Source organism: Panthera tigris, chromosome A3, assembly GCF_018350195.1.
Source record: "Panthera tigris isolate Pti1 chromosome A3, P.tigris_Pti1_mat1.1, whole genome shotgun sequence".
Taxonomy (NCBI): domain Eukaryota; kingdom Metazoa; phylum Chordata; class Mammalia; order Carnivora; family Felidae; genus Panthera; species Panthera tigris.
The window spans coordinates 139,132,739-139,276,501 of NC_056662.1; the positions used below are offsets into that span (position 1 = coordinate 139,132,739).

The 143,763-nt window shown below is 45.0% G+C and overlaps 3 protein-coding genes across 12 annotated transcripts; 2 read left to right on the forward strand and 1 right to left on the reverse strand.

Moving 5' to 3' along the window:
* Window positions 1–37,009: 37,009 nt before the first annotated feature.
* On the forward strand, window positions 37,010–45,809 carry ALKAL2 (ALK and LTK ligand 2). The gene is made up of 6 exons (XM_042982613.1): window positions 37,010–37,046; window positions 37,946–38,215; window positions 39,549–39,602; window positions 39,684–39,764; window positions 42,506–42,571; window positions 45,592–45,809. The coding sequence occupies exons 2-5, from the start codon at window positions 37,984–37,986 to the stop codon at window positions 42,568–42,570; spliced, it is 432 nt and encodes a 143-aa protein (XP_042838547.1). The 5' UTR covers window positions 37,010–37,046; window positions 37,946–37,983; the 3' UTR covers window position 42,571; window positions 45,592–45,809.
* Window positions 45,810–47,550: 1,741 nt separating this feature from the next.
* ACP1 (acid phosphatase 1) lies at window positions 47,551–61,826 on the reverse strand. 7 transcript variants are annotated; one of them, XM_042979646.1, is made up of 8 exons: window positions 61,675–61,818; window positions 61,320–61,495; window positions 57,110–57,183; window positions 56,748–56,861; window positions 53,830–53,871; window positions 50,802–50,863; window positions 48,656–48,761; window positions 47,551–48,485 (listed from the first exon to the last, which is right to left on the reverse strand). In XM_042979646.1, exons 1-8 carry the CDS (start codon window positions 61,764–61,766, stop codon window positions 48,408–48,410), a joined length of 744 nt encoding a protein of 247 aa, XP_042835580.1. In that variant the 5' UTR covers window positions 61,767–61,818; the 3' UTR covers window positions 47,551–48,407. The 7 variants fall into 7 exon arrangements, with proteins under 7 accessions (XP_042835580.1, XP_042835579.1, XP_042835582.1 ...); XM_042979645.1 differs by lacking the exon at window positions 56,748–56,861 and adding an exon at window positions 56,909–57,022 and having other exon boundaries at window positions 61,675–61,814; XM_042979648.1 differs by lacking the exon at window positions 53,830–53,871 and having other exon boundaries at window positions 61,675–61,816.
* SH3YL1 (SH3 and SYLF domain containing 1) lies at window positions 61,518–102,242 on the forward strand. 4 transcript variants are annotated; one of them, XM_007087254.3, is made up of 11 exons: window positions 61,518–61,544; window positions 62,349–62,471; window positions 75,357–75,467; window positions 78,288–78,401; window positions 80,128–80,192; window positions 85,050–85,162; window positions 86,077–86,205; window positions 88,027–88,195; window positions 88,855–88,933; window positions 94,892–94,948; window positions 101,387–102,242. In XM_007087254.3, coding segments are annotated over exons 2-11 (1,029 nt in total). In that variant the 5' UTR covers window positions 61,518–61,544; window positions 62,349–62,470; the 3' UTR covers window positions 101,578–102,242. The 4 variants fall into 4 exon arrangements, with proteins under 4 accessions (XP_007087316.3, XP_042838546.1, XP_042838545.1 ...); XM_042982612.1 differs by lacking the exon at window positions 61,518–61,544 and adding an exon at window positions 61,735–61,767; XM_042982611.1 differs by lacking the exons at window positions 61,518–61,544; window positions 101,387–102,242 and adding exons at window positions 95,811–95,856; window positions 96,742–96,772 and having other exon boundaries at window positions 62,051–62,471.
* The last annotated feature ends 41,521 nt before the right edge of the window (window positions 102,243–143,763 follow it).

The following is a 143,763-nucleotide window of genomic DNA, read 5'->3' on the forward strand; positions in this document are numbered from 1 at the left end:
GAATCACTGAATTCTACTGAAACCAATATTGCACATTATGTGAACTAACATTTAAATAAAATTTAAATAAAAGTAAAATAAATAAATAATAAAATATGAAAAGTTAGCAATAAAATAAATTAAATGTGGATAAATTTGCTTTGATTCCATTGCAGGATCATACACTAGCTGATCAGGCATAGTTAATGATCTATTATGGAACAGAAAAAAACCTCCTACAAACAGAAATCTACTTTTTAAAAAAGTTTATTTATTTATTTTGATATAGAATTAGAGAGAGAGAGAGAGAAAGGCAGTGAGGGAGGGGCAGAGAGAGAGGAGAAAGAGAGTCTCAAGCAGGCTCCACACTGCCAGCACTGAGCCCAACATGGGGTTTGGTCCCATGAACTGTGAGATAATGACCTGAGCTGAAATCAAGAATAGGATATTTAACTAACTAAGCCACCCGTCACCCTGAAATCTACTTTTTGTATGCTAACTGTAATATGATTAATTTCTACTTCTCTGAAATATCCAACTAACAAAGGTGTAACCAAAAGTTTTAGCCAACAATTAAGGTAACTCCAGCTGTGGGTCTTGACCTGGACTCATAAAATAAGGTTCAAGCTAAGTTACATAACAATATGTGAATACTTTTAAAGTAGCATTGCCTTTTAGTATGAACCCAACAGGCCATTAAAAGGATTATACATCACACGAGGGTTATACAAAGTAGGATTTATCCCAGCAACGCAAGGATAGTTCAATATAAGAAAATCAATGTCATACATCATATTGATATAATGAAGAAAACAACACACACCCACATAATCATCTCAATAGACACAGAGAAAGCATTTGATGAAATTCATTACCTTTTCCTCATTACAAAATTCTCAGCACACTAGGAATAGAACAGAACATCTTTAACGTAATAAAGGGCAATTGAAAAACACACAGTTAGCATCATACTTGTTAGTGAAAGACCAAAACTTTCTAAAATCAGGAACAAACAAGGATGCCCCCTTTCACACTGCTATGCCACGTAGTCCTAACCAGAGCAGTTGGTCAAGAAAAAGAATAAAAGGCATTCAAATTGGAAAGAAAGAAGTAAATCTATCTCTGTTTGCTGATGACATGATTTACATATAGAAAATCCTGTAGAATCCACATTAGAAATAAACTATTAGAGCAAATAAAAAAATCCAGCAAAGTTGCAGGGTACAAGATCAACAACAACAAAAATCAATTGTGTTTTTATACATCAGCATTAAATAATCTGAAAGAAAATTAAGAAAGTAATATCATTTACAATAGTATCCAAAAGAATAAAATATGTGGGAAGAAATTAAATCAAGGAAATAAAATACTTGAACACTGAAACTACAAAACATTGCTGAAAAAAAATCAAGCCTTCAAAAATGGAAAGACATCCCATGTTCATGGATTACAAGACTCAATATTATGAATATGGCAATACTTGCAAAAGTGATCCATAGATTTGAGCAGTTCCTTTCCAAATTCTAATGACCTTATTTTGCAAAAATGGAAAAGGTGATTCTGAAATTCATATGAAATTATAAGGAACCCCAAAATAGCCAAAAAAATCTTGAAAAAGAGAAACAAGGGAGGAGGACTTACACTTCCCAATTTTAAAGCTTATTACAAAGCATTCATGAATTCACCTACTCACCAGAATTTATTTGTAAACTTGAGTCCATACTTCAGCACTTGCTTCAGAGCTACTTGCAGATATGCACAGAGGCAAGAAGTCTGAGCTGCTTGAGGCCCATGTTCACAGCTGAGGTCAAGTCTGCCCTCTGCCTTTTTGTTTCAGCTCCTGTCTTGGGACAGTGTACTGTTTACAGCACATATAATGTCAAATCTTTGCATTTTTTTGTTTTTGTTGGTGATTTTGCTGTTTAAATGGCCCCCAAAGAATAGTACTGCAGTACTGTCCGGTGTTCCTGAGAGCGAGAACAGAAAGTCCATGTTGAAATAGCCCTGGCATACATATTCTAGGAGTCCTATCACGAGCATCTATATCTCATCTTTACTAGCTGTTAGTTTTACTCGTTATTTTTATTGAGGTTATTCAGACACAGGACAGCCATTTTTTCCCTCTCCGCTCACACCGTTCTACACTAATTTCACATCTCTGTATCACATGCGTGAATGTGTAAATTTGAAACTTTCAGATTAGACAAGTTCTGTAGCGTTCCCACTGCTGCACCATCAGCACTGACCCTGTTTCCCCCTCTAGACATCAGCATGCACTGCCCATCTTCCTCAAAGATGTATCTTGCAGTTCAGGCCAGATCAATATTTAGCATTCACATTTTGGTGACTGCAGATTCACTTGACATAAGACATAATAAACTGTGGTACTGTTTAAAAAGATTTTGTTGTTTCTAGAGTTAATAATTGCCTTGCTTTTTATTTGGTTTACTAGAGTAATACAATGCTAAATCTTCCCTCAAGGCTTTCAGGCACATCGAATTTTCTCCCAGTTACTTCTTGGAGACAGAACTATCCACGCTGGGTATCTTCTAAACTGGACACACAAATGCTTTTCTGGGATGGACCATACATCATCCTGGGAATGCCTTTTCTTCTCTCCTGCATCCCTGCTCCCCTCTTAGGAAGGGCAATGAGATGGCAAGTATCTTTGTCTGAACATATTTGATAATATCTGAAAATACTTATATTCTGCCCTTCATTTTGATAGTTTGACTGGTATGGTAGCTTCAGTTGGAAATAATTTCTCATGAAAACTTGAGTTGCCTTTCAATTCCAGTGTTGTTTTGTGAACTATAAATGGTTCTATTGCTGGCCTTTTGTGTTTTGTCTTAGAGACTTCAGCTTCACCACCATTCTGAAGTTTCCCAGTGTTGTGCTTTCATTTGGCTGGATTTTCATACCTTGTGCTGGGCCCTGAGTTTTTTTATTTCAAACTATCTTTAAGTTTTGGAAATCTGTTTTTTTTTTTTTTTTTAACGAATTCAGTTATTTTCTTCCCTCTAATTCCTCTGCCTGCTCATTCTGGAATTCTGATTTGGTAATACAATGAGCCTCCAGGACTCATTTGAATTTTGTAGTTTTTCTGTCATCTTTTCCATCTCTGTCTTTTTTTTTTTTTAACGTTTATTTATTTTTCAGACAGAGAGAGACACAGCATGAACGGGGGAGGGGCAGAGACAGAGGGAAACACAGAATCGGAAGCAGGCTCCAGGCTCTGAGCCATCAGCCCAGAGCTCGACGCGAGGCACGAACCCGCGGACCACGAGATCGTGACCTGAGCCGAAGTCGGACGCTTAACCGACTGAGTCACCCAGGCGCCCCTCCATCTCTGTCTTTTATCTGTAGCTTCCAAAGATTTCCTCAATGATACTTTCCAACTCTTTTACTGAGTTAACTTTTGGTTATATACATACACATACATATGTACATATATACATATATATATATATGTATATATATGTAAAATCTAAGGGTTCATTGTTGTTCTCTGAATGTTTCTGTGTAATGACATCTTGTTCTCATTGAGTGGCTCTGATACTATCTCCAATCTCCCTCAAGATGGTATTGATTATTTTCTGTTTTCTTCTGCTTACAGTCTTTAGACATGTATCTTTTGCTTATTGTCTATTTGTTCCCTGCCTTTCCTGCTAATATGCCTGGTAACCACTGAGTTCTTTCATAGTTAAGAGACAAGTATTAAACATAGAACACCCCATTCCATGCCACTCACCATCCCTGCAGTGGACTCAACCCAATCCCAATCTCAACTCAGAGGTCAAGCTCGGATTTTTGTTCCAGTTGCTAATAAGGGCTCTGAGTTCTAGGAATGTTGTTTCTCTCTGGGCATCTCTAGGGCTAGCTATGCACATGCCCACTTCTGTCCTCCTCAGGAGTGAAGACGTCTGAGAGATCTTTAGGGAAACAAAATAAGAAACTGCTTAATTTTACGTAAAACTCAACATATACAAAGAACACAAAGATACAGGGGTTTAAGAATCACAGTCTGGAGGTGAACTCCAAGTGTGGATCAGACAGCAACATTTTATGTTGTCGGGTGATCATTTTGACTCAGGATGGGCACCAAACGTGCTTGCCCTTTGTTCAGAGTCAATGGAGGGATGTCAGCTCTGAAGTACAAAAGTGCTGGCATTTAGCAGAGCCAGCTGAGAGCCACAGATTGTGTATCCAAAGCAATTATATTTTTAAACATGTTCAAAGTTATTTTTAACCTTTTATAGTCCTTTCTGGTTTTCACTGTTCAGAGACTATTTTAAACCTTTTCTTTATTAAATTTGGAGATGTAGATGAGGACACTTACGGCAAATTGTGAATGAAAACTAAAGGGGCCACCCCACAAGAAGAGAAGCCTGTGGGCTGAGAAGAGGGAGGGCACACCTGAGGGTCAGTTTCCAAGGACAGATCCCACCCACAAGCATCTACCCAGCCCAGGACCCTCTGCCTGTGGCTGATGTCTCGCCCTTGCTGTGACCCCTTGGTGTCCTGTCTCCACATGGAGTCAGCCACAGGCAACCCCTTTATTTCCACTCACAGTGAGTGTGCCAGTGTGAAACATACCTAACAGAGCTTGGGGGTTGTAGGCTCATCTTCCTTTCTTGCCCTGTGAACTGCCTGCCCATCAGCAGGTCCCTGCCTCCTTCTCTCTGTGCATCTTGGCCCTCTTTCTGGGTACCACTGAGTACCTCTGTGCACCCCGGCTCTTCTCTGTGCACCCTGCCCTCCTCTGTGCACCCCTGCCTTCCTCTGTGCATCCTGCCCTCCTCTGTGCACCCCTGACCTCCTCTGTGCATCCCTCCTCTGTGCACCCCTGCTCTTCTCTGTGCAACTCTGCCCTCCTCTGTGCACCCTGCCCTCCTCTGTGCACCCCTGCTCTTCTCTGTGCACTGCTGACCTCCTCTGTGCACCCCTGCCCTCCTCTGTGCGCCCCTGACCTCCTCTGTGCGCCCCTGCCCTCCTCTGTGCACCCCTGCCCTCCTCTGTGTGCCCCTGCCCTTCTCTGCATACCCCTGTGCTCCCCTGCACTGGGGAGCCCTGGCTACACTCGGGCTGCTCCAGTCAGCTCCCTGAAGCTTCCTCACCGCTGATACATGGCTCACTCTCTATTTAACAGCAGGAAGAGGCATCTTCCTCTGGACTTTCCTTGTGAGCATCTGGTCCCCTTTGCACTTCCCGGTCCTGGGCACACAGCCCAGTCCTCTCCCAGTGTCCCTTTCTCTGGAGGAAAAGTCTCTTCCCCAGGAGTGCAGTCTCCTTTCCTTGAGCCTGCTTTCATTCTCCCTCTGCTTCTTCTCAGTCAGCTGAAGAAAGAGGCTGTGGATGTGGATCACAGTGGACTGAAGGAGGGGCGGTGGGGTGGCTCTGTGGGAAAAGGGATGAGGCAGAACAGACATGTCCTCCCAGGGTCCTGGGGGCAGGGGTTCCCCAGGTAATGGAGAGCAGGATCAGAACTAGCAGAGTGGAGAAGTCTGGAAACTGACTCTGCTGCATTGACTTAGAAGAAGTGAGATTTGACAGGTTCTAGTGAGGATTCCCTACTTAAAAGAATAAGAATCCCACAAAATATCATATCTGAATCTCTTCCAGAAGAGCATATCAAATATGAACTCCCATTTCATGTGTGTGTGTATTTTTGTATCCAAGCGTGGAATAGATTTATTTTTCTTTCTGTTGTTGTTGAGGGTTTTTTAGGTTGAGGTAAAATTTTCATACAGTCAAATTCACGGATCATAAGGGTACATTTTTAAAGGACGTTATGCTTTAGAACAGTGTGGGTTACAGCAAAACAGGAAGGAGGCCTAAGTTCTCATTCACCCCGTGCCCCCATCACAGCCTCTCTCACGGTCAGCACCCCCACCAGACGGTACATTTGTGACCAAGGGTGAAACGACACCGACACATCGACATCACCCAGAGTCTATAGCTTCCATCATGGTTCAGACTTGGTGGTGTTCATTCTGTGGGTGTGGAAAAATACAGAGCGCTGTGATCGGACACTATGGCACCACGCAGGGTACCTCACTGCCCTGAGGATGCTCTGTGCTCCACCTGTTCACCCCTCTTGCTGCCTCTCGACCCCTGGCAACCACTGACCATTGTCTTGTTCCCCCAGTTTTGCTAAGCATGATTTTGGTGTTTTGATAAATGCATACAGCCCAAGCCACCGTGCTAGTGGGTTTGCTTCCTGATTCTGCTGTGCACATTTATCCTCTCACAGACTGGCAGCCAGAAGTCCAAAATGGGCTTCACCGGACCAGAGTCAAGGTGTTGACAGGGCCTGGCTCCCTCCAAAAGCCCTGGGGCAGAGTCTGCTTCCTTGCCTTTCCCAGGTTCTGGAGGCTGCCCACGCCCGCAGCTCACAGCCCTGCCTCCCACTGCCTTTCTCCCCTTCTTACAGGATCTCATCCACTTGCCTTGTCTTCACACCTCCCTCTGCACACCTCTTGTAGGGCACACCGATCCAGAAGGATCACATCTGCAAAGCCTTCCATATAAAATGACATCCACAGGCCCAGGGATTGGGACTTGGATATCTTTGGAGGCTGCCATTCAGCCTACCACACACGTCGAGATATAAAAACATTTCCATCACCCAGAAAGCTGTGTAATTCCTACCAGAGATGGATACCGACCTACCCAGGCAACCGTGGTTCTGGTTTCTATCAACACGATTGCCCATTCCTACTCGGCTGTCCTGGGCATGTGTCCTCTAGCCAACACAGTTTCTAGGACTTATCTATGCTGCTGTGGGAATCACTGGTTCATTCCTTTTCATCGTTGAGCAGTATCTATAGTGTGATTACATCATAGGTTTTCAATCTATTTTCCTACTGGTGGGTATTTGGATTTCTTACAACCTTTGGGGTTATGAGAGAAGTTACTATAGACATTCTTGAGCAAGTCTTTTTGTGGACACACTTTTTTCATACGTCTTCAGTAAGTACTACAGTGGTACCACTGAGTCATATAGTATAAGCATATTTTTACCGTATAAGAACCTGCCAAAAGTTTTCCAAAGTGATTGAGCCATTTCTCGCTCCCTTGGCAATGTATGAAAGTTCACGTTGCTCCCCAACCACTTCCACATTTGGTGTGTTTAAATTTTTAACTTCAGCAAATTGCAGTATCACATTGAGATATTAATTTATATTCCCTGATACCTAACACTGTTAAGCACCTCTGTATGGTTCTATTGCACACATGTATATCTTCTTTAGTAGAACATCTGCCTAAGTCATTGAATCGTTTTTATTTAGTTATCTATTTTGTACTCATTCATGTGAGCAGTTTGTATATTCTGTTTATGAGTCCTTTGTTGGATATATGTATTATGAATATCTTCTCCCAGTCTATGCTTTACCTTTGTATTTTCTTAATAATATATTTTAAAGAAAGATTTTCAAATTTTGATGCAGACTGATTTTCCAATTTGTTCTTTATGGGTTAGTGTTTCTTTTTTTCTCTTTAAGAAATCTTTGCCTTCTGAAAGGTTGCAGAATATTCGCCTATGTTCTCTTCTAAGAACTTTATAGTTTTGGCTTGTATCTGGAATGTGAATCATAATTTATCTATATGTGTAGCGAGAGGTGGGGATAGAAGTGGTGGGTTATTTCCATTTTTTTCTCCTGTTGTTCCAACATCATTCAGAAAACACCCTTTCTCCATTTAGTTTCTTTAGAAATTTGTTGAAAGCAATTTATCATCTACTTGGTGTCTGTTTCCGAGCTATCTACCTGTTGCCTTGATGCAGTTGTCTATACCACACTGTCTTTATTACTGTGGATTTTTAGTAAGTCTTGGAATTAGGTAGGATGGTTCCTTTTCTTTATTCTTCCTAACCAAAAGTATTTAGGCAAATCAAGGTCCTTTGCACTTCCATATAAATTTTAGACTTAACTTGTAAATTTTTATAAAAACAGCCTGTTGGTATTTCAGTTGGAGTGTGTTGAATCTAAATAATAATTTGTGGATATTTCAACTCTTAACAAAATGAGTCTCTAAATTAATGATAATAGTATTTCTCTCCATTTACTTAAGTATCTTTAATTTCACTGTACAATTCTTTCCCACTCTGATAAAATATGCTTCTGAATATTTTATATTTCTTAATTCTATTATAAATTTTCATTTCATTTTTCACTTACTTGATGCTAGTATATAGAAATATAATTAATTTTTATATTTATTTTGTATTTTATGGCCTTGCTAAATTCATTTATTATCTCTAGTAGTTATTTTGTATATCCCTTAGAATTTTTTACGTAAACAATTGTGCCATGTGTAAATAGAGCCCGTTTTATTTCTTCTTTTCCAATTTGTATGCCTGTTTATTTCTTTTTCTTTGATTGCGCTGGGTAGTTGCTCTGATGCAAGGTTAAATTTAAGTGGTCAGAAAGAACATCCTTGTCTTTTTCTTCCTGATTTTAGAGAAATAGCCTTCAATATTTTACCATTAAGTGAGTTGTAGGTTTTTCATATATGCTCTTTGTCAGAGTGAAGAAGTTGCTTTTTATTTTTTTGTTGTTTGTATTTATTTATTTGTTGTTTGTATTTGTATTTTTATCACAAATAAGTGTTTAATTTTGTCAAATATTTTTCTGCATTTATTGAAATCATATAATATTTCTTTTTTATTTTGCTAATATATTGGTTTATATTGATGGATTTTTCTTTTTCTTTTTTTAATTTTCTTTTATTTCTTTTTTATTTTTTTAATATGAAATTTATTGTCAAATCAGTTTCCATACAACACCCAGTGCTCATCCCAACAGGTGCCCTCCTCAGTGCCCATTATCCACCCTCCCCTCCCTCCCGCCCCCCATCAACCCTCAGTTTGTTCTCAGTTTTTAAGAGTCTCTTATGTTTTGGCTCCCTCCCCCTCTAACCTTTTTTTTTTTCCTTCCCCTCCCCCATGGTCTTCTGTTAAGTTTCTCAGGATCCACATAAGAGTGAAAACATATGGTATCTGTCTTTCTCTGTATGACTTATTTCACTTAGCATAACACTCTCCAGTTCCATCCATGTTGCTACAGAAGGCCATATTTCATTCTTTCTCATTGCCACGTAGTATTCCATTGTGTATATAAACCACAATTTCTTTATCCATTCCTCAGTTGATGGCCAGATCCTATTGATGGATTTTTCAAGTGTTAAATCAACCTTTGGATTTCTGGAATATATCCTACTTGGCAATGTTATATTATCCTTTTACTTTACCATGTTTTGATATCAGGGCTGTATGGGCTGTGTGAATAAAATCAGTGGAAAAAATATGAAAGTATTTATTCATATCTTATTGTTGTGGAGTTTAAGTTAGTTTCTACTATTTCTTCCATCATTCTAGAATTCACCATTTGGCTCAAAGTTATCTTTTTGGTAAGGTTTTTTAATAGTCTTCAGTACAAAAGTTCTAAATTTTAAATTAGACATACGGCTATTTAAGTTTTCTATTTATTTTATGTCAATTTGGTAAGGTGTTTGTCAAAGACTGTCCATTTCACTTAAGTTATCAATTTTATTGGAATAAGTTTGTTTATAACACTCCCTCATAAACTGTCTAAATTATGTAAAACTTGCAGTGATATTCTCTCTTCCATTTTTGATATTTTCTGTTATTTTTTTCTTGATTAGTCTCACTATAGATTTATCCATTTACTAGTCTTCACAAAGAACCAACTTACAGTATTTTGTCTTCATTGCTTGTCCTTCTCTACTTATTTCAGTTCTTTACTAATTTCTTTCATCCTATTTATTTGGTTTTAGTTTACTTCTCTTTATCTAGTTTCTTATGTGGAAATGCAGGGAAAGTTTAAATTACTGTCCTTTTCTAATATCATCATTAGAAGCATCATTAAATTCCCCTGTAAATGCTGCTATTATTGTAGTTATTTTCATAAAGTTAAAATGTTTTCTAATTCTCTTAGTGTTTTACCTCTCACCAATGAGTTATTTAAGGTGTGTTGTTTAATTTTTAAGTATTTGCAGGCTTTTCTAAATTTTCTCGTAGTTGATTTTTCGTTTGATTCTTTTTTGATCAGATAACAGAAACTATAAGGTTTCAGGCTTTCAAAAGGTACCGAGACTTATTTTATGACCTCACATATGGTCTATATTGGGAATGTTTCAGCTGCACTTGAACAGTACGACTACTTCCTAGTTGTTGTGTGGGATGTTCTACAAAAGTAAATTGAGGGGCGCCTGGATGGCTCAGTTGGTCAAGCGTCCAACTTCGGCTCAGGTCATGATCTCATGGCTTGTGAGTTCAAGCCCTGCGTTGGGCTCTGGGCTGATAGCTCAGAGTCTGAAGCCTGTTTCGGATTCTGTGTCTCCCTCTCTCTGCCCCTCCCCTGTTCACACTCTGTCTCTGTCTCTCTCAAAAATAAATAAACATTAAAAAAAATTAAAAGTAAATTGAGTTGTGTTAGTTGATAGCATTGTTCAATTTTCCATATCCCCACTGTACTTTTTTCTAGTTGTTCTATCAATTACTAACAAAGAAGTGTAGGGGCATCTGGGTGGCTCATAAGTGTTCAACTTTGGCTCAGGTCATGATCTCACAATTCATGAGTTAAACCTCACGTCAGGCTCTGTGCTGACAGCTTGGAGCCTGGAACCTGTTTCAGATTCTGTGTCTCCTCTTCTCTCTGCCCCTGTCCTCCTCATGTTCTGTCTGTCTCTCTCTCAAAAATAAATAAACAATAAAAAATTTAAAAAAAAAAAGAAAGAAAGAAGTGTTAAAAATCACCAATGGTAACTTTAGATTTTGTCTATTTCTCCCTTTCATTCTGTCAGTTTTCTTTTCATACATTTTGAAGGCCTATATTTAAATATATTCACATAATGATTATTATGTCTTTCTGAAAAACTGACCATTTTATTATTGTAAAATGTTTCTCTTTATCTCTGGTAACAATCATTATCTTTAAGTCTACATTGTCTGGTACTAAGGTGGCCACATCAGTTTTCCTATACTCGTTGCATGGTATATCTTTTTCCATAATTTTACTTTTTTTAATATATTTAAAATCTCTCTCAAGCAGCCTATATAGTACGTCTTATTTTCTGTTCGGTCTATTTAGACAATCTTTGCATTTGAATTGGAATATTTGGCCCATTTACCTTTAACATAACTACTGATACGGTTTGATTCACATCTTAGAACCCTAAATCTGTCATGCTAATGAGGCTAAACTATCCTGATAAATGAAAAACTACGTTAAAAAAAAAAGCCAAAGAACTTCAGCTTATCATCAGCTAGCCCTTGGTCCCCAGCAGACCTTTCATCCATCCACAGATGAATGACAGCCCATCAGAGACCAGCTGAACTACCTCATATCAGAAGAACCACCCAGCTAACCCACAGAATTGTGAACTTAACAAAATGGCTATTTTTCAACTACTAAGTTTTGAGGATTTTTGTTACACAGCCTAAACTAACTGATATATTATCTCACTGACCACTGTTTACTTAGTTGGTTGCTCTAACTACACCTTCCTCTCATTGTCCCATCTCCACCTTAGTCCAACTGTCTCTCTGAATGGCACTTCTCTCATGTTATATATCTATAGAAAATCTGTTAAGACCAGTTCTGACAAAACAAAACAAACAAACAAAAAAAAACTTCTGCTAAATTTTATTCACTGAATGATTTCATTTAAGTGTGTTCAACTTCTAAGATCTCTGCTCACCTTCAAGCAATGACATGTTTTCTCATGTCATCCCAAATCACCCACCTAAACTTTCATTTTAATCATTAGGAGCCTATTTTTACATATATTTACCCATTGTTGACTTTTCCGCCTTTTTGCAAAAATAAAGATTTCCAATAATCCATCAGTTATAGTACCTTCTCTAAGCAGACAAAAATATCACCTATGCTTATTTTTGAATGCTATTATTGAATCAGTATATAAGTAGAGGTTATAACGTCCCTGTGAAAAATTAATAGTGCTAAAAATCAAAATATATAGAAATACCTGTGTATTTATATATGGGTGTCTTAAAGTTGCTTTCGCAGAGAATAAAAGTATGCCAGGGAAAGAGTGAGACTGGTCAAAAACATTGTTGGTCATCAATCCACCAATATCTTAAATGTAATAAGTTTTTGTATATATCTCGTGGACACACCATCATCAATATGTATCATTGATGTAACCCTGAAGCTCACTTCATCATACAGCTGAGTCACAATATGAATCCCGACTTTGCCGCCGTCTGTGCAGAGGGCACCAAACTGTGGTCATGTTACCAATACCTGTAGGAGTCCCCATGCCCTTACTTATTACTGCATGGAACAAGAAGATTTTGCACATAAATATTTTTAATACTTCATGTGTAAATAAAAAAGAAATAAAAAGTCAATTTAGTAACCTTTTGGAATGCTAAATTATTTTCTAGTGTAAAATTCAGGGTCCCTAATAAACAACCCAGGAGACTAGAATATTAGGTACTGCTTTTGGCTAAACTGTATCTGTTTTCATGCCCTCACATTCTCAAAACACAAAGTTTTATTTATGGGAACTCTATATAAAACTTGCAAAATTGAACAAAAATAAACAGATATGGTTTGTCTTTTGAGTCATGAGAGTTCAAAACTTAACAGTTCAACACTGTGTTCACAGGACCTTCGAAAAGAACATCAGGGTAGACATGGCAAGATGGACAACACATGCCATCATCACTCCTCACCTGAGTCATAGAATTGTTGTCTTGGACCTGTCACAATTAGAGACTCTGAGTTCCAGGTTCAGCAGGAGGCATCCCAAGGGTGTGGAAAATAAGATTTCTGGCTTCTAGGCCCTGAATCCACAAACCGTGAAACTCAGAACATCTGGAAACATTGAGTTGCGTGTTGCAAGACAGAGGTGGCTTGGCTCTGGGAAGAGCTTGCACTCCATCCATCTACTCATGATAGCTGTTGGGCACAACCACCGAACTCTAGGACCTAAGCCAGAATTAGTAACCAGAGATTGTTTTTCATATTTGCCTTCATTGAGTCTGTTCTGAAGTTGCTAGTTACTTATGTGACTCTGGAAAGTCTAGAGACACGCACATAAGGACGGAAGGTAGTCACAATTTCCCTTAGACAAGTAGGGTCAGTTAAAACCATTTTTAGAGTCTAGTAGGAGCAAAAGACCGAGCTGCAAAGCTTATAAAGAGTGTGAGAACTCATGGTTAGTCAACAACCAACAGCACAAAGAAAACGAAAGCTTAATTTAAAGCAAAAGAGATTCCCAATGGCATACTGTCTTCTGAGCCGGACTGTCACATTCCTCGATGCCATTTTCCACTCCCTCACTCATGTGGTTCACCCTTTTCTGAACACCTTTTTCTTCCTCCATTTCTTTTTAAGATTTAGGGAATAACAGTTGGCATATTAGACAAATGTGGACTCTGGGAAGTGCAGAGGATAGAAACAAAAATACTTCATCCTTCACATGAATCACCACAGATTTCTCAAGTTAGATGGCTTCTTCATACTGGCATCGCAGTCCTGGTTCCAGACTAGAAGTGGCACACTGTGTCAACAGTGGAACCGCCATGAACTCCTACCCCCGCCAAAAACTCTGAGTATCCCTGGGACCCCAAAACCGCTGGTTCTAAATGACTAGACTGGAGGTTTTATGGTTCCCTTAGGGCTCTAAAGACTTCTCTTCTGAAATGTAATTGCTTCTGCCCAGCCTTGGGCACAGGAAGAGCGTGGGAGGAGCCAGAGTGTGGCACCCCATGGTAAGACAGAGGTCTGGTCGCCCTTTCATGACAAACATCTCATGCAACTTCATAACTGAAAGACCTGTGAGATGGCTTCCCTGTCACTGTCACCCAATCGACAAGCGGCCTCATAGGTCCTTCCCATGAAGCGCTGACCATTAGAACCTGAGAATTCTGGCTGAAACTCATGGAACCAACCTATGAGGCCCCTGGTGCTGTGATTTGAAAAAACAAAGGTCCACGGTGGCCAGCGATGAAGCACAGGGAGACCCACAAGCATCCAATTAGAGGACCTCTGAGCACATCCCTGGGGTCCAGTGGAAGTGCCTGGTGAGGGGCAGGTACGAGCGATGGGTGCTGGCACTCCCCAGGCTTGGCCCATGGGACGTGAGCCAAATGCCGTCACTCTTCATGTCCCACAGCTAGAGACACAGCTTCCTAGGGCTCCCAGTCCCCTTCAAAAGAGGCACCTTACAGTAGTTCCCTCCACACTGGGATTCTCATCGGTTTTCCCCAATATCCCAAAGTAGCAACATGTTACTCTTTCTTCTTTGCTTCTTGGGATCTGAAAATCAAACATCACATGCTAAGCTCCTCTTCTTTCCCATGCTGAGGGTCAGGACCCAGAGTATTCTGGATCAGCCACAGTGCTGTCTGGACCTGTCAGCCTTCTTAGATGGTGCTGATAACAGCCAGCTCTCAAACAGGCTACTTCTCCCCTGCAAACCTGCCAGGTGCCTCACCCACAGTTGCCCGGCCTCTCCTGCAGGGGACACGGGTGTGACAGAAGCACTTCCCCTTTTTAAAGGGGCAGAATGTGTTCTAATCTTGTTGTTTTAGATCCAAATAAATCTATTTTATCAACGTTTATTTATTATTGAGAGGCAGAGCATGACCAGGGGAGGGGCAGAGATAGGGGGAGACACAGAATCTGAAGCAGGCTCCAGTCCCCGAGCTATCAGCACAGAGCCTGACGTGGGGCTCGAACCCACAAACCGTGAGATCATGACCTCAGCCAAAGTCGGATGCTTAACTGACTCAGCCACCCAGGTGCCCCTAAAGTAAATCTATCTTAATATGTAAAAATTAATACTATTTTAGATTCTTAATATATTTTTTGTTTTTTGAAACAATTTTCAGCCTTCCTGAGAAACACCACCCTATGAGTTATGTTGAAAAAGAGGATAAATTAGCATTAACCATCCTTACATCAGAGACCGTGTTCATCATTTTTCATTCGTGGGCTACCACTCACAATAACCCTATGTGATAGGGATGTTGCTCCTACTTTATAGAGGAGGAAACCGGGAACTTAAAACTTGCTCAAGGTCACACAGCCAGGCTATGGCCCAGGACACCCTGGGATGCTGACCCGAAAACCAGCACCCCACCGCCCCAGCCTTGCTCCCTCCTCTGTCTTAGGTGAACGTGCATTTACGCTCATGGCCATCTTGGATCTGGGAACATAAACCCCTGAGAGATGAGTATTGAGAGACTGACCCCACACATTCCAGCCAACCTTTTCTCACGACCTACCTGGGGTTGGGACGTGTGTGCACATTTCCAACCCACAAATGCAGAGGACAAGAGACCTGCCCATGTTGTCTGTTAGCAGCGAACCTAGGAGTCTGTGACACGTGTCTGTATGATCACGGACAGACCACATCGTACTGCAGCCAAACAGAAGGTCTGACATCTGCACGTGAATGACAGCACGATTTCCTTTGGAAATGATACAAGTATTTGCATGTATAACTTAAATGAAGTTTCTATAAAACGTCTTTTACTTTATCAGCTTAAATTTGTATATGAATATAAGAAAATGTTCTACGGAAAGTGTACATTATACAATTTATGGTATTCCTCACTTAAAGCTTCGGCGACAGGTGGCTCCGGGTGCACACAGGGCTGTGGGCTCCAGCCACTGTGCCCGTGGGGTGAATTCATCTGCCTCTCCGGGGGTCCTGTGCCCAGCACCAGCCAAGCACAAGTGCAGTGAGGTTGGATCGCATCTACAGGGGCTCAGAGCTGCTGTGTGCCCTCAGGGTTCTCCCTGTGGTGTCTCCACAGCGTGCGGAAGAGGTTCAGAGGCTTGTCTTCCAGACGACCTGCTCTGCTTTCGGTCCTGCTCTGGCCTCTCTCAGCAACGTGTGGGGCTTCTGACTACACTTCAACAGAATGACGTGGCTTTGAAGGAGCCACGTGTTTAACTGTCTCCGGTGGCTGGGTCTCATCTGCGTCCTATGAGTCTCCCATAACAAGTGATCAGCATCCTTTAGTTGGAACCTATCAACAGGAAGATGGTATCCACTTTGGGCCCGCAGGTAGACTAAGTATGGCTCTTGATGGCCAGAGCAAGCATCCCAGTGTGAAGCCCCACCTGGAGAAACAGTCGGGATGAACAAAGGAGGATGGGAGGGCGTGGTCGTCCACATTGCTGACTGAAGTCCAAAGATGCCTGCTTGTCCTGGGAACAGATATGTATTGCCCCCAGGCGCACAGGACAAATGACTTCTGAGCAGAGAAACAGGAAACTGAGACAATCATTTTCTGCTTCTGTTTCTCTCTTTTATATGTTCTGCAAACGGGAAAAGAGAGTCACCCAAGTTTATAGAAAACTTTGGGAATGCTAGTCTCAAGAGCGTATAAACTCCTTTTTCTTTCTTTTATTAGAAAAAAATGAATCAAACTTTTTTAAACTGTTCGTGGCATGGAATTCACAAGATACTGCATGGTGCGGCAAGAACCCCCAGCACCCACCCACGGCGCCAGCCCTACGTCCCCAGAGCAGCCCCACTGCCATGCTGCACGTCTTCCCAGCTGGTTAGCAGCAGCAGCACCCACAGTGCAGCGTCCAGGCTGGAACAGTGGGGGTTGGATTTCCCACCTGGATTCTACTTATTAAAAATTTAAACACTGTCTTACTCGGAGATTTCTCCTTCGCTGAGACATGGAGAATTTTTGTGCAAGACAGAGTGAGCAGCCTCGCCTGCCTTTGGTGAGATGCTCAGTGCCCCTGGAGAGCAGCCCAAGTCCGACCTAAAGCAAAGCCCCAGACTTTAATCAGGCTCTCATAACCAGCACGCTCTGTATTGATTGCATGTGTCCATGAACAGCCTGGATTATGCTGGGTCAAGTCAAGCGATGCTGTGTCAGGGCCCAGGGCAAGGCTGGCCTTCCTCCAACCTCCCTGCAAACACAGTGCGGGCTGTTTATATCCTAGTGCTTTTTCTGTCACTTCCTAAGCCACCGTGGGGAAGATGAAAAATTCTAGCAGCAGTGATGCGTAAGTAATTCGGCCAGATGCCAAGGAAGTGGCCAGTGGCCCTGCCGGCAGAACTGATGGTACAATTTTGCCTTTATTTGGTGCCAGAGGAGGAAAGAAAACCAGCAAGCAAGATGAATGGAGGCTAACAATATCTTTCTTGATGAAAAGCTCAAATTTCTTTTTGAATTTTGAATCTGGTGGCTAAGGACTGTATCCTCGCATTTTGTTGCCGACGAGAGAAACCGCTCTAGCTGTGCCGCGTCCCCGGGTCGTGCCCGTGACCGCGTTCCACAGGTGAGGGCAGGAGGCTCGCGTGACACACGGCTCGTCTAATCAGCGTTCGCTAAACAAGGACATCTGAGGGTGCCAGACGCAGGGCCACCCGACCCTTCCTATCGGCCACACGCCTCCTCTCTGATTTACATGGCAGCCTGTGCCCAACACCACCTGCCACCGGGTGGGTCTTCCTCAGGCCGGAGAGGGCTCACATTTTGTTAGACCTGCTCCTTGAAACAGGCCTCTCTTCCTGGCGGACAGCAGATTCCACAGGTATCTGTTTGTTGTCCTTTTCTGAAAACAATATAAAAATTAGGTTCCTTAGTCTTTTTCTCCTCGGATTATCACTATTGCAGCCATGACTTAGATTCCAACGTGAGGGTTTATCTCTTCCAAAACAAGCGGATACGTTGCAAGGTAGTAGGAAACTTGAATCTTAGAGGATAAAAAGCCAAAAAGAAATTTCTTTTTTACAAAGATGAGAAAACGTTTTGTCAAAATGACAGAGATGTGTCCCCTTGCCCTGACGTGGATGGGGTCAGGCACCAGTCTGGTGCAATTTGCTGTGGGCTCTGACTCACTAGACATTTCACAGCAGTTCCTAACCTGAACCACGTGATGGAGGCCACGCAGAGGTGCTTCTAGAAGCTGCCTGCACCCGAGAGGAGGGCTCTCTTCTGCAGCCCCAGCCGCCCCCCTGCCCAGGCCATTCCCACCCTCTTGCTTGCACACGCAGGCCTTGGTGGCCCCACGGGACAGGCAAGAGTCCAGATCTCAGGCCCAGAGGGCCCTCCAGGGCCTTCTGGCAGCAGGAGCTTCCCACGGACGGGCCACCGAGGGGCTGACGGTCACCACTCTGGTTTTGTCAGTCCCAGTATGCAAGTCAGTTACACTAAAGCCTCCCGTCTTGTGTGGGTTGACAGGTCTGACTAGAACAGAAGGTTATTTAGTTAAAAAGTGAAAAATGCCATTTACTTGAGTGAGTGATGAGTCATCCAACGACACAGCTGAATTTGCATGGAGATGAATGGGTCCTAAGAGGACTTCTAATTTTGCTTTCTTATCCCACAGTAGAGGCCCAAGAGGGTTAGCTGCTCAGCAGGGTCAGAAGCTAATTAGTGGCCCAGGGACCCACACCGGGCTTGAGTGTGATGACCTCTGCAGGGGCTGTGACCCGAACCTGAGACGGGCCGGCTCGGAAGACGCGGACCTCGTCCCCCTTCACACCCAGGCTCCTTCCCACTGACATGATGTGCACAGCGCCACACGCTCATTGCTCACTGCGCTTTTCGGTGTTTCAGACCAGAGACGGGTGGTTTAGGGACATCCAGGGTTTCCTCAGCCAACCTGGATCTAAGTTTCCTACTACGCTCTCAGATGAGGGTGGCTGGTGAAGGGACATACTCCTTGAACACCGACCACTCCCACTGTGTGAATATCTGTTCAGTGAGGAGTCAGAAGCCCGTTTGAAGTCTACTAGATAATATGCAAAGCGTAAGCCATCATTTAGACCCTCAGTATTCATTCAGTATCGGTGCAGGGTACAGCGACAAATACAAAAATCGGGGCATATAGTATCTTTTGAGCAAGCACTTTCTGGTAGTCCTAAACAGAGAGAACCCTCCTCTTGGCATACTAACTGCTAATTTGATTAACTAGGCCAGTTGGATAACCTTTCTGTGATAACCATTATGATGCTATTTAAACAGCTTCTTATATTGGGGTAGCACTTTCAACATCACCTATGCAAGTGGTTTTGATTTGAAAAGAATGAAAAGTCTAAAAATGTCTATGTTGGTGCAGACATTGATCCGATCATCCGGAAATAGTTATGGCGTGTCTCTTACGCTCCAGTATCCAGCCGAACATGGAGCCTACAGAAAACAAAACAGATACATTCTTGCTCTTGACGTGCACAGTCTAGAAAGAGAAACTGGAAGGCTTTTCCGAGTGCATGCCTCATCGGAGGTCTTCACCAGGCAACCCCAAGCTGTGGGCACTTGCGTGTGCAAGCTGAATTGAACACGGCGTCCTTTGTAACACACGTGCGCACCTGGGGTGAAACCTGAGGGGCCGGAAATACGTACAAAGAGGTGCTCTGATGTTTTGGACCTGCTCCCTGCACACCCCAAAGGGTCACTCTGCTCTTCAGAGATTACTGGCCTAGGGAAGCATACCTTGTACCTGCTCACTAAATTGAACAGCAGGAAGGGGCCATTTTCTGCCATGCGTTGACTGCGTCCGCATGAGCTACTTGGGGCAGAAACTGACGATGAGATTCACATTGGATGACCTCACTTTTATGTGCGAAAAATAGTTATTTGTCCTTCTTTCTCCTCCCCTAAATTCAAAAACATCCTTTTCATAAAGCACAAGGGGAAAACTCAAGTAAATGCTACACAAATGCACTTAGGAATAAAAGCTGTAAATGGAAACCCAAGTGACATCTGTGCGAGATTCGGGTAGCCATCCTGGGGAAGCAGCAGGCTCGGCGTCAGAGAGGCCTCTGCGGGGGAAGGAAGGCGCCGGGTGGTGGGAAGAGGAGAGCGGGACCCCCCTCCCCCCGGGTGGGCTGCCAGGCTGCAGACAGACTAGTGTTTTTCAGTGTGAGGGACGGACACTCGTGGGAAAGCTGGGGGTACGTACTTCCCTGGCCACGCAGCGAACCCGCCTCTGGACACCCTTCAGGGTGAGAAGAGGTTCTGAGGGAGAAGCAGGTTCCAGCCTGGCTGCAGCCCCCGCCTGAGGGCTCGCTCACCCAGACCTGGTCACAGACGAGGGAGGGGGTCACTGGGACCTGGTCCCAGAGGAGGGAGGGGTCACCGGGATCTGGTCACAGACAAGGGAGGGGGTCACCGGGACCTGGTCACAGAGGAGGGAGGGGTCACCGGGACCTGGTCCCAGAGGAGGGAGGGGTCACCGGGACCTGGTCACAGAGGGGGGAGGGGTCACCGGGACCTGGTCACAGACGAGGGAGGGGCTCACCCACAGCCCCGCCCAGAGGAACAAAAACACATTGTCTTTCTCCTCCTGACCCTGGGCCTCAGCTGTACTTTGTGCTTTTTCTGTTTTCTCTGGACTCATTTAAGTGGAGGGGCATCAGGCAGTTTTGAACTGCACTAAACGCTACTTTCAGTCAAATTCTCCACGAGGAGCTGAGGCTCAGCAGCTGACTGTCCAACAAGCCCCTAAACTGAATGTGGCCTAAATGTGTGTCTTCTCCATGTGAATTAAATTCCAGATGTTCTACAAGCACAAAAGATCTGTGTTGTCCCCGGGTCAGAAAAGGGGCAGAGCTGGCAGTGAGGACGCAGGAGCCCTGTGGCGCCCGTGCACTGACCCCCTACGAGCACTCGCCAGCTCACTTTCAGACCCCGGGGGCGACATAGCCAGAGCATGGACTGTGTCACCCTCCAGTCCCTGTGACATCTTCCTGGACAAACTCACCGCGTCGCTCCCAAGTGATACATCTCTTGTTAAGACTCACAGAAGGAAGTTTCAGTCCTGCTACTGGCTCCTTAAGGCAGCAAGAAGGTGTCATTAAGGCTCCAGGACCGGATCTTCATGTCTGCAAGCACAGAAAATCATCACACACGTGACTCGAGCTGTGGCGGAGACCCTGTGACCCCATGTCAAACTGCACACACCTCTCCGTTTCTGTGCTCACGGCATTTCACCGTCTGACACGTTTTGTATTTACCTGTTTATCATCGTTCTTTCTCATTAGCACGCCAGTCTCCAGAACAGGGCACCACATAAGTGTTTGCTGAGTGAAGGAGCATCTGTCTCTAGCTCAGCACAGCCATTGGTGTGTAGCACACACCTGTGAGTGTTCATGGCTGGGGAACCGGCAGTGGGGCTCAGTCCTGGCAGGCCCAGCAGCGGGGCTCAGCCCCCGGCAGGCCCAGCAGCGGGGCTCAGCCCCCGGCAGGCCCAGCAGCGGGGCTCAGCCCCCGGCAGGCCCAGCAGCGGGGCTCAGCCCCCGGCAGGCCCAGCAGCGGGGCTCAGCCCCCGGCAGGCCCAGCAGCGGGGCTCAGCCCCCGGCAGGCCCAGCATTGGGGCTCAGCCCACGGCAGGCCCAGCGGCGGGGCTCAGTCCCCGGCAGGCCCAGCGGCGGGGCTCAGCCCCCGGCAGGCCCAGCGGCGGGGCTCAGTCCCCGGCAGGCCCAGCGGCGGGGCTCAGCCCCCGGCAGGCCCAGCAGTGGGGCTCAGCTCTGGCAGGCCCAGCAGAAGGGCTCAGCCCCCGGCAGGCCCAGCAGCGGGGCTCAGCCCCCGGCAGGCCCAGCAGCGGGGCTCAGCCCCCCGGCAGGCCCAGCAGCGGGGCTCAGCCCCCGGCAGGCCCAGCAGCGGGGCTCAGCCCCCGGCAGGCCCAGCAGCGGGGCTCAGTCCTTCCAGGTGCCTTCAGACTTCGACTGCACCATTCACCTTGCTCCTTACGCCCCGACGTACATCATCGTTGTCTGGCTGGAATGCTACACTTGTAATCGTTCTCTGGATCCAGGTAACCCTCCTGCATCAGTCACAGCGCCAGGCTGGCTTAACGGGGCCCAGGTCACTGGACGAGGCGGCTCGCCTGAGGCTCTCTGTCCAGGGACGTCGGAGGAAGCAGGGACCTTAGTGCCGAGATGAGGGGCCTTCAGGCGGGAGCTGACGCCCACATGTGCCGTTCCAGCTCCCCAACATGCAGCAAGATTGGCCGGGCCTTTCCTCACACGAAGAAGGACAGGCTGGAGGCAGGTCTGTCCGCTCAGACCTCCAGTCTGTCCCTGACCAGCTTCCTGCTTCTGTGTCCTCCGCCCCCAGGGCTGGGGACCAGCTGGTGTCTTGCTAGGGCCCCGGGGCACCCACGTGGCCAGCCCTCCCCAGGCACACCCCTTGCTGCTGCTCCACCCCTGTGTCTCCCGGGCATCTGACCAAACAGCCTGCTCTCTGCGGTTGGAGGTTTATCCTAAGTGTATTCCTCAACTATCATTTCAGGGGAAACCAAAAAGAAAAGAAGATAAATACCCATGTTCATCTGGCCGTCTTAAACCAAAGCCACACCGTTCATTTCTCTAAACTGTATTATCGGTATAAAAATAATTATCTTGGGGCGCCTGGGTGGCTCAGTCGGTTGGGCGGCCGACTTCAGCTCAGATCATGATCTTGCAGTCAGTGAGTTTGAACCCCGCGTCGGGCTCTGTGCTGACAGCTCGGAGCCTGGAGCCTGCTTCAGATTCTGTGTCTCTTCCTCTCTCTGCTCCTCCCCTGCTTGGTCTCTGTCTCTCTGTCTCTCTCTCTCTCAAAAATAATAAACATTAAAGAAAATTAAAAAAAATAATTCTCTCTTCTCATATTCTCTCGTTCTCTCGAGATAGATAGAGACAGAGATGTAGATATGTAGATCATTCTGTCTGTCCAGCAGGGAAGAGTGCATATAATTGAATTCACTGTTGATAAGAAAGCTATCTTATCCCCTTTCATATCATTTTCAGTTTACATGGGAAGCAACTGGCACACTTATTTGAAAAATACAGAGTTCTGGGCTGCACCCAGACCCTGACTCAGCGGTTCTGGGAAGGCCTGAAAATCTGCATTTTAAACCTCTGCCAATTCATCTGACACTAACGTTTCACAGGGCACATTTTGCAAAATAAGCTCCAATGTTTTGCGCAGAAGATAATAAATACAGGTTAACTGTTTCACATTTAAAAATACCATTCTTTGTTCCTATTTACAAACAAGAGAATAGAATGTAATTAGTTGAAGCAGAAAAGTAGCTCTTCGAAAGGTGTAAGATTGTAGAAATATCTCCCAGACAGCCAGGGTCAGACGCTAAGCTGCGCATCAAGCCGTCTTGAGGCTCTTGAAAAGGTTGCACTGCCTGCAGCCACTTGGCATCCGGGAGGCTGGGCCTGGGTGCCACCCCCGGTGGGTCATGTGGGGTCTCACTGACACACAGGAGACAGAGGGAGGCGTTGTAAGATGCCTCACAACTGCAAGCAGTGAATGTCTGCCACAGGATCTAAAATTACCCCAGTGACGTTTTCCTCACTTTGCAGAGATCATGAGGCACTTCACGCTATTGACACGTGTTCAAAATGGTTATCGCAATCGCTGCTTTCTTACAAGGCACCTGGTTCTCCGGTAGATTCCATCCATATTCACAGCCAGAATGTATCATCAAACAGCCGGCCACTGGCCATAATATTACATGTGTACTGGGAAATCTAAGGAAAAAAAATCACCCCAGTAAATTATAGTAACTATTTGTTGCTGAGGTATGGCAAGAGGTATCTGTTTCCCAGCAAGACTGGCCATCCCTTCAGTGGGACTGAAGGAAATAAAGCTGAACACTTTGGGGGCGCCTGGGTGGCTCAGTCAGTTAAGCATCCAACTTGGGCTCAGGTCATGATCTCACGGTCTGTGGGTTCGAGCCCCGTGTGGGGCTCTGTGGTGACAACTCAGAGCCTGGAGCCTGCTTCGAAATCTGTGTCTCCCTCTCTCTCTGCCCCTCCCCTGCTCGTGCTCGTGCGCTCTCTCTCTCTCAAAAATAAGTAAACATTAAAAAGAATTTAAAGCTGAACACTTTGGGGTGGTTAGAACTTTAATAAAAACATAAAGAATTTTTAAAAATATCTTTTTAGAGGGGATGTCTGGGTGGCTCAGTTGGTTAAGCATCTGACTCTTGATCTCAGCTCAGGGCGTGATATCAGGGTCATGAGTTCAAGCCCTGGGTTAGGCTTGGTGCTGGGCGTGAAGCCTACTTAAAAAAAATTAAAATATCTTTTTAGAGGCATATTTACTTTCATGTTTGCAATAATATTAGGTCTTTAATAACTATGAGCATTGGATTAAAAGTATCATGGGGTGACTGGTGGCCTCTGGTTGGTTATGCCTCTGACTGTTGATTTCAACTCAGGTCATGATCTCATGGTCATGAGATCAAGCCCCTCGTCAGGCCCTGTGCTGAGTGTGGAGCCTGCTTGGGATTCTCTCTCTCCCTCTCTCTCTGCCCCTTCCCTGATTTCTCCCTCTCTCAAGAAAAATAATATATGATAAAAACAGAGAGGTAGACCATAAGAGGCTCTTTTTTTAATTTATTTTTTTAATGTTTATTCTTTTCTGAGAGAGAGAGAGAGAGAGAGAGAGAGAGAGAGAGCACAAGCAAGGGAAGAGCAGAGACAGAGAAAGAGAGGGAGACACAGAATCCGAGGCAGGCTCCAGGTCCTGAGCTGTCAGCACAGAGCCCATTGCAGGGCTCAAACTCACAAACCGCAAGATAGTGACCTGAGCTGAAGTTGGATGCTTGACCGATTAAGCCACTCAGGCGCCCCCATAAGAGACTCTTAAATACAGAAAACAAACTGAGGGCTGCTGGAGGGGAGGAGGCTGGGGGATGGGCTGGATGGGTGACGGGCATTAGGAGGGCACTTGTTGGGATGAGCACTGGGTGTTATATGTAAGTGATGGATCACTACATTCTACTCCCGAAACCAATACTACACTATATGTTAACTAACTAGAATTTAAATAAATTTTAAAAAGGAATACACACACACACAAAAAGTACACAAGCCATAGCACAGAGACTACCCCTGTCAGTGTGGCCACACAGTGCTGTGGACTCAGGAAGGCAGAGATCTAGTTTAAATACGTGGTACTTAGATACAGTAATGCAACCCGTTCTCTAGATAGAGATGTTACATCACAGGCTCAAGGTTTCCATAGTTGAACTGATATGGATACTGCTGATGTGTACCTAGCAAGTCAAGTCTGAAGACTAACACTGGCAGGTTCTAATCCACTTTAAGGAAAACATTCTCTTCTCTCATCATTTGGGGGAAGAAGGCTGACGTTTCTGTTGAGACCAAACTGCTTTCTGTAACTATTGACTGTCTGAAATAAATTGAGATGTGAAGCAAAGCCTGCTAGACCCTTGAACATCATCGTGTTTTTCAAAGGAATCAATTCACTTCGTCAAACCCATGGAATTATATCAAATCAACTATTAGTATAAAGTAATTAACTTAATGCACGTTTCATTTTATTATTTTGAAACTGTTATGGAATTATTTAAAGAGATGTTTTAGCCTCTAGTAGAGGAAAATCTTGTACCTCGAAGACATATTCTTCAATTAAATGGCCAATCTCATTCAACATGGATTTCAATCAGACTCTGAGTGACCGCCTGCCAAGGAAATATACTGATCTCTGGATAAGCAAGAAATTTTCAGGAGAAACCCTTAGGCAAAATAAAGGAGCTGTGTTTTATTTAAAAATGTATAAAGATTCAAGAATCTATACTAGAGACAGCAGCAGAGAGAGCCAGGGACAGAGAGCAAGAGAGCTGTGTCTGCCTCTCAGTTTATATGAAGTGTGTCAAAACAATCGGGGGCTCTCCAAACTATTTCGGAGGCCAAGTGGAACAGGGAGGGGCTCCTGATTTATTCTATATAAACACAAACTGTGTTTTTTTCACAGTGAAGAGCAAAAACAGATACTATATCATACTGTACTTTTAGATGGATATTAGTGGATGTTAGCCATTCATACTGTAAAATAAATGTTTATCTTGAAAAAAAAAAAAAGAATCAGGAGGAAAAATGCTAAACAGAGGAATGCCTGGTGATAAAAGCCCAGACTGAAGCCTCCTGGCCAGCAGAAAGACTGAAACTGAATGCTAATTAAAGCTCCATTTAAAGGGAGGATAAATTAACAGAGTGGTTACCATAGCAACGGAGGGAATCTAAGGATCAGTGTACCCGCATAAAAACAGGTAACATTGTGGTTGGTACACTTGGCCAGTGAATTTATCTTGACAGTTCACTGGACAGACTCTCACCTGATCACATATCACTCTGTCTGGGTAAGACTGGGCCACACAGGACCAATGCATTTTTCGCCAATTACATTAAGAAATAAACTAAAATAAAATGGTCAATACGTGTAAGACAGATTAATTTTGTTGGCCACCAATGGGCACTGAGATTTCCCAGGCAACCTCAGCCCAAAGATTCATTCACTTCACTGAACGTCAGTGACACCAGTAGGCCCTGGGGACTTGGGTGACCTTGCTCCTGACCAGCCTCCTTCACTTCCCAGACGCTGGGTCTCGGACGGCCCTGCTCAGGCCCCAGCAGTGGCTCAACCAGGGTGGCTTCAGCTATTACCTTTGCCTTAGTGGTCCTGTGGGTGGCACAGCCCCTCCTCTGTCTTTACCCAGGTGGTTCCCCAGGAATGCTGTTAACCACTCAGATACCCAACTCTTGTTTTTGTTTTTGTTTTTGTTTTTTTATAAAATAAGTCTATTTATGTGGTTACCTTTAAAAATTAGCATAAGAAACTATGGAGCCTAGTGGAAGAGGCTCTGGACTACACATCAGAAGCCTGAATCTTGGCTTGATTCTGCTACTTGATAAGCTGTGTGATCTTAAGAGACTTAACCTGTCTAAAGAAACCCTACAAAGGGGACAGCATGAGAAGAGATCAGTAATTTTCAACTTTTATTAAGCAGTGAAACTTCTACATTTTTTTGCTAAATGTAAAATCAGGCAGAAGCCCAATTTGAAAATGAAAGCAGGGTTGTTCTAACTTAAGCGAGGGGGATTGGGGCCCTAATACCAGAAGATGCAGACTTCCCTGGAAATCATGTGGTTCCTTGGGGCACTCGAGACACGGGCACCAGCTGCATGCAGTGCCCTATGATGATCAGTTAACTCAAAACCACGAGTGATAAATGGAGGTTTTCACACAAAGACACGTCAAGCACAAAAACCCTGGTTTCTGTAAAACGGAGGTGCCTCAGTTCTTGATGAAAGACGTAAAAAGACAAGAGTAAGCTGTGATCTGTGTGCGGAATAACCTAGATTCACATCCACAGTAGCAGCCCCCAATCACCCCAATTGATTGGCTGGCAGGTTGGTTCACTGATGCATTAAAGTAATCTCTGGTAAGGCCAAGTTTGAATGAAGGGACCAGGAAGGCCAGTGGAGAGGTGGGGAAGTATTTCTGCGTACACAGGCTGGCCACGGCTGTGCCACCACTCAGACGGCAAGCCCACACCACCACCAAGGTCCTGCTACTTCTCTGCTTCACACATTCCAGGTTTCACTTTTGCCTTAATGGCTTTGCTTGGAGCATAAGAAACATGCGTGTAGCTGATCCACAAGGCCCCACCCCCCTCACGTCTCAGTGTCATTTACTGAAGATGCACAGGAGACGTGTCCTGCGGGTAGAAAACAGCTTCTCTTTGGCCTTCTGATAGGCTCTGCATACTTTCCCCATGTCTGCTCCAGTGGACTGAACATAATCCACCTTATGGTCCCTTCCTTCCAGCCTCTGGTGCCGTCCAGCCATCGGGAAGCCCAGTAAGACATCAGACGGAGGAGGAAAATTCGGGTAGGTTACTGTCCCCCTGCTCCCTCCCCTTGAAGTCCCCTCGGGCTGATTTGCCTCTCACCTAAGTTCATACCTTTCTCATTGTTGTCACCCTCAGCCTTTGGGGTGTAGGGGTGGGAGAAGGCCCCGGGTACTGCAATCACCCTGTGATTTCCCTATAGCCTGTCCATAACTTGGTAAATAATCATGTCATCAAACTCTCCCCTCCTTATTCTTTTTTTTAATACTTTAAAAAAAAATGTTTATTTGTTTGTTTTTGAGAGAAAGAAAGAGCATGTGCACGTGTGGGAGGAGGGGCAGAGAGAGAGGGAGACACAGAATCCGAAGCAGGCTCCAGGATCCGAGCTGTCAGCACAGAGCTGATGCAGGGCTCGAACCCATGAACCCTGAGATCATGACCTGAGCCAAAGTCTGAGCCACCCAGGTACCCCTCCCCTCCTATTCTAATGGTAAATAAGAGAGTAAGTAAATAGCCATCTCTAGCATAGTGCCCCCTAGTGACTGACCAACTGGCCCTCATGAGCATTGCTCTCCAAAACCTTTACCAAATTCTCACCTGCATGTTGCTTTCAGTTCAAAGTCCTCCTGAAGACCGTGGGCTCCACCAAGCCACTAACCTTTTAGCTTAAAGGGCAAAACTGCCCTGGAAACGTATCCAATACGCACTGGGGGCAGGGGCAGGAAGTGCGAAAGCACACAGTGAGCTCCCAGTCTACAGAGGGAGCTGGCCACATGCTACAGACACTCACCAGTACCCCATATCAGATCTCGCTTGAGACGATTCTCTACCTGAGAACGGGGAGAAAACAAGAAAACACCGTCAGTCTGAGGCAGCCAGCTTGTGGCCATGATGAAATGCCCAAGGGAATGACACCCTTGAGCCACTGACTAAGGCCAGAAGCTGCTAACCTAACATCTGTGGGTGTAGAAGTGGGTGTGTCTGTAATCGTATGTAAACATAGGTGTGGAAGTGTATGCATGTGTGTATATGTGTTTCACATATGTACTTTCACACTGCTTTTGAGTTTTCTATAACTTACTACAAAAATCATTGCTAAATCGTTCACTGTCAACTTTTGGGTCAGCTCGAGCCAGACACGATAGACTCATTGGTGGTTTGATCAGAACGTATGAGTTGCCAACTTTGAAAGTAAAAAGTGGAGGCCCGGACGCCGAAGTGGGGAGGAGAGGGACAGGGTGGAAGGTCGGGTGTGATCTGTACCGAATGTAAGATCAAGGCGCACGTGTTGTGGAATTTCCAGTGGCACCAACGGAGGAGAAAAGACAAAGAAACACTACGTTTGCCTCGAACAGAAGGGAGGAGAGTTGGTGAGGATCTCTTGCACACCTAGAAACCAACAGACAATGTTTAACGTGGTCTAATGTCCTGAAAACAAGGTAAATTGGTGCTTCTAACCTTTCATGTGAATGAGATGTTACTAAAACACAGACTCAGACTCTCTAGGTGGGTGGGGTTGGGAGGGTTCCCAGAGGATGCCAAGCTGGTCCAGGACTGTGAGGAAGCGAGGTCCCGACTGGCGTCAGCAGCAGCCGCAGGACAGGGGTCTCAAGAACTGAACAGCCTCTAAGTCACATGCGGAACGTAAACTGAGTCAGGGTATGTGTGTGTTGGCTTAGGTCTCTTTGAGTCTCGTTGATTTGACCTGACTGATACAAGTCAACGGTTTTTGCAAAGGACAGCGTATACATAGACAACGTGTGCATAATGTGGACGGGGTCTCTCCTCCAGAGAGGATGTTACAGAAAATGATGGTGATGATGATGATGGTACGGGTGCATGATTCTCGAGCAACGGAAAGGAGGTACAGTAGACGTTTACATATTTTTCCCAAACCCCTTACCCTCACTGTCCTGGTCAAGTCTAGCTAGAGTCTGCTTGTGGTGAGGAGGCTCGAAAATGCAGGATTCCACAGCAGTGAACACAACATCCTTGTTCATCTGCAAATATCACAATGTTCTTATACAGCTTATTATAGCTTAAATACTAGCTTTTAAATAACTACTATTGAAATGTCAAGACATTATCAAAATAATTCTAAAGCGTCCACAAGTGTTTTAAAAATCCATTTCTACAGTGACATAAATTTAAATTTACCAAAAAAAATGAACAGTGATTTTCCTTATGAAGTGTTTATTTGCTTTAAAAATTAACCACAGATTCTTTAAATGACAAACATCCTCAGCATAGTTAAGATTCAGGTCAACTTAAATTTCACCCATATTCTCAGGAATATACATTAGCAATTACAAGCATATTCTCAGGGTCAGCCCCACAAAAACACTTTATAAAAAATTGAACCAGACATTCAGATGGAATTTCTGCAGATGCCAAACATTTGGAAGCATCTGAGTGATTGACTCCATTTTTCACTTTTCATCTAAATGTTTTTGCCTTTTGCAGAGTAGATATTACCATAGCATATATCAGTTTCTCAAAATTAAATGCATTTTAAAAGATGGAGGGAATTATCATCGCCAAAACCTACATGTGGGACTGTTCTTTGACAAAGCTGCTAACGTAAAGGTTCAAATAAAAGTCAAAACTGTAAAGAGCTCTTTTACTTCTTGTACATGCAGATTATACTAGAAAACAGCGGGACCCAGGCAAGGCTTTGGGATTGGCTTATTTTGTACCCACTGTATTCCATCAGTCTGATTTCAGTGTGCTGACAATGAAACAGCGGTAACAGCAGTCATGAGGTCTGAGACCTGCCCACTACTTCAGCATCTATTTGCTAGTTTTAGCAAAACAGATCCCTTGAAACTGTGTACTGCTAACACTCCAACTAGAAATGCCTTTCAAATGACAGCAATCGAGCCCAGGAGTGGCTGTGTCAACCTAGATCTTCATTGGATCGGCTATATCTTCAGGAACATTATGGTTATTGATAACATTTGATAACATTTGGTGAGGGCCCCATCTGAAGAAAGTCAGATATCAAAGATTCTAAATAATGACAATTACATTTACTTTCTGCTATATATACATTCAGCTTTTATTTTATAATATAAATGAGATATAATATCAATTATTAAAATGTGCAAGGTTTTGATCTTAGTAAAGTCATAGCAATTTGAAGACCCGAAAATAAAGTGCCCTTTTTAAAGATGGGATCTCTTGTCAAACTCAAATGTTCCCACTCTGTGGGGAGAAAATAATCACCCAATGCCATCTGCCAAAATCCTGTTGTACAAGATAGTGTTTACATTTTTGCTAGAACACTATGAGAATAGGCCCTTCTTACCCTACTCTGTTTAATGGGCGCTTTTATAAACAGGTACTAACAGTGACGTGTGAAATGACAACAGTATAATACATTGCGTTGCATACATAGCAGCAAGAGTCATTATCACAGCATTCGGCTTCTCAGGAAAACTTACCGAGAAAGTCAGGACGCCAGTGAAAGCGCATTACGCCTAACTCATGAACCAGGCGTCCACTAAGGATGGGGGGGGAAACCTGTTGGCCTTTCGACCCTTTGGATCTTAAAGCCTTCGAAAAGGATCCATCACAGGCACTGTAAGTACCATCTGACTGAGGTCGTTTGTTCATACAGAGGAGAACAGGGTCTTTTCTGAACACCCGAACGCGAGCTGAGTGGGGCCACAGCACACCAGTTACCAAGATTTTGGATCCACGTGATGGCAGAAGTTCCAAGAACTTAGGAAGACCTCTCTGTCTTCACTCCCCTCTGACACCCGGGTGTTGGAAATGTGCCACGTATGCCTGCCGGTCCCCTTCCCATCCGCACTGCCCTCCGCCCTGGGCTCACCGAGAGGCAGCAGCACCCACACGTTTGTCACCCCGATGACATGGAGTCTTAGAGGACACGGATTCTCCCTCTACAGCCTGCACATCTAGGAATGCAAACCAGCAGCAGCTGAATGTGTGAGCGAATCGAGGGTTCTCAGCACCCTCCTTGGCGGAGAATAGAGCTGCTTCTGTTTGACGTCCATTGAAACTCGGAGTTCTGTCAGAAACAGAGCTTCCCCTGTGTCTGAGGGCTGCTGAGTGTCCTGAATCCACTTTGCCTACTGGATCGCACGGCGACAGTGGCAAAAACAGTCAAATGTTTCCGTGATCGTCAGAGGTTCTTACGAGTTCACATCCCTAACCAGCCATACATATATCACTTCACCCAGAAGCAGGTTGTGTTCTGCCTCACATTCCAGCAGTAACCCCCCCACCCCACTGGTGTGAGCCCTCACATGCTGCTCGGAGCCCTCACACTGGTGTAACCCCCTTCACTGGTGGGAGCCCTCACACTGGTGAGAATCCACACTCACTGGTGTGAATCCTTACCAGTGCTCTGAGATCTCATTACTCTGATTGCCAGGTCTGTGGAAAAGCATATTTTTCTTACTCACACCGATTCCAACCTACCTGTTGCGATAGAACGTGCTTGCTGAGGGGCACTTGGCTGGATGCTGACCAGGGGAGCACAGGTCTGGGTGACACGGGCCATCCCCAGCCTTGGCCTCCAGGCCTTAAATAATTTTAATTTAATTTAATTTAATTTAATCTAATTTAATTTAATTTAAATAACCTTCCCCCCAGGCCAGCTGCAGAGGACCCATGGGGACCTCCAGGCTCTTAGAAAGGGCAGAGCCTGAGCAACAGCACAAACAGACCCCTCCCCACCACTAACTTAAGGGAAATTAAGTTTTATTTCATGAAGCCAGTAAAATGTATGAATTGGTTGATAGAGTAGTTTTCTCACCCCCAAACAACTACGACTTGCTTTGAGAATACCTTTGGAATACAGCACTTTTATGGCACTTTGAGAGTGCCTACATGACAGCAGTCATTACATATGTCACTTTTGATCAGGATATTAGGTGCACAGAGAAAAAATACATGGAATGTGGGTACATTGGTGTGTTCCTCGGCATATATGACTCCATTTTGGTCATATATTCCCAGAGGCCATTTGGTCATGAATTTGAGATGGGCTGTTACCAAATAGGATGCTCTGTTTTCCCATGCTGGTGTAGGGTGTGGACATTTAAATGCACTCCTGTCGTTGCCACCAGAAGGTGTGATATTGGAGCCTCAAATGGCAGGTAAGTGTCACTAAGCTTTAACACCTCTTCTCTAGCTGGCTTTCGTGACTAAACCAGCTCCAGGAACAGTCAAGGCTGTGCTCCCTTAAAGCCTCCCCGCTAATAGTCTCTTCCTCTTGGCCATGGGACAAGAAAACTGAGCAAGAGTAAGCCAGTCAAGTTATAGAGCACCCCAAGCCTTCATACAAGACCTTTGGCTCATCTCTTGTGGACTTGTACTGCAGTGTGGCTTTGCAGACGCAAAAACGTGCATCGGAAAATGAAAGGGGGGGGGGTGTGCTTCCTCTAGGTACGAGGGAAAGAATTTAGTAGAGGGCTGAATTGCATTCACCCAGAATAAATTGCTAGAGAGCACGCACACACCATAACTGACTAGAGATGACACTGGTTACACTTGCACCAGGAGGATAGGTCCTGTTAGAGATCTTGTCTTCCGAAATGCTTCATATGCTTTCTAGCACATTCCTAGCACACTAATAATGTATTCTATAGCAGCAATAATAGAACACATGACAGTTAAGCATTAAGTTACATTTCTTTATAGCACATAACGTTAGCCTTTATTAAAGATAATTGTTTTTCTATCTAATAAGATCTTAGATTGTTAAATGATCAACATAATAGTTCAATTCATGTAATAGTTCATTTAAAAACATGTGGTTAATATATATCTATTTTATCAGTTTTGAAGGCAGTTAACAGTCATCTCAAATAAATTTTATACCTTTTCAGGAAGAGAGAAAAGTCATTGTGTTGAAACATCGGAGCTTTTTACTGTTTATAAACTGAAAATGTAACTTGCCCCTCTCACAACATAGATCTACAATAAAAGTAGGTTAAACACAACTCTTCCCTCTCTTGTTAGTTTTCTTTCTACGATACAACATACTTTTGTCAAAAAGGAAACAAAACTAAATCAAACGTAGCAAGAGTTACTTTGCCAATGATGCTTAGAATACAGCGTTGCTGTCTTGTCTTTTGGCTCCTTCATGACGGAAAGTTGTTCACCTGCTGAAGTAGGGAATTAAATTATTTAATATGAATATATCACCTATTCTTGCACAGAAGCAAATGATAAAACTCATAGTGAATATTTCAGTGAATTGTCTTTAACTCTTTGTAGGAACACTGAATTTTTTGTTTTCAGACTATTTTTGGTAACAGTCATAGAATTTTACAGCTTCAGACTTCAGAGACCATCCAGTCCAACCACTTCATTTTACAGGAAAGAAGTAGAGAGACTAAGCCGTTTTTCAAATACAACTTCATATTTTCTTCTTTTTTTTTTTTTTGTAATTTTGATGTTTTTATTTTATTGTTGAGAGAGAAAGTGGATGTGCACAAGTGAGGGAGGGGCAGAGGTGGGGTACAGAGGATCTGAAGCAGGTTCTGTGCTGACCTCAGAGAGCCCGAAGTGGGGCTCAAACTCAGGAACCAGGAGATCATAACCTGAGCTCAACCAACTGAGCCACCCAGGAACCTCACAGCTTAGCATTTTCGTGTAAATCAGTTTACATGTATTTTGCCTTAAACAGCACAATTAACTTAGCCAATCGGAATGTGTTAACAATGGCTATAATACCCATAATTCTGGTGAGTGAACTCCAAGGAGTTCTTACTGACAATACCAATAAAATTGAACAGTTCAGTAGACCTTATAAATCAGTGCACTTTTTTATTAAGTTGAGAAAGTCTGTAGAAGTGATTTATACAAAATCAGTGGTTCCTGGAGTCATTTCAGCACAGAGCTTTGCAGAAATGAATGAATTAAAACATGATTGTCTGATTCTTAATTGCCAGATCTCATGAAACTAAACACCAGCCAGGCACCAGTTCTGCTGCTGTGGTTTATGCACGTAAGTATCTACTGAGATGGGCTGAAGTGTTGGTGCATACGGTTGGGCAGTAGAATTGAGTCATTCAGGAAATCCATTTGTCCCATTGCAAACCACAAAGAAAAAAGGATAATATTAATTGCTAACAAGGCCTCCTTGGTTGGATGGTCGGTTGGGGAGGGGGAAATAATCCTAACAGGAATTATTGAGAAAAATATTAATTTTAAAAATTAATTTTAAAATTATTTTTTATTTCTAGAAGTGTAGTCGACATATAATATTAGTTTCAGGTGCACAACACAGTGATTTAACAATGACATACATTAGAAAATGTTCACCTTGATAAGTGTAGCCACCATCACAATATAAAATCATTACAATATGATTGGCGGCATTTCCTGTGCTGTACCCTTTCATCCCCAGGACTTATTTATTTTATAACAGGAACTTGTACCTTTTAATTCTCTTCATTGATTTCACCTGATTTTGTAAAATAGTATTTAGAAGGAAAGAAGCTGTATAAATTTAAAATAATATGTGACTGAGCTAATTTCTTGGTTTTTTTACCACAGCAATTTTTTTTTTTTTTCCAAAAGCAGTTTTACACCAAATTATTTTACAACAGAGGCTTCACGCGCTCCTGCTGTTAGGCGGGTCTGGGCTCCTGCACCCCGGGCCAGTGCTGAGTGCCCACAGAGGGAATTTTTGTCACTAGGCGGCGCTCCTGCAAGAGTCACCCCCACTCCAAGGGAAAGGCAACAGGGAAACAAAATCCCATTTCATCTGCCTAAGAACTGTTTGGTATGAGTTCTCTCTCTCTCTCTCTCTCTCTCTCCTCTCTCTCTCTCTCTCTCTCTCGTATATCTTAAAAGAAACGTTCACATTTTAGTCACAGTGCTTGCCAAAAAAACAACACCCTATTTCCTTTTAAAGAGAGAATATAAACACATCCCCCCAAGAGATGCGGGGGGGGGGGGGGTGGGGGTGGGGGTGGGGTTTAAATGATCACATTTTAGTATCTTCTGCGTCTATTCTATTTACCCGGGGCTCACTTGTGTTCCGGAGGAAACAGAACTAGTGAAGGGAGACAGAGACAGAGACAGAGACAGACGGAGAGACAGAGACAGAGACACACGGAGACAGACAGAGACAGGGAGATAGTGACACAGAGACACACAGAGTGACAGAGACAGACAGAGAGCCAGAGAGAGCAGAGACACGGAGAGACATGGACACAGAGACAGAGAGACGTGCCCGGAGACCCGGACGCAGGCAGAGTTTTGGGGGGCCCGCCCCGCGACCCCCCAGGCCGGCCAGGGGTCCGCCCCCGGTGCCCCTCCGCCCCCCCCTCCCCCCGCCCCGCGGCATCTGTGCGCAGCGTCCCAGGGCGCGGCCCCGCGGGTGGTGGGGGCCCTTAATCCCTGTGCGCCCTGCCTTCGGGTTCGTGCAGAGAACACCTTCCCGGTCGCATCGCCGACTTGGAGGGCGTCCAGCTCTTGCCCAGAAAGCGCCAATAAAATGGGAAAGCGCGCAATTGATTGATAATACATTTTACAAGAAAAATATTACATTGTTGAAGCCTCCCCAAAGCGCCTGCCTGTCCCCAAAGAACCCGAACTTTCGGAAGGACCTGGCCTGGGTGGGGGGGACGGTGCCCCGGGGGCTCCTGCGGGCGTGCGCGAGGGAGGGGGCGCGCGGCGCGGTCCCCCGAGGGAGGGTCCCGGCAGGTGCGAGGCGGGGAGGGGGCCCCGCGCGTCCCGCCAGGTGCACCCCGAGGTTCCTTGCCCCCGGGGCTGCCCCGCCTGGGACGGCGCAGGCCTGCGGGGTCCCGAGAGTGGAGCCCCCAAAGAGGGCAGACGCTAATCGACTTATTAAATGTGAGGCGATCAGGCAGCTCGTGTTTTAAGCCCAAGATCCACATTTAGACAAAAACAGAGCCGAGTTCCTGGTAAAGGCGTTTCTTCTCATCCTGTGACAAGTGACAGGAACGGAGGGGAACAGACTGGGGAGGGAGGGGGGCCGAGGGGCGGAGGAGGGGCGAGGGAGGGGCGGGGGAGAGGGGAGAGGCGGGGAGGGAGTGCAGGGTGGAGGGAGAGGGGAGGAGAGGGGCCTGGGGGGGGGGGCCCGGACGGGGTGGGGAGACAGGAGGGGGCGGCAGGGAGGAGGGGGGGGCGGGAGGGAGGGGGGTATCTGACGAAGATCCGCACGGGGGTTCGAACACTCGAGCAGCTTCTAATTAAAGACCCGCGCGGAGCCCTCGGGGACCCGCCTGACGTCGGCGCGGGGATAAGAGGCGGCGGGTCCAGCTCCCGGGGCGGCCGAGCCACCGCGTCTGCGCCCCGCGCGTCTGTGCGCTCCGCCCGCCAGGTCTGCGCGGGGCATGGAGTAGCGGGGCGCGGGGACACGCGCGGGGACAGACGCGGGGACAGGCGCGGGGACAGACGCCGGGACAGTCGCGGGGACAGACGCGGGGACAGGTAATCCGGCCGTGCTCCGACGCGCAGGTGGACTCCCGGGCGGCGCCGGCAGGTGTGGGCCGGGGGTTTCCCGAACCCGACCCTGCGGGCGGCTGGAGTGGGGGTCCCTGGACGGGGACTCCTCGTCGGGGTTCGGGGACGTCCGGCCGGGAGGAGGGGGCGACGCCACACAAAGGCGCCGCTGGGAACTCGGGCGCGGCCCCCACTCGCCGGAGGGCGCGGCGCTGCCCCAGCGGGAGGACCCCAGTCCACGGGCCGAGTCCTCCCAGGATCACCCCTCACTCCCCGCGGGCCGGGGTCCTCCCGGGGTCCTCCGGTCTCCCGTGGGCCCTCCCGGGGTCCCCCCGTCTCCCGTGGGCCGAACCCTCCCGGGGTCCCCCTCGATCCCCTCGGGCCAGGCCCTCCTGGGGTCCCCCCGTCTCCCGTGGGCCGAACCCTCCCGAGGTCCCACTCGCTCCCCGCGAGCCGGGCCTTCCCGGGGTCCCTTCGTCTCCTCGTGGGCCGAGCCCTCCCGGGGTCCCCCTTGCTCCCTGCGGGCCGAGCCCTCCCGGGTCTATCCTCTCCCCCCCCCGCCCCCCCCCGGTCTCCCCACGGTCTCAGAGGTTAAGAAAGTTGGCCGATGTCTCCCGCAGCCAAGTGCGAGCGGAGGTGCTATTTCTCCCGAAAGTTGGGACGGCGGGGGCAGGACCCGGGGCGGGGGCGGCGCCCCGAGTCTCAGCTCCCGGCATCTCCGCGCCGGGGCCTCCGCGGGTCCCGGGGACATCGCGTCCCAGCCGCCGCCGCGGGCTCCCATCCGCTCGGGGTCCCGGGGGGGGGCCGCAGCCTCGGGCTCTGCCTGCTCCCCCAAACCCCCGCCGACTTTCTTTCCCGCCCCCGCCCCCCACGCCCTGCCCCTGCAGCGCGCGGATCTCCCTGCGGCCGAGCGAGCGAGCGCACGATGCGCGGGCCGGGACGCCCCCTGCTCCTGGGGCTGCTGCTGGTGCTGGGGGCGGCGGGGCCCGGGGTCGCTGCGCCCCGGGAGGCGGCCGACGGACAGACCCTGCTGCGGCTCATCGCGGAGATCCTGCAGGAGCTCCGGAAGGGCCAGGCGAGCGAGGCCAAGAGGCTGCAGCTCGCGGGCCGCAGGGAGGCCTCGGACTCCGCGCTGGACCCCGAGGAGCAGCGAGTGGGTGAGTGCGCTCCCGGGGTGTGCGCGGGGCCCGGAGGGCCCGGGGGTCCGGGGCGGGGCCCGGGGGGATCCGGGGCGGGGTCTGGGGGGGGTCCCGGGAGCCCCGGGTGGGGGTGGGGACCTTCCGCACGTGTGCGGGTCCACCGCGTCTCCGGAGACACTGAGTCGTGTTTGCTGGGAAATACGGTCCTGGAGAAAACGTGTATTTTAACAGGATAAACCCATTTCTGTTGTTTGGGGGAAAACAACTAGACAATGTGTTTTCGTAAAGAGAAGCAAACGGGACTTGGGTGACCGACAGCCCTGCTCCGCTCCAGGCGCGGGACCTGTTGCCCAGGTCGGAGCTTGGCACAGAACTGTCATGTGTCACTTCGCAAATGGAAATACTTTCAGCAGAGCGCTTTCAACTGAGGCAGAAGTGCTGCGGAGCGGCCCCCCCGCACCCCCGCCAGAGGCACAGCCTTCCCAGAGTGCCTGCCCCCTGGGAAATTTCCAAAGAAAGCTTGCGAGCTTTTAATGCTTTCATGACACAATTAGGTCAAGTGTGATAAGGTCAGTTTGATAGAGGCTGACGTTCAGACCAAGTGGGCAGGGTCCGCAGGGAACGTTTCCCCCGACCAGGAGTATCTGTGAGAAAACAAAGTGCAACCACACGCCCTCCTAGCAAAAGTTACCACCCAGAGCGGACGAGTGAAAAAGCAGAAACCAAGCCTGGAATCAGAAAGAGTGTCAATGGGGCACTGCCTGTTCCCCGGGTGAAAACTGACAGCTGTCTTTCCCCCGGAACTTTACCTTTTATCTTATAAACCGAGTAAATGGCTATTTCCATGCATGTACATCAGCCTTGGCAACAGGTGGTTTTGAAAGCATTTAGTCCTTTTCCTAACTAGATACCTAGAAAAAGAGAAGTTTCATGACATTGTTTTTGGTTGCTGTTTGAAGGACTGGGTTTTCGTTTTAGAACTTTGAGAGCTCATGGGATTTGATTCCCAAGCTCTCCAGAATGAGAATGTCTAAAGCGATTTGCTGCGGGAAACTAACCGCCACCCACACACATTTCTTCACCCTGTAACTTTGCGGTCACTGTCTTTTCCATCAGGGCAGAGATCAGACAAATAATATTGAAGCTTTGTGAACAGTTAATAGTTTATCTGGAGAAAAAACATGTCCCTGATTACAAGTCTTCACACAGCAATCAAGGGGGCTCCGATCAGCTTTATCTAGTGCAGGGTAACCTGCACTTTCCAGCAACTTTCCTCAACTTTCGCTTAGGTCACGTGACAAAAATGCTTCTCTCAAGCGATGCAATAATTACCTCCTTTCCCTTCAAACAGAAATCGTCCCTCGAGACCTGAGAATGAAGGACAAGTTCCTAAAACATCTCACAGGTAAGTGTCCTCACCCCTCCCCTGTGCCCCATCCCTGGCGCCCTGCGAGCCTCATGACATGCTTCTCCTTCCCTGTTCCAGGTCCTCTTTATTTCAGTCCAAAGTGCAGCAAACACTTTCACAGACTGTACCACAACACCAGAGACTGCACCGTCCCTGCATGTAAGTGACAGCATCCGGACGGCTTTGGGAAAACCAGCACATGTAGATACGATTCTCATGTCCTTCTGTCTATACAGTCCCCTCCTTCTAAATCTCCTGTGTGCGAATATATTTCCCCCTCTTAACTGTGGAGTTAGGGCGAGCAGACCATAGAAGAAGGTAACTGCGTTCTGTAGCAGCTAGTGCCAAATGGAAAATTATTTACATTCGCTGGAATTAATCACCTCTTGGAACCGGCTGAGCTCTTCCTTTCACATTCTTGTTTTGTATATGAACTCTGGCATGATGTCTGTGTTTGTGTCTACTCAGTATGACAAACGAGCTCTAAGAACGAGTTGCTCAGATGACTAGGGTGTAGTTCTGTGCCCTGGGGCATGAAGAATCTGTGTGGGGCCCCCTACCCTGACCAGAGACTTCCTTGTTTCCGTTAGGGATTATAACCTCATTATCTAAGGAAGGACTTCATCGCTGTTTCAAACTTCTGCTCTTCTGGCCGGCCTCTCGCTAACCCACAAATGCAGAGTTCGCGCCTCAATCTAGTGCTCAGCCATAGCTTTCTGATCATTCGTCTGTAACAAAATGTATTCTATTTCTCCAAAAGTGGCTGCTAGTGCTCCTCACAAAACATAGAGTGATGACAAGTGACTTAGGAGCTAGTGACATCTTCGTTTGCAGGGACTGCACCTTGATTTCATGTAAGGCTCACGGGAGGGAAGTGTGCACACACCAGGTGTCTTACTGGCTGCTTTCGGAGACTGTCCGACCAGACTTTCCTGCCCTGCCTTCAAAAGACAAAATGTAAACACATAAGCCACTTTACAGGCAGTGGAAGTTTTTTTCTGCTTAGGCAGCAAAGTTTGCCCCAACAACAGAGCTGCCAGTGTGGAGGTCCCCGTCTAGGCACGGGTGACGCGGCCAGTAAGGCCAGGAGCATCACCTGATGCGGGAGGCTCCCTGTTGAGGCGGCGGGTGACGCCGTGGGCCTCACGGGCTCAGCCGAGGCAAGCAGCACGCGGGCACGCAGCTCTGACTTACCTTTCCAGCCCTGTCTCAGCCCACCCATCGTCCAGGCCATTTGCAGCTGGCACGTGTTCTTTTCCCAGTTCTTTCCTCTGAAACGGCATCACCTTCTGTTTGAGAGTAGTTTAGTATTCCAGGGACCAGAAAACCTTCTCGTTTTTATTGTTTAAATGTGTGTATATTTTTATATTAAATCCCATCTTAAAATCACAGGGTCACAGGTTCTAAATTTGCAGATGGCCTCTGGGGCGGTCACTCCTGATCTTTCTTTCATTTATGGACGCACAAGCAGACGACCTGCTTCAGTTGCTTGCGCCCTGACACAGAGATGCCACCGCTTGACCTGAGGACACAGTGTGTGTCCACACCCACTGCCTCCTTTGGCTCAGAGCAACTCATCCGTTCTGCGAGGTGGCCGTCAGGGTTCGTCACAGCTCCTCTGGGAGGCGGGGGCGGGAGGCACGAAGCCCACAGACGCGTGCACTGGGCGAGCGGCTGCTTGTGCCGATGTGGCTTGCACCTCTCTCTGCCCACACAGAGCTGGAGAAACGAATCCTGGGAGGTCAGGACTGAAAGGAACCAGAGCCTTCTTACTCAAAGTGTGGTCCCGGGGTGGGGGGGGGCTCTTTGGAAGAGCAGAACATGAAGTTTCTCCAGACTGCACCCTCATAGGACCCCCAGATTATTTTAGGGTTGGAGAACATGAGGGTTGGTGGGAGGCGGGGGTGGTGGTCAACCTCATGGCCTCTAGATGTGCTGCAAACGGGAGCCCTTACCTTGAGCGCACACAACACTGCGTGCACGTGTGCTGTATTTGGGAGCACTGCATCGGAGATGACTTGGTGTGCGGGGGAAGAGGAAAAAAATGCCAGGAACCCAGATGCCCCAGCCTCCAGCTGTTAGACCTTTCTTTTTTTCCCCCTTTGAGCACAAACTGTCGTGTCCTCTAAATATTTAAGAGCCGTATTTTTAGGGGTAGGTTAACCGCTTGTCCAACACGTTGTGTAAATTCATTGTTGTCAATTTACTTGTTTATCAGAATTTCAGTTAAGAGTATGAATTCCTCCATTTCTAAGTAGGATTTTGAGACTCTTGAGAATTTATAAACTGCTGTAGCTTTTCCACAGAACTTCAAGCTGAGGAAAGCCCTTTACGGCCATGGTCACTAAACCTCACTTGGTCCTTCTGAGGTAGCACCTATGGAATAATTTAATAGGCAATTAAGTGAGATATTATGGAAAATCAGCCTGTACTCAGAAATTAGCTCACTGCTTCCTTCTGTTATCCAGCCCAGGTCTTTCTGCTTTGTTACTTGAGTTTTGACCCACTGTCTTTAAGTAAGAGGGTTTTGTGTATGATGAACCCAGGTGGGGACCCAGCCTGCACATGCCCTGGAAGGAAGCTGCACAAAACCAAAGCCATTTTGAGGAGCTTGGGAGCCACCGCAGGAAGAAAATGGGCAGAAGACTCTGCATCTGGCCTCCCACACGGCTTCCCGTTCCATTCATCTCCTGCCCTGTGATGCTAAAGCCCCTGAAATACCATAAAAGATGAAATCAATGACTTAGAGCCCATGATTTCACATGACAGTCTCCGTATCACTTCCAGGGAATTCAAAATATTTAAAGAAATGGCTTTAGCAGCTGATATTCTTGTTAAAAAAAATGCTCTAAGGGTTGCTGACGTAACTGACAAGGGTCTGTGATTTATTTTCACTACAGACTATAAAAGATGTGCCAGGCTTCTTACCCGGCTGGCTGTCAGTCCTATGTGCTTGGAGGGATAAGGTAAGCCGACCACAGAGTCACTGGCACACACACCAAGGACCGGAGTCCGGTTTGCGATGTGAGAAATTCATGGGTGTTTAGAAACACCCCCCCTTTGGCCTAAGTAGCCTTACTTTGAGTCCAGTGACACTCAGAATATCTCCAAATAATGGCCATCAGTGTAAGGTACCCCGGCCACCTGCACACAGTACCCCAGGCAGCTGTTGCAAATTTTTCCCGTGAGGGCTCAGTTGGCAGAGTGTTAACTGGAAACAAAACCCATTAGTGGACTAGTTTCAGCACGTTAGTGCATAAAACAGGAGGCACATCTAAAATCATGCCTGTTCACTTTTCGGCTTTCACTCATTCACTTACACTCATAAATGAGTGTATGACTAACCATATCCATGCAACTTTTATAGACATTATCTGGCAAATGTTTGAGTTGGAGTCTATCATCATGCCAGTTAGCTTATAAGGAATAGCCAAGAATAACTATTCTCTTCATATGTTTCTTTCATAGGCTCCAACGGTAAAAATATAAATGCACATCAAGAGCTTATGAACTAAATTTTTTACCTTGGCCTCTTGAGGGCTGATGTGCGACCTGTAGCACCAGCGGTCAGCCACACAGATGGCTGAAAGGGCTTATTTTCCTGATGCAAATATCGTGGGTTTCAGTCGCAGAATCTTACATTCACCGTGTGTCTTGTGGGTGCTGGGCATTTCAGAAGCCAAGTCTACCCGCACCAGACATGCTTCTGGTCCTCACATGGCTGTTCCCAGACAATTTATCTGCTGTCCAGAAGCATTAATAAAAAGGGGGTAGGATACTGTGTTTGTCCAGGGTTACCCTCATTTGTCTTGTGTGAGGGGAGAGAAGTCCTGACGCTCGCTGTGGAAAAGCCGGTGGCGGTAAGTTAACGTCCAGACAGTGCGGAGTGGCTGAGCCAAACCTGGGAGCCGGGACTGGCCAGGCAGGCACAGTCAGCCCCGTCCCCAGCACCACGTTGTCCCTGCCAAACACCCACGGTAACGAGAGGAGCAACATGGGGGTTGGGTGGAGCATGGGGTTGATCGGGGGATTACGAGGCCACGTTTTGTGCTGGTTCACTGACACTTGTGTGGCACTTTGCACTTGGGGAGAAGGAAAAGCATGGTTTTGAATGCCAGAGCTGAGAAATGTCATGCCCTAACTTGACCTCAGCTTCACTTCCGTCTGAGTCCTATCTGGTTTCTTCCACTGCCCACAAGGCACACAGAAAAGGCTTCTTTTTAAAGCAGTGGATGGACTCTCCGGTCTCTGCAGGTGATATGCTCGGGAAGAGGATGTTGTTGTTCGTATTAGGCCTTGCTTCATAGTGAGACCACCAGTGTTTGCAGAGATGAGCCAGGCACATCCTTGGAAAACAACTTCCATTCACTTAGGGGTAGGGAGACCAAATGCCCTGTGGCCGTCTAATCAGAAACATGCTCCCGGTCTCTACACCCATTAACTGTGCCCCCCCACAGTTGGTTGCTCCTAGAGGGGCAGCAGGGTGTCCTTACTAGAGCAAGAATGACTGTCGCGACCTAGGGAATGACGTGGGTGTGGAACTAGAACCGAGCGTGGTTCGACCCCTGCATCAGTCCCGGGATGGGCACGTCAGGGCTTTGGATACTCATGGCAACACCGAAAAGGGAGGGAGTCCTGGCGGGAGGAGATGTGGTCTCGGGAAAGGTGCTGATAGTTGATGCACTTCCCCACCCTGACCCACTGAGTCAGGGTCTGGCTGGATGGTGGGACAAGGGAGACGAGGATGGTGTGTGCCCACAGGTGTGATGCCCAAAGGCCACTGTGCCCACTGTCACACTTGTCACGGCTGTAACTGTGTTCATTTTGGTCAAGAAATGGGTAAAGTTGGAAAAACACAGACATTTCTGCTAACTATAATTTCCTAATATTTTTTAAAGATTAATTTCTGATAAATTCCAGAAGTTTTAAACTGCAAGAACAACGTTGGTCACAACAACGTAGACAGGCAGGGCCCTGCGGGTTGGGCGAGGACATCAGTGAGACACAGGAGGGCACTCGCAGGACACACACTCCTGGTCAACACAGCTGCTCTGGTGTGGAGGAAGCGGGGCTCAAACACCTGTCTTCTGCTGCCCTGGCAGCTGCACGGGATGGACACGGCTGCAGAACAGGGTTCCTCGTCCGGCTCCAGACCGAAGCCTTGTCTTCTCCAAGGCTGAGCCTGGAAGCAGCCAGTGTGTACGGGGTCCGAGCACAGGGACTCTTCACGTTTGTGAGCTGAGCACAAACCCCCTTGCCTCCTTCTTTCTGAAGCTCATTAACTAACTGATCCCCTCCAGCCAAAGGGAAACCACACGCTCCCAGCCACTCTCCCTCATAGTCAGAGACCCACTCGAGACCCTCCCACACATACTTCATCACCTGGTGCTGCAGCTCAGGGAAGCTAGAACCCTGAGCTCTGGAGTGTTTCCAAAGAAATGTAGTTCTGAGCAACAAGGACCTAGTTCAGTCTACAAAATGCAGCCTACTTTCAGTAACCCTGAAGCTTACCATTATTTTTTAAATTAACGAATGATACACCAGTGGTTCGGGTATACTGCATGGAGTGCTAGAATAAAGAGTTTATTCTTGGTTATCGGTTTTGCAAATGCTCATGAAGATGGAAGTGTGAAGGCCAATCGACCATGTCTCAGGACTGCCACCAACTGTCAATCGGTGTGGTGGCCCCAGTTACCGAGGACTTGACAACACACACATCAGGAGTAAGGACTGTCTTCAGACTTTAACAAGCGTTTGGTCGTATTTAGGGAGGTTTTCACCCCTTAGCACAGTAAGCATGTAACAACTGTAGGACCCGGTTATTTTCCACAATAAATGGACTATGCTTTTTGGAACAGCGAAATATACATACATGCAGCCCTTGATCCCTTGTGTTTATAAACACATTATGTTACATAATTCAACATCTAGGTCTTCTAGAAGCGCTAAATGTGGATGGTTATATATGAAACCAAATGTTTTTCAGCCGTGAGCAGAGGGCAGAGGGACGGCAGCCCATGAACCATGAGAAGTGCCTTGGGAACCAACAGGGGACAGAACCTACTACCTTCACGAACACATCCCCTTGTGAACAAGAGATTTATTTTTGCAGACAGACTCTTCCATAATTCCTTTAACTTGAGTTGTGTATGTCGACACTGTTGGCAGATACGTATTCAGCAAATCAGCGTACCTGACGTTAATACTGGCCACTTGTGATTCTGGAGAAAAAGAAGGAAGGATCCACGTTTGATGAGCAGGGCTACAAAGTGACAGAAAAAGCAATTTCCTTTTCCTAATTAGGTGAAATCTCAAAGAATATTTCTTTAGAAACATAAACAGAATCCGAAACTATATTTTCATACAGCATATGGTATGATTTAATATTTTTATTACTTTTACAATTAAATTCCCAGAGTATTATTTGGAACTGCATGAAAACCCACAAAAAAACGTGTCACGTTTTGGAGACAGTGGAGTGTAAATCTGTGAACATACCAGGCTCATTTCATTTGTCCTTTGTACAATAAATGTAAGATAGTATCCAGATATTGTGCAATATGTAAATACTGTAAATGCTGAACCAAGTAATAAACAGTGTTTATTATAATGAAGTCTTAAAAGTGACTCTTCACCTCTGACGAGTTCACTGGTGGGAATTCATGATTTACAGACCTATGAAGAGATTGCAACACTGGCAAGAATGTCATGGAATACAAAAGCCATGAATACATGAAGTGGGAAGGCTATGGATTCTTGGAAGGGACAATTAAATTGACTTTTTTTTAAGGAGATGCTACTATGGAACCGTGGCACGTCTTAAGATAGAGCCTGATATGGTGATGAGTATTTAATAAATATTTAAATAAGAATGCATTTCCCGCGTGACATGGTAATCATGAAAACACTAAGAGGTAAGACTTCCAAGTGGCTCTAGATTTTTACAGGTGATCTATTTTGAACGAATGATTGCATCCAATTTAACACAACTGAAATCAGCAGGAGTTTCTCTGTTCACATGACTTCTCGCCTGGATACAGCCATAAGGACAAAGTAGACGTGAGTTGTGGGATGTGTCTGAGGTTCATATTTAAGATACGTATTCAAACGGTAAAGAAACAAACCATACGGATTCATTCATGATCACGAAGGCACAGAGTATGAAATTACTTTGAGATTATTCAGCAACTACTGACTGATGAGGGCAGAGTGTAACTCTGAAGTGCTCTTTCTTATTCCTATTTTCTAATGGTGGTGAATTACTTGATCTTTCCATCTCAGTTCTTTACTTTTTAGGGTATCATCACCAATTTCTCAATACATTTAACCTTGAGAGGTTCCTACTTGTCTGAGGAAGTTTTCAGGTAGGACTCTCTTCGGGTGACTCCACAGGGAGGCGGACACACGTCCTGCCAGGGTGGTGGGAGAGGCGGCTTGCACATCCTCCAGGTGGGAGGAGACTCCAGGACTAAATGCCCCCCGCTCCGCCCCCGGCCCCTCAGGGCACCCTGATGGGGCACCTGTTCCTCTACACTCATTCTACTGCTGAGCAGTGATCCACTCAGACTTTGGGTGAAGACCGATTGGTGAGTGGTGTTTCTCCCAGGACTCCGGACCACCAGCTACGAGTCAGGGTAGAGGCCGGCCGTAGAGCAAGCTGTCATCCATCTAGCCATGCCACCCAGGAGGGCTCCAAGGAGCAGACGGTCTCACTCCGCATGTGGTGGGGTCAGGCAAGGACATTTATGGCTGCAGGGGCCTCCTATTTCTTTCACAAACACTTTATCATAAGTGGAAGCAATATACTTATTTTTGTCATTTTACTTCCTAACACTGAAGATAAACACGCATAGATAGCATCACAGACCATCTGAAAGGGACAATAAAAGCACTGTTTTCTAATTCTTCACTTATCAATAAAAAAGCAGGCAGACTTCTATCTTAGTTGTATTTTTATAATCTCCCCAGTTTATTTTGAAAACAATCTTTTCTGCCACAAATCCATATGAATTTTAGATTAGTTACCTCAAAGTGCACAGAAGTTACCTGTATTTGTCTATAAATCAAACAACAAAGAAAGAATACTTAATGTATCAATATTTAAGCATTCCAACATAAAAGAACTTTTCCCAACTTTTTAATAATTTTTTCCCCACCTAAGCTCATCTACATTTGACATTTGGGTCACATAGCATTTAAAAGCAAAACCAGCACACAGTGTCTTTCCTTCTGGATGGAATTAAATTTCCAGAGGTAAAATGGTTCAAATGGAAAGAAGCTGACTTCCCTGTGAAATAAACCGGACAGACAGACAGACAAAAACTAGCAAGCATTAAAGGTTCTAGAGATGGACACCTAACTCTCTTTCCCACTTTCTACATCAACGGCGTGCACTGTGAGCTGGGGTGAGCTCCCACGGAAGGCCCGCTGGGCTGGTTGGGGGCCCTGGCGAGAAGGGGTCACGAGACAGCGGAGGGCACCGTCCCCGTCGGTGGTCCACAAACTCAGGGAGGAAGAGGCGGAGCTCGTGTGCCCACACGGCCCGAAGGGGATGCTGGAGGTCTCTGTGCTCTGGGGGGTCATGTCCCACGATTTTTGTAACCGGGGCAAAGTGGGAGTTCAACTCGTCAGGAACGCTTCGTGTACCCCACAAACTGGATGAAACATTTCTATTTATTTGCCAAATACAGTAACTGATTTCCATCTACAAGCATTTAAGAAACAGGGTCAACCGAAGAAGCAGCTGCGGCCTCACTGTGGCTCCTGTGGGGCTCGCCGGGGGCCGGGGGCACGGGTGCGACATCAGCAGGCCTTCTCCAGGAAAGCTCTGCAGCACCTCACACACTGCTGGTAGACGGTCTCAAAGTCGGACTCGTTCCCCTGGAAGCACAGGGGGAAGAAGAAGTGAAAGCCGCATGACAAAACGCCCTTAGGAGAGTCTCATCTGGTGCGGCACACGGCCGGGCAGGGCAGGGCAGGGCGTGCACAGGGGCTCATCTGTGTGCCACCGCCACACAGCAGCGTCACAACGGAAGGAGAGGTGTACTTACATAATAGGGGTCTTCAATAATAAGCTGTTTCTGTGGATCATAGCTCCCAAGGAGTTCAATTTTAGCTTTGCAGTTTTTAATGTGATTACTCTTTCTATTCAAGTCTCTGTAAAATTGAAACATGAACTTAGTTTTCTGATCTACGGTTTCAAGTTAAACAGGGACATCTGCTAGGGTTTTATGAAACGTCCGTATCAAACCCCAGCAAGAGTGACCTGATTTAGAAAGGAAACCAAACCCTCGGTCGACCCGAGTGACCCGCCATATGCCAGGGTTTCTGACTCAGGCGAGAGGGTTTGCAACAGCAGCACATTCTCACGAACACTTTGACGCACGATGTGCGCTGCGAGCCGGGCAATACCCTGTGAAACACATGTTGGAACGATTAAATCAAAAAGCTCCTACTTCAGAGGCTAAACAAGGGTGGCAGAACGGACCTCAAAGAGCCACGTGAACCAAGTGCCCAAGGGCCGCAGATCCCACCTCAGGTGTCCCGACACATGCACCGGGTCTCCCTGTCTAGCCCCTGCTCCTGCGTTTACCCCTCCAGCCTCTGCCCAAGCTGCAGACACAGCTCTCCTGCCACCGCCTCCTCCGCTCCCACCGCGGCAAGAACAGCGGCGACTTTCCAGGCTGCATCTTGATCGTTCCTCCGTTTAGTCAGCAACCCCCACTGAGCACCTCGGATGAGTCAGACCCCGTGCTAGCGAGGGGGAGGCAGACCCCTACAGCAAGCGAGCGAGCTGGCCTGAAGCGTGGGCTCCGCCAGCTCCGCCCCTGCACTGGGTGCCCACCGACCCCCGGGACTGTGCCAGGAGACAGACCGCAGGAAGTTTCGGCCGGACACCGCTGATACGGTCAGTACTGTGTCAGGTGAGAAAAATGAGAACAAATCGCCGAAAAACAAAAATAGAAACCATGTATCTCAGTGATGTTCCTGATTCATGGAGACAACAGTAAGGCTGTGAATCCTATCTGTCCGCCACATGTGGAATACCTGTGAATTCGCACGGACTTAAGGCAGCAGGTCCCCGAGGCCACACTGAGGCCACGTCCCAGCCCTCCCCTGTGCTGGCGAGTGCTGACGGCAGCAGGCGGGCTGCAGTCTTGGCTCTCAGCGTTATTAACACCTAGTCAGTAAAGCTGGCTGTGTGACGAGGGACGCAGTGCCCTGGGCTTACAACTGGGAGTTCTTCATACTCTCTTGGCTCATCTAACCTGCAGTGGCTTCAAATTTCTAATGTGCATTGTATTCACTTATTTTGGGCATGACCACATTGTATCATGTTGTTTGTTAGGTGTAATTCTGTGTTAGCACACGCAGCCCACACCAGGCCCTGCGTCCCGGGGGCCGGCGGCATGAACGTTTTTCTCCTCAGCGTTCCCCAGCACCTGGCACTGTGCCAGGCGCACACATCTCAAGAAACACCGAATTCCTTGCTGCCCAAATGCATGCATGTCCCCTGGGGTTCAACAGACACGTAAGGAGATGGGGCACCGTGGAGACTGCGGCTCACGTGAGACCCACAACAGGCTCTGCTGAGCGAAGCTGAGCTCAAACCCCCCCAGCTTGGCCTGCGCCAGCTGTGAACCCGGGACCCACCCTCTCGGTGCCTCTCCGATTCGACGCGGAACGACGATGTGCAGGGCCCACAACGCACCCCATCAGTTGGCCACTGTTACCTAATACCCCAGCCTGTCTGCTTCTGCTTTTCAATCAGTTAAGGCAATCAACAATTTAAACAGAGTGAAAAGTTTCCTCGTTGCTGAGTTTCCTCAGTCTTCCTTGCTGCAGGATGGGGGACAGCAGGTATGGGGAGGTTAAGAGGAGAAACACAGTGAAACACCCGTGGCCCAGGAATCACTACAGCGGTGACAGCTTTAGCTTTACCCCACCCTCTGGCAAAACCAGCAATGCCTGACGCGGACCAGGCTGTCCCTTATCTGAGGGCGCGTCTCTTGGTAAACACTCCGGGGAGACAATTCTCAGTTACCTTCTGGTCTCTTACTATTGTAAACAGGTAATTGTATATATTGTGACCATCACTTCTATGAAAACTTTACTAAAAAAGTCACTTTAGACAAATTATCTGACCTATTATTAAATCGACAGTTGAACAAAAATACCCTTAAAACATGAGATTACCTTAGATTGCTTTCATCCATACAAAGTATATAATCAAACGTGGCAAAGTCTTCCTTGGTAACCTAAAATTAAACAAGAAGTCAAAAAACAGTGTTTATAACAATCAAGTCTAGAGGATCCAAAGCAATACAAAAAAATTTTGCTGTGTTTGAATTTGGTACCCAATTAAGTTAAATAATTTAGGGTACTTTAAAGTTAGAGTTAACCTATTTTGTAATATTGTATCGCAAAGAAATTTTATACTATTAAGTTCCCTGGAATAATAGTAACATAGTATAATATGTAAACAAAGTTTATACTTCATCTGCGATTTCTTAGTGACCAAGTATAATTCACTTCGCATATTAAAATGTCCTACGTCCAACCCCCCTCAGTGTTTTACTCTATTTTTCCTTGTGCAGGAACGTAATATCCTAGGCCCCAGTGACAAACACCAAACTACAGAGATGGATGGCTGTCCCTGTGGGGCCCTGTGCAGGGCAGGTAACACGCCAGAGGAGATATAAACCAGGCCAGGCCAGGCAGAGAGTTCTGGGGGAGGGAGGAAGATATACGTTAAGTACCGTGTTCAGAGTCCCTAAGAAGGAAATCTGTGAGTAACTGTATGTAGGACTCGGCTCTCCCGTGAGAACCCATGATCTGAGCGAGACACAAGAAAGGATGCCACTCGGTACTTTTACTGATACCTGAAAACTTACAAGTTTTCCAACATCACACTCTATCAACGGAAGCCCACTGCGATGTAAATGGGAAAATTATTTTAAGATTTTTAACTATTATAAATAATGATGCAATAAGAAAGAAAGGAACATAAACAGGTCACAAAATGAAGGTGAGAATAATTTCTAAGAATGTAATTTCTCAATAATAATCTTCCTCTCTAAAAAAATCCTCTAAAATACAGGAGTACCAGGAAACTCAAAAAGAAGACATCAAAACCCTGGTTAAACAGAGCAATGATGCTATTTAACAGCCAGTGTAGCGAACGAATAATAAATATGCTCCTTATTCTGTTAAAAATGTAACTTTTGGCTGTTAGTATGCACTTGATTAGTTTCTGATACAGTGTGTTACTCAAGTGCTGAGGACTACAAGTTGTAAACATTCCCAAGGTACTATGTTATTTCAAGTTCTATTAGAACAAATACTACACGCTATTTTCACAAAACAGTTTTATGAGAAATTTAATTTAGGATCAAATATTAACATTATTTTTAATTTTAGAATTATTCCAAGTGTAGATAAGACAGTCTTAGAACTGACATCTACCTATAAAATGCATACATGTTTAGATATTAAAATACTTGAGAAAGAATAAGAATAGCTATAATTAATATCTTATAAAAAGCCATTTGGGGCGCCTGGGTGGCTTGATCGGTTGAGTGTCCGACTTCGGCTCAGGTCATGGTCTCTCGGTCCGTGAGTTCGAGCCCCGCGTCGGGCTTTGTGCTGACAGCTCAGAGCCTGGAGCCTGTTTCAGATTCTGTGTCTCCTTCTCTCTCTGCCCTCCCCTGTTCATGCTCTGTCTCTCTCTGTCTCAAAAATAAATAAACGTTAAAAAAAAAATTAAAAAAAAAAAAAAGCCATTTGTGTGCTCCCGTGACGAGGTTTTGAGAGGCCAGAACCCCAAAAGGAGTCCCTGCCACGGGTTATGCGTGGCAATATTTACCACTGAATATTAAATATTTAATACCACTATTAAAAAATGAAAATGGTGAAGAGTGGCCCTATTCTGTATTTCTGCAAATCTCTGTAATGTCTGCTTCCTGGAGGACAGACAGGTTCTCCTCTGCGCGTCTGTTACCTGATGTGCAACATGCTGAGTGCGAGTGCACAGTGACCCCAGCCTCACACAACACAAAGGGAGTATTTTCACGGCCACTATAGATAACTGTGGATGCTCTGTGATACTAAAACTCAGTAGTGATCGTTTCTTAAAGGTTACTTGCAATATAGAACATGGAAACATATCAGCAAATTTTTATTACTTTGTTCAAATCTACTGGTCAGTCTGACACCTTGAATGGACTCCTTAGCATGTCCATTTTTTTTTAAGTTTACTTATTTATTTTGAGAGAGACAGAGCACGAGTAGGGGAGGGGAAGAGAGAGAGGGGGACAGAGAATCTGAAGCAGGCTCCGCACTGTCACGTGGAGCCCGATATGGGGCTCGAACTCACAAACCGTGAGATGGTGACCGGAACAGAAATCAAGAGACAGACACTTAAGCGCCTCAGCCACCCAGGCGCCCCTACGCATGTACCATTTTGACCTCATGGACACTTTGAGAATTTGAGGGCAGGGATTCTCAAAGAGGGGGGCAGATGGCAATGTCTGTGGACATCCTGATTGTTATGATGGAGAGGAAAGGGGTGCTCCAGTATCTAGTGGGCAGAGACCAAGGACGCTGCTGAACATCCCAGACCACAGCCGTCAGTACCGCCAAGGTGGAGAGCACACTCTAGATGCGGAGAAGCCTGGGCAAAGGGCCACTGCTGGAAAAGAGAAGCTCCAAGGACCAGGGAGCAGAGAAAAACTGGACAGAAGGGCCGACGACACAAAGACCCCAGAGAGCAGCGAACCTGACGCTCAGAAGCTTTCTTCTCAAATCATTTGCCACATTCTTAAACGACTCATGGCAAAAAGCTAAGAAGCCCCAGGGGGAGGCTGCAGCTACTCAGGGAGGTGGCAGCTGCCAAAGAGGGGCCCTCGGTGTACTCCTGGAAGGTTCCACAGAGGAGGGGACCAGTCCCTCACAGCCCAGGCCTCACAGGGGGGACCAGTCTACCACAGTCCAGGCCTCACAGGGGGACCGGTCCGTCACAGCACAAACCTCACAGAGCCACGACCAGCCTGTGAGAAGGGTAGAAAACGGAGAAGATGACCTAAGAAACTTATGTTCAAAATACACGTAAGCTGAATCTCTGAAGAGAAAGCCGAGAAGAAAATGTAAAAAGAAAGTAGCGAGAATTTTCCAAAACTAACAGAAACCACCACGAGGCAAATTCAAGAAGCATACTTTGGCTTACCATGGTAAAAGTGCTGGAAACAAAGAATCCATAAGGAAAAACCTAAAGACAGCAGAGGAAAATAGAGCAATTTCAAAAAACAGACACAACTGATTCGATGAATCCAGCCAAACCATTAAAGCAGAAACACTATCAATATTTGACCAACTTAGGAGAGCAGAGAAGGAAGGCACACCGCCTGGCCCGTCTCAGGAGGCTACACAACCGGGACGTGTGTGCTGCTGGGTGTGCCCCCACCCAGGCCTTCCCCAGCAGAACCCTGTAGGTGCTCACCGTGGCATCGCCGACCTAGAAACGCCGCGAGCGCCCGTCCGCGGTGGGACGGACGCGACCGCGGCACGACTGCGAACGGCCCCGAAGCGAGCGCAGGGGACGACCGGAGAACCTCCCAGAGAGGAAGGTCCCCAGAAAGGGCACACGCTACAGGTCCCACGGCCACAGGCATAAAAGGTGGCAAGAATCTGAGCGGTGACCTCTGCAGTGGGGGGAGCGGCCCAGGCCCCGAGGACCACGGACGGCCACGCGCGGTCAGGGCTCTGCTGAGAAAAATGTCTAACAAACCAAACGTTTGTCTAAGAAACCAGACTAACCAGATGTGCGTTCACACACTCAAAAACAAACGAAGCACCCTAAATACATTTATTAAACCCAGGTGGAAAATATTGGGAAAACTAAAATTTTAAGCAATGTGACAGAATAGTTCTCACACAGATAGTGACAACCGCTAAAAGAAAGCCTGTAAACAATCACAAGATGCTAAAAGGTAACAAAGACCTGATTTTTAAGGTACCGGTGTTACCAACCAGAAAAAAAAAATCCTTGAGAAAACTTTCTTAAAAGCACCAGGGAAAAATAAAAAAGCAAAACAAACAAACAAACAACAGATGATGTGTGAATATTATGCCTAAAACCAGCAATTACAATTCTCCTTTCAAAATTTAAAGTTTCTAGCTTTGTTTTTTAAGACATGTGTATTTAAATTCTTCATTTGTACCCCAAATTACATACTCGTATACAAAAAATAATCCAGTCTTAAAAAAAGAAAACATGAAAGTGTGACGGCCCATAATTATGAAGGACTTCGAAATCAGCAGGTTCTGTCAACCCTGGAGATTAGAAGGACATGTGGTACAAAAAATGTTTTCCTGGGGCGCCTGGGTGGTTCAGTCGGTTGAGCATCCAACTTCGGCTCAGGTCACGATCTCGCAGTTGACGAGTTTGAGCCCCAGGTAGGGCTCTGTGCTGATGGCTGGGAGCCTGCTTCAGATTCTGTGTCTCCCTCTCTCTCTCTGCCCCTCCCCTGTCATGCTGTCTCTCTGTCTCAAAAATAAATGAAAAACATTAAAAAAAAATGTTTCCTGTCCAATGAAAATTCCATTTAAGAAAACGTCAGGCCCTTAAGGAAGTTAACAACTTAAATAGTAAACTGTTAAATACACAGTCAGCTAAAAGCCAGAAATGAGCAGTTCACAGATTCCAGAGTAAACTTATCTAAGCCAAAATAACGTGCATACCCCTGGCTTCTGAGACATCACTAATGCACCAGAAGTGTTTCTACGGCACTTTTGCGAATTTTCTGGCTCACACCTCTGTATGTTTTTATTAAAACAAACAAATAAGCCAATGATCAAATTCCTGTTCTACCACTTTGAAGCTGGGTGACCTTTGATAAGTATTTTCTCTCCAGAACTGTTTCTTTATCTGCAAAATGGGTTTACCAAAGACTCCCTTCCCTAACAAGGTAATGGAGAGAACAAAAATTGAGATGATGAAAATTAAAAATACAATGCTGTATGGCAAAGCAATTTGAAAAGCTTTAAGTAAAGACGTGATTTAGTATAACAATGATTAAAGAGTCTTTGTCCTGTCTTATACAAGGTTCTCCTTCAAACGCGAAGACTAAATTATGGCTCTCACACTGCCAGCCATACTTCTAAATACATATGTTTGACAAGTGATTTTCAAAACATTCAGTGGCTTCTCATTTTAAAGGCTGTGGACACAGCCTGTACATTTTGTTAGGTTGGACACAAAAAGAAGTTAGAAGATTTAGTCAGATGTTTTAAAAATCCAATGAATTCTCCATAAAATAATCATAGTGATAAAGTAGCTTCTCCACGTAACAATGTATGAAGCATTTTGTACCAGAAATGAAGCAGATCTCTTTAGCAACTAGTCCTTGTGGTTGTGGAAGGTTCCAGAGCACACACCTGCAGCAGCCTGCTAGCGAGGGAGCACCACGAGCCTGCCCTGAGCCCTGACGGCTCACTGATGCTGTGGCATGGAACCCTCACAGTCTCCCCTGTGGTTATGCAAGAGTTCAGAACCGTGCAGCTCAGCTAGCCGCTTACCAGTTCCAGGGGGCTACCCAAATAAGTTAACACGTAAACTCCACTTCCTCTGTCACACTGGCCGTATTTCAAATGTACCCACAGCCTTTACTGGCTTCCACACCGTCTGAACGGACACAGGAGGGTTTACTGCCCAGCACTCCAGACTCTGAACCCAGGAGTCCAACCGCTGGGATCAGCACCACCCCACATTTCTAAGACACTTCACAGTAGAAAATACATTATTGTATATGTTCTAGTACTTTATTCTAGCAACAAACTTGGAATGTAACCAGACTAGTCACCAGGAAGATCTCAGAAAATAAAAAGGAGATTCTAACTCCAGCCCTTAGGGAGGGCTCTCTCCAGTATCAATTGCGTGATGATACGTGTATTTTACTAAGTAAATTCCAAGATCACGCACATCTTTCAGAACTGTGGAGTCAGCAGCGAAACAAGAAGGACACACTGTGGCTACTTAAACGGGCCTCAAATAACTGCTCATTCACACGCCAGTGTGGTTAAGCCTCTCACAACTTCGCAAGTCACGGGACACCAGTAATAGAAATTAAATGAGAGCTCTGCTACCTGTCGTGCTTTATGGGCTGTGCTAATGCCATGATTTCTGAGGCAGCTCACAGCTCTTGGATCTGGTGACCGGCCCACGTTCCAGTCAGAAACAGCGCCGCTGTCAATGACCCACTGCAACACAGAACACACATGTGCACTTTCAAGTTCCGATACGGTACCTGCCGGGCAACGTGAGTCATGGGAATACCATGCTTCCTCATGCAGTTCTGCCCTCGATAGTCAGGAGGGTTCCCTATTTCATATGTGGATGTCGCCGCACTGTCTATCCTCCACTGCAGGAGAAAAAAAGAATTTTTTTCACAATTTTCTGCCCCAAAGGCATTCGGGTTGGCCTCTTTAAGACAGAGAATGGTACTTACGTTATCTGAAAGATTTTGCTCAGTTACAAGCTTTCTGAAAACTGCTTCTGCAATGGGTGATCGGCAGATGTTACCTTGAAAAGAGGGAGCGCAGAAAGTGGGCATCAGGTCTGATGCAAGGGCAGATGCTGGAGCCCCGCAAGCACTTCACCCCGACACCCAGCAACGGCACCGCCCCCAGGAGCGACTGCTGAATGGCAGGACCTCTGGGGAACAGCCGGTCACTGTCCATCTGTCCAGGTGCTCAAAGTACAAATAGCCAAGATGTCAGAAAAACAATTACCGCCCAAATCATCGTTTTCCAGGTTGCTATCAGTAGCCCAGAGGTGAGTCGTGAAACCAATGAAGTGGGTTGCAAGGAGCCGACTTTAAAATGAAATACAGTAGCGTTAAAGGTACGGATATCCAAGTATATCGCACATAAGGAGGGATCCTGTTTCATAAGATACACAAACAAATGGATTCAGCCATAACGGTAGTTCAGCACAAGACTTCACTGCGCGGCCTGTGGCAGGGCCTGCCCCAGGGCCACGGAGCCGGCCGGCTGAAGCAAGGCCGCTGCCCTCCGGGCCAGCAAGTCTGCTCGGAACTTCCGACATCGGCTGCAAGCTCAGGGACCCCCAGGGCCACCCTCGCTTCAGAGCAGCCAGCTACAGACTCAGGGTCCCCACAAGTGCAATAATTCTCTAGAAGAACACGAAAAACTCAGGAAAATGCTAGACTTGGGATTATAGGTTTAGAACAAAAAGATTCAAGGCAGAACCAGCCAGAGTTAGAAAGCAGAGGGCAGATTCTGGAGGAGTTTCACACGTGAAGCTTTCTGGTCCTCGGGCACGTGTCACTTTCTCGTCATCCGTGTGGGACAATACCCAGGGCACTAGGGCTTACTCACCAGAGCTCCAGTGCCAAGGGCTCACTGAGTGTCATTAAGTAGTCGTGACTGATGAAACTATGGGCCTGAAGCTGAACTCATTCTCTGGCCGCCCCCCACAAGTGCTCACACCCCCAACCAGACTCCCCCTCTCAGTATAAACTGCACAGGGACCTCCTGGAGTAGCAAAACACTATTACCGTAGGGAATTCCAAGAGGTTGTACATTACCAGCCAGGACCCGGGACAAAGGCCAGGGAGGGCCTAATTCCTTACTACACTGGGGGAAAAGATAAAAGACATAAAATCTACTCTCAAAATACTTCTACATGTGCCAAGCAATGTGTTACAGAAAACTCAGAGTTAGCTATAGCAAAAACAAGAAAACAAATGTGGACAGACAAGCAGTATACCACAGAAGCACAGGAAATTAAACATTCTAAAAGCATAAACAAGATAGTAAGAAATTTCTTACCAGGAAAAAAAAAAAAAAAAAAAAAAAAAGGAAGATTGGAAGGGAGGAGAAAGACCTTTCTGGGCATTTAAGTTAAGGGTTGTATGAATAAGAGAGCAGTGAATGTGTGCTGGAGGGCCTGGTTACAAGGACCTTAACTGGGCCCGGGAGGTGGGCCCAGCAGGTCCAGTGGGAAGGAATGTCCAACAAACATACTCTGCACGTGTCCCACACAGGAGCCCAGTGCTGTGCAGGGCCTGAGGACAAAGGCTCTTCTCACAGTCAGGCAGACACTCAGCCCACAGAGGCCAGCACGAAAACACTAGGACTAGACAGGAACTGAGTTAACGAAACACACACCACTTGACGCATATTAGAATCTTGCGGTTTGTGTTAAGCATGTAGAATTGGATCTTGTAGAGTGTTGTGAAACACAACTAATTCCCCATTACATGAAACCGACACTGACTTTACTACAATCTTCTTCAGTTTCCACATTAGTCTTCAATCTAGTAACGTACTTATAATATTTTTCCCCATAAAGATTGTGGTTTCCACAGCAGTGAAAAAAATCTGTCAACCACTCAACCATGAAGGGGAAGACAGGAATTGATCCCCAATGTCCTCTGTAAGCTAGTTTGTACTGTGAAGTTTTTCCTTTACACATTCTGAATTTTGTATAGTTTTTAAAACAAGTATCATCCCCACTACGTTAATTATTGTAAGGCTCTGATAGATGTGTAATTGTTTTACCTGTCCCCATGTACCCTGGGAATACTTCTAAAGAGCAACCACTCGATTCAATTTAAGACAACCCTTGTTATTTTGAAACTCTAGAACTGATGCTTACAATCTCACATCTAAAGACATAATTAAGACTAGTCTCATCCCTTTACAAATAATTATTAAACAGCTTAGTTTCCCCACAGGACAAAACCTAGGGTTATTTACTGCCTTAAAGTTAAGGCATATTCACCCAAAATTACTTTTTTTCCCCAGAGAGTTCTATTTACAGCAAGGTATGAATAAGTATAGATGGGCAAAAATTACTACTACAAAAATTATTAGTCATACTACTTATAAAATCAGCAGAATCCTGCTTCCTTGTAACTTGCTCTCTTTATTTCAAAAGTTGATACCACCAATTATTTAAAAACAGAGCTCATGAGTAAAACACAGTAATGCAGGTTTCATCTATGGAAAAGTTCTAAAAACTTAAAATGTCATCTTCAGATTTCTTTGGAAAAAAGATCTGTGAAGTCTCAAGTTTTGTTGGTTTTTTTTTTTTTTCCAAATTAGGCAGATAATTCATACTTGTACTGCACACCTTTATTTCAAGGACTGAGACTCACAAAAGAAAAAAATGAAATTCTCCAAGGGTAGGGGCTGTGTCTCTTACCTTGAGCCACACCCCCCACAGTGTACAGCACAAATGAAGTATCAATAAATGTCAATTAATTGTTTGAAAGAGGTAATCTGGCACCACTAATGTTATCATTTGCAACCACACTGGCTGTGGCACAAACACCAGTGCCTTCGACAGTAAGGCACCATCTCTACCGCACAAAACACGGAACGTTCAACCATCTTTCCAAACTAAGCGCTGCAGTTCTTTCTTGCCATTAGCTTTACCAGTGAAAACATCTGACAGTTCTCTCTACACTTCAGTGTGAAAAGAGCCTTACAATTAAATGCTTTGAAGGAATACATTTTTTACATTTCAAAAACACACCATTCTTATTGCTCTAAGTACAGGCCATCATGGGAAAAGGCCTTCATCAGGCCCTCAAGTCTGCCCAGAACTTGACCCCTCCCCCGCCCCCACCCGTGAGGCCCTCTCTGGTCCAGCACACGCCCCTCTGCACCCCTGGCCTCACGCCTCTCCAGTGTAATCTCAACACAGCAGCTGAACACTTCTTTCCAAGTGTCCCTCTGCTCAATGGCTTAATCCTCCAGTGGCCTGTGTTCTTCAGAGTAAGCCCACGTCCTCACAGGCCTCACCAGATCTGTCCTGTGTAGGCCCTAAAACAGCATCTAAAAACTAGGATTCATTGCTCATCACCTTTATTATGTATGGCTCCCGGAGCCAAGAATAATTTTTACCTTTTTAAACAGTTAAAAAAACTCAAAAGTAGAATGCCTTGTGACATGAGAAAATTACATGGAATTCAAATTGCAGTGTCCATAAAGTTATACTGGAACACAGCCAAATGTTATTGCTTATGTATTTTCTAGGTCTGCTTGTCAAAAGTACCAAATATTTACTTTCTGGCTCTTCACATAAGGGGTTCACAGACTCCTGCCCCCGAGCACTCATTTTATGTAAGGAATTCGCTTTCCTATGCATCCAGAATGGTTCTAGTTATGTATTCATGGAGGCATTCAAATTACCTTCAAGAGCCTTCAGGTACAGAGGAAGGTCTGGCTGAAAAAGCTCCTGGGTCTCCAGGCCAGTGTTTCCCTGCCAATATGAACGGGACCAGCACTCTCACCGCAAAACTGTCCACCCACTTCCTCCTGGGCCCAGGACACTTTTCCAAAGATCCAAGGCTTGTGTTCTCACCTCTTCCAAGTCTTTGCCCAAATGTCACCTTATAGATGAGGCCATCCCTGACCCAGGCTTGCAGAGTGGGCCGGGCAGGTGAGCGGGGTCATGGCAGAGAAAGGACCTCGCTTGGAGAGTGGGCTGGGCACGGGAGGGGACCCGGCTAGGAGAGCGGGCCCAGCAGGTGCGCGGCGCGGAGAAACAGCCCCGGGGCGCTCCATCCCACCCTCTCCGCCCTCCTCCCGATCGCCGTCCCTGGCCCAGCGACGCAGCCCAAACGGCACGAGACCCACCCCGACCCTTCGGGAAAGCCAGAATGGGGCTAGATCCCGTCGGCTCACCCAGACACACGAACAGCACAGACTTGGACACCGGCTCGGCCATCTTCCCGCGCTCACACCCAGGCGCCCACTGAGCGCGTAGGGACTTCTCCTGCGCAACGCAGGCGCACCTCGAGCGTCCCGCCCTCCGCGCCTGCGCAGTACTGCCTCCCTGGGCAAGGGTCCGGGCCGTGCGCCTGCGCAGTACGGAGGCGGAGGGCGGAGCGTCACTGGAGGACGGAAGAGGTTCCGCGGCGAGGGGGCGGCGTGGGGGCGGGGTCCGGGGGGGAGGTCAGGAGGCGGAGGAGGGGCCTCAGGGAGGAGGACGGGCTTTGAGCGGAGGGGCGGAGTGGGGGGGGGCGGGGCCGTGAGTCACCTGGAAGGGGGAGGGTCCCAGTGGGGGCTGATTGAGGTCCCGGGCTCTGCGCACGGATCATCTCGGGGTGGGGGAGGGCGCCCGGAGCGCATGGTGAGGGTGCGCGGACGACTGACCGATGCTAGAGGGGTCCTGAGCGGGTGCCCGAGGGTCTGCGGAGTGTAAGGGTCCCCGCGGGGCGGGTCAGGCCTCTCCCTCCTTGGCTTCAGGTGAACGACCCCCCAAACCTGGGCTCCCTCCCCAGACCTGGCTCCACCGCCCCAGACCTGCCCCCCCTAGACCTGGGCCTCCCCTCAGACCTGGGCCTGCCCCCAGACCTGCCCACCCCCAGACTTGGGCCCCCCCAGACCTGGGCCGCGCGGCCCCAACGCGAGGCCCGCGATCAGGGGTTGAGCGGAGTCCGCTCGGGACCAGGGAGCACTCCCCGGGCCCCCGAGACACCTGCCTCGCCCTGACCCCCAGTGCTCAGGTCACACACAACCGTCTGCCTGGCGACAGGGCCGTGGGCTGGGGGGGCCCAACTGTAAGAGACTGGACGCCTTAGAAGCCGCCCTGGGAGGGACGCGGTGAAGTCAGAAATCCCGTGACCGCGCCGTGCTTTCGTCGGGGGTGTATGTGGCGGGTGCTTCGTCCTGGCAAAAGTGGAGTGTTCACCTGCCCCTTACCTGTGTCAGGTGTGCACCTGGCCAGGCGGTCCCCGCCCCGGGAGGCGGGGCCGAGCCAAGGGCGCTCTTCCTCTTCCTGGGGAGGTGTCGGCCGCTCGAGGGGCGCCGGAGGACCAGGCTCTGGGGTCACAAGTGAGTACAGGTGTGGGTGACGCCGCCGAGCCGCACCTAGAGTCGGGACCACCCCACCTCTCCCCTTTAGAAAGTTTGGCTACAGAGGGTCAAAGGTTGGGGAAGAGGGCGGGAGAAAGGAGGGCGTCCGGGGATTTTGCTGTTGCGTATTATCAACAGGTCATTCCGCAAACTGTCAAAAATTAACCAATTCTGTAGACTCGTCCACAGGTGTTTCCGTACACAGAAAAGCTCTTGCTAAGTTTTAATTTTAGCTACTGTAATTCATTTTATGTTATTTGGAATTATCTAATGTTTGAAAAGCACTTATTACTCTTTTTCGTCCCAATTTGTTTCAATAAGTGACCCTCTAGAGCCGTGCGGTGCTGTGGGTGTGAGGTGAGCTTGACTGGTGGGGGCAGGAAGTCAGCAGGGCGCCCTGGGTCCCCTGTGAGGTTCCAGGCCCTGCATGTGACCACTTGGCCCTCCCTGCGATCAGCCAAGCCAAGCCTTTTGGGGCACCTCCTGTGGTAAGGGGATCTCTGAGCAGAGAGTCGGGTGGACAGCTCCCTAGCTCTGGGGGCACCGGATGCCTGCGGGGCTCCCTGCCGCGGTGGGCTTTCCTATTTAAACAAGTGTGACTGTGCTCTGAACGGGTAGGTGACCACAGGGAAATGACATGTACCTGCTGGCCTGAAACATACCTGTTTCACTTCAACAAATGTTTCAGTGTTGTCACTGCTGCCAGAAGGGCTGAGTTGGAAAGAATGACACAGACCTGGGCCCCTTGCCCCCAGGGAGTAATCTGATGGGCCCAGACAGTTCTACTGGTAGGAGAGAAGGTTTTCAGGTTTTGTTCTGCTTACAGAACATGCGCGTCCTGCATTCTTGTTCTCAGGAATGTTTTTATTGAGATGTGGGAGATGCCTAGTTAATAATAAGTTAGAAGATATGTATTACATGCACAATGGAGAAATCACAGGTCTCCGGGTGCCCTTTCCTTCCTTGTGTGGGCCTGCTCTTGGAATACCTGTGGAGTGCCTTACTTCTGAGGTGTCTGCAAATTACTATCTTGAAGGTTAGAATAATCAAATAAGTTATAGCTTCCATCCTGTTGATCTTGTTTAAATTAAGGAGAATTGGTTGTTGGTTTACTAACGTCCTATTTATTTTTTTAAGTTTATTTATTTTGAGAGAGAGTGTGTGTGTATGTGCACCAGTGGAGGAGGGGCAGAGAGAGAGAGGGAGAGAGAGAATCCCAAGCAGGACCCGAACCACCTGATGCTGGGCTCAAACTCATGAACCATGAGATCATGACTTGAGCAGAAACCAAGAGCTGGAGGCTTAGCCGACCTAGCCACCCAGGCGCCCTTACCGACATTCTAATTAAACAAAAGTTTCTGTAAAATGAGAAAATACTAACCTCATCTTTTGTAAGATTAAAAAATAATAATCTTTCCTCATCAAGAATGATGTGATGCTTTTATTCCACTTAGGAAGCATTTACTCTCAGGAGAGCTCTCACTCTTTGGAAATAGGATGCGGGGCTTCAAAAGGAAAGCTGGTATGGGTCCAAGGGAAATGGGGCTGGCTGTGTTGCTGGAATGACTGCTGGTCACAGAAGGCCTTCTGCATATTGCCTTGTTTGACATCGTCGTATGCAACTTAAAACCTAAGCACGCTGAATTTTCTATTTTGGGAAGAGTCCATTTTTTTTCACCAAATGATCAGACCAGAGTGGCATGTGTAGTCCTGCTCTGGATGAGGATCACTTTTTAGTTTGAGAAAAGATAAAAGTGAGTGTACATCAAGGGTTTCCTAAAGCTGAAGGTTAAGTGCTCACCGCTCCCTACCCTTTGTCTCCCATCTGCAGCCTGTGGTTGGGGAGGAGAAAGGAAGCTTAGGGTACACTAATGTTCGGGGTTCAAATGCTCAATTTGGTTTAAAGTTTGGACTGCAAGGCTGCTGATGTGAGCAGAGAGACCGGTTTTGATTTCTGGAACTGACAGTTTTGTCCCTTGAGTCAAAGGAAGAAATTAAACCAAGGCCACATAAAGATAAGAATCAGTTGAAGAAACAATGACCGGCCTTAGTTGTCTGGCGGTGGCTTTCAAGACCACAGTGTTCTAACAAAGCTTCCAAGCTCAGGTCATTATGTCAAAGCCCTTTAAAAAATTACTTGGTTGCGTGAAGGTTTTTTGTTTTTTGTTTTTTTTTTTTGGCAAAGATTTAATCAATTTATTCTATATATTTCCTTTGCAGCTTTCTACTTACTTTGATTTTGGTTGGGGTTTTATCAATCCAGTGAATTAACCTTTATTTCATGTTAGTTATAAGGCTTAATAATTTGGTTAATATCTAATTAATGGACATTTGGAAAACCATTTCTAAACTTGTAAACTTTTCCTATAGGTACCTCTTTCATAGTCCAGAGTCCATTGGAGAAAATATTTTAGTGGACGCTGGCTGATATGAAGGAAAGTTGGGAAACCCTGGTCCTGAGTCCAGGGCGGGGGTGGAAATGCTTGAAAGTGGTCAGTTTCTAAGTTACTCTAAGCAGGGGTCTCAGGATTCTGTTTTGCAGGGATCCAGCCCGTAGTTTATGGCCCATGATCAATATGGAAATTATTTCCACAGCTTAAGCTTGTTTCAAGCTTTTGAAGTTTCCAAAGTAAACATTTTCTCCCCAGTATCTTAGAAACTCTTAATTAAAAAAAAAATTATCTTAGTATAGACATTTTCAAATATTTTAATCACTTTTTTTAAAGCTTATTTATTTAGAAAGAGCATGTGCACAGGAGGGGCAGAGAGAGAAACAGAGACAGAGACAGAGAGAGGGAGAGAGAAGATCCCAAGCAGATGCTGTGCTGTCAGTGTGGAGCCCGACTCGGGGCTTGAACCCATGAACTGTGAGGTTGTCACCTGAGCTGAAATCAAGAGTCAGACGTTTAACCAACAAGCCACCCAGGTGCCCCTTAATCACTTTTCCAAGAACATTTTAATCTAAATTTCTTAGCTTGAGGTGTGGCAGCCAGTCACTCTTAGGAGGAAACTCAAATATTCATGGAGAGTTTGCTTTGGCTTGGGATTCAGGAGACAAGACTTTTGTGCATGTCCAGTCGAAAGGCTTCTTTAGCAACGAATGACCTGTATCGTTATACCTTTAGTGGTATAATAAGGCCAACATTCTGACCAGACCATGCTCTCTCTATACCTTATGGCACAGCAGAGGAAAAGTGGGTGAGCCATGAGTTGATGCTGAGGACAGGAACTAAGATTTATATCTAAGTTGTTATTATTATTTGTTGGCTCTGACAGAGAAATTCACTATATTTAACTATGACTAAGCAATATGATTTTATCAGCAATTTAATAGGATCTGTGCTATTAAAACAAATTAACCATTGTCTTCCATAGTTCAGCCAAACACGAAGGCATCCTGACCAAGACCAGGCCTGTCAACCCCTGGTTCACGGCTACGAGGGCTCACAGACCACACTGCATCTGAATTCCCAAGTCTGATAGCCCCCTTCCCGTGTTTACAAAAAAGGCTGCGACCTTTGCCCACAGCAGGATGTTTGCAATAGCAGCTCTCAACTGTGGAATTTGCTTATTTGACTGGTTTAATTCTGCTTGCTTGATAGGGTTCACAGCAGAAAGTCTTCTGGGGGTAAGATTTATGTACTATTTACTATGTTTTAGTTGCATGTGTCAGAAAATCTGATCCAAATTGGCCTTAGCAGAAAAGGAAAACATACTGGTCCAAGTGACTGAACAGTCCAGAGCTGCTGTGGCTTTAGCTGTTGCCCAGTCCTAGGCTCCAGCAGGGCCAGCAGAGCCCAGATTCTATCTGCAACTCTGGTCAAGTGCCCTTCTGTGTGGCTTTGCTCTCAGGCTCTCCCCTTGTGGTGATAAAATGTTGTAGCAGGTCCACATGGAAGCGCCTGGGAGAGGGGAGTTGTGCAGCTACGCACGAGCACTTGGTGAGATGCAGATAGCAGATCAGCTTTGGTTTGAAGCTCTGATGTGGCAGGAGATTTGTTCTGACTTTCAGACTTGGGTCACCTGCTCAGTGCAGGATCAGTGAAACAGACAAACCGTGACGGTTCTGAAATAAGACACATAGATGTTCAGCAGCAGAAGGAACACATTTCTGCCATAGGTTACCGATCGATTTCAGTAAGTTGTATGGAGAATCGAGACATATGAACAAGGCACTGTAGGGTGCAGAGGCCAGTGACATATGCTGCTTCTGCCCTGGAAGGATTGTAGTTTAGTGGTGGAAAAATGAAAAGGTGAGAACATGAAGTGGGAAGAAAACCAGTTGGGTGGGCGTAAGCCTCAAATCACAAACTCGAGCGCCGAAATGGGAACATGTATCACGAGCCTTCATTTTCTACCAGGCGTGGCTATCTTCGTTCTCTCTGGTGGCAGTCACGTTTTAGAGTGGCCCCAGGTCTGGGCTACCACTGCCCACTCATTTAGCTTTTGGTGTTCAGTTACTACTAATCCTGAAGACGCTGCTACGCTGGCCCTTGCTGCATTCGAAAGGCTCTGACAGTCCAGTCTGCTGGAGCATTGCCCAGTTTCCTCCTAGGAGCAGAACTGCCCGCCCACGCCTTCTGGGTCAGCAGGACCTTGGTGCGGGAGCCACGTCGGCCCTGCGCATGCACGGAGCTGGGGCACTCTGCCCACTGGTCTCGTGGCGTCAGCCCTCCTTGGGTTTCCTTCTCTTTTCTCATCCCCCCGTTCTTTAGAGGACCTGGAGAGGACTGCTTTAGGGTGCTACACCATCAACCTGTCCCTTGCTTCCCTCTGGCCCCCTCTCTCATAAGGTCTGGGAAATGCCACAGAGGTTGAGAGGCAGGGAAATTTTGCTATTACTTAGCACATTTTCCTCTAAACCCATTGTATTTTGTATGCAAGTGAACTGTGTCTAGTCCTCACAGGGATTTGACCTTCAGTTCCCAAAAGCCACACAAATACTTTATCATTTAACACATATTTATTGGGCACTTAGCTATATGTCGTTGTGGCATGTGCTGGAGATATTACAGTTAATAAAATAAAATGGTCAATGTGCTTACCCCATGGGGCTCACATTGTAGTGAAGGATATGTACAAGAAAGATCAGATAGATAGGTGGGTGTGTAGGTAGGTAGGCAGACAGACAGACAAACAGATGGTAGATACAGACAGACATAAATGATTGACAGATAAATAGAATAGATATGGATGCAGACAGATATATACGGTTAACAGACAAAGCAGTGATATGGGCCATGGTGCAGACTAAATATGATGGGAAAACTTTGAGGGGTGTAAGCAGTGGGGGACTGCTATCTTAGCTATTACTTAGACGGAACATTTTTTTTGCAGAAATTACCATAGGGGCTCAAGACTAGGAACAGAGAAAGCAACCAGGAGACTTTGAATAGACACAAGAATTTATATTCTTTGGGCCAGGCTGCTGGTAGGGAGGAGTGAGATATAATCAGATCTTGAGCATATGTTGAGGTTTATATTCTGATAGGGTGTGCCAATGGATTGGTGTGGCTGTGAGAGTGACAGAGAAGTCACAGTTAGGCCAGGTTTTGAGTGTGAGCTCCCGGAGAGATAAAGCCTGCCTGGAGAGAAGGCTCAGGGAGAAGGTGAGGAGAAGGGAGGGCATCACAGGCAGCTTTGTATAATTTGAACTGCTTACTTGACACTTCATGCCAAGATGGAGAAAGTAATTGATATCGTGAGTCTGGAATTTAGGGGAAGGTTAAAGAGTAGATAAAACCTGGAGATTGTCAGAGATAAGTGGTGCTTACAGTTACAGGACCTGAGATCTGAGTGTAAATGGAAAAGGATGGGGCCAGGGGGACAAGAGGGTCTTGGCATCAGGGGATCAAGGCAGCGCTAACAGCCTTGGTGGCTGCTGAGTCCTTGTGAGGCCACCAAACCAGATGTGGGGGCAGGTGTGTTCCTGTGCTCTTCAGCTCATGGACTGGCTTGTGTGAGCCACAGTGGAGAGGCTCTGCCTGCCACCTCAGGAAGGGACAGTCCCTCCAGGACAGCAGGAGATAGGAGGCTACCCTGCTGATCCAGAGCAAGCACTGTAACCCTGCTCAAATGGCATGCCCACAAGATCAGCCTGGTGACGGGTTAGTCATTCGAAGGGGTATGCAGAATGGTTTCACTTAGAAGCAGCGTTTTAAACTTGGTCTTGAAGAATGAGTTGTATTTCAAGAGGTCAGAGGTTGGCATTGTTTTTCCTTAAGGGGCCAGATAGCACATGTTATTAGGCTTTGTGGGCCAAGAAACAAAATTGAGGACATATGTAGACACTCATATAAGAGAGAAAACAAACTACCACAATTTTTTAATTGATTAAAACAGAAATAGAATAATTGAGAAGTTTTTTGTTTTTTGTTTTTTTTTTGTAATACAAATCTTGTGATGAGACAAATGTGATTCTCTTTATGGGAGATCATTTTGCTACTTGAGATTTGAAGTTAGTGTTACTTATCATGAAAATAAATCACAAATGTTCAACTGTTATGCTGACTATGATGCAATTTTACCTGTAACATCTTTGAAAATGTGTTTTCACACATAATATTATTATTGTGTTTTAATTGTTTCAGCCTTTAAAAATGTAAACACTGGCAGTGCCTGGGTGGCCTGGTCGGTTAAATGTCCGACTCCTGATTTCAGCTCAGGTCATGATCTCACAGTTGAGAGGTGGAGCCCTGTGTCTGGCCCCTTACTGGGCCTTGAACCTGCTCAAGATTCTCTCTCCCGCTCTCTCTGTCCTTACCCAACTTGTGCTCACACATGCGTGGGTGCTCTCTCTCTCTTTCTCTCTCTCTCTCTCTCTCTCTCTCTCTCTCTCTCTCTCTCTCTCTCACACACACACACACACACACACACACACAATATTAAAAATGTAAACACTGTTCTTAACTCCTAGGCCATAGGTGAACAGGTGGTGGCTGGACTTGGCCCAGGGCCATGGCTTGCCAACCCCTGTGGGGTCCCTCATCAATTTACTGCCCCTTACCTCCCAGGGTGTCCTTCAGTGTGGGCTCTGGGATCCTTAACAGAGCTCCTTAAAGTATTACTCCTTTAAAGCGGGCACAGTGATGAGCTTCCTCAGTACAGGGTGCAGGAGGAATGTGACAGGAGGGACAGGCAGGCGTCAGCCATGTGCCAAGAGGACCCGGGTGGATCCTACCCGCCCTCCCACAGGCCCAGGAGAGGACCCCTCTAGGACCAGGAAGCCTGGGCCTGGCCAGATACTCCCCCCTTGGCCCCTCCACTCAGAAACCAGATCTCCTCAGCTCTTTCTGGCAGCCAGACTTCCACGGCTGGCCCGTGCCACCAGCTGCTGACTGCTTGTACCCCAGAGGGTGGCCCAGCAGCCCCCGAACAGGCCCAGCCTGGGGGAACATGGCCCCTCTGCCACCTGCAGGCACCACATCCTCTCCAAAGAGGTGCACACCTCTTCCAAACTGGTCCTTAGTGAGGGCTGTCTCAGCCTAGGGTGCCATCCAGAATGGATAATTCTCACAGCCGACCTCCCTCTCAACCAGCTCTGCGCATTCCACCTCCTGCTTGGACCCAGGCTCTGCACCCGCTCTAGGTGAGCAGGGCGGGGGTGTTATAGCTGTGAAAGACAGCAGAGCTAGGCAAGTGACGGAAGCACAGGATAGGACCCTAGCACCTTGAATTGTTCCAAGATGTACACTGATGGGTGTTGTCGGCATAGAGAAGATAGATCTTTTTTGTTTGAGAAAGAACGTGCATGCTCTCGAGTGGGGGATAGGGGATGAGAGAGAGATCCTAAGCCCAGCTTGGGGGGTTGATCTCAGGACCATGAGAGCATGACCTGAGCTGGTCAAGAGTTGGACGCCCTAAGCGACTGAGCCACTCAGGTGCCCCGAGAAGAGGCATCTTTTTAAAGGTTTTAACATTTCATGAAAAAGCAAAACACTGCTTTGCTTTTTTTAGAAGGACTTGCAAATAGTGTATTATAAATACTATTTAATCAAAGAAGTAAGAATGTTAACATATAGTATGGTATTTGATAGCATTTTTACCCATGTTTCCACCTCTCCGAACTACCTAAGTGATTAGAATATACGTATATAAAACAAGTCAAATCTAGTCCTAAGTTAGAAAATGAAAATTACAAATACTTCTCCCCCATCTTTCTTCTTCAAAATTTAGAATTAATTTTTAAAATGTAATAATTGGGTAATATTAGCTGCAATAAAAAGCCTCCATATCTCAATTACCTAACACAGTAAGAGCCACTTCCCCAGCACGTAATAGTCTAGTGTGGATATTCCAGGTGGCGGACAGCTTTCCCCAGGCGGTGACCCAGCTGGTGACCCAGGGGACCCAGGGGACCCATCCTTCCCCCCTGTGGCTGTGCCATCAAAGTCCTCTTCAGCCAGCCAGTGATGGGAAAGAGAGGGTGGAGAAAGCAATACGTCTCAGCTGTCGTGGCATAGAAGTGACACACGTCACCTTCTCTGGGCACCTGCCTCTCGGGGACAGTGCTCCCTGTAACACAGGAAGCACACATGTGTGTGGGCAACCAGCTGTCCAGACACAAAACCAATAAAGCCAAACCCTCTGTATGCAATTCATTCAACCCATGAAGAGTAAGGTTGTGAGGCCTCATCTTAGATACCAGCAGAAATTAGGAACTCAAATACTTTGTCTAGTTATAATGCAAATTACAGTCAATGCATGTACCTTATGAACAGAGGAAGTTGTATTAGTCAATTTCGTAGTTATACTCCTGTTTGCTGACTCACATACCTTCTTAGCAACCAAAATGGAAATGAAGTCACTCCTATCTCAGTATATGCTCACCAATCATGGCTTTTAAAAGCTATCAATTGCATCAATACTGTACTGGAAATTTGGAAAGTTGGAAATGCCCTTTTCTTGATCACTGTGGAATAAATATCAAAAAACAATCGTATGTCATTACTGTGTCGCCTGAAGTCATGGCTTATAGAACCACCTCCATAACATGTACTTTAAAGGGCCAAATGTTGGGGTGCCTGGGTGGCTCAGTTGGTTAAGCATCTGACTGTGGCTTAGGTCATGCTCTTGTGGTTTGTGAGATTGAGCCCTGCATTGGTCTCTGCACTGACAGCATGAAGCCTGCTTGGGATTCTCTCTCCCTTTCTCTCTGCACCCCCTCTGTCTCAAAATAAATTAAAAGAACATTTAAAAAATAAAATCAATAAATGAATAATTAAAAAATATTAGGTTCTTCATATTCTATACCAATATAACTTTGAGATGGGTCAAATATTTAGTATAAAATATAAGCTGTGCCTGTATCGTTCTTTTTTTTAAATTAAAGCCTTTAGTCACAATAGTAGTTAAAAAGATGATAACAGTAGAAAGCCCAGAGACATGTTCCCATATAAATAAAAACAAATGCTGAAAAATAATAATTGTTTTAAAAAGCAAGCAGAGATACAGATTTGCGGCGTGAGCACAATTATAGACTAAAGAATATGATGCCAGAAAAACAGGCAAAGAATATGAACAGAAAATGTGCAAAACAGGACATGTAAACAAACTAAAGAAAAATTCACTGGCATTCAGATGAATTCAAATGAAATTTGTCACCCTGTTTTTCTGACGTATGGCCTTTGCTTTTACCAGTGTCCCCCATGACAGTGGACGTTTTTTATGGTAATACCCAGTGATCTAAACCTGGGTGGTATTTTTCAGAGGCAATTTATAAAGTAATATAAGCTAACAAATTATGGGTTGTTTTTATTCATCGATTCCCAACCCCTAAGACTCTACCCTAAGATAACTGTCATCCAACAGTAGTATCTCTGAAAGCTAAAAATGGAAATAATCTACATATTTGGCAATAGGAATCAATTGAAGCATACACTGAAATGCAGACAGTAGTATTGGGGGATATTAACAGCAGGGGTGGCTTTTCCCCCAACATTTGCATATGTATACTTTTTCCATTATGTTTACAGTGTGTTTATGCCATAATTTCTGATCATATAAAAATAGAGAAGTTTTTTGTCATACTTGGTTGGGCCTTTTGTACTATGAATTTGAAAAGTAATTCTCCCATAATTTCTGGTTCTCTTATCTGGTTTGATTTCTGGCATTTCAAACTGTTGATGAATTTGGAGTTTATCCCCATGTAGCATGAAGCTGTGGATGAATTTTCATTGCTTCCCCTCCCCCCCGCCCCGGCAAAAGATCACTATTTATTGTGTAACACAGCTTTTCTACATTGATTTAATATGTTATCTTTATCATCAAGGTATTTTATATATTTGGGTCAATTTCTGAATTTTCTATTTTGTAAAATTGATTTTTCTGCCTATATTTGCATCTACTATCAGGTAAATTATTGACACTTTATTTTATTTTTAATTAATTATTTTATTTTTTTTAATTTTTTTTTTAACGTTTATTTATTTTTGAGACAGAGAGAGACAGAGCATGAACGGGGAAGGGGCAGAGAAAGAGGGAGACACAGAATCGGAAGCAGGCTCCAGGCTCTGAGCCATCAGCCCAGAGCCTGACGCCGGGCTCGAACTCACGGACCGCGAGATTGTGACCTGAGCTGAAGTCGGACGCTTAACCGACTGAGCCACCCAGGCGCCCCTATTTTTAATTTATTTTTAACGTTTGTTTATTTTTGAGAGAGAGAGGCAGAGTGCGAGTGGGGGAGGGACAGAGAGAGAGAGGGAGACACAGAATCCGAAGCAGGTTCCAGGCTCTGAGCTGTCCGCATAGACCCCGATGTGGGGATTGAACTCACGAACTGTGAGATCATGACCTGAGCCAAAGTCGGACGCCCAACTGACTGAGCCACCAGGTGCCCCAAAGCTTTATGATATGTTGTGGCTTTGGCAGAGCTTGTCCCCTCATTATTCTTCTTTTAAATACTTTCCCTATACTTTCTTGCTTATTTTTCCATATGAAATCGAGCATTTCATTTAATTAAAGATACTTGTAAAACTTAAAAGAGAAGATGAATTTGATTTCATTAAGACAAAAAGTAGAAAAACATAAGAAAATTCCAAAGACAAGTGCCAAACAGCGAATCAATATTTGTAACTCATGTTCCAGAAAAAGGTTAATTCCTTTACTTTATAAATGAATAAGAAACAGAGAAATACCCCCCAACAGGACACTATGGAGAAGACTTGATGGAAATGGAAAGATGTGTAACATCACTCATCACAAAAGAACAAATTAAAGTACACTAAGAGCTTCATGCCAGAGAGAGTGGTGCTGGCACTGCCACTGACTGTAAACCCTAGAAATTAGGCAAACACGCCGAGTGTCTGCTTTCACATATTGGGTGATGGGCGAGTGTGCCCAAGGTCCCAGAGAGGAGGGGAACCCCGCGATTGCCCCTTTTCCTGTACTTTCTGTTCTCTTGCTGAATGGAGGAGACAACGGAGTTTGGGGAAGCCATGCATCTGAACTGGCAAGGCAGCCTCACAGAGGGGAGTGGGCCTGAGAGATCTGCTGGAGGACCCATGAACCCTTGGCGAGTCCCAAACCCTACGTTTACGTGTAAAACTTTCAAGATGGCGCCAAGAACAGCTACCAGGAAGCTGTGAGGTGAACTGTTTTCAGTTCAGTGAGGGTTGTGGGATAACAGTTCTCACCGTCTGCTCATTAAGCCCTGAGCACACTGGGGAGCGAGCCCAAAGAATCACACCACACTTGGAGGGCTCACATCAAAATGACTGTACACGCACCGAAGCAAAACACAGAAGCAGGCCTTGGAAAGATTGATATGCAGGTCAGTCCCTGCATGGCCTACTGCTAAGGGCATCAACTCTGTTTAAGGAAGACAACAAAATCCAGACATTCAATGTGGTGATATTCACAATATCTAGCAACCATCAAATTTTACCAGAAATAGAAAACAGGAAAATCTAACCCATAGCAAGAGAAAAATCTGTCAAAAACAGATCTGGAAAGGCCAGAGATGATGCAATTATCAGATAAGGATAAAAAAAGTACCTTTTAAAATATGCTCAAGTATTTAAAGAACAACATAAACATAATGAGAACAGAAATGGAAAGAATAAAAACAACCAAATGGAACTTTCAGAGCTGAAAACAATCTCTGAAATGAAAATTTCATCCGATGGCCTGAATAGCAGACTTTACATTGAAGCCTCTTGGCTTCTTTGGCTCTTCTGATTCCTTTCCCTGTGATAAAGAGATGGTCTATCCCCACATACTTCAGGTCTGGGAGGATTATCTGCACACTTGTTGGAACAAGTACATGCTTGCTTGCATGAGTTTATGAACACCCAGGCAAGCCTGACAGGTAGAATGCTGTACAAACACATTGGAGTAACCACTCAGTTCCTGAGTCTCTTAGGATTTTCCTAATAAGGACAATCTATACAGACAGTTCAACATTTTTGACAAAAGTATCCAGATACAGTAAAGTTCATATTTTTTATTTTGGACAGTTGCAATAAATTATATATTTTTTATTATGCGCAGTTATAAATTACATCTTTTGTTAATTCTTTAAATTTTAATATTTTTAAATTAGCATTGGGGTAAATTAAGAATTACACAGAGAAGGTATATAATTGAGAGATTGGACCATATTTTGTTTAAGATCCTTTAGAATCCCATGATTTTATAATTTCTGGGATTTTGAGAGTTTAGGGTTTCCCAATCTCAGAATGAATTTAATTTATCAGGAAAATAGAGATGAGACAATAATTTCAGGATTTCCAATTCATTTTATTTGTCTGGAAGGATACAATTTATTAATGCTCAATTGTGCATGAGAAAAAATGAAATTATAATAATTTTCTAACTTGTATGTACTAGATTTTTTCATTAAAATCTCTTTTTTTAATCTTTCAGTGAATAATCCCATACCTTCCAATCTGAAATCGGAAGCAAAAAAGGCGGCTAAAATTCTAAGAGAATTCACAGAAATAACTTCCAGAAATGGACCTGATAAGATCATTCCTGGTAAATAAAATATATACCATTCATTTCTAAAGTTGTTTTGTTGTTTAAGTTACTTGGTGCACTTCCTGACCCCAGGCAGTGGACCCCCTAAGAGCAGCAAGCCCACAGAGTAGTGTTTCCCTCCTTCTCTGGGGGACCCCCACACCTCCCTTTGCCTTCTGCCTTTGTGGAGGCGGCCTCTCCTGCCTCCCCTTCATGGTGTCCACTTTGGTTTTCCCCCAGCTCTCCTGTTCTTGTCCTCAGTTTCTGAGGCCTTGTAAGTTTATCCTGAAAACTCACTAGCTAATCTCATAAATAAATTTTAATTTTGGGTTTTCTCTTTCTAGATAAGATATTTACATTTTATAGGGGTTTAACAAGACATTAATCAATAATTCCCAACACAGCTACATATCATATTCCTTGGCTCATTAAAATACAGTGCTTAAAGTTCCTGCAAACCTGCTGAATCAGACCCTGGGAGCGGTGTGGCAGGAATGCGCATTTTTAACAATGCTTCCCATGTGATTCTAATGCGAGGCTGACCACATAAGACCTGAGTCTAGAGATGACCTTTTGGGAGCCACTACCTGTCCATTGCCACTAGCACTTATCTCTACAGGGTGTTTCGTGGACTACTCGTCTTTGCCACGAGGCAAAGAAGGTCCACATGCCGACTACCTTGGGCAGTGCTGCAGACTAATTTCCCTCTTAACCACCACGACTCTGATCCAGGATGACAAAGACTACTTGATTTTTTTTAACTACTTTAACTTCTTAAGTCAGATGTTTAAAGTTATTTAGCAGAATTTTAAATATTAAAAACTTTTAAATTTGTTATAATAATAATAATAATAATTATTATTATTATTATTATTATTATTGTTATTTTGGCCCAGCCACCACTTCCATCATAGGAAAACAGTGCTTCTTGGAGCCTGGCTACTCAAAGTGCCGCTGGACATCACCTGGGGGCGCGTTAGAACCGCAGGACCTCAAGGTCCCACTTAGACCTAGTGAGTCAGAATCTGCATTTTTTACAAGATCTCCAGTGATCTATATGTACACACAGGTTTGAGAAGGACTACTTTAGGACTTGAAGAAAATTCAATCAGAAAAACTGAATTTTCAGTAGCAGTATTCTGAAGCAGGAGATAGAAGACATTTCTTGATATATATCAGCATCTGCCTATGTGGCCCGCTAGCCCGATTTATGGAAAAACTGGATTTCCTAACACAGAAACATCTGAGTATGGATTACCTCTCATGGATTTTGTGCAGTGAAATTCCATCATGACTTTCTTCTGCCTGCAAAGACCACCTGACTCCCTTTCAGTGAGTTTAGCTGGGAAAGTGAAAACCAGTTTACGTGGCAGCCTGGGTAAGAGCTGACTCTCAGGTGTGCAGGCTGTGTGTGGTGGGGAGGAGAGGGCCCCAGGGGCTGCCAGAGAGCCAAGCCTCTCCTTTCCTAGAGCCTTCCCTAGGATGGGGGGGGGGGCATTATGTTTAAATTAACACTAGGGTGATCTATTATATAGTGGAGGATAGAATCTACAAAAAACAATTTAAAACAAAGCATCTAGACTGTAGACCTTAGCGGTACGAGGTCACACTCGGGTGTGAGGGGCCTGAGATCCGTACAAGGACATTTAGAGGGTGAATCTGTACTCAGTGCATCTCTGCCATCCATGAAAAGCTACTTGGCAAATCAGTTAGGCATTACTGGTATTTTAGTGTTCCTGAATTTGGGTAGAAAATCTATAAAAACAAACCTGATACTTAAAATATGATCATCTGCTTTTGCTCTATCTAAATAGAGGCAATCCTGACCATACACACATTGAGAGTGGAGTCGAGGTGTGGACAAAGATGTTCTACCAAAGTGGGGTTGTAAAAATAAACCTATGTGATATACAATACAGCTTTCAACCGCATTACAATATACTTATAACGTTTTGAAATACAAAAAGGAGGCACTGGATGCCTGGGATGAGCACTGGGTGTTGTATGTAACTGATGAATAACTAAATTCTCCTCCTGAAACCAATATTGCTCTGTTAAAAAAAAAAAAAAGGACATTGGGGTCCAAGGGTAATTTCAAATGTTGAGGCTTCCCTTGTTATTTGAAGGATATGCTGTTTTGTGAATAAATCCACAGAAAAGGGAGGCACAGTGTTTACTAGGCACATATATTAATAACTCATTTTATGTGATGAACTTCCCTGAAATGTGAATAAACCAGTGGTTTCTAAATTGAGTTATATTCTCAGTACACTAGTAGTTATGTGTTACTCGAATACTCAAATAGATCATTTTACAAAGTTAAAAGTCTTTTAAAGTGGCAAAATCACTTGGTTTTTCTGTGTTTGAATCCAGATTTTCATATTAGTAAGAGGTGAACTAACTGTATGGATTTCAGATCAAAGTTCCACAGCTTGCAGCAAGTTTCTCCTTAGTACTTAGTACAGTATGGATCTTTATATTATGAGTTATGTTCTCAACTAATTGAAATCTCCAAATTATTTGTCCTGCTGGTAGATGTCACTGAAAAATCTCATCTGTATATCTCATTTATCACAGCGGTTGCCGGATGGTTGAGCACTTGTGACGTTAGGTGTAACATTGGAAACATACAAGGAAGGAGGTGGGGCAGGGAGGCCCAGGTGCACGTGCTGCGTAACCGAGTGTTTTTCAGCTCACATGTCCCACTAAGGCTCATACTGAGAGCCCTGGGTCCTGCCAAGGAGACTGCTGTGTGAACTGAATCTGCTCAACCCCTGAACATCTATCCAGGAAAGTCCATTAAAAATGCTCACCTGCTCGTTATCTTTAATTTTGCAGCCCACGTAATTGCTAAAGCCAAGGGCCTTGCGATATTGTCTGTGATAAAGGCTGGATTTCTAGTAACTGCTAGAGGAGGCAGTGGGGTCGTGCTGGCGCGTCTTCCCGATGGAAGTAAGTTGATTGTTTTCGCTTTGAACACAACTCACGGGAGCGTGGTAGGGTTCTTCATCCTTCTTTGTTCAGCCCTTGGCTAAGAATCAGAAACAACCAAGTTCTCTTCTCAAGCACTACCCACGTTTTCACGGGTAGACTTCCCAGCAGTACAACCAGCCCAAGTAGAAGCACATTCAAAGGCACTTCCCTTCTGTGGGCTCAAAGCCTGTGAGATGTTCCCACAGTGGTGACAGGTAGCTCTCTGTGAAGGTGGAGATCTGTCAACCTCTGGGGTCTCAGAATCTCAGGAGGACTTTTCTACTGGGCTTTTCTGCTGTTCTTATTTCCCCTGTATTTCTCACTTCTGAGTCCAGATGCTCAGTCCACAGAGGGTAATTTAAATTTTTTTCTTAACGTTTATTTTTGAGACAGAATGAACGGGGGAGGGTCAGAGAGAGAGAGAGAGAGCGGGAGACACAGAATCTGAAACAGGCTCCAGGCTCTGAGCTGTCAGCACAGAGCCCGACACGGGGCTTGAACTCACGAACCACGAGATCATGACCTGAGCCGAAGTCGGACGCTTAACCGACTGAGCCACCCAGGCGCCCCTCACAGATCGTAATTTAAAAGCTGCCCAAATGAAATAGCAGATTCCCTGGGGCACCTGGGTGGCTCAGTCAGCTGAGTGTCTGACTTCAGCTCAGGTCATGATCTCACAGCTCTTGAGTTCGAGCCCCATGTCAGGCTCTGTGCTGTCAGCTCGGAGCCTGGAGCCTGCTTCCGATTCTGTGTCTCCCTCTCTCTGCCCCTCCCCTTCTCATGCTCTCTCTCCCTCTCTCTCAAAAATAAATAACATTAAAAAACAAAACAAAAACAAAAGGGAAGCAGCAAATTCCCCAGATCCTGGCCAGATGGGCAGTCTTCAAACAGCGACAGCTCCTAACATAGGAAATGGAAAACAACTTTGGGGTTATATGACGCTAATTTCTGTAATACAAACTCCCCTAAGCCTGGGTAGATTAGTTCTAAATATATTCAAGCAATATCCTGTTACCTAGAACACAAATCAGGTTAGGAAACTAATAAGCATCTGCAGAAAGGACTTTATCTAGGCTCTCCCACCCTCCCCCCATCAGATTAATTTTCTCCCTAATTCAAATGGAATTATTGTACTAAGTTTTAAAATGTAAGGAAATTTATCTTGTTAAAATCTTAATAATCTTGAACAGATAGCCTATTTCTTGTGCTACTATGCAAAAAAAGACCAGTTTTTGCCCTCAGAGATTTACAATAGAAACGGTTTATTATTGTGTTACCCTTAGAAGTGATTATAATAAACTTTTTTGAATCCTTTCGCTCTGTTATATCTATGATAGAACTCTAACTAAAAACTAGAATTACAGCTCAATTATTTTGTAAAACGTTATACAAATGTTGATAGTTAAAATTAGATATGTTTAGTAGGTGAGGATTCAGTAGTTTGGTGTTATGCACGTTTGTAGAGAAAGATCAGGGGGCACGAATTTGTGAGTCTGTGGGACTCAATATCTAATACCTTTCAAATATTTTTACCTTAAAGTTATACAGGCTTATTAAAGAACATTTTAAAACACAGGGGGAAATACCAAAGTCTCATTATTTTAAAAGAAATGCTATTTGTTCACATTTTAGCATTTTCCTTCCCATATGTGTGTGCCAAGCAGTTTTAATGTTAGAGTAACGTTTGCTTCTTTGTGTTTGTTAGAGTGGTCTGCACCGTCAGCCATCGGCATAGCTGGGCTTGGTGGAGGGTTTGAAATAGGAATTGAGGTAAGTGTGTGAAAACACAACTGTGACTTACTACGTGAAGCTTGAGAGAGTATCTACTGTTCTCATTTCACCATCGATGGAATATATTTTATTCCATGTATTTCCCTTTCTGGATGAATCCCCGCTGATAACATTCTAATGTTTACCGGTATCTTTCATCGAGAGTGGCATTTTGCTGGGTCCATCTTTAGCATGTCTGGGGAGCAGGAATGTCTCAAAGCGGATGCACTGTACTTGGCCACTTGTGACTTGCTCATTGCAAAGCTGCTAACCTCTGCAGCGGGTTGTCGAACAAGCCAGAGCTTAGATCCTGGGCTTACCTGGCTTAATACAGTGTATCTTCATGGGTGGCAAAATCCAGTTGTGTTATATCTTCAGATTGCTTCAGATGCTTGGAGTAAAGACTGCCTTTGCATGGTTTCATGTTGTGACTTGGTTCCTGATGACCATGGCCTCTCAGGCAGGCCCTGAGCACACCTGTTTGCAGAGGTCTGTTACTTAGAGATTACCTTCTGCATGATGCTAACCTTTCATCCATTGCGGTATTGCTAAGTCATGGGCAAATTGAATCTCCTAATATTCTCAAATCACTTTCTTCTCAAGTTCTGGTCAGTTTTGTCCTAAGCCATCTTTTTATGCATTTTCTCTGTGGCCACAGTTTTAAATTCCCTTGGCCTCATTAGACACGGCCCTTTCCACCACTCTTATTTCACCTTTATGTGACCTTCTTTACTCCCTGTTCCATTAATCTGTATTATAAAAAGAGATATATATTTTAGCTTTCCCTATCGTAACTGCCTTTTTGTTGGATATTCAACCAGACCAAAGCCATACAAAGCATTGCCCTGTGTGGGCAGTACATTTTCATCCCTGCCTGCACCTCCTTGCCGACAGGCGGTGCTCTCTGCATGGATGATGCTCAGCTGGTGGTGTGAGTGCCCCCCCTCCCCCCCCACCTCATCACCCCTCTCCCTCCACTGGAAGCTGGGTGGTGCTCTGGGCCTCAAACAGCATTTGTTTCCAAGCTGATGAGAGATGAAGTAAGGGTGACTGCAGGAAGTTTAGCATATGAAAAACTGAAAATGTGAAAATGGGACTCCCCGTGATGGCTCCTTGGAATATCCAGTTTTGGGCATGTTAACAGCCTTGAAAACAAGTGTAGTAACGTGTAATCCTATCATTAGCACGTGAAATAGAAAGATTCAAAGTCAACATTTTATAGAGATATACTCGATTATCTTCCAAAGGCAGTGTGGGGTAGTGGCTGGGCTGTAAGAGCAGAGACTGTACCAGACCCGGGAGCACCTGCAGCCCTGTGCACTGAGCGGCCCTCTTCTCCCAGGATCTGCGATTTTTTACTTGTAAAATAGAGGCAACAGTAGCCTTCCCTCTTGGCTTATTAAGTGAGTGCATTTAGAGTGGCATAAACTATTATAATTTTTATTGTGAATGTCCTCTTTACCTTTGCAATACTTACTTGTGCTTGTGATTTATAGAAACTTTTGATCTTACCCTCATGGCATATAGAAGAAATTAACCCTGGACTTTCATTTAACTAGCATACATGGAGGAAAATCATTAGCTTTTTAAAATGCCTATTTCAAATAGAGATTAGAGGAATTGCCTAGGGGTTAGAAAGACTGGCTTTATACTTCTTAAACACAACCTGACTTTGCCTCCCTGAGGCCCACAGATGTGTCCCAGAGGGTAATCATAATGTGCAAGCAGTCAGTTCCTTTTCAACGTTGGCAAGAAGTCTTGTGCTTCTCCACAGAGCATTCTCAGACTTTATCATGAGCGCGAGTTTTCTGCTGCTGCTCTCACAGAGCTCTCCAGCCCACTTCGAGTGAGCGAGGAAGCAGAGGTTCCCTTGATACAGCAGCTCTTGTGAAGCAGGACCGTTCTTGTCAGCAGCGGCCCTGGCTTCCAGTAAAAAGGCAGCAGACCTGTGGCCAACGGCGAGCCAGATAGACACCCTCAGTTACGGAGTGAAATTAGTCCCCAACCACCTAGGGCTGATTCAGGTTCCTCTTCTGGCATTCTTCTTTCCAGCAGCAGGTTCCCAACTTGACAGAATGTTCCACACAGGTGTTACCCTGTTGGTTTTCTTATCTGGACCTTAATGTAGATTGTGAGTACCTTGAGGGCATAGATGTTCTCTCTTCATGCCTAGTCCTCAGATTGGCCAAGTATTGAGCACAAAGTAGAAACCCAGAGTGAGTCTCAATTTCTTTATCTTAAGTTTTCAAGGACACAGAGAGCACTCACATAATCAATTTATGCTAGTAAATATTTGTTGAATAATGTAATTATCTGCCATTCCATTTTAGAATGGACGAACAATAGCAGTTAAGATTTTTGTAAAACTTTTGCATATATTCTTATGGAATCAGTTCCATCCCATAGCCATGGAGAACGGTTATCACTGCTCTCATTTCGCACATGAAAGAACTGGGTGATGTGAGTTCCCCAGCAGGAGGTAGCCAGACAGTGACAGACGGGCCATTCAAATGGAGGGTTCTGGCCCTGAAACCACTCAGCAGTCTGTTTGTGGCATTGGGTGCAGTGTTTCTTAGCGGTCCTGGTGTTCAAGCCTCTGTCCATAGGTAGAAGGACTATGTGTTCTTGGTTCCATGGATAATCAGGTGAGAAGTCAGCCCTGGGTCTCATCACTTGTAGTACCCTGTCTGTTCCTGACTGTGACTTCTGTCTACATAATTTCCCATGGATTTTAGGCCAGGTAGGCAGGGCACACGTGAGTATATTCAATATACGGAGACATTAAGCATCTTGCCTAAGATCACACAGCTAGGGTATGGTTGTCCTTGGTTGGGTTCACTAGATGTAGAGTCTGAGACAGGGCTTGGGGTACATGTGATTTCTTGAGCAAATGTTCTCAGGGCTGAAACCATAAGGGACTAAGGAAGCAGGACAGAGAAAGGGTAGAGTTGGAGCAAGGGATGATCCCAGGTAAACTCAACCTGGTCTGACAACAGCAGAAGGCAAACCACATAACAGCCTTGCTAAGCCTCGAGGCAAGCGGGGTGGCGTCTGGGCACCACCACTCTTTCCGTCCGCGGGCAGCAGGTGGTGTGCCTCTGGTACAGGGCTGAGGGAGCCAACGGCACCAACCACAGCAGGGGGAGCCAGAGCAGATCTCTTGCATCCAGGACACTCTGTGATCTCTCAGCCCACCACGCTGCCTCCTGTAGGCGATAACATCTTTAGTACATGTGAAATATGAATGTGATCTGCAGGAACTTTAGATTTATGCTCTGTTTTGGAATCCAGACCAGGTTAAGGTTCTGAAGGTATATGAAGTTAGGGACTAGGTCATCTTCTGACAGGATCTGGTGGCCTTCCTTAGCTCAGACATTAGTTAACACTAAGATTATAGTACTGATTCAAGTATGTAAACTACAGAGAATTTCCAATGTTTTATAATTCACACACAATTCATTAAAAACAAAAACGATCTGAAAGTCAATGGTCTAAGGAAAGATAATGCAAAGACTTGGTTTAAAGACTATTAGTATTTTCTTTTCAGGACAGTCGTAACAAAGCCCAAAGCTCTGAAAACACCCATATATGGATCACTCAACTGTGTGTTATAGCAAAGGCCAGAGCTCACCATGGGCCAACTCTGATCAGTCTTGCTTTCACCCAATAGTGTGATTTGAGAGAAATGATTTAGCTTTTCCAGAGAGAGTTTGGATGAGCTCTTTTACTTTAATAATGAGGAGGGTGTCCAGGTGTAAGCTAAGGAAAAATTACTGTTAGAGGCTAGGCTCAACTTCTGAGCCCACTAAAGTCAATGTGCAGAGAAGGGCCCAGTGGTGTAAGGGGTGGAAGGTGTCTTGGCATGCAGAATGTCAACACTCGGTTTGAATGTTGAGGCTGAGGGCTGTGTCCCAGAGAGCTGTGTCCCCTGAGGGCTGTGTCCCCAGAGAGCTGTGTCCCCTGAGGGCTGTGTCCCCCCCCCCACCCCCAGAGCTATGTTCCTGGAGGGCTGTGTTCCCCCAGGGCTGTGTCCCCCCAGGGCTGTGTCCCCAGAGGGCTGTGTCCCCCAGAGGGCTCTGTCCCCCAGGGGGCTGTTCTCCCAGAGGGCTTTGTCCCTGGAAGGCTGTGTCCCCCAAGGGCTGTGTCCCCTGAGGGCTCTCTGTATTTCTGGGCTCTCATGGGGCTTGCATACAGCTCCAGCAAACTTGAAAAACAAATGCCGTCCTTGTAGGCATGTCTTGAGCTGTCTCACGTTCTAATTTTTGCCCTTAGAGAACTAACTCTGTAGGAGGCACTAACTAATGGTTAACTAGTTTCCTTCTGGCATTTCGAATTCTGAGGCCAAAAAGAAAGCGGATGTGCAGTTTACTGGTGGTAGGCATGTGGCCTTGCCAGGGATTTCAGGGTGCAAACGTCATTGAGAACCCTTGACCTTCTGCCCTCACTGTTAGCTGTGTGGTCTTTGCTTGGCTTTCTTGATGTGTTTAGTTTAAAAGAGGACTTTCGATCTTTCTGTTCTACCTATGTTTGATGTGTTCTGGCTATCACTGTGACAGTCCTCTTAACCTTACTAGACCTTTGTCGTCACCTGCATTACCAGCTTGTCGGGTGGACCGGGGAGGTTTGTATGGAGCCCCACAGCACATGGTCAGGGGTGTCTGCCACACTGACCTGTGCAAATGTCCCTTGTGTGAATCCTCAGCTCAAAACAACAATGACCCTTCCTTCATATGCTTTCATTGTCTACATTGAAATTCTTGCTGCATTATATGGTGTATATTTGAGTTCTAATCAACATGTACTTTAAATGATATTTAGACAATTATTCTTAAATGAATGGGCTTTTTTTATTTTCAGGTATCAGATTTGGTAATAATTTTGAATTATGACAGAGCAGTAGAAGCTTTTGCAAAAGGTGGTAACCTGACACTTGGAGGGAATTTTACTGTGGCAGTTGGGCCCCTGGGAAGGTGAGTACTACAACATAGTTTCTGAACAGCTGTTGGAGAGTAATGGCTTAAAAACTATACAGTTTTGCATTAGGAGGAACTTTGAATTGAAATGAAACTGATTCATGATTTACATATGTCCCAGAGGGTTTGAGGCTCTTTAGAAGTAAGAAATAGAAAACATAGGCAGTGTGATAAAATGAGAAAATTTAAAACTAGAACACACAAAAGGAAACTAAATATTTCGGAAATGAAGGCCATCGTATCTACTGGAATTGAACATAAAATGTACCTTTCAGCTTTGAAGGAGCCAGGTCAAATTGAATTAACTGATAAAAGACAGTATCGATCAAGAAAGAAAACAAAACTTGTCTTCAAACTAGTGAAAACTTAAAATGAAAGTGTCTCACTGGCGTGATGTTTACAGTATATATGCTGCATTTTCCCTCTCGGTTAACAAACAACTATTCTGGGGTCAACTGAGCAATTTAGAAATTCTGAAAGCTCAGACTGTTTACAAAAGCTAACACAGTACAATCCTCTGAAAACGTTTCTAAATTCCATGAAAATAGTCAGTGTAAAAAGAACCCACAGTCTTTAGGACTCTTGAAATGTACATTGCTGTTTTAAGAAAGGAAGACAAGGTTGGTAATTATCAGCTTTCCATGAATTGGGTACAAGGCGGTCCTCTGTATTACCACATCATTTTTTAATGGTTTTAAATAACAAGTCCTTCCCCTGCCCTGTCCTTGCTCTAGACCACTCTAAACACATCTAGCTCAGGCCAATAGGAAGTAATGAATGAAAACAAGTGGCCTGAGATTAGAACGATGTCACTCTTTGGAGGGAGAAGTGCAGTGCTGTTCAGATAGTCGTCTTTAGGATCGATCCTCTTGCGAGTCTGGTTCTCTCCTGCAAAACCTTGTATTTCACAGGAATTTGGAAGGAAATGTTGCCCTACGGAGCTCCGCTGCCGTCTTCACGTACTGCAAATCTAGAGGACTCTTTGCTGGCGTATCTCTAGAAGGCAGTTGTTTGATTGAAAGGAAAGAAACTAATCGAAAGTAAGTGCAAGCCAAATAATTTTAATTTGAGGAAAGTGTGATGAGAAAAATAGTACGTCATAGATTCACATAGTTCTTTGGAGTTTACAGAGTAATTTCGTATATTCTTTTTTTAAGAACATATTTTAAGAATATGCAACATTTGACTCTAACTATTTCTTTATTTAAAGATTCAATATAAAGCAATATGTACTTAGACAAAATCTAGAAAATACACACAAAAAATTATAAGGAAGGAAAAAAATCCCATTCTCCCCCTTTGAGATTAACACTGCTCAGTTTGCTTTATTGCCCGACAATGTTTTCCTAAGCATAACTTCCCTTGTTTTGCCACATATGATTGTAATCATAATAGATAGAATTGTAAATCCTTTTCTCCATCCAGCATTGCAAGAATCATAAGTGTAAGTTAATGGCTACATAATATTGTATTAGTTGGCTGTATCATATTCAGTATATTTTTCAAACATCTGTAAAAGTACCTAAGTTACAACTTGTAGGTCAATCAAAATATTCCTCATTATGAGAGGCTGTCTATTATGATTCTCTGCCTTTGTTGTTTTTCCATAAAACGGAGATCAATTTTGATTTTTAAAAAACGGATTTAGAAGTATTTTGACAGGTGGAGAAGAACTTGTGCTTTAAACTGGCATCTGGCTAAGTTTTCCCCAAACTGCTTCTCTACATCACCACTAAAACATGTCTGGCTTCTCAGAGGAAGATAAAAGGTTGACTGACAAGAGAAACTTCCTTCAGAACATGGCAGGCAGAGATCCCACTAGCTGGGAGCTTGGCAGGAGCCGACAGTGCTGTGTGGTTACAGCAGAGGAACCCCTGCCCCCCAACCTCATCTGCCTGCTTTCCAGGGAAAATCTGCACAAAATTTACTGTTCACTCAAGAGTTTGTTAGCACACTGGGGCACCTGGCTGGCTCAGTTGAACAGCCAACTTTGGCTCAGGTCATGATCTCATGGTCCGTGGGTTCGAGCCCCGCGCTGGGCTCTGTGCTGACAGCTCAGAGCCTGGAGTCTGCTTTGGATTCTGTGTCTCCCTCTCTCTCTCTGTCCCTTCCCCACTTGCACTCTGTCTCTCTCTGTCTCTCAAGAAATAAACATTAAACAAAATTTTTAAAGAGTTAATAAGCACATGTGACAATATTCAGTGTAAGCCACAGAAACTGGAAAATAGGAGGAGTGGGGAAAAATAAGGATTTGCAGAGCTCTGTGTCTTATAAAGTCAAGAGAGATGTTTCTACTTCTCGTTTTTGAAGGATTCTTTTAGAAACTTCTGATTTCAGGCCTTCAGAAGACTTTCTCACTAAAGTTCACGTAAATCTGGATAAACTAAACAAACATACTTCTTAATTAATTGCAGGGCTTGTAAGGCAAATCTTTATATAGTTTTGATGCAAATAAACAGTTTTAAAGGAATTACAAAGCCGTATTTGTTGGCCCCATTTTTGTAAGAAACTTAAAAAATAAAAGCCTGTAAAAATGAATATGCTTGTAGGTATATTTGCAGAAGCGTAGATGTATTTGCATACATGTGTTTATATAGATGTGTTTGTATATGTGATTTGATTTTTATATTATTGGAGAAAGAGTATGTGTATCAGACTATTTATGGTGATTGGCTCTACAGATGATCTTGGGGGAGTGAATTTAGGGGCTTAACGGGTTATAGCTTGTAGTTAGTGTTGGAAAAATAGTATATATGAAGTATTAGATGTGAGTTTATCCCTACACACAGGTATGTGTCCTACTTTTAGCTCTAGGAAAGCTCTATGTCTATAAATGTTCTTAATCTGATATTCCTTATTAGGTTTTATTGTCAAGACATCCGAGCTTATGACATTTTATTTGGAGACATGCCGCGGCCTGCTCAAGCGGAAGATCTCTATGAGATTCTCGATTCCTTTACTGAAAAGTATGAAAATGAAGGACAGCGAATCAACGCAAGAAAAGCAGCAAAGCAACAGAGGAAGCCTGCTGTAATGCGTGGTTTTTTTGTGTGTCTCTTAGCGGTCGCAGGAAATAGCATATTCTGCCCTTGAAGTCAGGTTCCTGATAACCGACTCCACTTCCCTTATACTGTCATTTGCGTAAAGTCCTTGTGAAAATGGCATACACCTGTGATGTGTCACCTGTACAAACCTCGAGGAGAAACATAGGTTGTGTTCCATACTTGCATCTCTGAGGAGAGGACTTTGTACCAGTAGCCGTGCTAACGGTAGCTGCTGACACACAGGTCTCAGGCCTCCGAGCATCGATCGTGCGCACCAAGTTCCACGACACCCTTCGGAGTCGCTTGATCCCCATCACAGGGCACGAAAGCCGCCACAGCAAGCCTACGTTGTCACGGCCTCCCAGGGGCTGCCGAGCCAGTCACCAGGTGGCTGTGCCCGCGTAGGTTGTCAGCGGTGCCTGGATGAGGCGAGGTACAGAAGGGCACCCACTGTCAACCCCTGCATGTGGCGTCCGTTTCAACTGAGCGTGGCCCGAAGCACACTACCTGTGCTCGCGTAGGGTGCTTCGTTAATAAGTGCATGGGGGAAAATAGGCCACATACATTCTCCAGAAGAGAAAAGCCTCACATGCTCCATGATAATAAAGTATTTTAAAATTATGTGCATTTTTTTGTCCCTCCCAGGCTAAAGAATTACCTCCGAAACCATTGTCAAGACCACAGCAGTCATCTGCACAAGTCCCGCTGAACTCTGGCTCCCAAAGTAAATATTTTTGTCGTAATTCAAATATGATTATAATTAACAGTTGTTAAACTTTAGTATCAAATAGAACTAAAATGTGTTGAAGAGAAAAATAAATGCTCAGACTCCTCTAAATACAAAGGTATTCTCATGACTGTAACTTGTGAAAGCTTCTTCTCATTCAGAAGAGGCTTTCCCTAATTTACAAAGATTTATCTTTAAAAATTTTCTCATTTATTTTGTCATTTCTTCCAAAGACTGCTATCCTGCTGATTTGAAATAGGAACAAAACAAGCCATTTTTCTTGTATACCCATAGATTTATATTCTGAATATTGATCTAAGCCATATATTCTTAGGAGCTCAGGATTTCCTAAGGCTGGTTTTAAACTAGACTAAATGTTTAAAGCACCAGGCTCTGGCCTCCATCCCTCTTTCCATTCATCGTTTGTATGACAGTCACTCTTGGAATTCTGCTCTATGGGCACAGAGGGTAACAGTACCTAGCAATATGGTAAAGGAGGTGATGTTTCATATAATGATCCACTATTATTCAAGAGCATTGTGCAGTGGCTTTTGTGAGTACAAAGATGAATCTACCTTACATCCTGTCCGTGAAGAACTTTCAGTCTGGTACAGGAGGTGTCACATGGGGAGAAGTAACTGCCATCACCGGAAGGAAGCACGTGATAAGGTCTGGGAGGAGGAGTACAAGTGTCAAAGGCTCTAGAGGGCAGGAGGATGGCCCCTCCTTCAGGCTCTGTATCCACCGCCCCTTCACCTGCGGACCCACACGCAGTCTCCGCCCTCATGCTGGCTCCTGGCTGTGCCCTTAGCTTGCCTACACGTCCCCTCCCTGGAAGACACTCAGGAACCAAACCTGTCCTTTATTACCCACTCTTACTGTGTGACCTGGCTGTTCCTTTGTCTCCTGGGATGCCGTATTCTTCTTTCAATAGGGATGGTCTATTTCTGATTCATGTTCAGGTGATTAGTTTGCGTACACTCACATTTCCAGTGAGTAACAAGATGTGGGCACTGGAATCTATTTTTATTTTAAAGCTGAGTGATTGCATAAAATTTGACCTCTGTAGTTATGTCTTAAAATACATGATGTTTCTGAAGTTTCCTCACTAGGAAAATACATGTCTGTAAGATGCATGTGTAAAAACCTTATGAGGGCACCTAGGTGGCTCCGTCAGTTAAGCCTCTGACTTGATTTCTGCCCAGGTCACGATCTTGCAGTTCTTGGGCGCAAGCCCTGCGTCAGGCTCTGCACGGACAGCATGGAGCCTGCTTGGGATTCTGTCTGTCTCCTCTGTCTCTGCCCCTCCCCTGTTCTCTCTTGCTCTCTCTCTCTCTCTCAAAAATAAATAACTAAACATTAAAAAAATTAAATCTCAGGGCACCTACCTGGGTGGCTCAGTCAGTTAAACATCTGACTCTTGGTTGTGGCTCAGGTCATGATCTCACAATTGGTGAGTTCAAGCCCTGCATCAGGCTCTGCACTGACAGCGTGGAGCCTGCTTGGGATTCTCTCTCCTTCTCTCTGCCCCTCCCCTGCTCATGCTGTCTCTCACTCAAAAACAAATAAATATTTTTTTTAATAAAATTAAATCTGACCTATAAAAAATAAGTTTTTTATTAAAAAACAGAATCTTAATTCTTAATTACACATCTTCACAAATATAATTTTATATAAATGCATAACAGATGGTTTTTGATGCATTATTTTCTTTTTCTTTTATGAGTTGCTGCCTTTCCTTCATTTCACCTCCTAACTCACATGGTGCCCTCTCCCATACTCATTTCAGGAAATCTATGTTGACAACATGCGGTATAGACATCTGTATTTCTCTCCACATATATCTTTCTTTGATAGTCCTACTCACAGGCACATGTATAAGAACATATATACACATGGAAAGAATATTTTGTCTCGTAAAAATGCTGCCATATTATACATGTTTTACTCTATCTTGCTTGTGGGTTTTATTTATTTTGCTGAAAAACACCTCATGGAAACATCTGAATCAACTGGTGCAGCTCTAATTAATTCTTTTTAATGGCCTTTTAATATTCCATGGGGCAAAAAACATATTTATTCAGCTGCTCTCCTACTGATAGGTATTAACATTATTTCAGTTTTTTTCCCATGCCAACCATCTCCACAATTTACATCTTTGTAAATTTGTGTGTCTACATATTGGTGCTTTCATTTATTTCTTTATTTATTTTTGGAGATAATTACCAGGAATGGATATAGTAAGTCAAAGGACATATTTTTTAAATTTCAACAGATTAGGTAGATTGTTTTTTAAGTTTTTACTACTACAGAGTCTCATCAGCCATTGCCCACTGTATACACTTCCCAGCATGCACACTCCCCACTGTATACACTTCCCAGTGTGCACACTCCCCACTGTATACACTTCCCAGCATGCACTCTCTCCACTGTATACACTTCCCAGCATGCACTCTCCCCACTGTATACACTTCCCAGCATGCACTCTCCCCACTGTATACACTTCCCAGCATGCACTCTCCCCACTGTATACAGTGCCCACCACATATACATATACTGACCACCATAAGCACTCTCCCACTTGTAGCTCTCTGCATCATATATGTTCCTCACCACTGTTAGTGTTAGAGTATTTGCATGTGTTAGGGTTGGTTATATCTCCTTTTTATTTGGATTGTGTTGCCCCTGTCAGTTAGTGACTTAAAGATTTCTTGATATAATTGCTGGAGTTTTGTCTTTTATCTTTTCTGAAAACTTTCTTCATTTCATTGGTTGATTTTTTTCTATTGGAGTATTTGTTGCCTTTTCCATTTGTAGAAGCACTTTGTACATTGAGGACTTTGTCATTCGGGCTACAGTTTTTTTTTCTACATGAATCATTTGTCTGTTGGTCTTGTTTTTCATGCAGACTTAGTCCCCCCTTATCCATGAGGGCTAAGTTCCATGATCCCCGTGGATGCCTGCAACCATGGATAGTACTGAACCTCATATAAACTATGTTTTTTTCCTATACATACATACCTGTGATCAAGTTTACTTTATAAATTAGGCACAGTAAGAGATTAGCAATAGTAAAATAGAAAAATTACAATGACGTGCTATAATAAAGGTCCTATGAATGTGGTTTCTCTGTCTCTTAAAATATCTTGTACTTTTCTCCCCCTTCTTGTGATGATGGGAGGTGATGAGATGCCCACATGAGACGCAGTGAGGTGATTGACACAGTTGTGAGGTGGCATTAGGCTTCTTCTGACCTTCCGACAGTAAATCAGAAGGAGGATGAGCCACTTCTGGGCTGTGGTTAACCGCAGGCAATTGTGAAACAGGAAAACTGTGGATAAGGGGGTCTGCAGTATGCAATGTGCAATTCCAAAAAATAATGCTATGAACTTAGAGGAATTCTATGACTTGGGATATTAATCACAATAACATATAAATTAACTAATTTGGCATGTTTATGGTAATCTTTCCATTTTATGCTTTCCATTTGCTGAGGCATTTTTCTGTCATTCCTAAGATTTCATAGTGTCTGTGCCTTTCTTGTTAAATTTATTCCTAAGTACTTTATAATTTTGGTTTGCTGGGTGAATGGAATGTACTTTCCCATTTCTATTTTGGAGTGCTTATTTTTATGTTGAGAAAGTCCTAATTTGCATGTATTTTGTCCTATATCTGATCACTACCCAAAATCTCTTATTTCTAGTCAGTTTTCAAAATTAGATTCTTTTGGAATATTTATACCCTCTTCCCCGTGCTGCCGATGTTTATTTCTATATTCTTATGTCATAAGCTTCTTAGGCCGCAGCCTACATATTGTACTTGTATCCTCAGGGTACCCGACACTGCCTAGGGTATGAGAGCAACAGTGTGAGAGATACACTGTCCGGCTCGAGACATGTTCCTTCCGAAAGCCATTTCCGTTCACAACGGGACGTACAGGCCATCCTCCCCTGGCCTTCCTGAGGGTTTTTGTTCCACACCTGAGTAAGAAAAGTAACCCCTAAGTCATCCAAATCATACCGTGCTACATTGTCTCCAAAATATAAGAATGGTGATGTAATCTGAAATATAGATACTGACGTAGTTAGTGAGTGACTGAGGAGTAGCAAGTCGAGTCGTTTGGACAGTGGTTCTTGTTTCTCTGCTTTCCACAAAACTGAAGAGGGACGATGGGATTGTCGTGTTAGCATATGTAACAACAGTAATTAGTATTATCACTATATATTGCTTATTTTAAGAATCACGTAGCCATCTATCACCAAAACAGAAAGTTATAGAAGTATCTTATTATCTTATAAATATTTTATTATTATGTTTTAATTACAGATAACCATGTGATTTTTTTGACCTCTCTCTCAGAAGGAACATCAAATAATTCTGTTACATTGCTGTAAAATGTATCCTTCTAGCCCTCTCTAGTTTTTATAAGAACCAGCCTTCATAGCACCTATACATTTAAAAAGGAATATTAAAATACAACTTGACGTTGAACCTCTGTCATTCTAGAAATAAGAAATAGTCATCCTGCTTAATGAGCTAAAGTCTCATCCATCTATCGAGCTGTGTTTCAAATAAAAATTTACTTTCCTGTTTAGTAAGTTAACAAATTTATAATATATTTAAGATTTTGGTCAATTGTGTACCAGTAATGATTACAATAATAACTCGATCTGTAAGAAATTATTTAACAGTCTTGTGCTTACTTAAAATAAAATTAAAAAATAAATTTCTGTACAAATTTTTTGTTGTAGAAACTGTTACATAAAATATAATATTAATATATTAGTATAAAATCTTTGGGACAGGGTGCCTGGGTGTCTCAGTCGGTTAAGCATCCGACTTCAGCTCAGGTCATGGTCTCGCAGTTTGAGTTCGAGCCCTGCGTCGGGCTCTGTGCTGACAGCATGGAGCCTGCTTCCGATTCTGTGTCTCCCTCTCTCTCTGCCCCTCCCATGCTCATGCTCTGTCTCTCTCTTGCCTCTCAATAGTAAATAAATGTTAAAAAAAAAAAAGTTAAAATCTGTGGGACAAAGGGAATGGAAATATGACTAAAAGGTTAAAATGAGCATTACATAATTTCTGACTATCTGCAAAAGCTTGGTGCTTTTTTCACCGAATTCTTAATTTTGGCTCAGGTCATGATCCCACGCTTTGTGAGATCGAGCCCCACGTTGGGCTCTGTGCTGACAGTACAGAGCCTGCTTAGGACTCTCTCTCTTCCTCTCTCTCTGCCCCTCCCCCACTCATGCTTGCTCTCTCTCTGTCTCAAATTTTTAAAAAAACTTTGTTTTTTAAACTCACGATGGTGAGTACAGATACAGTATTAATGATGTGTATTTTTACTGTGATATTTATATTCTGTTATCCCAAAAAGGAGAGATGTAATTATTTAATTTAAATAATTGATATTGAAATATGCTACAAAGCATGCCCTTTAGAACTTTTAGACTTATATTGAGCAATTTTAGGTGTTAATTTAAAAATATACAAGTGAATACATGCTGCTTAAAAATTATTTGAGGAGTCAAGCAAACAAGAATGTTTAAAATCACTGGTTTGGGGATTACAAACTTTTTTGAATTCAGGTATTTTATGATTGCTCTGGAAAACAGATGTGTGTGCATTTTCCATGAACATACATGTCCAAGGTCGTGAGTTGTAGTGCTTCTGATCATGTGCATATCACGTATTTACTCCCTGCCTATGCTCAGTGTATTTCCTGGGTTTATTCAGGCTCCTCTTGATTTAAAGGGTGATAAAATAATGAGAGTTCTATCACTGAGCAATTTAAAGTATTTGCTTTGTTGTGCTCGCTTCAGCAGCACATATACTAAAGTATTTGCTTTGCAAGGGCAAGATTAGGCATTCTTGGCTATTTTATATATGCTAATATTTTATGTTATTTATCTTTTTTAATATATGTGAATAAGTTTTCTATTTTTTTTTTTTTTGCAGGTAATGGAAACAAATATAAGCTGTACCCTGAACTTTCCAGCTATCAGGAGAGAGTTGGTAAATAAAATACCTACATGTTAAAAATTACTCATATTGATCTTATAATCACAAACTTTCTAATTAATCTGGCAGGTTATAAAAATCTCTAGGAAGGCGTACATCACTTCTTTGACTTACAGGATATGCACGTTATTCTGAAAAGTCCCTCATTTAAAAAATGCTGTGGCTTTGCTCGCTTACTTGCTTGTCATCTGAGATTAGCAGCGTGGTGGGGAACCCAGGGGGACAGTCACCTGGTGTGACGCACCTGGCTCAGGAGGGAGCTGGCTCCAGGGCCCACGGGCTGGTCGGAGGCTGAACTACAGGATCTTGTAGAACCTTGTCAGGAAAGAAAGACAAAGTTTGCTCGTTGTGAGTTACAGCTTCGTCATCATCACATTTGCTCTGGGTTTTAGCCCCATGAATATTTTTATGTTTTTAAGGATTTTTAACATTTTTCGTGTTCAGATATTTTGCCATTATTGGGAGCTACTTCATAAAACTCATTAGGATTTGCTTTGATAAAAATAGTCCCTCAACCTGTCTTACTTTAATCTTTAGAAAATGTTCTTTGAAAGAAGTAAGCAATTATTTAGAAATGTGAACGGGACACACAGTGAAGGCAGAGGTTAACCAGCTGTAAAATAGCCTATTTTTCACATCATCTTGTATCACTGGAATCACAGAACCATATACTCCTGGGTAAGCAAACTACCTGGGCATTATCTGTGTGGTGGAAACAGATTGGCGAGGTAACTAAGTACCCATTTAACAAAAAATTATAAAGATATTTCAAAAATGTCTCTTAAGCAGAGTTCCTTGAACAGAAGTCAACCTTTTCCTGCTAGATTAGATTTTCTGACTTTCCTCTTTCTTCCAGCCTGGTTTCAGTTGTTTGGAGCCCAGTTCTGGCCATCCTTTCCCAGGTAATTCCCTTCAGGGAGTGGATGCAGAGGCCTGTGTTCAGAGCCAGTCTGATGGCCTGGGCTTGACTTTGGGAGAGTGCTGTGCTGTGGTCTCAGGCATAGTGAAAAAACCCCGACAGGTTTTAAAAAATGTATTTTGTTCTTGAAAATGTGATTTACAGCCATGGTATAGATAACTGAGAGTGTTAAATGTGACCTTTGGACACATCCTTCGGAAGCAAAAGGGGTCAACATATAAATGTTTATGCCCAAGTAGCATAAACATCTAAGACTTTATATTGTGGTCTTTTACTTTTAAAGACTGTTAGAATTAGACCCATACTTAGGTATCCTGCAATTAAAGGGGTTCTTACATTTGAGGTCAACAGACAAGCTGAGTTGCTTGGGGAGGGGGGCCCAGCAGGGACGCTGAGGGACAAGGGATGACAGATGCTGTAGACTTAGCAAGGGGTGCTTAGTAAGGTGACAGTGGGGACTGCAGCCCTTTCCTAGATTTCTCTAGAGCTCACGCCCATAGGCCAGGTGCCTAGAGAATGTTAGAAATACCCCCCAAAAGGCACGGAGGGAAGTGTCAAGTTATAAGAAACAAAACCCTGAGTGGGCTCTGGAAGGAGACTCAGACTTGAATTCAATACTTTCATCACTAGCTGTGTGATCCAAGGATAACGTTACCGGCCCGTGGTTGGTTGGTTGGTGGGATTTTGTTTTTATATTTGAGGGTAGGATGAGTTAAGGTGTACAAACAGTGGGCACTAGGTTAGTATTAATTTATTTTGTCCTTTCTCCAAATAAAAGTTTTTGAAGAAAAAAAAAAATGAAAGGGAAGGCTTAAAGTCTATTTTTAAAATAAAACTTACTTCACATTATTGTGTGTTTAAAAAACAGCCGTGAAACCAGTTAAACTCTTGCCAAGGACCTTCTCACATCCTGGCAGAGCATTCCTGGAGAGAAAAGTCACAATGCACAGGCCTGAGCTGAGGTTCAAGCCCATTCACCAGGACACCCAGGCCCCCTCTTAGCCTGTCCCATGCCCACCGACAAGCTGTAGTTCTGCATGGGCTGCTGGGCATAGCAGTAGTTTCCAAGCTGCACGTACTTCTGTTTCGCACCCTTTGGAGGCTCCGGCTACGTGCCGCTTGGGCCTGACACGGAGACAACCGGGAAGGTCCACAGTCTCTGCAACAGGCTGTGTCCTTCGACGTCAGTATCCATTGCCTGCCTCCTATCCGCCCAGTAGTTTGCAGTGACAATCTGGGCACACCCATTGCAGCGGCCACCCTGTGCTGCGTGGATGGCCAGGAGCGCCCCGGAACTAAGTCTCTGGATGCCAGTAGCACCCCCCCGAGTCGTGACAACCACAAATGCCCAGACATTACCTTTTGAGAAGTGCGTGTCTGGTGACCTCACCTAGTGGCCTCATCTGCCTCACTCACCACTGACTCTGACTCTTCTCCAGAGACCATGGTCCCCAAAGTGACAGACCCCACACCTGGCCTGAGGCGATGTGGGTGTGAGAGTTAAATCAGCCATGCAATTCCTCACTACATTAAATGTGTCACAAAACCAAAGATGTGTTCTCCTACTTCTGCCTGCCTTGAAATGGACCTTCCAAAGGCTGAGATTCCTCTCCTGAATTATGTCTGGGGCCAGATGTATTTATTGGCTGCATATGGGTTACATTATGCAGACTTCCATCAGAAAGCCACTGGGAGTAACTAGTGAAGTCCTGTAGACCCAGTCTTGCTAATTAGGAGCCTCAGGGCAGCTGCCAATCACTCAAGCTGATTGTAATCTGTTTCCTGTTAAGGGTAGTCCTGATTTGGGAGAGAAAAATAAGCTGTATTTGAATTAAACTTGAATTATGATGAAAATGACTAATTGTTTCAAAGAGCCTCCATATTTTTTAAACACGGGAATATAAAACTTGAAGGCATATAACTCAGAAGAAAATGCATCCGTGAATTCCAGATATTTTAGCAATTGGTGGGGTCTGTTTCCAAGGTCCCCAGAGGGCTCTCCCTTCCTGGAAGGACATACCTCCTTTCAGAGAAAAGGCTCGCCTATTTTTAAAATAAATTATTTTGTGGGCATTAAAATTTTCCTCATGGAAATTATCCCTAATATATCAGTAAAGAAGAACTTTAAGTCATGTTGATTGAAGAAAAAACTAACAGGTTACAGCATTGAATGGCCTGTGGACAGTCACCTCCAGGGAGCGCCTGCCTCCCCCCCGCCCGCCATCTTGGCCCAGCCTCTGTTTGCATGTGCAGGAATTTCCCAGCAACTGCTTGAACTGCCGACTCTCCTAGGGCACACCGTGTCTGCCTATCCGGGGCACATTCTTCTCTAGATGTGCCAGCAATCTCAATGTACCAACCTCCTCAAACCCCACAGCCCTGCCTTGTTCTCCGCTGCATCTCAGAACCACCTGCCTTGCCCTTCTCCACCTGTTCCACCACCACTTTGTCTTTAGTTCATTTGGAAACTGCAGTCCAGAGGAAAGTGGACAACACCTGAGTGAGAGGGCAGGGACTGAACTAAGTCCGCCGTCCTCTTTTCATTTAGTTCATAATATCTTTCTTCCTCTAAGTATTCATCGTGAAATATTTTCCTAAGACTGGTAAAAACCAGTTCTGTTATCAGTGATTACCCAGGACCATCATCCAACATTCTTATCATTTGGAGAGTCCTGATAACTCAGTGATGCAGAAAAATATGCCAATTCTCCCTGAAAATTTGCCTAACAAAAGTAAAATGCCCTGATAAATCCAAGTTCAGTCTGTTGAAAACAATTTAATACTTTCGTGGCTGCTGAGTACTTTGGGGTATGATGTCAATGGTGCTTATGAGTAGCTGGGGACAGACTTCTGGGATTCAGATCTCAGCTCCCTGGACAAGTTGCCTAACACCTTCCACCTCAGTTTCATGTTCTGCAAGGTGGGGATGACGGTGGCTGCCTCGCTGGAGATGAGGCCTAGAGGGGCACGTGTCTTGTGCTGTTACAGTGCCCGACTCTGTGAACAGGAGGCCGCTCGTATGATATACTCAGGGCTGTTGCCTGTTACCACTGTGATCCTCTTTTAATGCATTTCTACTTTTTGTACCTCGTGCCACAAACACACACCTGTATGGCTGCTAAGATGGCTATGACTTCCAGAACATTCCTGACGTTTCCTAGCACTCTTTTTGCTTGCTTCTTTGTATTATCAGATGTGTCTGACAAGGAGAAAGGAGGAATTACTTGAGGGTTTTCGTTCATTGTTTGCTTAATAGAGGTTGAGCTTTATGTATGGAGGTGATAAACGTAATTATTGATAAGAAACTGATTTTCAGAATGATTTTTTTCTCCAACGTTAACCTACATTCCACTGATCTAATGATGAAGAGGCCTGACACAAGGACTTGCTGTGTGTCCCACGTCCATGCAGCCTCTCAGTCACTTGTCACTTGTCACATAGGCGGTAATGACCAATGTGTGTTGGCTGCCGCATGCACTGGCTTTGAGGATATGCAGGTAAAACATCACCATTTTACTCTTCTGTGACATACTTTTAACTTCTTCCTTAAAGTGGACAGACGAAAAGTTAATACAGTAAGAACCTACAAATATGCAGAACATGTCTGTATTATAGAGAGAACTAATGCCAGTAATATCTGTAATGTAATTATATTAGTTGTTATTAGGGTTATTTCTCTGGGAGAACTCGAAGAACCGCATGCCACATGCTTTACAGGAAGAAGTGTGGCCCCATCTTGCGTGAGCTACAAATTCAGTGTTTCAGTCAATGTGGCTTAATTAAAGTGCTGATTACTTTTATTTCTTACTGACAGGCCAGATTGGGTTTATTTTTTATTGTAATAGTATAGGCTGAAATAAGGAACTGGTTTGTAGAATTCGGTTATGTATGTTTTCAGTGTATCCCCACTAAGATGCACTTATCAAGCATCTAATTGCCTAATAAGTGCACAAAATACGCGAAATAGAAATATAACAATTCCAAGGAGATGACTACACAGAAAGTATGTTTCTTTTTATTTCTTATGACGCTCTACAGTTTCTAATATTTAATGTCTTTTCCTCATATTAACTCCTCAATTCTCAGGGTATTTTTTCCTAATACAAAAGATTCTACACATTGTGTCGAAGCTCTTGTGCGTGTGCAGACACACTTCTTGCTGTGCTGGTTTGAGTTTATCTCTGTTTTGAGAAAAAGGATATAGTAAGCACAGAAATGAAAACAGCCGTGAAGCCTATGGGGAAATGTGCTGAATCGGCAAAATTTGCATGTCAGCTGGAACCCTCAAAACCAAGGCTACACAGCATGATTTTTCTTTTTAACATTTTATTTTATTTTATTTTCATCATGATAAGTCTAATCTCGACCCCTTTTTTCCCCCATCCCTCTACCCACATCTGCTCTGGTGACTGTCAGTTTGTTGTGTATAGTTAAGAGTCTATTTCTTGGTTCTCCCTCCCTCTCTCTCTTTTTTCTTTCTTTGCACATTTGTTTTGTTTCTTAAATTCCACATATGAGTGAGATCATATGGTATTTGTCTTTCTCTGACTTATTTCGCTTAGTATTATACTCTCTAGCTCTGTCCTGGAGTATGGTTTTCCAGTCAAATCATGAGCATAGATGTCTAACAGCTACAGTTCAAGGAAGCCATAATGGTTGCTCTGTTAAAAAGGGGGAAATGTGGGGCATCTGGGTGGCTCTTTTGCTTGAGTATCTGACTCTTGATTTTGCCTCAGGTCATGATCCCAGGGTTGTGGGATTGAACCCTGCTTGAGATTCTCTCTCTCTTTCTTCCTCTCCCTCTCCCTCTGTCCCTATCTGCAGCAGCAACCCCCCCCATAAAATAAAAAAATAAATAAATAAAAGGGGGAAAATGTAAATACAGTTGACCTTTGAAAAATGGAGGGTCGGGGGTTAGGCGCACCAAAGCCCATATAGTTGAAAATCCACATAAAACTTTTGACTTCCCCAAAACTTAACTATTAATAGCCTATCATCGGCCAGAAGCCTTGCCAAAAGCATAAGTAGTAGATTAACACATATTTTGTATGTTATAAGTATCATATGTTGTATTCTTATAATAAACTAAGCTAGATAAAAGAAAATGTTATTAAGAAAGCAAGGAAAATACATTTACAGGGCCATGCTGTTTATCAAAAAATCCACATGTCTGTGCACCTGTGCAGTTCAAACCCGTGTTATTCCACAGTCGGCTCATAGTATTACCTTACAGGTTATTCAAAATGCAAACAATTATAACCACAGATATTTGCTAAATACATAGTTAACTATATAATAACATACAGTTTGACCTGTGTGGATTTAGGAAATGTTATTACCAAACATTTGCTCTTTTCAAAGAAGGAAATCATACAGACCACATGCTGTGAATTCTGCCAGAACATCAAGTCCTAAAAAAAAAGTTAACTTATATCTTAGATACACACTCTTCTCAGGGTTTCCCATTAAAAATGTGAATAATTTAAATAATTTTGTTTGTTTGTTTGTTTTAGGCAATTTGAATCAACCCATAGAAGTGACAGCACTATATTCTTTTGAAGGACAACAGCCAGGGGATTTGAATTTTCAAGCTGGAGACAGAATCACGGTTATATCAAAAACAGATTCTCATTTTGATTGGTGGGAAGGGAAGCTTCGAGGTCAAACTGGCATTTTTCCAGCCAACTATGTTACCATGAATTAAAGTTTATATTGTTTTCTTCTTTGAGAATTACAAAACATTTATTTCCACACTGATAGGATTTACTATCCAGTTAAGCAATGTTTAATATATACTTTAAAAATACTTCTCTTTATTCCATAAACTTTTATCCAGTATATAAAAAATTTTTTCTATCAATAAGTGGTTAACTTACGTATCTTTAAATACTTTGTACTAATTTTATAATACACTATTTAAGAGTTAATATCATCCATTCATCAAGGTCACAGCCCTTTTGTGTTAATTATCAAACATCAATAAACATATGAGCGGCTATGTATACGGTAATTGCCATTATAATTTGAGAATCTTAAAGGTCGGAGCATGAATACCAGTTCATGTTATTTCTATTTGCAAAGTGACCAGAGAAGAAGAAATTAGCTTAACGAGGGTATTAAGTAATCCTTCTAGTTGTAGATATGAACTAGATATATGAATCCTGAAAAATGATCTTTATCTCTTCAAAAATTGCATATATGTGTATTGAAAGCAGAAACCTCCTTTTGCAAAGAAGTTCAGCCATTCTGCATTCCACAAAGATGACATTAACTTTTCTTCTGTGCGAGGTTATGTTTGTGCATTTCTGGAAGAAGAATCAACTTATGGTGACATGGCCCAGTTGTTCCAAAATAAATGTTTTTTAAATGATAAGTTAATGACTTGATTTTGGTTTCTTTACTCTCTCTGTGTAAAGTTAGAGGCCCTGACGTTTGCCTGAAGGTTAAATAAAACCCACCGGTGTGATTGGCTGCCTAACTTGTTTTCTTTTTGGCTTTACTGATATATACTTAACAAACACAATTATAAAATATTTAAAGGCTACAATGTGATGATACGTATACATACATATACACTAGGGAAGGGTTACCAATGAGTTAATTGACACACCCGTCATTTCACAAGTTTTTTTGTTGTTGTTTTGTTTCCTTCTTTGTTTGGTTTGGTGAGAACACTGAAGTTGTACTCTCTTAGTAAATCCCGATTATACTGTATTATACTGTATTATCAAGCATGGTCGACATGCTGTACGTGAGATCCCTGGAACTTATTCCTCCCATAGCTGGGAGTTTGTATGCTTTACCAATATCTCCTAATTTTCCCCATCTCCCAGCCCCTGGTAGCCACCTCTCTACTCTCTGTTTCTATGAGTTTGGCTTTTTTAGATTTCCATACAAGTGAGATCATGCGGTATTTGTCTTTTTCTGACTGATTTATTTCACTTAGTATAGTGCCCTCAAGGTCCATCCATAATTTCGCAAATTCCAGGATTTTGTTCTATATGTGTGTCTCACATTTTCTTTATCCTTTCAGCCATTAATAGACACTTAAGGTTTTCTATATATAATAACATGTCATCTGTAAACAGTGACAATTGTGTTTGCCCTTTCTAATGTGGCTGCCTTTTTATTCATTCCATAACTGGAAGCCTGTATTTCTCACTCCCCTTCATGTCCCTTTATTTCTTTTTCTTTCCTAATTACACTTCTAGGACTTCCTATACTATGTTGAACAGAAGTGGCAAGAGTGAGGATCCTTGTTTGTTCCTCATCCTAGAGGAAAAGCGTTTGGATTTTCACTGTTGAGTATGATGATAGCTGTTGCTGGTTATATGTGTGCATATTGTCTAATCTCCACATAGTTTTGAATTTTCCAAGTTTTTTTTTTTCTTGTGATTTCTTGTGACTGTATTCAGAAAAGATTGCTTGATATAATTTCAGTCTTTTGAAATTAGGATTTGCTTCGTGGCCTGACGTGTGATCTGTCCTGCAGAATGTTGCATGCCCACGTGAGCACAATGTGTATCCTGCTGCCGTAGGATGGAATGTTCTGCATGTGTCTGTGGGTCCACCCGGTCTGACGTGTAGCCTGGGTCCAGGGTTTCCTCACCGATTTTCTGTCTAGATAATCCACCCACTGTTGGAAGCGGGGGATTGAAGTCTCCACCACCACCACCCATCCGGACTATATTGCTGTCTATTTCTCCCTTTAAGTCTGTCAATGTCTGCTTTATATAAAACCTTTTTAAAAATTTTTTTGTTTATTTTTGAGAGAGTGAGAGAGGCAAAGCTTGAGCAGCGGAGGGGCAGAGAGAGAGAGAGAGGGAGACACAGAATCTGAAGCAGGTTCCAGCTCTGAGCTATCAGCAGAGCCACACTCAGGGCTTGAACCCACAGACTGCGAGATCATGACCTGAGCTGAAGTTGGCCACTTAACCGACTGAGCCACCCAGGCGCCCCTACATTTATTCATTTTTGAGAGACAGAGAGAGATAGAGTGTGAACAGGGGAGGGGCAGAGAGAGAGGGAGACACGAATCTGAAGCAGGCTCCAGGCTCCAGGCTCCGAGTTGTCAGCACAGAGCCCAACGTGGGGCTCGAATTCACAGACAGTGAGATCATGACCTGAGCTGAAGTCGGACGTTCAACTGACTGAGCCACCCAGGCACCCCACTTATGTGCGTTTTTTAAAGTCCGTTCAGACCCTATGTCTTTTGATTGATGAATTTAGTCTATTCACATTTGAAATAATGTTTTAATGTTATGGATGTACTATTACCATTTGTTCATCATTTTGGGACTGTTTTGTAGTTCTTTTGTTTCTTTCTCTTCTTTTGCCCTCCCCTTTAAGATGATGGTTTTCTTTGGGGCTCCTGGGTGGCTCAGTCGGTTGAGTGTCTGACTCTTGGTTTCGGCTCAGGTCATGATCTTACGTTTCTTGAGTTCAAGCCCCATATTGGGCTCTACCACTGATAGTGTGGAGCTTTCTTGGGATTCTCTCTCTCCCTCTCTCTGCACCTACCCCCCTGGCGCTGTCTCTGTCTCTCAAAATAAATAAATAAACTTATAAAAAAAAAGATGATGGTTTTCTTCATGGGTAGTATGTTTGGGTCCTTTCTCTTTGTCTTTGTGCATTTACTATAGGTTCTGCTTGTGGTTTACCTCAAGGCTTACACACAACTTCTTAGCGTCACAACCATCCATTGCAAGCTGATAACAAATTAACTCTGAATGCATATAGAAGCTTTTTTACAACCCCCCCCCCCATTTTGTTTTTGATGTCACAATTTACATCTTTTTACATCGCATATCCATGAAAAGTTATTGTATTTATAGTTATTAATACTTTTGTCCTTTAATGCTTATACTAGAGTTCTGTGACTTTCCCCACCACTATTACAATATTAGAATATTCTGAATTTAACTATATATTTACCTTTACCAGTGAGTTGTATTCTTTCATATGTTTTCCTGTTATTAATTAGTGCCCTTTAATTTCACATTGAGGAACTCCCTTAAAATTTTTTTTTAACCTTTTATTTAATTTTGAGACAGGGAGAGACAGAGCATGAACAGGGGAGGGTCAGAGAGAGGGAGACACAGAATCTGAAACAGGCTCCAGGCTCTGAGTGGTCAGCACAGAGCCCGATGCGGGGCTCGAACTCACGGACCGCGAGATCATGACCCGAGCCGAAGTCGGCCGCTCAACCGACTGAGCCACCCAGGCGCCCCATGAAGAACTCCCTTTAATATTTCCTTTTAGGCTGTTTAAATGCTGATTAATTCCTTCAGCTTTTGTCTTTCTGGAAAGCTCTTTCTCTCTCCTTCAGTTCTGAAGGACAACTTTGCCAGATGCTATATTCTAGGTTAGCAGATTTTTTTTTTTCCTGTCAGCACCTTGAATATACCACTCTGAAAATGCCCTTCTGGCCTACAACATTTCCGGTAGAAAATTCACTGATAATCAGGGGTTTTCCTTCTATCTAACAGTTTGCTTTTCTCTTACTACTTTTAAGATTCTGTCCTTGCATTTAATTTCTGGCAATTTAATCAGAAAGTGTCTCAGTGTGGGACTCTAGATGCGTCGCCTTTGGAACTCTGTGTACGTGTTTCTTTCTTCAGGTGAGGGAAGTTTTCAGCCGCCATTGTTTGAATAAGCATTCTGTCCCTTTTCTTCTCTCTTCTTCCTGGAACCCTCTAATTCATCCATTGGCCTAGTTGATGGTGTCCCATAGATCCTTAATCTGTCTTCACTCTTTTTCATTCTTTTTCTTTTTCTTCTTCTGATTGGAAATTCTGTCGCCCTGCTCTCGAATTTGCTGATTCTTACTTCTGCTTTATCTAGTCTGCTATGAAACTCCTCTATTGAATTTCTCAGTTTGATTACTGTATTCTTTGATGAGGAGAACAAAGGCAAAAGAAATGTAAGTAAAATGAAAGTTCCTTACAATTTGCAGCCCTCATATGTCTTAACTGACTGAGCCACCTAGGTGCCCCAATATTACACTATATGTTAACTAACTAGAGTTTAAATAAAAACTTGAAACTACAACAACAACAAAAAAAGATAAGGTGCAGAATTTCAGCACTTTGACACTACAGGAGAAAACTAAATGGAAAACTTGGAATTGAAAAATAAACCAAGAAGACAATAGTAGAATTAATAGTAATTTTGACACAGCAAAAAGAGAATCACTCTTCTGAAGGTCAGAAACAAATATTCGTCAAAAGCACAGGAGAGACCTGTCTGTGTGCTCATGTCCTGCAGCACACCAACTGGATGACAAGAATTGAGGGTTTAAATGTGACGGGACTGGCGATACTTCTCACCGCTTTCTTTGCAGGTTTTCACAGCTGGTTTTTGTTGTTCATTGTTTATTTCCACATGCAAGCTTTACCGTCAATTTGACTGTCTTCAGAAAAAAAAAAAAGACGTGACATTGTTTTAGTGGCATTGTGTTAAATTCTTACATCGACATGGGGAAAATTGGTACCCTTATGATGCTCAGTTGCCCGAAGTGAGGGCAGAGGATGCCTCTCCATTCGTTCCAGGCTAATGTGGTTATTTTAGGGACGTTTCAAAGTGCTCTCATATGTAACTTGCAAATCTCTTGTTAATTTTACATCCTGGCCTCGATCATCACTGTGGATATTTAAATTTGTCACCTACCTACCTTAGTTACAGCACCTGCACTGCTCCTGCAAAGAGCCCTGACGGGGAGATCGAGTCTTGTCTAGCTGTCTGCTTCCAGTGCCCAGCACAGCACTCTGTTGTTGAATGAGCTTCTGTTTCTCACTGAGTAGAAAACAGAGAGAAAGCAGAGAGAATGGGAGTGTGCCAAGGTTTCCATGCTCTTACAAAGACCTAGAATCTAAAACACATTCTTCTGATTCTATAGTCTACATTCGATAGAATTAAATCAAACTCCTCCAAGTCTGAACATGTTTTACATTTTAGACTTCACTAAAAGTCAACTTTTGTAAAAAGATACACATTTTTCTCATCCAAAATTCTCATGAGCATTTTTTAGATTTTACCCACAATTTGGAAACTTTACCAAGGGCTTCCATTAGTATTAAAAATACTTGGGGTGCCTGGGCAGCTCAGTCGGTTAAGCAACCGACTCTTGATCTCAGCTCAGGTCTTGACCTCAGGGTTGTGAGTTTGAGCCCCACACAGGGTGTGGAACCTACTAAAAAAAACTTCGAAGACAACCCACAACAACCTAGAGACACCTTGCGAATTTTCCTTTGCCATCTGTGGTACAAAACATACGTTTCCCACATGCTCACTCTTACATTTCAGCATTCCCAATTTCCTACTTATTTGATCACTAAAACAATCTAAGTTCCCATTCAGCTGGTTAGGACATTTGAGAGTCAGCACTGCATGCTGTCCGTCAGAACTGCAGACATTTACAAAGATTGTAATACATCTTGGCGACTACCTCCTAAATGTTTCCAGTATCAACAGGCCAATTCTTTTTGTAGAACCGACTTAATTTTGTTTAAATGTGGTTTGCCTCACTGCTTCTAGGAAAGTTAAAATGAGGCCATAGGATTTCCTGAAAACATCTCCAACAAAGCGACGGACTCACATAAGCGATCGGGTGGGAGAGAGACAGCAGGCAGGTTCAAATGAGGACCCAGATGTTCTACCCTCTGCTCTGCACGAGAGCTCCAGTCAGTGACGTGTTTTCCACCCAAAAGTCAGATCACTCTGCCTAAAACCGGGCACGTTTTATATCTGACTGTCATGGAATTTACTAGATGGCTACCCTTCCCAAGAGTTTGAAGCGTGAATATTGGCCTTAGTTCAGGTCCCTCACTTCCTTTGACATGGTTCCTTGGGCAGATAGTGGACTCTGGGGAGTTAGCCCACCACATATAGGGTTTGGCAAATTACTCACTATGACAGTTTGGAAATTCATTCTGCCTCTCCTGAAAATACCTGTTTTTCAGGATTGTATGGCGTTGCTCGTGAGCAAAGAGGCCAAGTGACTGGCACTTTGTGTGTATTCAATGAGTATTAATTTCCTATTCTTCCCTGGAACACTGGACATTTCACTCAGCTACTATGGGTGCACACTGTTTTCCATGCAAAGGCAATACACAGATTTTTTAAAGTTAAATAATCCTCACGTTGTATAATGAAAAGTCTTGCACTCGCAGCCCTTGGGTGCCTCAATTGGTTCAGCATCTGACTCTTGATGCTCTCCTAGTTCGTGAGTTTGAGCCCCGCATCAGGCTCTGTCCTGACAGTGCAGAGGCTGCTTGGGATTCTCTCTTTCCCTTCTCACTCTGACCCTACCCTGCTTGCTCTCTCTCTCAAAATAAATAAATAAACTTAAAAAAAAAAAACAGAAAAAAAAAACCTTGCACTTACCAACAGAAGGTAGTGCCTTAATAAAAGCAACTCGTACCTTCCAGAACCTCCCCTGCAATCAGATTTGCCCTAATGTAATGATAAAAATGTAATGCAGTCTGCAATATCTCCTACTTGGATATAACAACTCATTTCCTGCCCCCCCCCCAAAAAATAAAAATAAACAAATTTTACAGGCTACAAAGAAAATCCATCCCATTCCTTAAAATAAAATGAGATAGTAACAAATGTACCACACTGATGCAAGGTTTTAAAAGCAGGGAAAGTTGGGGGGCAACTGCGTGGCTCAGTCGGTTAAGCATCTGACTTCAGCTCAGATCATGATCTCACAGTTCGTGGGATCGAACCCTGCGTCAGGCTCTGTGCTGATAACTCTGTGTCTCCCTCTCTCTCTGCCCCTCCTCTTCTCATGCTCTGTGTCTCTCTCTCTCAAAAATAAACATTAAAATTTTTTTTTAAAAAGTAAGAAAAGCTGGTGGGAGAGATGAAGGGGGATTTGGAAACTATTAGCTTAAATTTTTCTGTAAGCCTAAAACTGCTTAAAAATAAAGTGTTAGTTAAAAAAATAAAATGAAATCAAGCCATTTGATCTTATTATTTAAACTACTTCTAAATAAAATTTTAATAGTTGAAGAAAAACATAATTTCCATTTTTATAGGGCAGTATTAGCCCATGTGTTCAAGATCAAGCATCACCATATTTATGTCATGTAATTTAAACTGTTCAGGAAAAGCACAAGTTACAGACTGACGTTCTCCGGTGCCTCCCAGAGGTGCCTATAATCGCTTCCGGGAGAGAGCCAGGATCTTTCTCATCTTTTTCATGAGCAAGAGCTCCTAAAGGGCACACAAACAAAAGCATATATTTTGGAAGGATGTCCAATTCCATGTGGGGTTGGATCATGGAACTTCTGAGTCTCAGTAAATTGTTATCATAGCCACCTCGCCAGGCTTGGGGAGGGCTAAAAGAGCTGACAAACATGAACAGTCTGGACACCTCCAACAAGAGCGGAAGGAGGAAAGAATTGGAAGTGCTGCTCCTTCCTCCTGGGCCTCTGTCCATCCAAACCCATGCACATGGCGTCTCCCTGGGTCACCACTTCTAAGGTCCAACCTGTACAGCTTTACAACCAATGCAATGTTGGGTCCGAGGTAGGGAAAAAGTGTTTGAAACACTTTGAAAGACTATTTCCCACAAGCACAGAGAAGATGAAAATGGTGATGAGTGTCTGGTTTTTAGTCACACGCATAAAGAATTTTCAACTGGAGGTTACCAGTGAAACCATCTATTAGCCAACTGATCACTACACGGGTTGGGGAGAAATGCACTCAGCAAACAGTGGTGATTTTGGTCATTTCTGTGAAGATGGGTGGTCCAGTCTTCTTCCTAAATGATACAGTGGGTGCCTGTCCTGTGGAGATTCTTCTAGAACAAGAGAGGGACTGGTAGTTACGACTGTAAGCTTTAGGGGCACCTGGGTGGCTCAGTCGGTTGTGGGATCAAGCCCGTGTTGGGCTCCCCACTCAGTGCAGAGCCTGTTTAAGATTTTCTCTCTTTTTCTGTCTCTCTCCCTCTGCCCTTCTCTCCTGTGCTCATGCTCCCTCCCCCCCCTCACCCCCCCCAAAAAAGAAAGAAAAAGCAAGTTCTGGACCCAGGCTCCAAGACTGTGTGACTTTGAAGATTTTACTCAGTTTCCTCATCACTGATGATCACATAAAACACTTAGAACAGTGCCCAGCAAGTTAAGAGCTCATGGATATTAGTTCAAAGAATATTAGCAATTACTAGTCTATTTCTTTGCCACCAGAAGAATTCCCAACGCACTGGCTTAACCAACTTTTTCAACCATTCACTTGTACTGATCGTTCAGAGAAAGTATATCAAACAGGGAAGAAGCAATTTTACTCTGTTCCGAAGCGTGTTGCCATATGTATGCAGGAGGTGGCTCAGCTTCCACAGATGCAGGCAGGGCTGTTTCCTCTCTGGTCACAACACCTCCTCAGGATACAATTCTGCAAGCCTGAGTCCTCCCAGGCTCTCTCCTGCAGGCTCCTCCCCGGACCTGTGTCCGCAGCTGCACCTGCCCGGAGACTCTGGTTGGTTACAGCTGCAAGAAGAGAGGGCTCTCATGGTGAACAGGGTGGTCGGGTTTTCTCCGCTCTTTGGCAGTTTCCCTCATCAACGAGTCAAATGGAAACAAATCCCAAGGAGGACTCGCTTTGTTTTCGGAAAAACTTTTCTGAGCACTTCTGTAACTTGGTATCTCGAGTCCTGGGGATACTGGAGTGAATGGAGTTATCCCAGCGGATAGCGGAAGCATAGTTCCTAGGAGATAAAAGATGGACAACTACAACCATTTTAGATAGTAATAAATGCTACAAAGAAAAAACTGAGTTCTGGGATGGGGCAAGAGTGCTACTCAGGGGGTCCAGAGGTCTCTGTGAGGTGAAGATACTCAAGTGAGAAACAGAGAGGGAAGAGAGGTTGGTACTGGAGAGGTGCACACGAAAGGTCTCCTGAGCTGAAGCACCAGCGGACAGCAAGCCCCCGAGCAGGATGAGGACGGGGAGCAGACTGCCCCGTGTGACCGTCACACAGGGCGGCTCGGGATGGGAGCGTGTTACAGAAAGAGCGCTGACCACAGGGTGTGGGCTGGTCCCACCCTCCTGCCTTCTCATCAGAGGAAAGCCTGGGAGGATTTTAAGCAAGGTGTAAAATGACCCAACGTAATGTTCAAATAGAGTATTTTGGCTATTACGTGGAAAAAAAAGTGCAAGAGGGCAGATGTGTGGCCGAGAGGCTGGAAGGAGGAGAGAGCTGGTTTCCCAGGGGCTCGGAGGAGGAGATCCTGCCCCACTGGCTGTGGGCCGAACAGCCCACAGGGAGGTGGGAGGAGGGAGGAGGTGGGATGTCCTCTGGGCTTGGCCCTGGCTGCTGCCTGACCCTTCCAGATGGGAAGGCCTGGTGAGGGACAGGGGCAGAGCCAGGACACCCCCCCCCCCCACCCCTCCTCTTTACATCTGGGATGTGAGGACAGGAGCCTCCAATGAGGTGGGAAAAACTGGAGGCTAGGGGTAGATTTGGGGGATAACTGCTGTGTAGGTTGTGAGCACCGACAAGAAAATAGGCCAGGAGAGCACTTGATACGCCCTGGAGGAGAGCTTACAGGACAGGGAGTGGAGACCAAGAGGGAGAGGTCAGAGGACAAGGGTGTTTCTGGACCAGAGGGGATGGCTCAGTGGGGTGAAGGCGTTTCTCAGACGAGGAGAAAGGTTCCAAGCGCAGGCTCCAAAGCCCTTAGCAGGGTGAGGGGGCTGGTGTGCTGGTGGGTGGGTGGGTTTGCTGAGGAGGGGCCCTGAGGGGGCAGGTGCCTGCGAACAAACACCGCAGAATCAGGCCCCCAGCCTGAGCCCCGCCCCTGCCAGGCGTCGGCTGTGCGTCGGGGCCACCCAGGTGGGCAGGTGCCCACCAGCAGGAGCGGCCGAGCAGTCCTCACCTGTGAAAATGAGGGAGAATAAGCGACAATTTGGAAAACATCACAATACTGAATTTTAAAAATCAGAGTACGAAGCAGTGACAGTACGATTCCACTTTCCTTGAAGAAAGCACGTGTGACAGAAAAAGAACCGCTGAGGGCTTTGACCCGGACCGTTCGTTGCCCTGTGTCGGCTGGAAGTCGATATTATATTAACAGAGGAGTTATTTAAACACAGAAATCTGACCAGCTGCCCACGACCACGTGTGGGGCCGGGCCTCCGGTCCCTACGAGCGGGCATGGTGATGGGGACGCGACCTCACCAGCCCCGGAGCTGCAGGGGCGGCGGGGTGTCCCCAGTGTGTGACCTGCGGGGCCGGGTCTGCGAGGTCTCGGGTTGGTAAGGACGCAGCCATCGGCCACCCTTCCGGCCTCCCTGACCACCCAGACGGACGCCCCTTGGAAAAGCTGCGGGCGCCCGGGTCCTAGCCCCCAGAGCAGGCCCCAGGCCGCAGGCCCAGTCCCGATCCCTCCCCTCCGCCAGGCCCCGACCCCTGGCGTGGAGGACGGAGGCCCCGGGCCTGGCTGTCCCTGAGGGCGGCACCTGTCCCCTCCAGAGCCAGCAGCCCCTCTCCCCGCACCCCTACCTGTGCGGGGCGGCACCTGTCCTGCACCTGCCGCTGAGCCCCGTCCCAGCAGAGCTGCTTCCCAGGCTCGGGGAGCACCACGGCCCGTCCCCGGCAGGAGCAGGAGGCCAGATGCGCAGGCGTTGCAGGGTGGGGGGTGGAGGGTGGGGGGCTCTCCTCGGTCCTGTCTCAGGACCAAGGGCCCAGCGTCTTGGAAAAGGCTCCAAATTTGCGGCTGGGAAGAGCTGCTGCAGGGTGGGCAGGGGCGGGTTCCGAACAGGGGTCCGTGAGACAGAAGGTTCCGAACTCGCGTCGGTGAGGAAGGAGGTTCAAGCACTGTCGTTCTGCCCGGCGGTCTGGGGTCTATGCCGTGTGAGGCGCAGACAGGACGCGCAGCTCAGTCAGGCCTCAGAGGCCACGCCCCACACCGGGTTTTGGGGGAAAGGCGCTGTCCGCCTTCAGAACCCACCTCCCGCCTCCTCTTCCAGAGTTTTCTCCTGTCTCAGTCCTTCTTTGGCAGATTTTCTTTGCCTCCGTGCTCTTTCTGACCGCACAGGTCATTGCTCGTGTCATTGCACACCCAGCACACTCTTGCAAAGAAACGCCTTCTGAAGTGGTGAAAATGCGTGCTTAAATAATTTTGCGGGGCGCCTGGTGGCTCGGTCGGTTGAGTGTCCGACTTCGGCTCAGGCCGTGATCTCGAGGTTCATGGGTTCCAGCCCTGAGTCGGGCTCTGTGCTGACAGCTCAGAGCCTGGAGCCTGCTTCGAATTCTCTGTCTCCCTCTCTCTGCCCCTCCCCTGCTCAATGCTCTCTCTCTCTCTCTCTCTCTCTCTCTCTCAAAAATAAACACTAAAAAATTAAAAATAAACGAAAATAATTTTACCACTGCAAGTAACAGCAAATAACAGAAGACATGGGAATATTGGATTCAATGTATCAGAATTTCTTTTTCTTGAATGACAAGAAGTGGGGGTAGGAAATCCAGAGAGGGTGGGCATGTCACTGATGGCATCAGAAACCCTGGAGCATTCTCTCTGGCTGCACGCGCAGAGCTTACTGTCACGGGGCATTCACGCATTCATCCCTCCATCATCAACACACATGCACTTAGTAACCCCCACGTGTCAAGCACTGTTTTGGGTCCCTGGGGCTACAAAGTGGACAAAGAAATTTCTTCATGGAGCTTCACTCTTCCCAGGAAAGATATACAATAAATGAACATAAAAATATTCAAATAATGTTTAAAATGGAAACTATAATATAAATAAATAAATACAAATATAAAATAAACAAATATAAAACATACATACAATAAACCAATGTAAAACTACAACCACAGTATATCAACTTCTGACAAGGGCTGTGGAGCAGCGGTGAGGCCACGAGGCACAGCCCGTGGAGGGCGTCTGGCCCCTGGACACACTGTTCACATAAACGCAAGTTTCTCCCAAGTTTTCTCCTGGGTTTTGTCGTCTCTCCTCTGCCCTTTCTGACCCTCTTCCCCGGCAACCGCTCATCTGCTCTCTGTCACCACGGAAAACTTTCACATTTTCTATAATTTTAATAAACAGACTCATTAGTATGAGCTCTGTTGGATCTGGCCTCTAGAGTCAGCATAATTTCTTTCCAGATTCACCCACCAGTAGCTCCTGCTGTTTCACTGCGAGCGCTGCGTGTGCCCTGCTGTGCGGTTGCCCCGAAACTCTTACCCTTTTGCCATAAACATGCTTTCCTAGTTTTTGGCTGTAACAGAACCAAACAAACGGTGCCATAGACATTTTTGTACAGGTGCTTTGCATGGGCTTGTCCATTATTTCTCTTGAGTCGGTGGGCAGGGACAGAGGTGGCCACAGGGCAGCTGGTGAGGCCCCCGCACCTCGCAGGTCACAGTTCCCACCACCCAGAGGCTTGCGGTTTGGTGCCACGTACTTTTAACTTCATTGCTTCCGCTCCCATTGTTTCCCTAGTGACCCATCAAGCCGACCATCTTGCATGTGTTTGTCTGCCGTTCATTTATCTGCTTCAGTGAATTTTCCAACTCAATTTCCCCCATTTTTATTTTGGCTTGCCTATTGTTATTGAGTTCTGCGACATCTTTCTATGTTTTGGATAAAATCAGGTATAACATTTTCAATTATTTTCTCCCAGTCTGTGGCTTACGCTTTCGTTCTCTTCACAGTGTATTTCAGAGAGCAGATGTTTTAATTTTTATGATATGTCCACTTCATCAATTTTTCTTTTGTGAATCTGAGAAGTCTTTGCCTAACCTCAGCCTCAGAGAGTTTCTCTGATGCTTTCTTGCAGCATTTTATAGTTTGGATTTTACATTTAGGTCGATGATCCATTTGCGAACATTTTTGTGCATAGCGAGAATGGAAGGGGCAAAATTCTTGTGGCTTTTTTGTTTGCTTGTTTGTTTTCTGTGTTGATTCTTTTCCTTGTGTTACAGTAGGAACTCACTGGGCTCCCTCGACCCAAGGGCTGCCTTTCCAACAGCTCTGAAGATCTTCTGAGCAAACTCCCTGCGTGCATTCCCTGCCTCCCTGTCTCTTCCCCTTGAGCTCGCAGTAAATGCCACCTCCTTGCTTGACCATACTTCTTACACTCCTTCATTTTTCCATCCTTGGTCTCATCAGACTGTAGTTTGAATAATTTATTCAGTCATATCCTCCTGTTTCCGATTCATCTTCAGTTGTGGCCAATCTGCTGCTTAATGCACTATCAAGTTTTAAATTTTAACTCTCACAGTTTTTATTTATTGAAGTTTTACTGGCTTGATTTCCAAATGTGCTTCCTTTCTTTCTTATCTCACCTTGCTTCTGCTTTATTTGTGTGACCATGATTATTGTATATCTTAATGTCTGATGACCCCTATGCCCGAAGTCCTTGCAAGTCTGGGTCTTTGCTTTGTTCAATTCCTTGCTGTTTCTTATTTGTAATGCCTTGTGTCTGTGCTGCTTTTGTGTTTTTTTTTTTTTTTTCAATAGGAAATGGATCAAATTCCTGGCAATTGTATTTATGTCTTGGCTTCAAGTGGCAGACCTCCAGAGAGAATTTGTTTCTGCTAATGGCCTGGGGGCTTTCATGGCCCAGAAGTACTTCCCACTAATCGGCCCCATTGAGGAGTTTGGACCACACAGGTACCACAAGCCTACACCCCACGCCTGTCCGTGTGACCAAAGTGCCCTTTCTCTTCTGTGTACAGACCTAATTTCCCATTTATCCTTACAGGGAATGCAGAACTTCACGGAGTTCCGAGTAATTCGGGGTCTCCTGCAAGCCTCCTGCCCCACAGGCCTGGCTGTGTCTCCGTGTTTTGCTCACTGTTCACCGCTCACACTGGAGTCTGACTTGGGCCCGGGTGGCCCGCGTGGCCCACCCAGGAGGATCCCTCACCCTGTACTCCTCCTTTGTGCCCCGTCACCATTGCCTCCACAGCACTCCTGCTTCTCCTCTATTTTCTGGTTGACGAGGTCACCAAGAGTTTGAAGCTTGACTTACTGTTGGAAATGGAGTCTTTTAAAATGTTTTTCATTTGTTTTCATCTTTAAGTTTCCTGAGGTGCCTCACCGTGATGCTGCCTCTGGGTTTGTTACCATTTTGGAGGTGAACTTATTTTTCCTCTGCTTATTTTCTGATTTCTGTACCCATTCATGCTTCATCTTCTCTGGTATCTCACCATCTCTTACTTAAGATTTCACTTTTCTGCTTCATGACTACCTTTTACTATAGCAATTATTTCCTTGATTTTTGTGATTGATAAAATGTTTAGTTGCAATACCAACCTATCAGAAACAATTTTGGATATTACTTAGTTTTGCAGTTTCCTCCCTCCGTCCCCCCTTCCTTCCTTCCTCTCTTCCTTCCTCCTTCCTCTCTTCCTTCTCTCCTTCCTTCTTTCTTTCCTTCCTTCTCTCCTTCCTTCCTTCCTTCCTTCCTTCCCTCCTTCTCTCCTTCCTTCCTTCCTTCTCTCCTTCCTTCCTTCTTTCCTTCCTTCTCTCCTTCCTTCCTTCCTTCCTTCCTTCCTTCTCTCCTTCCTTCCTTCCTTCTCTCCTTCCTTCCTTCCTTCTCTCCTTCCTTCCTTCCTTCTCTCCTTCCTTCCTTCCTTCCTTCCTTCCCTCCTTCTCTCCTTCCTTCCTTCCTTCTCTCCTTCCTTCCTTCTCTCCTTCCTTCTTTCTTTCCTTCCTTCTCTCCTTCCTTCCTTCCTTCCTTCCTTCCTTCCTTCCTTCCTTCCTTCCCTCCTTCTCTCCTTCCTTCCTTCCTTCCTTCCTTCTCTCCTTCCTTCCTTCTTTCTTTCCTTCTCTCCTTCCTTCCTTCCTTCCTTCCTTCCTTCCTTCCTTCCTTCTCTCCTTCCTTCCTTTCTTCCTTCCTTCATCCCTCCCTTCCTTCCTTCTTTGTTATGGTTTTCCATTTTCTTCTATGTTCCTAATCACTGAACGAGTGGGATGGCATAGGCCAGTGTTCTCGAGAGTTTCCTGTGAGGTGAAAGGAGCTGTTCCTTACGTGATTTGTACTCTGCAGAGACTCACTCTTTTTTCTGTCACAGAAAGACACTGCTTTCTGCATATGTGGTTGGTCTCTGACCCCTTGTGCACACCCATCATTTCTGCCATGTGAAATGAGCTGGTAAAGGGTTCGGTGCTCAGCAAGCCTCCCCAGTGGCCCCTGTCTAACTTTCACTCCTCACCATCAAGAAGTGGGTCTGGTGGTTCCTCCACACCTGCCTCCAAGTTCTCTCTCCTCACTGTGGCTTCTCCCCACAGAGCTGTGTCTGACCTCAGTTCTGTCTGACATTCCCTAGAATTCATATGGAGACTGAAGATTACACCTGCCCCCTTGTTTGTTGAAAATGGAGTTTTCATCAGGTTTTAAAAATGCATTGCCCTTGTGGCTTTTCAGTGATCTCCCAGGGAGAGGGGGAATCCTCACTTATTCAGTTACCTTCAATTTGGAAGTCTGGACTGACATGTTCAAATGTTAAGGTGGCAGTATTTTCATTTGAAATAGAACAAATATACAAATGTTGCATCAAACACATTGTTTCATAAATTGTATTGGTTAGGATAAGGCAAAAGGTAGTCTTTTTGTAAAAATCTATGTTGTGCAGACTCTACAAAATATAGACATGAGCGCTTACAAATATAAATATTTCAAAACTTCAGTAACTAAATTTTGGGTAGTAGGAATAAAACCAAATAAAAAACTGTATTATTTAAGTTTCATTTCCACGCACACCCTGAGATATGTATCATGATGTGAAGGACAAATTCTGGATGTGAGTAGTTTTCATCACAGATACTGTTTCACAATTATAAAAATCCACTAACTTTTGGATACACAGAGATGTCCTTGCCACTGGAAGTAGGCTGGATATTTAAAATGAGAGTAAACGTAAGATGAGAGTTTACCAATTATGGTAAGAGCAGAGGACTACATTATCAGCTTTATAGAAAGTCACATAAAATGTTTCAAATTTGGACTTCATAAATATTTTCTCAAAGCAGGTGGCAGTAGTGAGTGAAAAATAGGTCTTTCCTGCTCTCTTTCTGGACTTTGTGAAATAGATGAATACAGCAAGAGAACAATCCATTGCTCTAGAAGGCTTTTAGAGATAGAGGTATTTTTTTAAAATACTTTCTTGATTTTGATTATAAACTAATGAGAATTTAATAACGAGAAGAGGTAAAATAATTGTGATTTTTCAAACACATGAGTTGGTATTTGGAGAATGACTTAACATCAAAACCAAAAAAATTAAATTCTCTTCTGAAATGATTGACGTTTGAGAAATAGTACTTAGGAGATCTAGACACCCACTTTTAAGAAAATACGGCAAATATCTGTGATTCATGTGATTCTTAAAGCTAGCATTACAGGAGAAAGATGCTGTTAGTGTGACAGAGTGTTTACAGAGATTCCACAAAAAATGGATTGTATAGATTGCATAGATCAATCTGGAAGTCAGGTTCAGTGTTTGACGGATCTTTTCTAGGCCACAAAACAATGCTACATACAGTCAGTAAAACATTGTTGATTTAATTTCACTTAAGTTAAATTTGGGAGGCTTATAAAATAAACACAATCTGAGAAGTGCAATGCTACCTTGTAATATAAATACTACGGAAAATTAGAATAACAATTGGCCTTCCTAGGCCTATGTCTACTCAAAATTTTCATTAGCATGTTGGGTTTCACTATAAATGTCTTGATTATCATATTCTTAGATTAAGCAAATGTGGCAGGGATCACAAATATTTAAAGTGACATTTCAGTCTTCAAATGTCTTTCCAAACTAGAGGACAAGGCCAAACCTATTATGATTTAATTCAACCAGGGGAAAAATAAGCCAGAATTTTCTCCCCTCCCCACAGCCCACTCCCCAGATTGAATAAATTGCAGCAGCAAAGGGATAGTTTAAAAAAGCAAACATGGTGGTTTAGGAATTTCCAAACCCTCAGGTCACAGTCAGTCGTCAGTGAAATATCTATTTTAGGCAAAGGAAAGAAAACGGTTTTGTGTTGGGTGGGGATTAGCAAAAGGGCAGAGTAAGACGCTCAGCATAATTTTCTCTCCAAAAAGCAATGAAGACGCTTGACAGGATGATCACAAGCGACCATTTCTGAACTCTGAAAATTAACCAAAAGCATAAGACAAACTGAGGAGAATTTATTCAAGGAAAACCACTGAACCTTGGTAAAAGCAGAGGATTTCTGTGTTTGCATGTAGTGATGCCCTTGCCACCCCTCCCCCCCAGCCCGAGCCTCCCGCCCCCCCCCCCCGCCTCTCCCCCCCGACCTGCACCACTGGAGCCCACAGAAAAACCTGGAGTCCAGAGCCACACTGAAAACAGTCTGAGAAGGTTGCACCCCAGCTGCCTGAGGCTAGGACAATGGTGGGAACAACAGACAAGTCCCGCCCGCCAAAGGGAGATCTTTGGGCTGACACAGGACTTGATAAGCCCCACGCGTTCCTGCAGAGCTGAAAGTCTGTGTGTATCCACCCCCACAAAGTGCACTTCTCTCCTCTTGTGCAAGCCCGTCCCTTCTGTCTCTGCAGGAGCTGGGAACGAGGGTGTTTACATGACCAAAGAGACAGACCACATGGATTAAAGTGTCTGTGGTGACTTAGGTATTTCTGGGGTGCAACCAGGGAAAGGGGGGACGGGTCCAACTTGGGACGGTCTGGAGTTAGACTCTGTGCCCGAGTCTAGTCCCTGCTCAGAGTATTTTCAGAACTGCCTCCGCATCACACAAGACCCCAGAGGGACAGCAGAGGTGCCAACACTCACTTCTCCAGAGCGGTTTGCACCACATTCCCCAGAGGTCTTTGAAAGCCACCATGCAAATAAAACCTCACTTTAAACAGTACCAAAGAACATGAACGTGACGTAAAATGAGCAGAAAGCCACACAGTGCATTCACTGTCTTACGAGAGAATGGTGTATGTGAGCCGAAGGGTTGGGAAGAGAAGGAGTTGGCCGGAGGGTGCAAAGGTAACAGAGAAATTTTTAAAATAGAATACAACACGAGTACTACATTCTAGTTGGTAAATTTGCTGTTTGGTGGTGTTGGATAGCTATTAAGAAACGACTTTATGTGCATACGGAGGTTGAACAAGCAGGAAAATACACTGCGAATATGAGAGTCATGATTCTCATCCTTAGAAAAAGAAGTTACAAGTACAGGCCAGGGTACGACAAGAGTAAACCCAAGTCTTGGATTAAAATCAGAGGCATCAATATGAATTCATGGCTTTTAAATATGCATAGGGACAGTTAAATGCAGGAATGTGTGTACCATGGGTTAGTCAGTCCACACACCTGATTACAAGGGGGAAAATATAACCTTAGTGTAGAGAAACCCAGCACATGGTACATTAGCTAACACCCTCAATGATAAGATATTGAGGGACAGTGTCCATAGGCACCCTCTTCTCATGAAAGATGTGGAGACACTGAGGGACGGTTAACAGGGAGAGACCAGGGTGGTGCGGCAACTAGAGGCCATGTGGGACCCGCACCTGGGTCTTGGAACAGTGATGACAACCACAGAAAAATATGAAATCCATATAAAGTCTGTAATTCACTTACTAGTTTAGATAAGTGTACTACGGTCACATAACATACTAACATGAGAGGAATGTGGATATACGGGATATCTATGTATTATTTTTGTAAATTTCCTAGAAGCCTAAAACTATTTCAAAGTAAAAAACACAAAATTGCATTAGAATTTTTTTCCTACAGTTTTTTTTTAAAGGTTTGCATGTTTAAGAACTGCTTGAATATGCCTTTCGGGCCTGAGTCTCTGTCATTCTTAGGGGTCATGGCTAAATGCTGTACTTGGCTGGGTCGCTGTTGTGTTTGGCTTTTCTGTATGTTTTATATGCACATTTACATTACTTCATAATTGTGTTTTTATTATCATAACAGTGAAAACAAAGCTGCCTCTCTTCAGATATACATTCTGCGGGCACGTCAAGCCAAGGATGGAAGGTGGAGACAGCAGACTTTGCTGGAGGCAAGGGGCCCTTCTCTCTGGGTTTCGCAAGGGCCACCTGAAGGTTATATGCAGCCCTTAGGCTGTTGGCTCATCAAATATTAGACAATATTTCTGGGAAATCTACCTAGACTTTGACATAAGTTTGAAGGAAAAGGAAGTCGGTCTTGAGTGATTTCTTTCTTTTCTTGACCTGGTCCAAGCCATGCTGTGAACACACTGTTCCTTGCTCAGGGGATCCTGCCGGTCCGAATCTCCAGACTTCATCTGGAGTCACATACGAGAAGTCACATATGAGAAGCTGGCATTCCTCGCTGGTTAAGGCCCACACTCATGTAAGTTCTGTGGGGCCAGTGTACATGCTGATAGGCTGATCTCTTCGTCGGAGGCCTCAAAACTTCCTGTTGGTCACAGAGTAAGTCAATGGACTTGTGTCATGAAGAAAGTGGATTAAATAACCCAAGTGAAACAACAAACGAAAGTTTAAAACTCCTGTGATTATATTAGCTAAAAATACAATGTTTTACCTTAACATGCAAAAATGTCTACACTTTCACATAAATCAAAAGTATGACGCGTGTTTTGGGCTCCGTGGCTTACCAGGCACTTTTAAAACCGTTCCCTTCCTTAGCGCTTACAGCTGAACGAGTGCAGTGCTGTTGTGCGACTCCTGGTGGTGAGGAAGCCGTGTTCACACACCGCCTGACCTCACGCCACCAGCCAGTGCACAGCCAGAGCTGCAGGACAGGCCGCTGTGCTGTCCAGAGCCACGCGGGGGCGCAGAGAAGGGTCAGCGGGGACACCCGGGACCTGCTCTTCTCAGCAGGGATTATCAGCCATATCCCGCCAGGGGCCGGGTTACCAGATCCCTTCCGGGGCCTGCGTTTCAAGTGACTGGAGTCTATGCATGTACACTGTAAGTCAACATGACATACTGTCATCAGACAAATCCCACATCTGGAGCGTGAGTGCTGGGTTGCATGCCGGCCCCGCCACCTGCCAGCTCCAAGATTCATCTAGACGACTGGCCATCTTTGAATCCGGTTTCTCATCCGCAAAGTAGGTACAAGATGAGATAATGAACATAAAAAAATCCCACTGAGTGCTGGGCACACAGGAAATGCTCAAAAGCATTGCTGAAGTATTATTACTATTGCCCTTGTCACAGAAAATGTCCAGCTTGCGCTGGTGATCACCTTTGCCCAACATGCTTCAACACAGCAGGTTGTTCGACTCCAGTCTCCAGTGGACACAGAGTGTTGTATTCAGCTTTTCTGCCTTCCAGCATCCCGGAACATGGGAGGGGGACCCCCTGGAACGTCACACAGAGTCGGCATTTCAGGAAACCGTGCAGCCAGCATTCTAACTGCAGCTCCCGTCACACATTTAATGAGGACAGGCCACGAGCTCAGTCCTTGGAGGGCCTCACTCTAACTTAGCTAACCTCTAATGCGCACTGCATTTTCCGTGCCGGCTTCCGCCTCGCGTCTCCCACCAGACAGCAGTTGCTCCCTGCGGGGACGGAAGCTGTGTCGCGCTGTTCTCTAAGCTCAACGTACCAGCCGATGAGCAGTAGTGAATGCCAGTTAGTAACTGGGTGTTGGGTAAGTTTTGTAGTTCCCATGTGAAGATTTTACACCTACATTATGTATTAAGATCCCTTCCTCCGAGAATTTAATACAGGAATCTGTTATGTGAAATGCAGATTCGATCAGCCATCGTTCAGTCGACATGTGCTTATTGAACATCTACTGTATTCCAGACAGCATTCGAGGCAGAGAATAGAGGAGACGAGCATTCCTGCCAGTGTGTGTTGGTGTGAGGGTTACTGAGGAAATGACTGGAAGCTGTATCTCTGGTGCAAAACAGAAGTTGCTTGCTTTCCTGTAATTTACCAAGGCCTAGAAAAATAGACAAGAAGGCGTTAGGGGCAATATTTGGTGGAACTACCTCTTGGTGATGCCATACCATGAAATAAAAGTGAAACTCATCTTTTTTTAATCACTTAGGTCTTAGCTTCCATGAAAGACCCTCTCCTTGCTGCCCTGGACACCTGGAGGGCAGGCGTTTCCCACAGCCAAAGCGCAAACCTGCTAGATGGCGGGCTTCCTTATGTCTGTCTCTCTCCCAGGACTGGGCTCCTGGTGCCAAGCCTATGCCCATTCTCCACTCTCTCCTCAGTGCACAAGTCAGGTCAGCAACCAGCCCAACTGAACTGAACCGACTGGGCAGCTTGCTCACATCCTTGCAAAAAAGTCAACAACCAACTTAATGAAGGCTGAAAAAGACATTAACATATGGAGCATCTTTGAGCCCCTCAAAGACAACCAACAGGCTGGCAAGGCTCAATTTTACTTGGTGTTTTGGATTTTTACTTCCCTAACTATTCTAAACTGATATTGCTTTATTCCCAGAATAAGCACATGCAGAGAAAGAATCCCTTCCTCTACAGACTCAGCTGCTCTGCAATGCACCCGTCCATGCAAACACAGCCTCCATCTGAACTGATTTTCCTAATTACATGCAAGTAATCTAAACAAAAAAGCAAAGAATGTGGGAAAGGATAACGTTGAAAATAAACTTTAAACGGTAGGAATGCAGGGGACCCTGAGAATGGTGGGGGGAGTGAGTGTAACATCTCCGTTTTAACGTACTAACCTGGTAGGGCCCAGGCAACAGGGAGTTTATGCTGCAGACATGAAATTAAGGATGCAGCAAAGCAATGAGATAAACTGATTTTATTCTAACATAGTTAATGAATTTTATTTTTTATTTATTTTAAAAATTTTTCCCTAATGTTTGGTTATTTTTGAGAGACAGAGAGACAGAGCACAAGTGGGGGAGGGGCAGAGAGAGAGGGAGACACAGAATCTGAAACAGGCTCCAGGCTCTGAGCTGTTAGCACAGAGCCCGACGCCGGGCTCGAACTCACAGACCGCGAGGTCATGACCTGAGCTGAAGTCGGACGCTCAATCGACTGAGCCACCAGGAGCCCCGTTAATGAATTTTAGAGTATGTGAACTTAGAAAAATAGAGCTATGTTGGCTGTACATGTAATAACATTTAACTTTTGCAAAACCTAAAGTTCAGGGTTGTATTTCTTCCATTCTGATAGTGTTATTTTGTTCACAGCCATACTAACATTTTACCTTTCAGTATTGAGAAACTGAGATATTCCTCAGCCATTAGAATTTTGATTATAGCAGCAAAATAACAGCACGCAAGGGTGCCTGTGATACACTGTTCAGGTGAAGTCGAGGACCCACACCCTATGTGCACTGCGGCCAAAGCTGAGTAAGCTGTGTGCATCTTCAGAAACTGGAAGGAACGTGGAGGTGGAAATATTTCGTATGTTAGGGTGCTGAGGTTGTGCGACGAGACTTTTTTTGGTCTAACATTTTATATCACGTCTTATTTTCTTAGTAACGCTAAGAACTAGTATAAGAATTCAAGTACAAATTAACTTTTTCCCAAAGAGTAAATATAAACTTAACCATGGTATCGCTTCTTCTTGCTTTGTTCTGGCTTACCTTTGCCAAACTAGCTGCAATTTCTCTCTTAGCACCTCCAAGGAGATTATAATTATACTGTAAATCCTGAAAAAGAGACCTTCTCATGAAATTGTACTGGTGACCCCTTAGAAACAAGGTCAGTGCATTACAGTGTGGACGGGTTAGTGTTACGTAAGTCCTACAACAAAGTTAACTTAGAAGTCCGCACATCAGTCCACACACCAAGAGAATAACTTTCCTGGAGCACGTGTTAACAGATAACCTTTTATTTTAAATCTTTAAAAGCAGTTGTCTTTCACCCCGTAGAAGTAACAGCAAATGTCACGGGAGTTGTTTGCCTCTCCCTGGTTTTGTATGATGGACTGAAAAAGGAACTCTTGCCTGGACCCTCTTCCGAAACTAGCAACGCCCACTGCCCGGGCCAGACCTTCGGCTGCAGCACTTAGGTGGTGCCCAATGGACCAGGTTCTTCGTTTTCAACAATACTTGAAGGGTTTCTTAAATACGGGACTTTTACAAGTTTAGTTGGAAAAGACTGAGTTCATGATATATGCCTGCAGGCACAAACCACATAATTCGAGGAACAAAGTGATTAAAATCCCTAACTTCTGCTTCCTAGGAGATTATGATGGTTTCACTAAGGTGCCTGTGTTCTGCGAAATGAAATACATTTTCAGTTTAGACCCTGAGAAGCAGCCACTGAAGAAGATGCCCTCTCCACCCACCTCCTCAGTGAGCACAGCTGACTACGCAGAGGTCACACGCCTGCCAGGTGGGTTACGGACGGGTCATGGGCCAATTCTACTGTGGTTGGTGACAAGGGATTTGAAATAAGAACCAACAAAACCGTAGCACAGAGAAGTCCACAGAAGTCAGACTTTGGGCCCAGAAAGAAATCTACCCTGGACGAGTTATTTCTCTGCTGCTGACCATGTTGCCTTTGCTGCAGCCCAAGCTCCCGGAAAAGAGCAAAGATAAGGCACCTGCCTCGTATCCCAAGGAAGAGCTGCCTGGTCGGACTCCTTCCCCACATTCTCACGGGAGGCTCAGCCCTTGTTCACCCACGACAAGGACAAACGCACATCCCCCAGGTCCTGGTTCTTTGTCCCATGAACATTAGGCTGAACTGCTTTCTCTCCGCTGACCTGCAGACCCAGTGCTTGTTGAACCAGACTTTGCCTGAGATTCTCCCTTCCCCCAGGCCCTGACCTTCCGCCCTCCTTTGAGTGTGGGAAGAGGAACAACGCCCCGGCCACTTCCCTGGGGAATGGTGACCTCGAGACACAATACCCTCTGACCAACGCTCCCCCCCCCCCCCAACGGATCATCCGTGGCCCGCCCAGCTATTCCCAGCCTGTTCCTTCCTCCTCAGGGCGGAGGAGCCCTCCTGTGCCTGACCCGAGATGTTCAAAGTCTCCGGTCCAGAGGACCTTCCCTCTTGCTGTAAAGTCTCCTCTTTGTGAAGTAAGCTTCTCAAAGCCCGTCCTTACCTGCGTTGGGGTTTGTTTTATTTTTGTTTTGTACATTTGTGACATTCTGTTTGACTAAATTGGTTGACAATCACACAAATTCCTTAACCACAATGAGGAATGAATGCATGATGGAGGCTCACTGTCTATAAGGCGGCAGGTATGTGGACCGGGGACCCTCCCGCACAGAACTCACAAAGACGCTGGAAACAAATAAAGCCAACAAATCATTTGAAAATGTGTGGATGATCAGGGCGCCTGGGGGCTCAGTCGGCTGAGCGTCCGACTTTGGCTCAGGTCATGATCTCGTGGTTTGTGAGTTTGAGCCCCGCATCGGGCTCTGTGCTGACAGCTCGGAGCCTGGAGCCTGCTTCCGATTCTGTGTCTTCCTCTCTCTCTGTTCCTCTCTCTCTCTCAAAAATGAATATTAATTTTTTTTATGGCTTAGCATATGGAAATACTGTGAGCCTTGGAAGTCTGATCTGCAAGAACAGGTAAGTCTCAACTGGCTAAAGGGGAGTGTTAAATCTTGGTGCCCAGAAGTATGGATTTCATTATAGAGGCAGGAGGTGGAAATAGTTTTTGTAAATTCAGGCCCTCGAAAGGTGACGACTGTAGCACTTGGAAAGGAGACCAGCCTTGCTGAAGTGCACACCTGTCTCTGGTGGAGGGAAGCAGGCTGAAAGAGAAGAAATCCCACAATACTTCACCCTGTGGTTTTAGTTCACTCGCCTCTGTGGCCCCCAAGCCCCAGTTCTAAAGGGCAAGCCTGGGACCAAGCACAGCAAACACATGTCCTCTTTGGGACAAAGGGCTGTAAATATGGCCTGGGTTTAGTGTCACTTGGGCCAAGGTCCAGAGCTTCAGGACTTTACACGATTCTTGGCAGAATGGTTGGGGAGTGGCGGTCGTGGAAGGGCGACGGGGCAGAGGCTGCAGTGGAAACCCCAACTCCCAGTGGATGGATCCCTGAAGGCAAGGGTGAGGGAGGGGGAAGGACCCAAGCAGCAGGAAGAAGGGGCACATTTGCTTAAATATGGGACTTGGAGAGCAGCCCTCTCTGGGAAGTGCCGGGTGCCCATTAGCAAGGGGATCTCGAGGGGAGAGCTGGGTCTGCAAATCAAAGGCCAGGAAGACACTTGCACTGACCCGAAGTAAAGTCCAGAAGAAGAGAGAGAGGCAGGTCCTGGGGAAGGCTCTGTGCTGGACTGAGCACAGGACCGCGGTGTGAGTGGTCAGCCGAGGAGGGAAAAGCCAGGAAGATTTGGTGAAATGAAATCTAGGAGAGAAAAATAGTCAAAATGAGAGCACCAGTGGTGTGACCAGCTGCCACCGGGGTGTCAAATAAAGCAAAGACAGAGGGGAGGTCACTGGCGTGGAAGTCGTTGAGAGTCTTGCCAACTGCTGTCCCAAGGGTGAGTTGAGGGCAGGGTGAGGGATCCCACAGGGGAAGCAGGGAAGAGCCAGCTCTGAAGGTGACGAAGGGAAGTCAAAAGCAGTGGACACGGAAGCGGGAGGCCTTTCTGCAGGGGTCGAGACTGCCAGGCGGGGGGCACAATCGAGGGATGGGGGCCCTGGGGGGCGGCTCGTCTGGACAGTCCGGCTGCTGCCCCGGGAGGCAAGATGCGCAGGTGTGGAGCGTGCGAGGCGGGGGCTGTCCTCGCTACCCGACTTCTGTTCTCTCAAAAAAGAATCAGCACCCTGTCTGGTGAGATGTGGGGGCTGAGAAAGAAGGGCAGTGGTTGGTGGCTGTGGAGACTGGACGGCAGTTTTAGGGAAGTGGACGCAGCTGCCAGTGGCAGTCTGAGACTGAGTCCCCAGTGGGCGGCGGGGGAGGCCCCCAGGGTGAGGGGCCTGGCAGGGCAGTGAGGCTGGGGTCCCTGCATCCGGGAGCGCCAGTCCTGAGCCAACAGGAAGCGTCTAGGTGATTAATGTGGAGCTCTGAGGTGTGCAGTGTAGTCACGTGACCTGATCCAGTTAGGAGGTGAAGTTTGGTGAGTGGCTATTTGCTAAGCCCCCCTGCAGCCCCCCTGCTGGGGCCAGCTTCTGCTCAGAGAACCTTAGAGGTATGCAAAGAGCAAGTGTGGGTGAGGTGCCAGGCCTGCTGTGGGGCTGGAGACAAGCCAGCCTCCAAAGCTCAGGGGAGAGGAGGGAAGGGGTTAGAGAAGAGCTGCTGAGAGAGACAGAGAGGCCCCACGTTTCTCTCACCCAGCACGAGGGTGGTTCAAGTCCTCAAGCCCTGAATGGGCATTAGTTTCTAAAAGCTAATAACCATCTCGATATCCCCTGGCTAAATATGGGGATGTGAACCCCGAGAAATAATCTAGAGGGAGAGTGAAATGTAATAAAAGGTACTCATTTCAGTATGAATTCTCATACTACGACCTACGTCCAGTGATGGCAGTGAGTGTAAGAGAATTGCGCAAAGTCACTCTTTGCAACGTTGAGCAATCATCCCAACAAAGTGCTAACATTGTGGGAACACATCATACCACCTATACGGAGTATTGAGTGAAGGCTTGCCCTGTCAGAGTATTTTCTCTAAGTAACGATTAAGGTGAGGTAAACATGATCTATACGTATGAACAAGGACCGGATCGGGCATGGAGATACAACCAAATGTTTGGGGCAGAGAGAAGGTCGGCCAAAAGAGGAATTTTGAGTTTGGTTCTTTTTCACATTATCGTTTCGGCATTAGATGTTGTCTCTAGTTGGTTAAAGGTGCACATAATCAGCAGGGTGTCACAGCCGTGCTGTCCCGTGAATATCTACACAGGCATGTGTGTGTCTGTGTCTACACTGCACGGGCTTCTCCCTTTGAAAACCGATCGTTGTGAATCCATTGAGACACGAGTGCCAGGCTCCTGACCCTCGAGGAGCTGCTCTTCTGTCCATCTTCAGTCTCTGAACCGACAGAGAGAGAGTCACCGTCTATGCTGCCCTGTCTTTTGTTCCTGCTGTGCACCCAGAGCCAATCAAAATACCCACAGGGTCCCAGCGAAGAACTAATTTCTACTGATTCTGTTATTCGTTAAACATAGGTTATGAGCTAGTAAGTGAAAATACATTTTAAGTCTTGGTGATTTTTTCAAACCAACCTTCTCCTCGGGCTCATGGTATGTTATTAGTTATGGGAAAATGTCTATATGGGCCACAGAAGGGCCAAGACTGTGTAAAATTGGAAGGTTAAAAATACTTTCTAAAATAGTCCTCTCTTTCTTTGCCTCCCCCAAAGCTAGAAAATTTTAGGAGTCAGATGTTTTCTGAAGGGAAATAATGTCCCTGGGAGCACTGTTTATAATTCCGAGTAGCAGAGCTGAGCCTCTGTGGCCTATTTATAGTCACTCTGAGCTCTGGGTGGAGGACAGTGTCCTGAAAGGGGCTTCTGGAGGCAGCCAGGAAGGTGTGAGCCTCCAGGCCTTGGGAGGTATGGTGAAGGCTTTAAACGTTTTGCAGAGGCAGAAAACGCTGGTGTGTCGATGTGTTGCCGTGGAACACAGTCTGGGGGGTGAGGGGCAGAGAGATCTGCCTGTGATATGGTCAAGGAAGTGAAGGTCACAGTGGCTTTCCAGGGCCAAAGAGCAGCCAGTCCCAAGGAGCAGTCTCAGTCCCTGTTACTGAGAAACAGAGTGTTCAGGCCGGTTGGTGAAGGCTACCTGAGAGCCAGACTACAGTATGAAGACCCCGGGGTCCTAGAAGTTGAGGACATGCACCCCCCTCCACCCCGGGGGGCTCTCTCTCCAGAAAGACCACCGGGTGTCCACAGCGAACACCAGAGCTGTCCACTCTCTGCACGGCTGGGCTGGCGAGAACAGTGCAGCCAGTTCAGGAAGTTGTACCCCCATTTCTCAAAGTGAAACGTACCAACCTAATGACCAACAGTTGACCCCTAGATATCTCCCTGGGAAGATGGAAGACTGTCATCTGATACTAGGTAGGGTATGCCTGCGAGCACAAAAATACTTATCTCAGCTTTGTTCACATTGGCCCCAATTTGGAAACAACCCCGGGGGGGGGGGGGTTCTTGGATGGACACACTGTGTCATACATACATCTGATGGTAATGATGGTGTGTGGGAGAATGTTACCACCAGGACACCCTCCCTGGTCTGAATACCAGATCTGTAACAATTTGGTTAGAATGGAAACATTGCTAACAGTGTTCAAATAGCCTGAGGCCCTTGGTGTGGGACAAGCCCAGATACAGGATTCAGAGAGGCTGGCCAAGAAGCAGCGAGGCAGCAAGGAGGCCTCGGGAAAGACTCTTGATGGTTTTGAACACCAGGTTTCTTCACAGGTGTGTGAAGTACCTGTGTATTTTTGTATGAAGTACCCAAAAAACGTAGGTATGTAATTGATACTCAATAAATACCTCTGCTTTCCTTCTTAGTTCTCTTGCTGAGAAAGCAGTGCCACGTTTCCTTTGTTTATTCCCTACCAATGACTGCAACAGTTACATTCTCTCCAACTTAATTCTCTGGACAAGGGAGCTGGTCCTTCCAGCCTGTGGCCCTGCTTCCAGAGAGGCTCACAGGGCTGGGTGCTCTCTGTATCGGCTCAAGGAGCTTGGTTCTGGTTGTTGCAGACGGTTAGGGATGGGGTTTTGAGGGGAGGGAGACAGAAGCAGGTGCGAATAGAGGAGAGAAACTGGCTGCCACCTGGCCATACAGAAAGTGACAGCAAATCTCCAGGTTGTGGGGAGGATGTCAGAGGACCCTTGGTCCCACCGCTGGCCTTCGACCTGCCATTGCGAAGGTTCTGCTGGTCTGGGAGATTATGCCCCATGATGAAGTGAGCACATGCACTCTTTAAAAGCTTTACATTTTATTTTGAATTGTGATTGAACCACACGATGTGAAATTTACCACCTCAAACTTTTATAAGTGTGCCGTTGAGGGTGCTAAGTACACCTCCGCTGTTCTGCAACACATCCTAGAGTTTCGTCTTACAAAACTGAAACCCAGCGTCCACCAAACACTAAGCTGCCCTCTCCTCCCCAGCCCTGGGCAATCACCTTTCTGCTCTGGGTTTCTGTGACGTTTGACTCCCTGACACTCCTCATCTGAATGGGATCACCAGCATTTGTCCTTTTGTGACGGGCTTATTTTACTTCGCAGACCATCCTTGAAGTTTATCAACGTTGTACCATGTGTCAGAACTTCCTTCTTCGTGTTTAAGCTGAACAATAGTCCGTTGTATGTTCAGACTGCGTCTTCTTTATCTATTCCTCTGTCAGTGGACCTTGAACTTGCTTTCGCCTCTTGGCTATTGTGACTTCGGCCGCAGTGAACGCATGGGAGTGCAGTGTCTTGGGGCTCCTGCTTTGCGTTCTTTTGGGTATAAACCTGGAAGGGGGATGCTGGGTCGTGTGGTGTTTCTCTTTTTAATGACCTGAGGAACCTGCGTACTGTTTTCCACAGTGGCCGGGGTAATTTACAATCCCACCAGCAGTGTAAATGGTTCTGATTTCTCCACATCTTTGCCACCACTTGTTCTTTTCTATTCTTCTGATCGTCATTACCCTAAAGAGTAGGAAATGACCTCTCGATGTGGGTTTTAGTTGCGTTTCTCTAATGATTCGTGATGTTGAGCACACTTCCCTGTAGTTATTGGCCACTGTGTATCTTCTTTGGAGAAATGTCTATTTGAGTCCTGTGCTTATATTTAACCAGGTTATTTGTCTTGTTGTTGTTGCTGCTGAAGCACAGTACTTTTGAAGACCATTAAAACCCATTTACCTTGGATGCATATGCCTACAGTCTGTCATCTGGTATTCACGAGTACACACGCGTGTAAAAAGAGAGAGAGGAACCTCATGTTGCGGTTTCGTTTAATTCAGTGTTTTTCAACCTCAGCACTGCTGACATTTTGAACTGAGTAATTCTCTGTCGTGCAAGCTGTGCACCGCAGCACGTCTGTCCTCTGCCCGCTGGAGGCCGCGTCGTGACAAGTGTGTCTGCGGACCCTGGCACCGGCTCGGGAGTGAGGGCAGTGCACCCTGGCCGGGAGTCACTGACCCAGTCACACGAGGAGCCAATGGCCCTGTGGTAGGGGCCGTGTCACTGCGATCGCTCCTCTGGATGTTGCCTAGCACGATAGAGACTTTCTTAGGCCAGCGACGCCCCACTCGGAGGGGAGGCTTCGTGCGAGAAAGTCAGAAGCAAGGCAGCACCAGGGATGCTTTTGAAGGTTGTCCGTTGGCTACACTTTGGGTACAAATGGCTCGGAAGGAAAATTCTGATACTGTGGAGGAATTTAAGCTTTGTTTTTACCTAAAAAATCTTATCAGCAAATGGTTTGGAGCCAACGGGGAGATACAATTTGTTCGTAGAACAGCCGGTTTAGTATTATTTCCATTACATTTGACATGTGTACTGTATTCTAAGATTATAAAAATAAAATCTCTCTCTAGACTACCTATAAATATTCTTAGAAAAAATAAACTCTGTATGTAATTGCTCTTGAATTTTGGCACACACAAATACTCTCTAAAACTGAAAACACAAACGCTTTTTAAAATTTTTCCCTGGTGCCCACTTTAACAAATTAAGTCTATTGTTTACCAGAAAACTTTTTAACACAAATGCCATGTCTTCTTACTTGCCTTAATTATTAAAGCAAATACCAGACGAGCCATTCTCACTTGGCCTCCAAGATACTGCAGTATTATTATCGTGTATTCTATAGCACATACGTGTTGTGCAGTGTGTAGCATACACACATGACTCTATTACTTTCATAGGTAGACTTGGAAATATGCAATAGTATTAACGAAAAAATAGTGTTTCTTCCAAGGCTTTATAGGAAGTAACAAGGGATTGAGATTACATTGTGTATTAGTATTTTATACGTTGCTTTTTTAGATTTTTAGTAATTCCCCATTTTTTCCCACTTTGAAATCATTTCTCATAGTTACACATATAGATTATTTCCAGGCTTTGCTGTTTGGTGCATCAAGGTAACGTACAACTGTGGGTTTATGATTTTCTTGTGGCACCCCACTCGGCCAGAGAAAATGCTGAAATACTAAGTCAGAGGTTATATTTTGAAACTTCTGATAAGTATTAACCAACCATTTAACAAAGTCATACAAATGTGTTCAACATCAGCAGACACATATGTATTTCCAGTAAGATAGGTTTTCAAAAAAATGACAGAGGAATGCTGCTAATAGAATTATGTGGGGGTGGATATAAAGGTGGGTATATTTTTGTTCATAAAAATGACTCCGACAAACAAAGTAGTTGAAATAGCCAATATCCATGTGTTCCTCAGAGACTTTTTAGATTTTCCGACAGAAAGCTAATAATTTATTCATAAAATAACACTAATGTTTTTGTCTTGCACAATTTTTCTTATTCATGCAAGTGAGATTTTTTCTTAGTAGCTATTATTACTGTAGACTAGAAAATAGGGCAATGTTTTCAAAATCTTGTTATCTTTGGTATGTTGGTTACAGAATTCCATATGCTGTAACATATTCTTATCTAATCAAAAATAAAAGCTCACTTGTTTTTTTAATGTAATTTATTTAAATTTTTTTAAGTAGGCTTTATGCCCAGTGTAGAGCCCAGCGTGGGGCTTGAACCCATGACCCTGAGATCAAAACCTCAGCCTAGATCAAGAGTTGGACATTTAACTGACTGAACCACCCAGATACCCCTCTTGAAATTTTTTTAAATTAAAAACGATTATTGAGGTATAGTTGACATAGCATTATATTAGTTCCAGTGGACAGTTTAATGATTTGATATTTGTAAACATTGCAAAAGATCTTCACAGTACATCTAGTTATTTATTACCTTACATAATCACAAAAATTTTTGTTTTCTTGTGACTTATATTGTTTTTGTATTTAGTTTATTCACATAACTTTGTTAATCTTCATTTTTATAATTTCTAACCGGTCTCTTTTTTAAAACATTTTTTAATGTTTTTATTATTTATTTTTGAGAGAGAGACAGAGCACGAGAAGGGGAGGGGCAGAGAGAGAAGGAGACACAGAATCCCAAGCAGGCTCCAGGCTCTGAGCTGTCAGCACGGAGCCCGTCATGGGGCTCAAAGCCACTAACCATGAGATCATGACCTGAGCGGAAGTCGGACGCTTAACTGACTGAGCCACTCAGGCACCACTTAAACTGGTCTTTTCTTATTGACCTCATTGGTGATTTTTTATTGTGATGGAATTGAAATAACTCTGAGAACAGTGTAAGGAGCTCTCACCTACCTCTCACCCTTTTACATCAGTTGCTTGCATTTTCTCCTTTTGTTTATTATTTCAGTAACTTTATATATTTTCATATATGTGCTTATTATTGTTTCTGAACTTCTGAGAGTAAGTTGAAGATATTGGGTCACTTCATACCTACATACTTTGGTGGATATTTTTTAAAAGTGAGAACTCAGAGTGGAGGACTATATTTGTTACCTAATGCTATATAATGGATTACTCCAAAGATTTGTGGACTAAAACAACAAACATTTCTGTGCTTTAGGAATCCAGGGACGACATAGCTGGCTGCTTCTGCCCCCAACGCTTGTGCAAATCTGCAGTAGTCTCATCAGGCAGGGATGTGGTCTCATCTGAAGGCTTGGCTGTGGTCTGCTTTCATGCTCACTCTGAGGTTGCTGGCCAGGTCTGCTTCCACTGGGGCTGCTGGATTGAGGGCCTTGGTGTCTTTGGCTTTTGGATATTGCCAGTGGCCCCTCCCGGCGTCTTGACCTACTGGCATCTCCAGAGGTTGGCTCACAGCATGATGTCTGGCCTTCATCAGAGCAAGCAAGAGAACAGGAGAGCCAAGCAATGTGGAACCCAGAACCCTGCTGCAGCCTCAGCTTGGAAGGAGCCTGCCCTCACTCGTGCACATTCTGCTTATTAGAAGCACGGCACTGGGTTTAGCCCACTCTAATGAGAGTTTGCACAAAGGCATGAATACCAGGACCCGGGATCACCGGGGGGCCATCTCAGCGGCTGCCTGCCACAGGAAACATTCAGTCAGTTCCGACCACTGATCTCCAGTGAGCTTCTAATAAAGCTTAATAATTGCCCTTGAGAGCTGAAGGCCACCACACACCCAAGTCAGCTTGACCGTGTGTGCTTATATTACAAAAAGCAACAAAACAAAACCCAGTAATACTTTCAAGTATCTACGATAGAAACATGTTTCTACTGGTTAGTTATTTGACTGGAGTATTAGTTCTTCTTTAGAATAGTTTGCATTCAGCTTCCTGGAGCCTCCAGAACACAAAGCACATGCATACCAGTGTCTCTTCCAGAAACAAGAACAGTGAGGCAGTGATAAATAAGAAATAGTGAAGTAATTTGCACATTTTCTTTGAAAGATGTAACATCCTGTTTGTTTTCCTGTCAAGGAAATTCCTGTTAGGGAATTCTTGAGTAAGACCCGGTGGGCTGTACCTGTACCTGAATTGCTCTTAGGCGAGTGAAGGAAAGGAGGAATGTTTACCCATGACCGCCCTGCAGGGTTGCAGGTGTGCACAGAGGACCACACGGAGACAGAATTACAGAGGTCACAGGCATGGGTTCGGCATGCTGGGCCCCTCTGGACCTGACTCCCGCTTGCTTCTGCCACCATGCCTCTCCTCACGCACTCCTGGCACGCTGCTGTAGGGAACTATGTGTGGCTCTCAAGTTCTAGTATTTTCTGCCTTAGCCCTTACTAGCCCAGCACCCAGTTTTGAATGAATCAATGTATTGATTCTTCTTTTTGGGTCAAACATTGTTCTAGGCATCTCACCAGGCAACACATTTAATCCATGCATTGGCCCTAACAGGTAATAGTGTTATTTTCTGTTACCTAGAAGAGACTGAACTTTGGGAAAGTATGTCCAAGCTCTGGAACTGAGTGTGGGCGGAAGGGGGCTGTGATTCTTCCCGTTCAAGTCCAGCTGTTTCCTGATGGACCTGCTCTGTTTTGAGCTCTTAATAAGCCAAGGGCACTGAGAGAGCACAGACCGTCGGCAAGTTTCTTCTTTGAATCAAGATCATCTTTTTGTAACTTTTATTGCAAGAGAAATATCTGAGGCCTTTGTCAGATCGAAATGTTGATGTTAAAGGTGTGTCTGTTTTTCTGGAATACACTGCATTTAGGAATTTATGACTCAGTAATGAAAACTTCATCTGGCATAGCCCGAGGCGTTTGAGCTCCCAGACCAAGAAAGATTTGTTTTCCCACAGCTGACACAACCTGGCTTGATCATGGTTTAGAGGAACGCAACACCCCAAAAAAGGACCCTAGCATTTTGGAGAATTTCGTTTACATGACACTAACCCCCAAATGACCTTAAATTCTAAATAAAAGTTCCAAGGGCAATTTGTATAAGAAGCTTGTTTAAAAAAAATAAATTATATGACAGGTTTATTATATATATTACAAACTAGACTTGTGAGCATTTTACTCAACATTTTAAAATCTTTAATTAAGACATTGCAGTACATAAAGCTTACATAACAAAATCTACCAAAAATCTTTAAAATCCAAACATGTTTCTGAAAGAAAGCATGGTGCCACGTAAGTTTACACGCTGAGGCTGTCAGGGCGGTTACCCTGTGCTGGGATGCGTGATACTCTCTTTCATTGTCTCATTGTTTTGCTTACACAACAGTCGCCGCTCACAGGAACTTTCAAAGTGCCATGTCCTGTGGCGTTTGGCAAGTGAGGTCTGTTTAACAGAAGGTGTCAATAAAGCCAAGGTCATGATATCCAAAAATAACCAACACTGCATATTTTAGTTAGTGTTTTCTATGCCCTTTGCTTGAATCCACCCTCCTGGGGTCTCGAGTCTGGCAAACGGCACCCCCCTTTTTCCAAAAGAAGAAATAAGCAGCCTGAGGCAGGCAACTGGCTGCTGTTCACGAGGATCAGAAGAGGAAGAGCAGAGAGCCTGTCATGCTGTTCGTTCGTTCGTTCGTTCGTTCGTTACACAAGTTGGGGAGTGCTGAGTGCGCCAGAGCATTGCACCTGAAATCATTGGCATTAACAACCCAACAGGCCCTAGGTCGCGAGGGTTGTCCGCTGACATTGAATGTTCTTTCTTGGGAGTCTCAGAATTTCACCTTGTTTTGTTTCTAGACATTTCCAAACAGATCATTTGAAAGATCAAGGAAGTTTGTATTCATTGGGAATGAAAAGCCTGATGCACTTAGGCAAAGCTGGGTGTCAGAGCACAGCTTTTGTGACCATCCCTGGTAGCCTCACTGGGCCGCACGGAGGAGAAACTGCCCCGTGACCCCAGAGGGCCTGGACCGGCCTGTGCGCTGAGCCCCCCGCTGACCTTCTGCAGCTCCTGGCCAGGCGCAGGAAGAGTGGAGCCCCAGCCACCTGCTGGGGTGGAGACAAGGCAGGGCTGCTTCCACGGCCGCGCCGAAGGCACTGCTCGGTCTCCAGTGGAGTGTCTGTCTTCTGAGCAGAGGCTTCAGCTGGGGAGGGAGCACAGAGCGGTGTAAACCCCGGTGGGGCTGCACCGACAGGGGTGAACGGCAGGCCTTCCGCTGGGTCTGCTTTCCAGTTGTAGCCATTTCTTTAACTGTTGCCTCAATATTTGCAGCAGTTGGTACTTGGGGCTTCTGAAAGTTTCTCTCCAGGCACCGTGTCCATCCATCTACTGTGTACATTTTCTTTCTCTCTCTGTCCTAGAGGCTGCAAGCAGAAATGGAAATGAAGTCAGGTCTGAGGGGTCACAGGTTTCCCTTGGTTCCCTGGCAAGGGATGGGACTCAGCAAGCTCACGGCCCTAGTAATGGGATTCAGCTCTAGACGGAAGAACAGGGGGGCGGGACGCAATCATCGTCTTGCCAAGGGCACACCCCCAGCCGCTCAAGTGCCTTGTTTGACCCTTTTTTGCATGGCTCACTGTGTGTGTGTGCACATGTGTGCGGGTATGCGTGTACATGCACGTATTCACACGTGTGCACACACAGGTGTGTACCTGTGTGTTCGTGTGCACACACGAGCATGCATATTTGTGTGTGCCTTGCACAAGTGTGCACACGTGTGTCTGTGCTTGCACGTGTCCACATGTGTGGGTGCGTGCATATGCACATGTCTCTGCGTGTGTATGCGTGTGATGTGTGCGTGTAAGTGTGCCGCATTTGGTGATTTGGTCTCCAGAAATCTGACAAGAGTTTGTCTTTTCTTTTCTATATTTTTATGTGGGTATGCATGTTTTAATTTCTTAACACGGACATTTTGCAGTTATCTGGGTCACTCCTTCCAGGGAGGGTTTAATTGCTTCACATCTGGAATATCTCAAGTTCGTCCTTCTTGGATTCAGTGTCGTGAGGGCTCTTCCCCAGGGTCTGTTCAAGTGTCTGGGGCCAGCATGATGCTCTCCAGTCACGTGGCTTCAGGCGAGTTCCGGCTCAGTGAACTTAAGCTCCTGTGCTTCAGGCTTTTTCTCTTACCTCTGTTGGCACTTCGTTCCCCCTACTGCCTTCCCACCACCTCTGTATCGCGGTGCCCCGAGATTCCATTTGGCTCATTTCTTTTGGGCGATGGAAATCAAGGGCATGGGGTCGGTCAGCCAGAGCTCTGGTGCCGTCTCCATTGATTATTTGCCAAGTTAAAGCTGTGTTCCCGCAAGCAGCTTCCTTTATGTGGTCTTGGATTTCTCAACAGTTAAATTTTTACATATATTAATAACTGTAATTACAGAGTGGTTTAAAGTTCAAACAAGACACCCTGTATCAGCCCATTTTGTAAACATTAAAGCTCAGATCCTGCTATTATCTGGTTATAAAACCCTCCACTCCTTGACTTCCTTGGTTGCTGCATGAGGTATCGCATTAATTCCATCCTTTCTATTTTTTAAAAAAGTCATTATGTTGAACATGTGACATTGGTCACATTTGACTATTTTTACCTATGAGAGTGGCAATTTCATACAATTTAAAAACATATCAAAGTGATACATTGGCTGAAACTCTAAACAGAGCCAGTAGATGAACAATAGCCCATGAACGCTATTTGTGTCGCATTTTGCTAGGGGCTTAATTACTTGAGAATAATCACACCTGCTGGTTTGTGTTCATGTCTTTTTCACCAGGAGGTAGTTTCCCTTAAAAGTCTGGTGATTCTTCATTTTCTGTTCACACTTAACAGTGTCCCATCAGAGGGGCACCTAGGTGGCTCAGTTGGTTGGGCGTCCAACTTCGGCTCAGGTCATGACCTCGTGGTCTGTGAGTTTGAGCCCCGCTTCGGGCTCTATGCTGATAGCTTGGAGCCTGGAGCCTGCTTCGGATTCTGTGTCTCCCTCTCTCTCTGCTCCAACCCCACTCACGCTCTGTCTCTCTCTCAAAAATAAATAAACGCTAAAAAACAAAAACAAACAAACAAACAAAACACAGTGTCCCATCAGAAAGGTGAATGGAATCTTTGTAGTGACAAAGTAAGGCTTGTTCTGGGGTTTCTTTGGGGTAATTTGACAGGGAGTCAATCTTTACGCTGGAGATTTCCTGAACACTGGAAAGTGGGGTCTTTGGTCTAGACTACGTCCTTTTCTGGAAGAAAAATCTCCTCCCCTCGCTGGATAGCAGGTGCTCGCTTGCTGGTGTTTTAAATGCCGTCTATGTTCTCCTCTGTGCTAGGGTCCTGGAATCTCACTGCCTGGGCTTCTGTGCCTCGTCTCCACTGGCCTCTGACATCTACAGACTGTGGCTTCCTTTATTTGGTCGTTCTGTTCTATACACTGATGGTTTCTTGAGAGGGAAGGGTGACTGACATATGTGAGCACTGGTCTGTCATTAACTCGGAAGGCTTTTTCTTCTAATAGCAAAGCTTGAAGAAAAGGGTTAAAAATATTCAGTGACTCAACTTTCTGTGGCAATATGAACATCTTAAGGCACTAATTTACTGAGTTTCCTGAAAGTGATGATAAGGGAATAATTAATTATTTAATCTCTGCTTTGTTTTAAACATACCATGCAGGTTTGTGTGGTATTTAACACTCAAAAAGTGCAGATCACATTTTGATGTTTTCTTTGAAGGAGCCACTTAACTACTTTTCAATGCCATAAAGTGCCACCGAATCTTTATTTGAGAAAAAAAAATGGACTCTTTTTCTCTATACAAATGAAGATATTGTACTTTAAAAAAAGCTATTTGGGAATTCTTATATCTTTCTTGGTTTTCTTGAAGTTTTTGGATAAGAGAAAATGACCAGATACTTACCATATCGTTCCTATTTAACGTCTCGCTGGGGCAGGAAAGTGATGGAGCTCTGTTAGCGGGAAACAGGAGAGAGGGTAACTCTCACTGTGCCCTTACACAGAGGAGGAAAGTGAGCTTTGGAAATATCTTTCAGTGGCTAAATTGAAACCAGAACCTAATCTTCTATTTAATAATATAATATTCTTTCTCTCATACCATGTGGTAACTCTGCATACTGTATGGTGTGCCAGTGGCTCTGAGGGCTCTGGACGGCCACCGCCCACAGGGGCTGGCAGACGGGTGTGCACTGTGATTTCACTGCACTCCTGCCTGGGCCTGGGTCCTTCCCCTGCAGTCTCCAGGAGCCCCCTGGTGGCCGGGATCCCAGCGCAAAGGCAGGTACTCAAGGTTCCCAGTAGGACCCCTCCTCTTCGTCAGACTCACTCACCTCCAACAAACTGGCTCCCAGAGAAAGGTAATATTTGGATATTTGAGAGGCTGGATGCCTCTCTCATCACCGGAGTCAGTGGTTTTCAACATGTGTTGAGGGAACTTGAAGAAGCTTCATAAACTATTAATTTTATATTTAAATTCTGTCTAAATAGTTTAACCACTATGTCCTCCATTCTGAGGCATAGTTTTTCATGTTTCCATATTTCTGAAGTCAGGACACATCTTACAACTGATGCTCTGCACTTACTATGATGTGGTCTCTTATTGTTCCGAAAAACCTAAGTTTATCGGTGATGAAGTTTCAGTTAATAGGGTCTCGGAATCAAGAACATCCAGGTTGTAATCATTAGCCATTCCACAATGTTTAAATGCAAGAGGATTATATATTTTTGTGTAAATTAAATCGTATCTAGCAGAAGGTCCCACATATCAAGATGTGGGAAATCCCGGTTCACAGCGGTTCCTCGATTCTGTGAGAGCACTGGACGTGTGTGTGACCTTCAAGCCGGCAGGATCCACTTCTGCCAGCCCTCCTGACATTGTCCCCTTTCTTGTGCTATGCCTGCCCGGCGGTGCCTCTTTGGTTGGGTGCTGCCCCTGGTCTTGTGGGAGGGATATTCCTTGCAAGACTCCACAGCAGTCAGATGCTGGCCCCGCAGCCACGCGAACCCATCTGGGAAATGGCATTTGACAAGGGCTTAGACTGCGGGGAGTCTTGATACGAACTCCCCTCTCCTGACAAACTCCACCTCAAGACCTTCCTTTGGCTTTCCCAGTAGACAGTCCAGCTTAATGCTTTAGATTATTCTGGGTCTTCCCAGGAAGGACCTTGGTGAGAGTCATACAAGCAAATTGCTTTTTCCCACATAACTCTTCCCAAATCTGTTTGTGTGTGTGTGTGTGTGTGTGTGTGTGTGTGTGTGACAGAGAGAGAGAGAGAGAGAGAGAGAGAGAGCCCCAATCTACAGAAATATATCTTGGCCTTTAGGAAATGGGGTGGAGAATGGGAAAGGAGATGTTTTATTCTTTCCTGTGCAAATCACACACACAGATTGTGAATTAGTAATTTCTCTAATAATTCAGTCTGTAACACTAGGCATTTAAAATTGTAATAGCTTTAAAATTTGTGTGTTTTGAGATTTAGCATCAATGAAATCATCAAATGTTGTCAATTAAACCCTTATATTTCTGCAGGCCATGGAATATATTTCCTCACCATCTCTATGTACATATTTGCTGCTGAATAGGAATTGTAGACAATTTTTATTTTGACTACAATCCCCTGGCAAATACCAATCACTTTACTGTTTCCATAGTTTAGGCTTTTCAAGAATCTTATGTAGTTGGAGTTATATAGTATGTGGCCTTCTCAGATTGTCTTGTTTTACTTAGGAATATACATTTGCAGATACTCCACATCTTTTTGTGAATTGGTAACATGTTTTATAACTGAGAGATGTCCAGTTGCATGGATGTACCACACTTTGTTTATCCATTCAACTATTGATGACAATTTCATTGCTTCTGTTCAGAGATTATGAATAAAGCTCCTCTAAACATTTGTCTGTAGGTTTTGTGTGGACATAACTTTTTAACTCAATTGGTTAAATATGAGCACAATGACTGAATTGTACGATAAAACTATTCTAGCTTTGTGAGAAGCCACCAACTGTCTTCATGGTGGTTGCACCACATTGTGTCCCCATCTGCGATGAGGAGAGTTCCTGCTGGGCCACGCCCTCACCAGCACCTGCTGTTGTCAGCATTCTGGACTTTGGTCATTCTAACAGTGTGTAGTGCTATCTCATTGCTGTCTGAATTTGTATTTCCCTGGTGACAGCTGATGTTGATTATCTTTTCACAAACTCATTTTTCATCTGCACACTTTTGCGTATCTTGCAGATTTCTGTTCAGGTTTCTGCCCACTTAAAATTGGGTTGTTTGTTTAGTTATTGTTGTTTTAAGGGTTCTTTGTATATAGATACAGATCCTTTCTTAGATATGTTTTGCAAATATTTTCTCCCATTCCATGGCTTGTCTTTTCATTCTCTTAATAGTATTCTCAAGTCAGAAGTTTTTAATTTTATTTTTATATTTAAGTAAATCATAAAATTTTAAATTTTGGAAAAGTCTCCAATATTAGAACTCTGAACTATAAAACTTTAATTTTCATTCTAAAGTGTGTGGGCCTTTATTCTATTTATTTATCAAGAACTATAAGACATTTCATTTGGGGGTCTTCATACAGTGGGAGATGTGACATTGACATCAGGATATTAGGTACTATCACAAATGTCACACAGACTTTTTTTTCACCACTAAACAAATATCAGTGAAATGTAACTGGAACTTAATCCAGAACTTGTTTAAGGTTACCATGACAAACTTCTGTTTTGCTGCACAAGGTTTCCTAAAGCAATTTCACGGGGGAGAGCCGCTGCCTGTTAAGGCGGTTCATGGCCTCTGTTAAGTCTAACTATTGGGAAGTTTTCCTTGCGTGGTGGCATTGAAGCTGGACGCCCTGTGACAGGCATCCGTGCTTCCATAATATGACCATGTGACCTTTCTACATGACCACACTTTAAGTCTCTGGGTGGCTACATGCTTCTGCAAGAAAAGTGTCATTTTTATGCTCCTGATAAGTTGAATATTCCGCTGCAGTATTAAGTTCCATTCCAGTGTGGAAATGTGTTGAAATCAGATTTAAACCACGGAGCTTAAAGTTTAACTTGTTGATGTGTAGCTATTTCCAGATTTTGACTGCAGTGTTAAAAACCACCAGTCATATTTTGGGGGAATATTATATTAGAAATGAATCTTTGTTTTGAAACTGATAAAAAAATGGAAAGGAAAATTTCACCATCCTGTCTAAATATTCCAGTGGAGGGAGGATTCCTTACAGCATGTGAGGAAACAGTCTCTTCCAAACTTTCTCAGCATTAAAAAAAAGTTTAGTGTCCTTGCAAAAAGTAAGGTTTGATCTACTTCTTTGACTAGTCAAAGGCTATAACTAATATATCCCAGGACAGCATTGTGAACAACACCTACCCTACCTCCATGAAATCCTATTTGTTAAAGATTTTGAAAAGCCAAAGTATAAAGGAAACATATCAGATTTAGTGGCCAGGGGGGTTTCCTTTCATTAAAATCCCACTGTTGCAAGGCAGTAAATTATGTACCATTATTGCTTTAGTTTAAAATAAGCTGTTTTTTTCTCTGTGCAGTTTTGTGATTTTTAGAACATGGATTTCATGGGGGCGACTGGTTGGCTCAGTCGGTTGAGCATCCGACTTCGGCTCAAGT

Bases quoted from the DNA above. Each gene is read 5' to 3' on its own strand.
- SH3YL1 (XM_042982610.1), top strand. From the start codon at position 62,288: ATGTGGCGGGTGCTTCGTCCTGGCAAAAGTGGAGTGTTCACCTGCCCC. The intron at 86,206-88,026 runs GTAAGTGCAAGC...ATTCCTTATTAG, and splicing joins AGGAAAGAAACTAATCGAAA to GTTTTATTGTCAAGACATCC. The intron at 94,949-101,386 runs GTAAATAAAATA...TGTTTGTTTTAG, and splicing joins CAGCTATCAGGAGAGAGTTG to GCAATTTGAATCAACCCATA.
- ACP1 (XM_042979646.1), bottom strand. From the start codon at position 61,766: ATGCGCTCCGGGCGCCCTCCCCCACCCCGAGATGATCCGTGCGCAGAG. The intron at 56,862-57,109 runs GTAAGTACCATT...TCTGTGTTGCAG, and splicing joins AGCAAAATCTTTCAGATAAC to TGGGTCATTGACAGCGGCGC. The intron at 50,864-53,829 runs GTAAGCCAAAGT...GTTTAATTTTAG, and splicing joins TTTCCAGCACTTTTACCATG to GTTACCAAGGAAGACTTTGC.
- ALKAL2 (XM_042982613.1), top strand. From the start codon at position 37,984: ATGCGCGGGCCGGGACGCCCCCTGCTCCTGGGGCTGCTGCTGGTGCTG. The intron at 39,603-39,683 runs GTAAGTGTCCTC...TCCCTGTTCCAG, and splicing joins GTTCCTAAAACATCTCACAG to GTCCTCTTTATTTCAGTCCA. The intron at 39,765-42,505 runs GTAAGTGACAGC...TTTTCACTACAG, and splicing joins AGACTGCACCGTCCCTGCAT to ACTATAAAAGATGTGCCAGG.